At 40.5% G+C, this 131,180-nt stretch overlaps 1 protein-coding gene across 1 annotated transcript; it reads right to left on the bottom strand.

Annotated features, from left to right (window-relative positions):
* Positions 1-64,177: 64,177 nt before the first annotated feature.
* Positions 64,178-118,826, bottom strand: SYK (spleen associated tyrosine kinase). The gene is given in 14 exon segments (XM_042453209.1): positions 64,178-65,345; positions 66,306-66,418; positions 66,628-66,768; positions 68,572-68,758; positions 69,423-69,632; positions 70,718-70,901; positions 72,669-72,744; positions 84,945-84,997; positions 86,196-86,242; positions 86,244-86,278; positions 91,642-91,780; positions 102,262-102,422; positions 104,649-105,107; positions 118,593-118,826. Coding segments are annotated over 13 exon segments (1,836 nt in total). The 5' UTR covers positions 105,066-105,107; positions 118,593-118,826; the 3' UTR covers positions 64,178-65,272.
* Between the last annotated feature and the right edge of the window lie 12,354 nt (positions 118,827-131,180).

Raw genomic sequence — 131,180 nt, 5'->3', positions numbered from 1 at the left:
AGTGTGACTCCCCCAAAGTATTGGTTCTGAGGAGATTTGCCATTGCCTTTCCCCTGAGGCTGAGAGAGTGTGACTCCCCCAAAGTATTGGTTCTGAGGAGATTTGCCATTGCCTTTCCCCTGAGGCTGAGAGAGTGTGACTCCCCCAAAGCCATGGGTTTCCACATCCTTCCCTCTGAATTCCCTCTAGCTTCCCCTTTGCTTCCAGCCCAGCATATCCTCCTCTCTGGAATCTATTCCCTTCCCTTCCCTTCAAGCCCAATGCCACCTCCAAAGCCCTTGCCTCCCCCTCAGATGCCAGCCTCTTCCCTTCCAGACCAAAGCATGCGCATAATCTGTCACAATAACAACAACAACAGCAACAACAAATGTCGCTTGTAGAGAAGGCCACCTCAGAATGCCATCTCTGTATCCTCTTTCTTTGTTTTCCCTCCGACTGCCACCCCAGAATGCCATCTCTCCTTACATACAGATATGTAGCAAAAGCATTTACACATTGTATCAATTTGCCAAATTTAAAAGGGAACAGAAGCATTCGCATATTCTGTCACACACACAAAAAAAATAATTTAAAAAAATGCTGCTTGCAAAGCGACCGGTGCAAGAGAGGAGGCATGTTCCCCCCTCTGCCCTCCCTCTGACCTAAATCCCTCCCCTGAACTTGACCCGATCATGACCGAGGCCAAGTTCACATTTGTTGGCAGCAGGGAAGAAATGGGTTTTCCAAAAAGAAATAGGAAATAATCCACTTTCAGAAAAACCGCTCTAAGGGGGATTTGCCCTGGATCGGGTGTGCAAGAACCTAATTCTGATGTGTTTAAACTGGTGCCAATGGGAACTTCCTACTTTTAATCCGGGTTACAATTCGGTACAAAAGGTAGTCTGAATGGCCCCTAAAATTCAGGCTTGACAGACAGTCATAGCCATGTTTGAAGCAATAATAAGAATAGATTTATTAAACACAGTGTAAGAATATCATATTATATTCCAACATTCTCTTCTCTAGGCTCCCCAGCATCATAGGCAGTTCTCTCTTCTTCCTCAAATCCAAAACTTTGGCTGCATCTACACTGCAGAATTAACACAGTGTGACACCACTTTAACTGTCATGGCTCAATGCTATGGAATTCTGGGATTTGTAGTTTTATGAGATATTTAGCCTTCCCTGTCAACAAGCTCTAGTGCCACAACAAATGGTAAATCCCAGAATCCCATAACATGGAGCCATGGTAATTAAAATGGTGTCAAACTGCATTAATTCTGCAGTGCAGATGCAGCCTCTTTCTCTATCAGATCAGCACACAGCCAGTGCCAGCTTTAAACCCTATCTCACATCCAGACCCTGCCTGAATCTCTTCAGACAGACACTCCTGTTTTTGATACTTTCTGATCACTTGCAGCTCCCTTTCACAGCAGTTCTTGATCTGCAATTGCCTGCCTTGGACCCAAGTCAGCCTAGCACTTCCTCCATAGGATGCTATAGGAACATACCTGGACGTTTCTCCTCTGCCCTCCCCCACATCCACCAGGCAGTAAATGGCCATATTAGGAGATGGGCATGCATTAGATAGGTGGTTTGGGGGTGGGTGAGGAGATGTTGCATAATTGATGCTATTTTATACTACATCTTCTTTTCTCCAAGTTTTGTTAACTTGTAGATAGATGTAGATAGATAGATAGATAGATAGAGGCATGGAATGGAGGGGTTACTGGGAAAAATGTACATAATCAATTCACATGTAAAACCACAGTAATATATATTTATAGGTACATGAAAGATATGTAGATATGTAGATGCAGATAGATAGATAGATAGATATATAGATAGATAGGTAGATAGATAGTAGGATTGATTGATGGATGGATTAATGGATGAATGGATGGATAGAGTAGAGGAGATTGATGAAATGCTGATAATACTGTTTTTTAAATAATATAGATATATAGAAAGAGAGAGAGAGGCCAACCTTTCTGTAATCTCCAAGGTATACTGCCCTCCGCAGCAGGACCATTTCCATACACAGGATCACATGGATGATAGCCTTGTATGCCGTAGACTTTCCAACACCAAAAAAGGTTCCAACTGTTGCATAGGAGCCACCATGTGCCAGGTAAAATATGGCCATGGCTATCTGCTTTTCTACAGAAACTGCCTTACGGAACCGAGTGTTTTGCCGAGAAAGATGGGGACGCAGCTCGTCAGCAATCATTTTAAAAACAGCGCGCGGCATTCTGAAGTGCGTTATCCAATTAGAGTCAGACCAGACAGTTCTAGCAAAGACGTTCCAGTGCACATCTGTCTTGGGGTATATCCACCACCTTCTAGGCATCGGCTGAAAGCTGATCAGGGCGCCGTGGCGAAAGAAAGGAAGCATTTCATCCAAAATGAGAAGATAATGTCTCATTTCTGCAGCATGTTCTCCGCTGTCACACAATGTCATGACAGCTCTGCATTGGTCCATTAATTTTTCTATTAGCAAGGTTATAAAGGAAAACATGTACGCAAATTTCTTACGATGATCCATGAGTGTTGATATACCAGGCAAAGGTAACCCAGGTAGTAGCAGTGGGAGGGGAATGAGGGAAAGTATATATAAGTTAAGGTAGGCAGCGCTTATGACGTTTGATCGAACAAGCGCCTTGATTGGTCCATTTAAAAAAAAAACCGCCAAAAATACATCGAATCAGAAACGGTCACTAGATGGAAACGATCGTCAGAGATAAATCGATTCCGATTAATGCGGGTTAACGTTACGTCATTGTGACGTAGTATTGATTGACAACTCCAAATAAGGCATGGAGGGGAAGAATCGCTTTATTTAAACACCGATTTCATGCCAAGTGAGAACGCTTGGAGAACGCTTGCAGATGAATAATGCGATTTAAACAAGCAGATGGGAACGATGAATAAAGCGATTCTGAAAGCGGGATAACAACTGTGTTATTTTAATTCGATTTTATTAAAAGCGTTTTATTTAAATTCGTTTCAAATCCTAAGTGGGAACAGGCTCTTAAAGATACAGGAACCCTGTCTTGTATTCAACCTAGTAACCACACAAGACTGTACCAGAAGCCAAGTTTGCTATCAAAAGATGGCTCTATGCGCAGTTTCAGTGCACTGATACAAAAGCAAGTAGTCTGGTCCAACTTGCTATATACTTCCCTCTTGACCTACCTGCCTTGCTACACATGTTAAGGGGTTATTCAGATGGTGAAAATAATCCAGGATAAATCCAGGTTGGATCCCTGTTGGTCACATGCATCCTGAATGCACCTAATTAAGTTGGGTATGTGTGTGAGAGAGAGAGAGACAAAAATACCACTTATCCCAGGATAATTGATATCTGGTATCTTCCAAGGTTTTTTTAAAAATATATGTGCATCGTTGGCAGCATGAATAATCAATGCAAATAGACCCGGATAGACTCAAGGTAAAACCCTGCAAACCTTGAATGTGTTTTGAATACACTGGTATTGTCAACAGCCCCATGGTCGAGAAAGTGCTGCCCCTTCTCCAGAGGAATATCCACTGCTGGGGAGAACAGAGAAAACGAGACAGGAAAAGGGGGGAGAGATAAAAGGATGCCGACCCCCTCAAGTGGTGGGACAAGAAGCCTCTGCTCAACTGAGGGGTGCTGGTGGGTGCAGGGACAAGTGAAGAGTGCCTGCACGTGTGAGCCACCAAACTCACAAAGATGCAGTGATGTGGTTTGCAGAGATGTGGTTCCATAGTGTGAATAACAGACCCAGAATGCATGAGTGAGGTTATTTGCATCGTTCTGGTAAAAAAAAAAAAGACATCTGAATGACTCCTTAGTTATTGATATGACATTTTAAATTTAAAAGCACTACATGTTTTGTTGCATTTATCCATACAATAAAGCCCTATTCAAAGGGATCTTATAGGACATTTGAGACTGAGTGAAAGATATTGTAGCATAAGCATTCATAGGCGCTCTCTAGATGGGCCCTATGGGGCGCCGTCATCACGTACGAGGGGCGGTGCTTTCAAATGCCCCTCGCACATGACGAGGGCATCAAAATGGCAGCGCCCTGTACATACGGGTGCCGCCATTTTGACATGACGGATGCCTAGCGTCTGCACGTCTCGGCACCCTTGTGATGCCACAAGGGCGCCATTGGCGCCTTGTGATGTCACAACTGCGCTGGAAAAAGAAGCCGCTTTTTGCGGCTTCTTTTTGCTGCGCGAGGAAGCTGCGCGGTTTGTCTGCTGTGGCTCCCTCGCGCGGCGAACTAGGGTGGCAGGAGACAGCCCTTTTGGGTAGTCTGTATCCCGCCAGACTGGATTCAATATCACATTACACTGTTATAGTGCTATTATTCCAACGATGATTGTCTCTTCTTGAATTCTGGTGTTTGTAGTTTAGGGTGGCCTAAGAGCTCTCTGGCTGAGAATTTTAAATGCACCTCCCTAAACTGCAAATCTCAGGATTTCATAGGAGGCAGCCATAGCTGCCCAAGCAGAATAGCAGCACCTATCACAGTATAGTGTGATATTGTCCTTGGTCTGCTTCCTAAGATGCAAGTTTATAAAGTTTATACTAAATGTCTTTTGCTTAGTAAGTCTCAAAGGTGCTACATGATGCCTTTCAAACTGATTTTCCAGACTTAACATAGCAATGGCCCAGTACAGACCACCCAAAAAGGGCAGTCTGCCAGCGCTCTGATTTGCTCTGTGAGGAAGCTGCAGCGGACAAACCGCACAGCTTCCTCACGGAGCAAAAAGAAACCGCAAAAAGTGGGTTCTTTTTGCGGCGCCATAATGATGCCGCAGTGTGCCAATGGCGCAATTGTGACATTATGGTGTCGCAACATGCAGACGCTAAATGTCTGTTGCTTCAAAATGGTGGCTGCCATCTGTACAGGGTGCCGCCATTTTGACGTATGGAAGATGTGCTAGGGTTGCGAGGCGTCTGTAAGCGACACCCCAAGGCAACCCTAGCATGTCATCAAGACGTACCACAAGGCCCGTCTGTACCAGGCCTATATCTCTAAATAAAATCCTATGAAATGCATGCCCTGTTACATATTAGTGACTGAAATTCAGCACTCGCTGACTGTAGAGGAACCTGAATTCAAGTTCCCTCAAACCCACTACTCAAGCTACCAGACCATATTGTCTTGCAGTGCCTCATACCTTTTCATTTTCATAACTGGAAGGTGTAAACCCCTTTTCTCAATGCCAGAAGTTAGCAGTGCCTGCCTGGTTGACATATATGGGTTAGGCATACTTAAACCTAAGAGAAAGGAATAGGCATGTATCCAGTGCTCTTGTCTGCTGCAGGCTGCTGCTAGGCAACATGACTAACTAGTTCAGTTGGCAGATTTATACAATAAGCCTCCAAGAGTGATTTGGTAACCTAGATGCATCTCATTAACCTCAATGGAACAGCTATAACTCTTTCACTTTGCTTAACCCACATACTTGGTATCCAGGTCTATAGGTTAACTTAGAAGCTTTTAAGCCATCTCTGTGGATTAATCTACAAAGTGCTCTTACAGCCATGGGCATTTATTGTTAAGTATACATAACCAACCAAACAAAATATATCATACTGATATTGACAATAGCCAAACATTTTTAACATAAGGATTACTCTTAAATCAGAACAATGTTTCTGGTGCCCTGTTCTTGCTTGAATTCCCTATATTTATGAACTGCTATATCATGTGTATATACATGTGTAAAAATGAAAAGCCAAAACAATGTAAGCACTTGGAACTGGAATTTTGTGCTCAGAAGATGCAAGCAGTTAGAGTTGTTAACAACAACTATTATTATTATTATTATTATATTTATTTATTTATTTATTTCTTACTCACCTCTCCCCATGGATCAAGGTTGAGAATAAATAAACAATATACAGTGGGCCCTTCCTAGACATGGGGGATCCGTTCCGGACTCCCCCCCACCTCCCTGCATATGGGAAAAAACGTGTATGCTCAAATCTCATTGATTTCTATGGCGGCATGCTCCTGCGTGTGGTGCCACATGTGCGACTGCAGCGCACACACCATTTTATCCTCCTGGGCTTGCTGTATGTGTAAGCTCAAATCTGTGTATGGCAAGTGCTCATATAATGCGGGTGCACTGTACAATGACAATTAAAACACATTAATTAAAACAATCAACAGTTTAAAGGACAAATAAGACATAAACATTCTAAAACAATTCTCATTTTAAAATTATTTAAAATTCACAACATCTGGTTAAGCCTGCCAGAAAATATTGTCTTCATTGCTGTTGTAAATTTGGGCAGTGTTTTCAGCTGTCGAATCTCTTCCAGCAGATCATTCCACAGTTTAGGGGCAGCTGAAGAAAAGGTCCTTTGGCTGCACCTTATCACATGGGGGGGGGGGGGTTGCAGCTCAGATCCGCAGTCACTCCTAGCAATGCAAAGTGTGATGTTTTTTCACACCAGATCCAGAGTCACTTCTATCTAGCAATGCGAATTAAGGTTAAAACATGATGCTTTACCACACCTGGTTGCCTTTCTGATGCCCTTCCGAATTGAGGGGGAAGCGAAGTCAATTCTATTCCAAACAAGTCACGTGATGCGGATTCAAGCAAAGCAGAGTGAGTGCACATTGTATTACCACACCGGAAGGTTCAACTATTCAAATCAGCACCCTTGCACATGCTCAGTGGGGCTCTGGATGCTGTCCTCCTTCCCTGCCCCCTCCTTAGCTGTCATCCTTCATCAGGGTGAAGAAGCAGTCAGGGGATGATGGGATAGGTCACTGAGGGTCGTTGGGGCCAGGATTGGGATGCAGGAGATGATGGAATAGGTCACTGGGGGTCGCTGGGGCCAGGATCGGGATGCAGGAGAAGGCAAGGGATGATGAGATAGGTCGCTGGGGGTCGCTGGGGCCAGGATTGGGATGCAGGAGAAGGCAGGGGATGATGGGATAGGTCGCTGGGGGTCGCTGGGGCCAGGATTGGGATGCAGTAGAAGGCAGAGGATGATGTGATGGGTGGCAGGGTGGCAGAGGGGGTGAGATGGGGTGAACGAGGAGGAGGGGAATGATGGAGCAGGATGCAAGGGGCCAAGGGGGGTGGCATTGGAGTGGTTTTCCACACCAGACCAATTCGAAGTGAAATCGAAGTGAGCTTGAATGCGAATTTTATGAATTCTCTTTTTTTCTATGAATTCCCTTTGGAATCACTGTGGAAGTGCCATAGAATCCCATAGAAAGGAATCGTGTCTGAAAAAACATTCACGTTATGACGTGAATGCTCATCATTGGAAGCGCAGTTACGTTGGAACTGACCTGCAAAATCTGTAAAAATGTCAGTGTGATAAACCTCGCTGTCAGTTGCCAACCTAGTCCTGGCAAACTAGAGTAAATGTCCACCAGAGGACCTGAGTCTATCGAGCAGAATAGACAGGACAAAGTGATCCTGTAGCTAACCTGAACCCAAACCATGTAGGGCTTTAAAGGTAATAACCAACATTTTGATAATGGTAGTAGTATAGTGATTGCATGACCTGTATAGATGTGGAGGAAAAGCAGTAACAGAGCTTTGCCAGCATAGGATCATAAAATCGCATTGCACCAGTGTTTGGAGGCATCATCTATCAAAGGAGGGATCATATATCAGGGTTACAAACTGAAATGTTGTAATGATGTAGAAAATGTCAAAATTATCTGATCAGACAGAGGGATTACTTCTTCACACAATGAATAGTTAGCACATGATATTCTCTGTACAACTTGGATGGACACTAGTTTAAAGTGCTTTGAAGGGGTTGGATGAACCTTGTGGAAGAGAGTCTAGTAGTGGCTACTAATCACAGTGGTAAAACTCTATGTCATGCTGCCTCTTACTCCAGTTGCTATGAAACATCAGCATGAGAGGCTTATTGGCATCAGGTTTACCTCACAGGCTTCCCCAGTAGTGTGATAAACAGACACTTTGGTTAGATCCCAAAGGGCTCTTGTTATGCCTTGGATTAAGGATGTAGACAATTTACTCTGCTGAAACATGTGACAAACCAAGCATCACTCCCCTTGGTTGTTCTTGGGTTTGTAAAACAATATGTGTGGTCACTATTCAGACTGACCTGGCTACTTTAGTGGTTGATATGCAAATATTGTTTAATGTTTAGTGCTGTGTTAATTGTGAACTATTGATTCGCAAATGCTGATCCCAGCTTGCTGGAAGGCTATATGTATGACCTATATGCTGGCGAAACGTCAGAAAGAAACTCTGTGAGAAACATGGCCACATAGCCCGAAAAACCCACAAAAAACTATGTATGACCTATAAGTCAGTTAGGGGAACAACACATGGAACATGTATGCCGAAAGAGGTGAAAAGGACACAGAGTGTTGGAATCAGGGCCTTGGCTTTCAAACAAATCTGTGTAGAAGAAACTACTACAGCTATTAGGAAGCATTAAAAACTCTGCATACACATGAGATAGGAGTTGCTCCAGGACATGTTACATTTTGCAATGGTGAGTCAAATTTCCAGTTTTTTTATTCTATATTTTCCCATCTTTTCCTCTTTTCATTAAGAATAACTATCTTACCTGTCTTATCTGAGTAACTGTAAAGCATTGTAATTCTATCATGGAGTAATCCTCTGATTGCTTTCAAAGATATTGTCATTTTCGAGCATTGGGCTCAGTTGGACTGGCAAAAAGCCTTGAGATTTGGCAAGAGTTGTTCCTGTAGCAATGTGTGTGTGTGTGTGGGGGGGGGGGAGTTTATTGAATATCCACATGATGTTCCTTCTATCCATGTCTATTTCTGGTGAAGTCCCAAGTCCAGTCATGACTTTTGAAACCCAGAGCAGGAAGTGCTTCTTTTTATAATTCCCGGAGATTTTGATAAAAGCAGAAATCTGGGCAATCCCTGATGATGGTGCTGCATATGGCATGGGGATGAAGGAAACCCTGCCCACACAATAGTTAACCACTTCTCCTGCAAGGTAGTGCAACCTGGTATAAATCTATGACTGGATTTGACATTGGGAACAATTCTTATGAGAGTTACAACAGAGGAACATAGTAGCCTGACCTTTATTGGAGCTGTTGGCCATCTGGAGGAGGCCTTTGACTATGATATAGAGATCATTACTTCCAAGACATGGGGAAATCAAGGTGCCATTATATTCTATACTAATTCTATAATCACAGTTGAGAACACAATGATCCTGCCACCAGAGCTCAAATACATTACATTTTAGGACTAACTCCTAGATTCCCTCAGCCAGCATTGACAATGGTCCTGACAACTTAAAGTATCTGTCCCAAATTCTTGATTTCTATGACCGTCACCATGATTAGGATTACTGCTCCTAATTCAGATTGATACATTCTATTCAGTTGAAGGTGCACCAATTTGAAAAAGATTTAAAGAAAAACTAGAAAGATGATGGAGTGCAGGGTCTTCTTCTCTTACTATCCACATATTTCCAGACCCACTGCTGGCATTAATTAAGTGACATGTTTCATAGAATTCATGCCTTAGTAACGGGCCATGAAATATGGCCACTGATGTCTTTGGCACATTTCTTTGTTCTGTTAAAGTTTTGAGCTCCAGTACACATTCTATTTAAAGACCTTGCCATAAATACATCTACCAAGTATATAAATATGCTGCACCAGACAAATGGCTGCTGCACTGAGGAAAGTCAAAAGAAACATTTCCAGTGTCAATATAAATAAAGGAAGAAAAAGTTTGCTAGTTCTGCTTGTTACAAATTTTGGCAAAAGAAACTATGGCCTGTTATAGACGGGCCTTAAAGTGCGCACTCCGTGCGTGCTAGGGTTAGAAAGGGGCATCCTTTCTGGATGCCCTCAACCCTAGCATGCGCGGAGCGCACACAAAATGGTGGCAGCCGTTCTACACGGCCGCCGCCATTATGACGTCACGACTGCACTGCCTCTATATGGGGCAGCACGGACGTGACGTTGTCACGCCACGCGCAGGGTGAATAGTGTGCCCCTTCCCTGGCCGCAAAAGGAGCTCTGAAACGGAGCTCCTTTTCCATTTGCGTCACTGGGCACAGCCTTCAGACGGCTGCGCCCAGCAACGCAGAAGAGAAAGGGGCCAAGTGGCCCCTTTCTCCTCCTCCCCGCTGCCGCGGGGTGTCCTTGGGGCTTCAAGCCCCAAGGACACCCCTTTCCAGGCTGCGGGGAAGGGGCCTTTTGCTGCTTCCCCACAGCCTGGAAAGTGGTGGATCGGGGCCCCGATCCATCTGGGAAAGGGGCGGGTGCAGGCTGCCGCTTTTTGGCGGTCTGTAACCTGCCTGTATCTCTAAAGAGAAATAGTTGACTCTGTTTTGCTCACAGCATCATCAAAAGAATGAGCCCAATAAATGGACTCTAAACCAGGTTTTAAATTATGTTTCAAATTCATATTTATTAATGAGCAAGTCAGTGGAATTGATTACTGTGATTAAGCAATGGACCACAACTTGATGGAAGCTCACGGAACTAGTGATGGGGAGACTCTGGAAAGATAATGCTAGATAGGACAAAATCAAGGTTTTCTTCTTTGGAATTTGTTTTGAGGGAGGGAGTATTTCCAAGTTGTGGATAGTTGAATTTGTGGATGAAAAATCTGTGGATATGGAGGGCTGTCTGTAAATCTTGGCAATAGAACCCTAAGTGCCATAAAAGTTAGAATCAACTTGAATGCACATAATAATGACAAATGTCAGTTCTTCATCACTACATCATGGTTCACCCCAAAATGGCATGGGTCATTTCCCCCCTGTTAGTCCTAATATGTTACACACTGGTTGTAATAAAAAAATACCCAGTTGAGAAATGTACTAGTAGATTTTTTGGGAATTCCCCCCCCCCAAGAAAATTGGAAAATCTACATGGGGCAAGTGGCTGAAATATGAGGAAGATGCTTACAACTATTGTGATGACAATGTCACTGAACGTCTATATAAGAGATCTAGTGGATTCTGTAACAATAACTGACTCCGATGGATAAATCAGTAATGGACTTTGATGGATAAAATCTGCTGTCCCAGTAAACAAAGGTTAATTACATCTGAATCCTGTTGGCAATCTATCCTGGACTGCTATTGTCCAAGCATTACCACCAGAGCAGCTTATTTTGAAGTTTAGATGTGGCTGTCAATAGATTTTTGTGCCTAATCCACATTATTTTATGTGGGAGTATGTTGCTCTAGTGTATCTCTTATTAGCCTATCATGAGGGATTGAGATGGTGTGTATGTGACCCTCTCCCATTTTTATCCTTATAACAAATCTTAGAGATATGTTGGATGGAGAGACAAGGTGGGCCTAGATTCAGTCAGTAATCCTTGGAGGTTTAAATTTAGTTTTTCTTGGCTTCAAAATTGGCATACTGCAACACTACATCACATGGGCACCGCTGGAGCAGGAGTTTTACTCCTAAGGGAAAAATGAAATAAGTGCTTGGATTGTTAATGACAACTATTTGTCAACTAATGACAAATATTTTTGGTGTTTGATGCACAAAATACAAGCGGAGCATCACATCCCCAAATTCTGGCAAAAATATAACCACAAATGAAATAATTCATCATGTTCTGACCTTTATGGCAGTACCCCTACATCTGCCTTTAAAGGTCGATCACCTCATCCCACAGTTTGAAAAAGTTATTTTTTGGACAGCTCCAGAATCTCCAAATTAACATGACCCATGGAGCCCAAACTACAGTGACACATGCCTTGATTAATCTAATTACTGTGACATATTCTACAAGGGGCTGTTTACGGAAACTGTTTGGACATTTTTGACTGGGGCTGGTTGCAGGGAACACCTCCAGTGGTTACTGATTCATTCCTGTTCAAAATTCAAAGTGCTGGTTATGACATGTAAAGCCTTATATAGTGTGGATCCATTGTATCTGAAACACTTTTCCTTCCTGAGTCAGCCTAAATTTTGAGATCCTTGCGAGAAGGCTTTCTTTTGGTCCCACAATCAGACATATTAGGTCAAGAAGCATGAGAGAGGTCTCTCAGTGGCTTCTACCAAGCTGTGGCATTCTCTTCCACAGGAAGCTAGGCTGCTCCTGCTTTCTCTGATCTCCTTCCACCAGCAGGCCAAGATATTTAGACTGTTTACTAGTTGCTGCAGAAGGGTTTCTTAAAGCAGAGTGACACCTTTTTATTGTCATTATTATATTTCAATAATAATATTGAAAGCTAATATAATACTATTGAATAATATTATAGTAAAACATACTATAACATAATATTAAAAACCTGCTCAGCCAAGGAACCTCACTGAGTGACCTTGGGCAAGTCACTTGCTTTCAAACTGGATTATTTTTGCAGTGTGTTTTGAACTTAAGTCCCAAAGGTGCTACAGAATGCATTTGCAAACAACAACTAAACAATATCATGGCAAACCATTCTATTTTTTTTTCTATATTGTTTCTCATGTTTTAGGTAAACCTGATATCTGGCATTCTTTTTAAATGAAAATGCAGTTTGTTGTGCCATCCTGCCTATACTAGACTAAGGTTTCTGCCTGAGACTGATTCTTTAATTAGTACTTTCCTTGCTCCTTTAGCTTAATGCAGTTTCTGCCCCCTGAATTTCTCCCTGCTCACTTGTGTGGCCTTACTATTTTGAGAAGAAGGTATTACAAACACCATCTTAATTATTTACTTCATGTTCTATGTTGATGGGCAAGAGGGCTCATTTTCACTCTGCAACAACTTCCATTGTTGCCTTTGAGACTCTCGACTGCTAATCTTAAAACCATGTCAATTCTGTCTCCAGTTGATTACAGAAAAGTACTCCGTCAATAATCCTAAAGGTTTCTAGTGCACAGGTAGGTAATCTTTCCTTGGCTAGACATCTGCCTTCAGGTGCAATGGAGAATACTGTCCTATCATTAGTGTTGACGTTTCAGTTAGCAGTCTGGTTGAGTTTCATACATGGAATAGAAGGGGCGCCATCTTGCATAATGTCTTACCCTAGCTATATTCTAATGCAGAAGCAACCTTTGTAGTATTTAATTCACCATCATCCACAGGCCCATTACTGCCAAATTTGGGTGCCCAGGATGGTATGTGTTGATAATAGAAAATAGAGTTCATCAGGAAAACAGTGAGAAGCCACTGACACTCAAAGTGCGTGGAACAGAATAATAACAATTTGAAAAGATAAGTGTTTCCATACAGGATATGTTTCTGCCTTAGACTTCATGACTCTTGCCAAACTTTGGTGTTGTACTGTTACCCAGATCTTTAAATAGCTAGTCAAGATCAAAGGGTGTGAAAAGATTTGACAGGAAAAATGTGTTTATAATTAATGATGGAGATGTTGGAGGAAGCCCAACAATGAAAGCAATTCTTGTTTTCTAACCTAGGGAACGAGCCTTATGTAAACACACTGAGAGAAAGAAGATTACCATAGTAATAAAGCAGGGCAATGAAGTGAAACAAGATACACACACTGTACTCAAAAAGGTTTCAGACTTGCAGCTATTCCCAGCCAAGATCTGAGCTGTCCCACATAGATAGATTTGGGATGTGACACTGATGCATATCTTTGAAAGAACAGATGGAGGAGGGAGTCTAAACAAGTGAGAAGTACTATTAGATTATTACAAACTGATAGCCCTTATTTTTCCAAGTGCTCTGCTCTTTTCTTCTGAGAAAAGATTATGCCTATGAAACTAGAAATTAAAAGAGAATGGCCATATTAGGGCTGCCTTGTTGGGCTGGGCAGAACATTAAAACTGACATTTTTATTTATGTATGTATTTGAAATCTCTTAGGCTACTTTTAAAGAAAAAAAAATCCACTCAAGGTAGCTTCCAGAATAAATTAAGCATAACATTAACCTTGATTTTGCCATTTTACATAAGGGACACCATTTTACTATGTCATTGTATTTAATGAGACTTGAGAATCCATGGATTTGGTATCCACAGGGGGTCCTGGAACCAAACCCCAGCGGATACAAAGGGCCCATTATAGAACTTTAATTTGGGCTGTTACACTCACCCCACTTTTCCAAGCAAATTTATAGAGTTGCAGAACTCCCCTATCTTTTGTTTAATTTAGAAGGCCATCACTGTTTCTTTTTTTCTTTTTTCCCTATTTACAGAAGAGGTGGCTGCTGTGCAGCCCTCCAGAACTGGTACATTGCACATTAGCCATAGCTAGCAAAGCCAATATAACTAAAGTTACAGTTCAACAACATTTCAAGGGCCATAATTCCCACCCTGCCTTTCAAAGAGGTAAGCTGTACATAGATGGAAGCAAAGTTTCAATAGTCCCAGCAGGCAGTCAAATTTTGCTATTCTCATCTTTCATAAAATCTTTAGAGAGAAGCAGCCTGCCTCATCAAACCCTGTTAGTTAGCAGGTCCCAAATTCAGCATTGTGTGTCAACCTTACTGTTTTAACCCTTTATAGTCACTTAGATTGCTGGAGGAGGGGTTCTGTTTTTCTCCATTCAGAAGACTTCAGAAAGACATCTAACAATTAGTTCCCACGAGAGAATACATTAACTGTAATTCCCCTAACCAGACACATGTTTGGCAATTTTGCCATGATTTTTTGGGGGGAAGGTTTTTTCAGGGGGGTGGGGGGGTTGCCATTGCAGTCCCAGACTGAGGTCCAGAATCCACTGCAGAAGTAATCCAGTTTAAGACTGCTTCAACTGTCTTGGCTCAGTGCCAGGGAAGTCTGGGAACTGTAGTTTATTGTGGCACCAGAGTTCTCTGACAGAGAAGGCTAAATGACTCACAAAACTACAGTTCCCAGAATTCTCTAGCATTGAGCAACGGCAGGTAAAGCAGTCTCAAACTGGGTTTCTGCTATGTGTTTTGGACCTACAAGGAAGAAGTTGGTAGCATCAGCTTTCATAGACTTAAATTTATGTAATCAGATGTATGGAGTAAAGTGTCTGGGAACAGACCTGTATAGCTATGAGTGGGCTGGTTATATGTGTGACCAGCAATAGAAATGCAGAACTTAGGGGTACGGTGATGAGTTGTCAAGATTATTTTTAACAATGGAAATTACTGCATTACACTCTCATAGTGCTGTTATTCCACTTTAACTGTTCTGGCAGCCTCCTGTTGCATTCTGGGATTTGCAATTTAGGGAGGGGCATTTAGAATTTTCAGCAAGAGAACTTTTAGACCTCACTGAACTACAAACCCCAGAATGCATTAGGAGGCAGCCAGAGAAGTAAAAGTGGAATAGCAGTACTATAAGAGTGTAGTGTGGTAATCTTCTATGGTGATTGGGGGACAAAGGCAAGAGGAAAGATGTTACCTAAAGCCAAGGTGAGTAGATAATATGAATGGCTGAAGGAATTATTGGAGTATAGTGTGATGCTGGCTGGGAACCAAGGAGGAGATGTGATACACTGGCCAAGAGAGCCTTCATGAGGCTGTTGTGCTAACTAGTGCTAATATGTGTAGTGTAAAAGGAAAACATTGGAGTTTTAGGGCCAGTGCATTATAAAATGTGCATGTGCGTGGCACACATCGAACGGGATGGGGCCAAGAACCCCATTTTACCGCACGCTGGAATGCCACCTTTGCTGCCGGGTGTTCCAGTTGCGTCCCCGTTCCGTTCCAGAGGGCGCAATTTCTGAGAACTGTTCTAAAGCGTTCTCAGAAATGGCGCCCTCTGGAATGGAATGGGGATGCAATTGGAATGCCTGGCAGCAAAGGCGCAATTTCAATGCGCAGTAAAATGGAGTTCTTGGCTCCATTCCATTCCGTGCACGCAGTGTGCGTGCACGTTTTAGAACGCACTGGGCCCATTTTAGTCCATCATTTCGTAGGTCAGTAAAATGAGTACCCAGCTTGTTGGGGGCAAGTGGCTTACACGTTGTAAACCACTTAGTGAGTGCTAGTTCACTTATAAGCAGTATAGAAATATGTTTGTTATTGCTATTGAAAGTACCTGTAATATTGTGGGTTATGTGATTAGATCCTATGATGACATTTCCTGAGTAAATATGTGGGCAGAGTTGGTATCTAGGCTTGTTGGCATCAAATTCTCATACCCATCTCCCTGTACTTGTTATGTCCTCCTGTAGGTAAGTGACTGTTTGTCACCAAAAGCCCTTGAGATGGCAGCATTATTGTCAAGAATGGGTTGTAGTTCATTGATGATATGTCTGAATGAGATTTTCCCATTTCCCATCTTTAGTCTGTTTTGTAATAGATTAATTCTGCAAACAAGTCTTGCCTTATTGATTTTTTTTAAAAGCGTCATATGGTAGCTTGAGGAATGCCATGGCATGTAATTCCATGGGTTTTTATGTCCCTATCTTGTGGGTCTGGGAAAATGCTCTTGTTTTAGAGGGCTTGACTGTACAGTATGGATTTGGTACTGTATATTCAGGGTGAGAAATGGAGGCATTTACATGTGTGCAGTGGCCTGTGGGTTTGTGATATAGTGCAGTGCTTAGATGCCCATTGTGTAACTGTTTGGTCGTATCCAGAAGTGGACTTATTATGTTGATAGGACCAGGCTGAGGTCTGTTATGGCAAAATAGTTTAATCTTGGTTTGATGGCAGACATAAAAAAAATTGGCATGAGGAGGAGAAATATCATTTGTGCGAAATGAGAGAAATAGTATCTGGCTAAATAGCAATAGCAAGTACATTTTTATACTGCTTACCTATGTACTAAGTGGTTTACAAAGTGTAAGCCAATTGCTCCCAACAACCTCATTTTAGTGACCCACAGAAGGATGCCAGGCTGAGTCAAGCCGGAGCCTCTGGATGGTATTGAACTCAAACCCTTATGTTTTGTGAGTGAGTGGCTGCAGTATATTTAACCACTGTGCCATCAGGGCTCCATAAGAATAGACTGTGACCTATTAACCCAATGAGGGAGAAAAATCATTGGGATGGGTGAAAGGGGGCGAAAATTGCCTAGTTCAGTGAGTGAGTGAGAGAAGTGAAGAACACTTAGGAGGATGGAATGGGTACTTCTGCAGATTCTGTAGAAAACTGCTAATAAGCAAGCAACTGAGACTATGAGGGTAAGTTACAATAGATGATTCTCTAAACAGTACTACTATCTTATCTTTCTCAAATGGTAAATTTACACTCACTTAAATGTTGATAGGTATGGAGCATGATCAGTGAAGACAATGACATCCCATTCAATATCACATAACAGAAGGTCTTGATCAAAGTTAGAATCCTTGTGTATTTTGGAGTCATAGGACATTGTAATCATTGGGTGAAAATTCTGTCTCTGATGACAATGATAGGGATTTGGTTTAGGACCTAACTGATGTTAATAGAAACTAGCTCCTTTTCATCTGATGGAATAAGTTGTCCCCCCTCTTTTTTTTTTAGGAGTAAAAGAGTATGGATTAATTACTTGGCATTTCAACACTCCCTGCTCTTTATCCAGGAATCAATCACCAGTACAAATGCTACAGGGTTAAAGTGTAAACACATACCTTGTATATGAGACATATTTATTAGGAACAATATTGGTTAGACTCTTATGTGATTCCTATCTGGCTAGAGTTAGGTGAAGTATAGGATTTATACTATTTTGACCATACAATTTTCATTTTCCCAATATATTTCCCAAGGATCATCCTGCCCTTTGAGCCTAGATTTGTAGTAATCAAGGATGTGTGAGAAAATGGCTTTGAATTATTTCCCTCTTATTCTGATTATTAGAACTAGATTGAATTTGAAGGTGGTGATGGAAATACAGGTGATCCTTTAGTAAATGCAAAGGATTTGAGATACCCATGGCAAACACATACAGAAAAATTATACATTATCTGAAAGTTATTTGCCTAGCCAAATCGCTTTCAGTTGCAGCCTTATTCAGGAGACAGAGGTATGACAAAGTAAACCCCTTCTATGCTATAGGAATCATGAATTGTTGTGGTGTTTTGTGGTGGTCCTTTTTGTGTAATTTGCTGTTGATAGACTTGTAATTTAATAATAATTTCTACTAAACCACACTTGAACAGAGCATTTTTACGTCTGCCATTAGACAATTTTAAAACATAGTATAAGAGTTGGACCAATAACTATTGTATATACTCGTCTATAAGTTGACCTATATATAACTTGAGGGCAAGTTTTGGGGCCAAAATTATGGACTTTGATATGACTCATGGATAAATCGAGGGTAAAACTTAGGGGCATTTAGACAAAGGATCTTAAAGATGAAGCAAAACAAAACAATGTCCAAAACTTACACAATTCCAGCAGACATAGCTCTTTGTGCTCACCGTTAAGGCTGGATGGATGAGAGAGTAGAGGGGATCAGTGCTTCCAAGACACATTATACTCTTCCCTTTCACCAGGGGATGTTTCTTTCTTATTAATAAGATTTAAGAAAGAGTACTTACATTGACCTGTGGATAAGTTGACTCAGGTTTCTTGGGTCAATTTTCTGAACTAAATTTCTAGACTCACCAGTATACATGAGTATATACAGTAAAAACTAAATCTTCCTGTACATCTGGGATTTTATGTACCTGATGATATATATATTTCTGGTGACAGCTTTTTTCATTGCTAAGAAACCTCAGATAATGTTAGATTTGCTTTTCTTACAAAACATTATTCCAGATGTGTGCCACCTACTTATTGCAGTCCTACTGAGGTCAATGAGAATACGACTGTCTCAGTGATCTTTGTTTCATAATAGCATCTTGTTCAAAGGTTGATCAGTCTGAGGTGTAAGCAGAGGGAATGCCTAAAATGTAGTGATTTAGAGAATAGGTTGCTGGAGTCAGCATAAACTTTTGGACTTTTCAAACTGTCATTGGCCAAAAGTGTAGACCCCTATCAGCAGTCCAGAATTAATTAGCACAGAATTACAAGAATTCTATCATTGTAGGGAACTTTTTTGAAAAGGCAGGATCTGATTATTTTTATCAGAGACTCCTCAGACCCAGGGGGTTAAATTACCACCATTTATGACTGAGAGGATTATGGAGATAATCAACTATTGACAAAACTTCTGGAGCCAGTTTGAAACCTCTGTTCAGGGACGTAGCTAGGATTTTAGGAAGGGGGTCCAGACTAAGTGCCACCATTATAATGGGGCTTGAGTGTGGCCAGGGTCCACTCAACCACTCAGGTTGGTAAAATGAATACCCAGCTTGTTGGGGGTAATTGGCTTACACATTGTAAATCACTTAGGAAGTGCTAGTTCACTGAAAAGCAGTGTAGAAATTTACTTGCTATTGCTACTTGAGAAATGTCAGAGTTGTATTAGATATCTATGTCAGTCTTCTGTGAAGATGAATTCTGAAGATTAGATGAGACCCAAATTCATGCACAGCCAGGATGCTGTTGATGAAGGGAACATGCCAGAATTCGTGAGATTTCTTTCAAGGGAGGCTGAAAATCAAGGAAGCTGAGTTAAAGCTAAGTCCAGTGAACTGAAACTAAAACCAACACCACAATCTTTAGAGCAGACAAAATGCTGAGCTACTATCTCATTTGCAGCAGCAAAGGATACAGCAACTCCAGAACAGCCTGCTTATATTGATGCTAAACACAAGGCAGAGAGTGTTGTCCATTGGCTTTTTCAGAAAGGAATGAGACAGTAAAGAAACAAGGCAGATGTTTCATATATCTACAACATATAATCAGATTGCACCAAACAAGGGGAATTGTCTCTTTCAGTTGTAGAAAACGCCACTACAATTCAGTTTGCTTCAAATAAATGAAAATTCTACTTCTGAGAAAACTACACAGGGTTAACCACTGCCATGTCTTCAGTGGTCTCATACTACTGTCAAGACCTCCTTAAAGATAAACTAGGAAGAGCTATTTTTTCATATAAAGGACTCAAAACAACCTTCATCGAAGCAAAAGCAGATGGAAGTTGATTGTGCATAATGAGACAGAAGAACCATACAGTTCATATAAACTTGGTTCATTTTCCTCTCAGGCAAAAATAGAAAAACCTACCATCAAATGGAAATGTTGCTTCGATAAGGTTCACTCAAGACAAACTTTATAAGAAGTGAAAATACTGATAAATATTGATGAATTTAGTTTGGAATACATGGTGGAGGAAATATGTAATGGAATTAAGATCCACAAGATTCCCTATTTAGAGTACTGAACTCAGGGTGAATGACTTACTCCCGATGCATGAGAATAAAGTGCCAAAACACACGTACAAGGGTAAATAAATTCAAAAACATTTTGAAGATGTAGTAACCAAGTCAGCTTATGTTCTATGATAGGGATGTAGTTCTTCCTTTATTTTATTCTTCCAAACAAGAATGACCATCAATACTTCCTACCAAGAAAATGGAATGCAATAAGATTATTTAACGTTGGGTTTCTTTATGCAAAATTTGTTGGTATTTAATGGCTTTGGAAGGGCTGTCCCCTAGAAAACATATTTTTCTGTGAAGTAAACTTTTTGGTATAAAAATGGTATAAACTACATGGGAAACTTAATTTTTTTTGACAGAAAATATTTTTGCAAGCAAGAATGAACAATATCAACAATTCTCTCCTTGCTGGAAGAGAAAATGAGAAAACTGCACAATTTTGGTGAATAAGGCCCGTTCTGCATGGGTGGAAAGTATGTGCTCGGCACGTACTAGGGTTATGAAAGGGCGTCGTTTCCAGACGCCCTAACCCTAGTGTGCCGAGCACGGACAAAATGGCGGCTCCCTATACACATGGGCACTGCCATGTTGACATCACGGACCCTTAGTGTCTGCATATCGTGGCTCACTTATGATGCCGCAAGGGCGCCATTGGTGCCTTGTGGATTCATAAGTGCGCTGCCAAAAGAAGCCACTTTTTGGCTTCTTTTTGTTGCGTGGGGGAGTCGCATGGTTTGTCTGCTGGGGCTCCTCTTGCAGCAAATGACGGCGCTGGCAGACTGCCCTTTTTGGGCGGTCTGTAAAGCGCCCTAGTCACAGTGCCCAACATTTTTGAATAAAATACTTCTTAGTTTTTTTAAAAAGGGGGGAATTTTGTGCTAAAGACTTTTACTTTTGCAAATCATATTTTCTGCTTTAAAAATGAAACTTCCTATGCAGAAAATACTATTTCCTCTCCAAAAAAACAAAAACATGAGTTTCCTGTGCAGAAAAGTATATTTTCTGCATGAAAATGATGCATGTTATATGTAGTTTTAATAATGACGATGGGTATGGGGGTGGTCTACTGTCAAATTTGTAATGTGTGAAATGTTTTGTTCTATGTGGAAAAGTTAAAAATAACAATTAAAAAAGAAAAAAGAAAATGGTGCATGTTAATTACAGTCAAATTTGGCAAAAAGAGACCCAAGTGCAAATAATCTCATTGCATTCAAAATTAATGGGGAGTACTAATATTCAAAACACCTCCTTTTAATTCAGAATTAGCAAATATTCTTCACATTTGTATAATTTGTATGTGTTACCCAGAGCAATTATTAGAAGACCTGTCTAGTTTTTATTACAACTTCTGGAATGTTAAGAAGATGAACTTAAAGTGAGGTTCATTGGACCAGATGATGTTGGGTCTCTAAAGGGTTGCTATTTTTTCTTAATGAAATTTAAAGTGTAATGCTCCTTTGGTGGTGGTGGTAAGGGTAGTCAGGACTTGGTGAATTACTTATTAGTACTGTAATTCATCATGGAACATGTTACAGTGAGGTTGAAGCTAGACATTAACAGGCTCAAGTTCCATTGATTTCAGTGATTCTGTTGTAATTATGACTAAGTCTGAACTCTAGTAAATAAAATAAACTAGTATCTTGCAGTTTGTTGCCTTTTCATGATGCCTCAATACACAGATGAAACAACTGCGTCAACCTGTATAATAGTAGGGGCAGTTCTGAAAGATATGACTCTTGGGAGAGTTAGATAGAAGCAGTCCCAAACTTTGAAACAAGAGGGTAAGGAAACATCTGTCTTGCTATGAATCAACATTGCATTATTATTTTTATTTGCTTTCCACCTCTTCCTGGAACTGGGACACAACTAGAAAGGAATTTTTTTGTGTGTCTCTAGAAAGAGCTACAAATGGGAATTTCTGAAGACTTAATGGAAGGAAAGAAATACAGTGTGACCTCCGTCAGCGACAGGAAAGCTAGTACACTTAGGCAATTTAAAACAAAACAAAATGTAAAACAAAAATAATAGCTGTGTATCAGTTCCCTAATGTGAATGACCAGAGACTGAATTTCAATCTACGAACTGTCATTCGAAGAACATCCTTCTTATATGAGAGAAATATGCTTTGTAGAAAGGAACATAATACACCTCTTTCAGTTCATTCCTTTTCACATCTCGGATTACCAAGAAAACTCTGGGACAACACATCCTTTTTCAATACTGAAAACTAGCCAAAGAAAGATATTTCTGTGTGTCATAAATGCTGGAGTGAAATGCTTTCAGTCAGAACACAGAGGTCAGCATGCCCCCGTTTCTCTTCTCCTTGTGAATTCATCTAACCAAATATGTTATATATAAACCACTGGAAGAGTTCCTTCAGATATGGGAGACAGCAACAGATATGAAAACAATATCCTGTTCTCCTCATCTCCACATCATTTAGGCAGTGAAATATACTACATGTATGACCATGGGGGTCCAGACAGTATAGATAATTCTCCTTTTACATAACCCAAATCACTTTCGGTATCTAGGACCTGACCAGGTGTCACCCTCCCTGAGCTGTCACCCAGTGCAGTCTGCATCCCCCACACCTGTAGTGTATGAAGAAAATGAAATGCCAAAATTACTATACAAACAGTTGTTTCCTCTTCACCCTTCTCTCCCTCTCCCATGAAAAGGAAGACTTCCCTGTCCAACCTTCTAGTGGCTCAGGGAAAACAGCATTTAAACAAAGAATTGTGTGCCCTAGAGGTCTTTGCAGCACAGTTCTAAATTTTGGCCTTTAAAAAAGATGGGTAATCCAGGATCTGCACAGAAGGGCTTGGGCTATCAGATACAACCCAGGGGGTGCACAATTTCTATCCCATAGTTTTAAATTGACAACTACCTTGATAGTGTCATTACAAAGGAGGCATGTAAATATATTTGGAAAACAAGGAGCTATACAAGACTGGAAACCTTTTAGGCAGATCTCAGTGAATTCAGTGAGAGTTACTTTTAGGTAAATACAGTAAATCCTTGTTATACGCTGGGGTTTGGTTCCAAGATCCCCCGTGTATAACAAAATCCGTGTATGCTCAAGTCCCATTAAGTATAATGGCATAGCAAAATGGTGTCCCTAATAAACAATGGAACATCAAGGTAAATTTATACTTTTTTGGAACATTTTCAAACCGTGTATGCTTAAATCCGTGTATAAAAAATCCATGTATAAGAAGGACCGACTGTACACATAGGATTGCAGCCTTATTAAGTAACTGAGTACAGGGTTTTCTACTGCTAGATGATCTCAGTTGTTAGTGAGTGTGCAACTCTTTTGTTATATGTAGGAAGTGTTAATTCCTTGGTATGCAGTCATGCTAAAATGAAAAGTGCTTCAGCAAAAGAAAATTACCATTAATGGAGAAAAGTGTCTTATTTGTACTCTAGTGTATAAAGATGACTTGAACTCTGTATGCCCAGAAACTTGTTCCAATGTTGAATCATAGCATTTGCAAAAGCTAGAAGGGCTTTGAGTCCAGCATCAAGGAACTCAGCAACCTAAACAGTTCATTTGCAGCAGGCAGGCATTCAGACTTTCCTGACTGCGAGCCAGCTCTTCCTCACCTAATGAGGCAACATGAATTGCTGTTTAAAATCCCCTGAACTACCCTAAAGATCTCTTGTTCAGAGAAGAAAATTAGGATCCCACTTGATTTCAGCAAGCCCAAACACGAATCCAAAATAACCCTTAATTTTCCCTAGAATCAGTCACAGCTAGCAGAACAAATGCAAAACCAGTTTGGATTTGCTTTAGTTTGACACATTTAGCAGAGCAAATGATCCCAAAAGCCATGACAAAGAAATGAAAGATAAAACCCACATTTTGGGCTGCTTGTCACTAGGTTTAAATGGACCTCATTCTCAAATCACAAGGGCACTCTTTAGTACTAACACCTCCAGTGCTTGGCTCCCATATTGTTGCTTACACTATTCAAATGATCAATCTAGCCACCAGTGCACCTACAGACATACTTCTCCACTCAACTTACCCAACAGTACATGTGTCCTTTTGTATAAGAGCCAGGAACTGCTCAGCTTTGATTGATGCCCAATGGGCCACCATATTAAATTTCCCATCATGCAGTGGCTGTGATACTGGAGACTGCTGCCAGAGATGTCAACTGTAGTTATGATAGATGCTCTCAAGTAAGGTATTCCAGTTGGTCCTCTGTATCCATGGATTCTTTATCTACAGATTCAACCATCCACAGCTTGAAAATGTTTTTAAAAAAATTGTCAGTCCAAAAAAAGGGAACCTTGATTTTGCCATTTTATATAAAGGACACAGTTTTACTATGCCATTATATTTAATGGGACTTGAGGTTTTGGTTTCTACGGGGGTCCTGGGACCAAACCCCAGTGGATACAAGGGCCCACAGCATGTGAAATTTAACATTACAGATACTTGCCACTATGCAAAAAGTGCCAGTGCTGGAAGTACTTTGCACTTAAGCGTTGTACATACCTCCCGATAGGGTGCCCCCGTCATGTACTGGGGGTTGGCCGAGGGCGCACCGTCCATATTGGCCTCACCCCTAGCACGTGACAGGGGCGTCAAAATGGCAGCGCCCTGTACACATGGGTGCCACCATTTTGACAAGACGGACGCTTAGTGTCTGCATGTCCCAGCACCTTTGTGACACCACAAGTGCGCCATTGGCGCACTGCAGTGCCACAAAGGCACCACAAGAAGAACCCACTTTTTGCGGGTTCTTTTTGTTTTGCGATGGAGCCGCGCGGTTTGTCCGCTGCACCTCCCTCGCGGAGCAAACCAGGGCTGCGGGAGACCACCCTTTTTGGGCAGTCTGTATCCCGGCTTAGTTAGCAGCATCTGAAGTAAATTGAGGACAAAGGGGGAAAGTGGGAGGAGGAGAGAAAAACTGGGACATTTTAAACTCTGCTGAAAAGGGGGAGGAAAAAGAAACTGGGACATTTTTAAAAGCAGCTGAAAAGGGGGGAAGCAAAAGACAGTTAATCAGAACTGTTCCTGTCAAATTGAGACATTTGGAGGGTATGCAACTATGTGTTTGGGGAGGGGGAAGAAGAGACTGAGAGCAATGACATGGAGTTACTGCTGCTGTCCTAGCATCTGCTATCTGAGGCATTTGCCTCTCTCTGGCTGGTGGTAGGGCTATGCTGAAGTGAACCAAAACAAGAATGGGAATGAAATTAAAGCCGAAGGGAGAGAAGCAGCAGAAGACCTATTGTACACTCAGGATCAGATGATGTGTATGAAATGGAATAGTGACTTCTGTAAGAATAATCTGGCACAGAAGAGTATAATTAGATCTACATAAGGGGTGCCTTTTTCAAGACAAAAGCAGTGGCACGTAGATAGTATGGTTTAGTTCTTGAGTGGATTAAAATTTTGACATTAATTCAGATTCTTCAATAGAACTGAGGTTTTATAACCATTTTACAATCTAGCTGTAGCATAATTACACACTTTCTAAAGCTACATCTCTCTCTCTCTCTCTCTCTCTCTCTCTTTGCTTTTTTGCAAAATCATCCACATGCTAATAATCTCTTGCAATCTCATTGTTGGTAATATGTGTGTGGTCTCACAGTTTCTCAAGCAGGAAAAGAAAGCTAGAAAGGAGAGAAACTAGTATTTGTAGCAATGGGTGAGAAGAGGCACACTGGGCAAGAATGAAGGGAAGGCTGTGGTCATATTGGCTGTATTGAAACTACCAGATTTTACAAACATTCTGGGAGCTAAAAATTTACCACTGGCTGGGGAGCATTTCTGGAGGGGTGGGGGTGGGATATAGCTTAGCCCAATGCCTTTCATTGCACCTGAAGACAACCCTACTGGCCATGTTTGCTGGGGAATTCAGTGAGTTATAATCTAAAGAAGTACTGTAAAGAAATAATGGGAGGAGGAGAAAGAACCTGGGACATTTTAAAAGCAGCTCAAAAAGTGAGATGACAGGATTAATCAGGACTGTGCCTACTGAACCAGGACAGTTGGAGGGTATGTAACAGCCACAGCTTGCATGAAGGTCCATGGTTGGATTAAAATCCTGTGGGCCTTTGGATCACAATTATTGCTGGAGTCAAATGATGGACTTGCATCAGAACTGATATTTAGGGGTGCCAACCTGTTCAAAACTACTTATGGTAGATTTTCAGTTAATTATGTATTTAATCTTCCAGTGGTAAATTTTAGGCCCCAAATTAATTGAATAAATTGCAGGTTCTTTCAGTCTTTGTGTAGACCATTGAACCTTGCTTGATTGGAATTTCTCACAAACTTCCTCCAAACAGAAAGGGAAGCAAGCAGAAGTCAGTCATTCTTAGCACTGTCCATTTTTCTGCTTCTATGAATAGACATTGCCTATGACAGTCTCCACTAATCTGGTCCACTCCAAATGTGTTGTAATACCCCCCCCACACACACACACACACAATCCCTCATGAGAATTGGAGAATACCAGGTTGAGAAAGATTCCCTGTATCTGTGTATACTTCCTTTCCCCCCTTTTTCTATAGAGAATTCAAGCTACAATAAATTCTATGGGCTGAGAGGACCAAAGCTGTGGTATTATTATTATTATTATTATTATTTGTATTCCGCTTTTTCACAAACAAATCAAAGCGGATTCCAACTGTATAATTAAAACATCAAACAATTAAAAATTACAATTTAAAAAACCCCAAACCCCAACCCTTTCCCAATCATAAAAACAGTGATCAACCCATAAAAAGAGATTAAACATCCAAATTTAAAACTGCCCAATAGGAATAAACTAAAATTTTGGGCAGATTAGTGCAAGAAATGAGGGGGGGATGTGGGGGGATGGTATCAATCAATTTGATATTGGAACAATAGAGGCATCATTAGAGGGGGGAGGCAAGTCTAATGGATCTAACCTAGTCTGGAAAGGCCTGCTGGAAGAGATCTGTCTTAATAGCCTTTTTAAAGGCTTCCAAGGTGGTAATATGGCTGATCTCTCTGGCAGGTCGTTCCAGAGCCTGGGAGCGGCTGATGAGAAGGTCCTCTGGTTCACCGCTGAAAGTCTGGTCTTCTTAAGTTGTAGCAGATACTTCCCAGAGGACCAAAATGTGCGGGGTGGGGGATTGTATGGAAGTAGGCGCTCCTACAAGTGGTCAGGACCCAAGCCATATAGGGCTTTAAAGGTTAGAACCAACACCTTGTTCCTTGCCCAGAAACTGATAGGCAGCTAGTGGAGAGATTTTAGAACTGGTGTAATTTGGGCAGTTCTCGATGTGCCCATGACCAGCCTGGCTGCCATATTTTGTACCAATTGAAGTTTCCGAACTTGGCACAAGGGTAGCCCCATGTAGAGCACATTACAGAAGTCGAGTTAAGAGGTTACCAGTGCATGTACTACTGTTTCAAGGTCTCCCTGCTCCAGGAAGGGGTGCAGCTGGCATATCAGACGAAACTGATAGGAAGTGCTCCTGACAGTCGCATCCACCTGAGCTGTCAGCTGAAGAGACGAGTCAAGGAGCACCCCCAAACTGTGGACAGAATCCTTCAGGGTGAGTGTGACCCCATCCAGAACTGGCTGGCATAATTCCATTCCCGGATTAGGGGTCCCTATTACAAGTACCTCCGTCTTACCTGGATTCAGTTTGAGTTTGTTTTCCTCATCCAGTCCATTACCGCATTAAGACGGGCATTCAGAGGAGAGATGCCATCCTTGGTCACTGCATCAGTGTGAGACATAGAAAAATATATTTGGGTGTTATCAGCGTACTGATAACACCTTGCCACATATCTCTGGATGATCTCACCCAGCAGCTTCAGTAAATGTTGAACAGCATTGGGGACAGAATTGCACCTTAAGGGCTGCCCAACTTGAGCTCCCTCTTGGACGAATAACTGTCCCCAAGCGACACCATCTGGAATCTGCCCGAGAGGTAGGACTGGAACAACTGCAAAGCAGTGCCCCCAATATCCAACAGATAGAAGATGGCAACAGATTCTCTACGTAGAACACAGGAACTTTAACATATCAATTGTGTTTCATTATAGATCAAAATGGTGAGCAAATTGGGAGATGTAGAATTTGTAAATGGTTTTGAATAATTAGCAGAAAATCAGCTTTTGTCCTTCACAGTCAAGAAGTCCCTGGTAAGGCCAATTCAGGTGAAGTATCAGAGACAGTATGGTGTTCTCAGTACCAGTTGCTGAGAAAATGAAGATACAATTGTACTCCAGGCCTATTTGTAGGCTTCCTGTAAGGGCAGGTACAGGCTAATTGTTTCCAACTGTCTTCAGTTGGCAGGAACAGACCCAATTAATTCAGCGTCACCCCAATTTTCCAGCTGCTTTTAAAAGGTACCAGTTTTACTACCCTCCCACTTTCCTCCTTATGTCAGTTGCTGCAAACTGAGTTTAAAGTGCAAAAACAATCTGCACAGTTAACTCAGTAGGGCAAAGAGGAAAAGAGAGGAAGAAGCAGAATCTGCCCAGTAGGCTCAGGCAAAAGCAAACAATTATTATTATTATTATTATTATTAACCTTTATTTATGAAGCGCTGTAAATTTACACAGCGCTGTACATGCAATCCTTTTAGTTAGACGGTTCCCTGCCCTCAGGCTTACAATTCTTCCTTATTAATAACTTTTACTATCTTCACCACACTCGGATGTTACTTAGCCACACATGGACTGGTTTTTATCTGTGAAATGTTGAAAGACATGAAATTGGTGGGCCTGAGGACCACTTTTCTGCACTAGGGATCCTCCAGGGTCCAAAATGGAAGGTGGGGACAAAGTCAAAATGGCTAGAAGCCCACTGGAATTTGAAAAACAAACAAACAAAGAAAGCAAAAACTAGTAAGCACCTAATAAAATCTGCAGAAGAAACTGAAAACATTCCCAGATTGCTCAACTGATGGATGCTTTTATTAGTTAAAAAAAGGAGAGAGGCCCAAACAGATATTTTTTCATCATGTTAAACAGCTCCTGGAGGCTTCCAGGATGACAATCTGGTCTTTTTTTTTCCTTCCAGAAAAAAGAGGGATGGTTCAGAGGAATTGGGGGACTGTGGGCCCCAAAAGAGAAAAGCTGCAGAGGGCCACATACAGGCAAGAGTTCCATTTTGCTCACCCTTGCATCTGGTTCAGTGTTGTGGGAATAGAATGTGGGCTAGAAAAGGCTTTGATTGATCCAGTGCAGTTCTTATTCTGCTCTTTAGAAAGAGTTAGCCCATTTCCAGCTGCTGTCAGCACAAAACTTGAAAACTCTATCACATTGGGTTGGAGATTCTGGGAACTGTGGCCAAAAAGGCAACTTTCATAGGCTGCACTGGCTCTAGCTTAGCTCTATACCCTGTTAACAATGGCTCAGGGCCTTCAAGATCTCAGAGGTTAACCAAGCCTGAAGTTACGATGGCTGGAACAACTGGCACTCTCTTCTTGCCCTGGGAGCAGAGTGACCTACTTTCCCATGTTCTCCTCTTAAACAAAACATGCCTCTTTTATGATTCAGGTCATGAAGCCCTTTCTTGCCCTTTGGAAGGGTAGAATTATATACCCAGAACATATCATGCTAAGCATCTATCTGGCTGTAAGCATGGAAAATGCCAGACTGAAGATGTTTTATAATAATATTAGGAAAGGTGTCAGTTGTCCTCCTCTTGTATGAGACACTGCAAAAGGCTTTTTAAAAAAAACAACACACAAAACATCATTTTTCACAATGGTGCCATCTACTGGCTGCCTTCTTGCCATTATAGCTTTTTTTCTATTTGTGACCTCTGGATCCCTGTTATCCAAATAATGTAATTTAAATTCTCTGATGGGCAAATAGAGCAGACGGTAATGGAACATAGTGAATGGAGCAGCTGTATCATCAGGGGAGGAGAAAGCCCAAGTGTCATTATGTAAGGCTACACTTTTAGCCATTGTAATCTGGCCCTTTGGACTTTGTGCAGATTGTCATTGATAGTGTACATACTTATACTCAGTAGGAAACAGCAAGTTTAGATAACACATGCATTATAAATAATTCAAATGTGGTGATGTAAGCAACAATGTTTGTATGGATTTATGGGAACTAGGCACCTAATAAATTGGTTGGACAAAGGTGGTTGGACTGGTGTGAACCACAAAGGTTGTTGGACTGGTATGAACATTCTTGATTGATTAGTGTCTTCCAGCACACATGAGACAGCAGACTAGTTTCCACAGGACAAGAGAGGTTGTGTGGGACATACAGTTCTGTTTTACCAAGGAGGGAAAGAGTTGTGGATGTCTTGGCATTCTTGGCCCCCCCCCCCCCCAGTCATTCTGAAGGCTGAGAGAGTTGCCTCCTTTTGCTTAAAGATTGGGCTGGTCCTGATGTTTGTTACTTACTCTTCCTCCTTGGATCTCAGAAAGGTGTAGAATGGGTGTGTCTCCAACATGCTTTTATTAGCCTCACCGGGACTTTTCTCTACTCATAACTATTGCCTACCTGTTGTGTTGAAAAGAGGGCTTTTTCACATGGGAGGCAAGCGTCATTAAATTTTGATTAAATCATACTAATAGCGTGATCGTGGGGAAGATTATCACACCCTTGCATGTTTCTCCTGTTCATGTCCCATGCGTAAACAGTAATGGCTGCATCACTGGTTAATAACGGAAACTCCCGTTGGTACCCAGTGACACATCCATTAATATTTACACATGAGACACAGATAGGAGAAGCACGTGGGGGTGTGATAATCTCCCCCCGATCATGCTATTAGCATAATTTAATCATGATTTAATTATGCTTGCCTCCTCGGTGTGAAAGAGCCCATGTGAGTTGACTGACCCAAAAGCTTTGACCTAATAAAATCTGAGAAGAAATGTGATGTTATGCCCAAAGCTGCTGTTGTGATCAACCAGTCACATAAGGGATTCATAAGGAGCACATACTCCTGGCAAGCCATAGATACGCTGCCTTACTTTATGGATTTTTCTTAGGATGAATAAGCATTATGTATTCATATCACATTTAAATTTGTACCTAGTGTCAAAGTTTACATACAGTTTTCATTTTCATGTTCCTTCATATTGAGTGCCTTTGTACTCAAGACATTTTAATCATTTATTTAAAAATACATTTTCATATGCTCCAACATTCCTCAGATGAAAATTGGGACCCTTGTGGCCAAGCAATATCAGAGTGTGGTGAGGGCAAAATTAATAACTTTTGTTACTGGTGAAGAACACACAAGCTAGGAGAGAGTGCAGTTCCTGGAAGGGACTCCTGCTCTCTTTTCCTGCTCTCTTTTCCTCTCATCCCTGCTGGGTTAATTGAGTGTAAACTACTTTTGAATTTTGAACTGGAGCAATTGAAGTAAACTGAGGACAAAAGAGGGAAATGGGAGGACAGAGAAACTGGGACATTTTAAAAGCCATTGAAAAAGTGAGACAACAGAGGTATAATTGGGACTGTCCCTTTCAAAACAGCATAACTGGAACATGAATAAAAAGCATAATTGTAGCTCTAAAATAAATAGAGCTACAATTGTGTTATTTGTGTAAATAGCATAGAAGAAACCATAATTCAACCATAGACAAATTCTGTAGGGGCAAAGTCATGCCAGAGCTTTTACTCAAATTGAAGAACTAATAATGTATAAATTTACAAAGAATGGGAAACAACTAACATATGGGGCATTTTTAGTTTAATGAGATTACTTGTATAACGTACAACCTATTCCTAAAGTATTTATTATTTGTTAAAACTAGGGCCATGAAAAGCCATTTTATTTTTGCAACTAAATAATGTGTAGTGATGATGAACTGAGTAGCCTAAACCCAAAAACTAATTCCTATTGGAATAGATTCACTGAATGAATTTGTATAAGAATCAGCTGACTAAATTTCCATTGATTCAGTGGGTCTACTTTAGCTGAAATTAACAGTTGGATTTAGGCTGATGTATGCACAAAAGTTAGAATCATACACACCATTGTATTCCCTATTACCATGTATGGATGTGAGAACTGGACAGTTAAGAAAGACGATAGGATGGGTCCTAGAGCAGATCAAGCTGGAAACCTCCCTGGAAGCCAAGATGAGCAAACTGAGGCTGTTGTAATTTGGACACATCATGAGAAGGAAGGATTCATTGGAAAGGTGGAGGGAAGTAGGAAGAGAAGAAGGCCACATGCTAGATGGATGGACTCTATTAAGGAGGTCATGGGTTTTATGGGGCTGCAGGAATTAAGCAGAGCAATGGAGGACAGAGAATCTTGGAGATGTCTCATCCATAGGTTCGCCATGGGTTGAGATCAACTCAAGGGCAGTTAGCAACACAGTAAAGAATTGTTTACAACTTCAGTTTGATTAGGAGTTCATTCATAGTCTCAGCTAAAGCTGCAAGTGTATTTGAAGCAAAAAAGATGTTGAATGAGTGCCACCAAGTGTCCATTAGAGAGATAGGGCTTCAGTAAGTTCTAATTATAGGGAGTTGAACAATGTGAAGGGAAAAGAAAAAAAGGATTACCATATCAAAAATATTAAAAGATTATCCCTGAAGGAACATGTCGCTAGACTGCCAGGCTTACAGAACTTAATCTTCCACTTCACATATCTCTTTCTGTTATATTCACTCATGTTTCTGTATATATCATGAATCTTTTGAGCAATGGCTGATATTCAGTGTATCTGTTTATATCATATTAGCTTGAATTAAGAGTTTAGGAACTGCTCTTTTTACAACCAGAAACAGAATGTATCTCCTCCCCCCCTGCAGAAAATTAGCAACTGGCATGGCACAACTGACATACAGAATGATAGGGTTGAATGGACAATGTGAGGTATTTTGTCCAATTCCTGCCATGCAGGAATATACAGTCAGTCCTTCTTATACACTGATTTTTTTATACAGAGATTCAAGCATCCACGGTTTGAAAATGTTCCAAAAAAGTATAAATTTCAAATATCAAACCTTGATTTTAATTTTTTTTTATAAGGGACACCATTTTGCTATGTCATTATATTTAATGAGACTTGAGCATACACAGATTTTGTTATACATGGGGGATCTTGGAACCAAACGCCAGTGTATAACAAGGGTCCACTGTACAATAAAAGCACACCCAAGAGATGCCCATCCAACATCCGTTTAAAGACCTCTGGTAAATGATTGCCCTTCATTGTCTGAGACAGTCTATTTGATTGTTAAACAGATATCACAATAAAGAATTTTTCCTAATGTTTACGTGGAATTTCTTTGTTGTAATGTGAATCTATTAGTTCATTTTCTGGAGCAGCAGAAAACAAACTTGCTCCATCATTTGCATTACATCCCTTCAAATATTTAAAGATGGCTATCATGCCACCTCTCAGTATTCTCTTATACTCTAATGCATATCCTGCAACATTTCACAGATGAAAATTAGCACACATATGACCACATAAAATCACAATGAGGCCAAGAGGGTAAACATTATTAATGAGGAAGAGCACACAAGCTAGGAGAGGGTGCTACAGTTTGCTTTTGCCTGAGTCTATTGGGAAGACTGCCAATGAATACCAGGTGTTGCAGGGTATATTTCAGAGGAAGGAACTAGCAAAATCACCTCTGAGTATTCCTTACCTAAGGAAACCTTATGAAATTCATGTGCTCACCACAAGGACATGCAATTTGAAGGCATATATACACACAAAACCATGCTGGGAAGGGCAACCTTGGAAGGATGCAAGGCTGAGTCGACCCGGCTGGGATTGAACTCACAACCTTGTGGTTTATGAGTGAGTGGCTGAACTACAAGCATTTAACCATTGCACCACCAGGGCTCTTCCCAATCCCAAACTTTGGGAATCCTAAAAGCAGTGCTTCAAAATCTCTCCCTCTTTTCCAAGTATCATTTATTTTTGAACATGTGATTACATTTGTATAGATCTAAACATCTTCAGCAACCTCTGTTAAAATTTGACTTTCTGCTGCTACTTCAAACAAAAACTGGGCCTTTAACTTATGAGCTCTGGCCTTTGAGGTTTTAACAGCCTGAGGAGAGACAAGTCAGAATATATTTAGCACAAAACTGCAAAACAGTCTTCAGAATAAGAGACCACAGCTTTTTTTTTAAAAAAAAGTTGGAACAAACATCATGTACTTTATTTTATATTACTTTATTCAATACAGAGAACAAAACAAAGACACAAGTAACCACAGAGATTAATTACCATGATGATGTGGACAAAACAGAAGAGTTTAGAAATTCAAAGAAACCTTCAGCAGGGACGTAGCTAGGATTTTAGGAAGGGGGGGTCCAGACTAAGTGCCACCATTATAATGGGGCTTGAGTGCGGCGGCGCAGCAGCACACACCATTCATTTTTCTAATGGAAGGGGGGGGTCCGGACCCCCAGATCCCCCCCCCTGGCTACATCCCTGCCTTCAGGAGGCTTAATGGGAAAGGAGTGTTTTGAAATAATTTTTGTTAACTCACATACACCATATAAAAATAAGGATGCCTAGAAACCAAGTACTGTACCTATAATTCCACTAAAATCATACCTTACAACATTTCACAGATTAACATTGGGATATAAATAGCCAAGCAACATCCAAATGTGGTCAAGATGACAAATATTATTAATGGGGAAGAACACAGAACCCTGCCAAAGACTGCAGCCGTTTGTTTTTACGTAAACCTACTGGGAACAGCAAAATTTCCTCCTCTCCTCGGAACTGAATGCAAACTACTTTTGAACTCAGTTTGCAACAAATGAAGTAAGCGAAGGACGAAGGGTGACAACTGAAAGAGGAGAGCGAACCTGGGACATTTTCAAAGTATCTGAAAAAGGTGTATGACAGATGATTAATCTGGTTCATCCTTACTAAACTGGGACAGTTGGAGGATATGTAAAATATAAACACAACATAGAGCTAATACATTAGAGAGGGTCATAATTTCACGTTCAAGGGTACAACATATGTTCTGCCTTCAGAAAGTCCAGATTTAAATCTCAGCAGCCAGCATGGTGTAGTGGGTTGAGTGTTGGACTACAGCTCTGGAGGCCAGAGTTCAAATTCCTGCTAGGTCAGATTCTCTCAGCCTCAGAGGTGGATAAAGGCAAACTCTCCCTGAACAAATCTTGCCAAGAAAACTCTGTGACAGGTTTGCCTTAGGGTCACCATAAATTGGAAATGACTTGAAGACACCCAGAAACAAATCTCTAATTTAAAATGTAGAATCAGAATTAAACTGGGCTAGAGATAGACATAGATGGATATAGTAGGGATGTGGTGGCTCAAGTGCTTAAGACACCAACTCTGTTTATTGCAAGATTGGCAGGTTGGCAGTTGGAGGCCCAGGTGCCACATGATGGAGTGAGCTCCCATCGCTAGTCCCAGCTACTGCCAACCTAGCAGTTCGAAAGCATGCAAATGCAAGTAGATACAGTGTGCCTTTCCCTTATGTAGGGGATCCGTTCTGGACCCCCCTGCATAAGGGGAATTCCATGGATGCTCGAGCCCCATTTAAATGAATGAGGTTTGTGAATGCATTGGTGCGCCCGTGCACTCCACGAGCATGCACACCATTACCCTTTTCGGGCACATCGAGGCTTTTTCTGGCACCAGTTTCCAATGTATGCTGGAAGCTGTGTAAGGTGCGCCTGCATATAATGCGGGTACTCTGTAAAAAGGTACCACTCCAGTGGGAAGGTAAACAGCATTCTATGCAATCATGCTGCCCACATGATCACAGAGTAATCTCTGACAGCACTGGCTCTTCAGTTTAGTAACAGAGATTAGCACTGTTTCCTATGGTCAGACACGACTTGACAACCTTTTCAATGGGGAATACCATTATCTTTATCTAGAGATGGACATAGAGAACTTTCTTAGTACACAATTATAGCACAATATTCCAGTATAATTGATATGGCAACCTTCTATGGAATCATGAGATTTGAAGCTTAGAAATCTCTGCCAGAGAGCTCTACCAGCTCACCAAATGACAAACCCAGGATTCCATGGGATGTTGTCATAGCAGTTAAAGCGGAAAGGGCCCCAGTAATCTGACTCATCATAAGGCAGGCTCATATGACCTAGCAAGATACACATTGTTGCAGAGCAGAGAAAATTATACCTATCAATAACTGACATATATCAATTTAAGGCTGCTTCATCCTGTCTCCTATAAATCATATCTTCACCAACATTAATTTGTTATATTCCTCCTGTAATCTTTTAAAACCGTGTTGTCAGAGTGTAATGCCACCTATATATAGCCAGAGATCCTAGGTGACAAGTGCAGAACATAAGTGCTCCATGCATATACTGTAGCTTCAAGGTTGCCCTCCTCTTGGCAGCAGGTGCTTGTGGTGCTTCTGTCAGAGCTTTTAAATGGCAATGGAGAAGGAGGGAAGTGACTGAGCAGCACTGGTTGCTTCTCATTCCCTGAAGTTTGTGTGAGAGAAGGACAACATAATGAGATTGTTGTCATTACTTTGCCTCTTTCATGAGTAAGCTTCAGAGGGAAAAGAGGTGGTTGAAGCTAGCAGCCCCTATCTAGTCACACGACATGTGTAGAAATGAATAATCATAAGGCTCTATATTCATCCACAACTAATTTCTGCTCAATTTTTCTATCTATGACCTAAATCCAACTGTTAGTCCCAAATAAAGTAGACTTACTGAATCAGTGGATACAGTATATGTAAGTGTTGCCTTCAGCAATTACTCCAGGGCATCTGTTCAAGACTGGATCGAGCCCTATGTTTCCAGGAATGTTCCATTTTTATGCATGCCATTCCTTAGTATTAATAGGGAAACACATTATTTTGTTAGATGGATACTCATGGCCCCAAAGGGTGTTTCTCAATTACAAGAATATTAGTGTGTGAAACTTAAATTAAAACTAAGAAATGTTCCTCTGTTATAAACAAAATATTCCCCTTGGCAATTAAAAAAATGTGATTTTAATTAAAAGGGCTTATGAGCTTATCAGAGAAATAACTGATTTTCAACCATGCTAATTAATTTTGTCCATTTGCTGTTTAGAGTTGCAAATTACTTGACAGTAAATTTAATTGCTTTTAAGGGATATGAATATTTAATTTCCATACAGTACTTGAAAAGCAGGATTTTCTTTTTTCAATTTTTTTAGTTAGAAACTGTATACAGGAGTGATGTAGCATGGGGGGTTGTTGGAAGCTGGTGAAAAGATGAAGCAGTCTCTATGCCCCTGAGAAGAAAGCTAAGCAAAAGACTTTAGATTAAAATTTGCAACCAGAGTGGAATAAGACCTAAGTCTATACTGGAACAGCCCTCCTCTGTAAACAACACTTGAGCTTTCTGGAGGATACCTCAGGGAGGAAAGGCCTTTAAACCTAGAGCGCATTGAAGCTGACTGCAAACAAACCAGTAGAAGAAAGAAAAAGCCACAATCAATACATTTCTGGTGGTTTGAAAATATATATTTCCTCCATGCGCTATCAAGCACCAAGTTCATAGGTTTAGTTCGTGAAGGTATACAGTTGTCATGTTAAATTTATTCATAATGCCTTACATGATGCAGCCACTGCCTGCAAGCAAAGAACTGGACTGTGGATGCCATTGCAAATATAACTTAATGTATGCAAGGATAGCTTCCTTTGAAGTGTTGCATCTGTTTGCCATGCAGGTGGCTGGCCATGAGCTGCCTTACAAATAACTTGGAAACAGCCCCCCCCCCTCCTGTTCCTCAGAAACTTTGCAATAGTATCTGGAATGTAGTTGTCACTTGTTCACTGTTAACATGGGATGTGGGGAAATTTGCTCACTATAGGAAGTGACAGCTTATCTGCATTGTGGGGAGAAATTGGGAACTGAACATCTCTTAGTCTGTTTCTTCAAGGATTCACCTTGAATATCACCTTAATTTTTCCCAGTAATGTTCCCTATCAAATTATAATTTGTTTTTTCCTCCTGCACTAAATTTAGCATGCATTTTTTAAAAAATGTTTCTTTATGTGTACTATTTACTGGATTTCTGCAACTCCCCTCATCCTGAGTAAAGCATGTTTCAGCATATTTTTCATACCTTCTAGCTATCCTGATTTGGCAGAGGCAATCCCAATTATTCCTCTGTTGTTCTACCTTTTCTGTTGCTTTTAATATGTCTTGGTTTCTCCTCTTCCCACTTTCCCATTTGTTCTTAGCTTACTTTGATTGCTGCAAACTGAATTTGCAAAGTGTAAAAGTAGTTGCACTCAAATATTTCAGCAGTGAGGAGAAGGAAAAAGGGGAGAAATTTTGCTCTTCCCATTGGGCTCAGGCTGCTGCTGCCTCTCCTAGCTTGTGTGTTATTCCTCATTAACACCTTTTGCCTTTTTCTCCACACTTTGATGTTGCATGGCTGCACATGTCCTGGTTTTCATCTGTGAAATGCTGAACAGTGTGTTTTATTAGGGATGCAACTCTTCATTATGTTTCTTCTAGAAGATATCAACAAGTAACAGGGACGTAGCCAGGATTTTGGGAAGGGCGGGGGGGGGGTCCAGACTAAGTGCCACCATTATAATGGGGCTTGGGTGCAGCGGCACTGCAGTACACACCATTCATTTTATCTAACGGAAGGGGGGGTCCAGACCCCAAGGACACCCCCCCCCTTGGCTATGTCCCTGCAAGTAATTTCAGCACTTATCTTCCTGCTACGAGAAAGTATTTGAAAACCACACCATGTGTGAAGACTATTTGTGGTTTGGGTCTTATTCTGCACAAAATTCACACTTGCCTGTTTTGCACAGAAAACAGCATTTTCTGCACAGGAGACAGCATCTTCTGTATGGAAAATAATATTTCAATGCAGAAATATTAATTCCGGTGAAGAAAATGCTATTTTTTCCATAGAAAAAAATCATGTGTGATTTTTACGTCGAATAAATCTCCATTATAAATTTTTCTGTGCAGAAAGCAGCACTTCTGAGTTTAAATATTATTTTCCATGCAGAAAATGCTGTTTCCTGTGCAGCATTTCTTTTTTCTGCACAAAACAGTCACATGCAAATTTTCTGCAGTGTAAGTCCCAAACTGTGAAGATTCTCATCAGTCCAGCATTCTTCTCATCTGGGTTTCTCAACACTTGAAAAACATGTTTCTCAACCATTTTCAATTTTTTAAAAAATATTTGTTCCATCCTTCTTCTTTTTTTATCCATTTGCATTTTAAAATATGCAAATTGTTTTGTGCAGACCTTCTTTATGAAAAGCACCCTGGAATTCTGACAAATGCTTGAGGCAAAAAGCAGATTGTGTTGGTTAGTACAGAATTTCCATTTTAGTCAAGACGCTCAAGTCTTAAAAATGTCTTTCCATTTGTAGAAAAAGAGTTCTACCAAGAGGAAGAGACTCCCTCCTCCCCATCTTTTCGCAGTACATCATTGAATTTCAGACAGCTACTCTTCTTCAGAAAAAGACCCTATGTGTGGATGTTTTAGATCAAATAAATAAGGAACATTCCAAAATTTGCACTTATATGCAGTGGAATCCATGAATTTCCAAACATCTTTAATACATTTTAAGATTTTCACTAAACAGTGTATACAGATATGAGGAGGGAAAACTTTCTTGACAGAGAAGGTGTGCAACATGAAACAGTTTCTGTTCAAACTATTAAAGGTAATTTTAAAATCTTGAAACAATAATTGCTGTCAGTTTTTGTGGTAAAGCAAGAGGGAAGAAGGATAATATCTTTTAAAGTCTGGATTATTGAAATATAGTTCAAAGATTTATTACCCTAACCCTCTCATTCCAAACATTCTGCTTTTATTTGGAACATTGTAAAGTTACAAAAAGCACCATCCTGCTCTACTTTGACAGAGATATCTAACCCAATAAAGTGAAGGCTAGGTGCAGTCCAGGGATGCCTATTTTTCAAGTCCAGTTCAGTCCTGGATTCAGAGAGCACTCTGTGTTAAATCAGGTTAGCTGTACCTAATTCTCAGTAGCATGTTAAACTTTCATTACCACTTTTATATTGTTTTGGCCTGCAACATGTTAGTAGGGGCTAATGTTGCCTGAGTAAAAACTGGAGATGGCTCCTGTACCTTTGTGTAGAAAGTGAATTAATATTGTAATGATGTTGTATAGGTACACTCTCAATGACACATTCAGAGCACCATATACTGTAGTAAAATTTTTACAGCAGTAATGATAATTTTTGCATGGAGGAAGAGAGAGGAGAATTTCTCTATATGGTAAATGCAATGTTGTTCCTACAGTCCCAGCACTATCTTACAACACTTTTAGCAAGAGTCCAGTTTCACCATAATAATAAAAAATGCTAATTATAAGGAGACTTTGGTCTAGTCTGCACTGCAGAAATAAAGCAGTTTGACAGCACTTTAACTGCCATGGCTCAATGCTATGGTATGCTGGAATTTGTAGTTTTGCTGGATAGTTAGTCTTCATTGCCAGAGACCTCTGGTGCCACAACAAACTACAAATCCCAGGATTCTATAATATTGAGTAATGGCAGTTAAAGTGGTGTCAGATTGCTTTATTTCTGCAGTGCAGATGTAGCCCTGGATGGTTTTCCCCTGGTGCAGTGCTTTATAAAAGCTCAGAGAGCCTTGTGGACAAACGTGGCAGACTATATTTAAATGTTGTTCTAGTATGCTACAGACTAAGTTAGTTAGGAAGCATATTCAACAAATTATAAACTTAATTAATTTAATTGATTCTAGATGGGAAAGTTGATTATATTTTGGGGCAGTCATATTAATCCTGCTTGCTAAATAAAGGTAATCCTGACCAAGGTCAAATTCACTTGCCAAGTGACCTCTTAGCAATGTGTTAATGTGATAGGTTCATCTTTTGATTAGAATCTAGTAAGTAGGCTATGGCTGCTGCTACACTGAAGAAATAAATTAGTTTGACACCAGTTTAACTTCCATGGCTCAATTCTGGGATTTGTAGTTTGGTGGCGCACAGAAATCTCTGAAAGGGTAGGCTAAATATCTCACAAAATTGCAAGTCCCAAAATTTCCTAGCATTGAGTCATGGCAGCTAAACTGGTATCAAACTACTTTATTCCTGCTACAGAGCAGCAGCCCATGAAAATTAAAGATTCAATGTTTACAGGCGTAGGAGTCCCACTCCAAATGAAAGGGATTCTACAGACCAGTCAATTCTAGTACAGAGAATATAATAAGCTAACAGTAATCATCATCATCATTATAATCAAATTCTGGATTTGTTAATGATTATATAGTTTAATACAATCTGCTTTTTTAAATTATCTAGTAATTTACCTCTGTGACCTCTATGACCTTATTGGTGTCATTGATGATTGAGACTTTTATGAATAGAATATTAGTTGTTATTTATCATTATGGGATTTTTAAAATTGTCTTATGAATTATTTTATATATTTTGGCTGGAGCGCAGCTGGAGGACTGGAGCGCAGCTTTGGTGCAGCTTCTGGCCTCTTAAGATGCATGTGTCATTTTAACAGCATACCTCCAAAGTGACCCAAAGCAGCTGTATTTTGGCCTGTCTGTATGGGCCCATAGTTATGTTAGACTTTTCTAACAAACAAGAGTCTTTCAGCTCCTTAAAGATTGACAAGCTTTATTAGGAATAAGCTTCGATGGACTGCAATCCACTTCTTCAGACGGATGGAGCACAGCTTCAACTGGCAGATATTTCTACAAATGTTTTGTGTGTGTATGTGTTAGAGGAAATATGGAGAAACAGAAAGGCAAAAGATACCAGCAAGTGATAATCTTAACAGCAGAGATTGATGAAGAGATGATGAAGACATCCTATCATAGGCAAGCAGATTAACAAATGTAGGGTAATGCATAGTATTTGACCAATTAGAGATTTACATTGTTGTTGTTGTTGTTGTTGGGTGACTTCAATTCATTTCTGAATTATGGAGACACCAAAGCAAACTTATCATGGGGTTTTCTAGGTGGAATTTATTCAAAGGGGGGTTGCCCTTGTTTCCTCTGAAGCTAAGAGTGTGTGACTTGTCCAAGATAGAGGATTTTCATCATGGCTAAGCAGGGATTTGAACTCTGGTCCCCCAGTGCCCTAATCTAACATTTAAACCACTACACCATGTTGGCTGTCCAAGTTAAAGTATAATACATACAATAGGCCTATAACCGTTGAATCTAATTTTTTGAGCTGAGGGATGTTGTTCTATGGAAGGTCTCCGTGCAATTGGGAATACTGGAAAAAAAAATCAGTATTCCCAATCACTTGTTTAAGAGGAGGCTCTTCTCTCCAGAAAGCTTTTCACCATGTGAGAAATGCACCATGCCTTGAATTTGTGGAATTAACAGAGTCTGGGCCATATTGAGATAAAGCCATTTGTGTATATACTGCTAATTACCAATAAATGATGATGAAGGGTTCACAGGATTATTTTATCCAAACTGAACTGTTTTCCAATAGGGACTGTCTAAAGTTTGTCCCACATAAGAAGACCTTGATATCTACCACTTGCTTTGTTCTACTGTAACCAATATCTACCTCCTCCTTTGTCACAACCTTGCAATTCCCCTCTCTTGATGTTTGATATACTTTATACTCTCACTCATACACCCTCTGTCTTCGAGTAAGATCTTCTTTAATTAGCCTGTCATCCTTGATATAACTAAAACCTTGAAATGCAGAATATATCATAATCAGTCCTTTTTCATTGTGCCTAAGCCTAGTCATTCAGTATACTGCCTCTCAAATGTTTCCAAATTGTGTCAAATCAAAGCATCTGTTCTTTAAACATTGTCCTCACATGTATATTACATTCTCAGATGAATTGCTAGTATCATCTTTAAGTGAAAACATACTTTGCTAGGAATTTCAGTTCATCGGTCAACGAACCAATCCTTACATGTAATGCAAATGGATATAATTTTCTCCTTCAGACGTAATAAATTTAAACTGGGGACCCCAGACGACAAGTAAAGTAGTTGCATGCAGCTGATTTTAAAAGACAGCATTATATCCTCCAACATTTTACAGATGAAAACCAGGACACATCTGGCCAAGTGACTTCACAGCCTGTTCAACATAGAAAAAATTGTTAATGAGAGAAAGATAACTTAAGCTAGGAGAGGCTGCAGCAATTTGCTTTTGCCTGAGCCCATTGAGCTTGTCTTTCCTCTAACCCCTGCTCAGTTTATTTGAACTCTGTAGCAACTGAAGTAAATTTCAGACAAAGTGGCAAAGTGAGACGAGGATAAAGAAACTAGGATATTTAAGAAACTGCTGAAAAAGTGGGATAACAGAAGATTAATCGGTATTGTCCCTATTTAATTGGTACAACCAGAGGGTATGAAACATATGGACAACAAGTATTGGTAAGTTGGGCCAGTGCAGCCTGGATCTCAGGTTACATCTACACTGCAGAAGCAATCCCATTTGACACTACATAAACTGCCATGGCTCAAGACTATGGAATTCTGGGGATTGTAGTTTGTTGTAGCACCAGAGCTCTTTGACAGAGAAGGCACAATGTATCACAAAATTATAATTCCTAGAATTCTATAGCATTGAGTCATGGCAGTTCAAGTGGTTTCCAACTAGATTACTAGTGCAATGCAAATGCATCCCTAGTCAGGAGGCTTATTCCATCCATATGTCCAATCCTATACAGGTGTGTAGCAGTTCATAACATTACCAGAACCAGATGTATCTCACAGGGTTATGGGAGGCTAGAGTGAGATACCAAAAGAGAAAGGAAGTGGGAGTGGGAGAAGACCATTGTTTTGCAGCATCTCTAAATTTTGGTGGTATACCTCTTATCAGTAGCAGTGGTAAATGGGGGTCAGCACAGGTGCTAAATTGTGGGGACTGATGCATGTTGCCCATACTTAACTACTGTAATAAATAGTGCCTTGTAACTTTTCTGAGCAGAGATATGGCTTAAAAGTATGGCGTTTGTTGCACTGCCCTTTTCCACCCTTCCCTCCCAAGCTAGGTGCAGGATGAAAACTTTTAAACATGGATTTTATTGCACACCTCCATGCCCAGGCAGGAGGCATCCCATACCTGATCATGGCATCCCGTACCTGATCCAGACTTCTCCTGTACTTTGCAAAGAACGGGAAAATCTCATTCTTTGCAAATTATGGGAGAAGTCCAAATAGGGTATGGGATGCTATGATCAGGTACAGGATGCCTCCTGCCTGGGCACAGAGGCATGCAGTAAAATCCATGTTTAAAAGTTTTCATCCTGCACCTAGCTCGAGAGGGGACAGAAAAGGGCAGTGCACTAAACTCCTATATTAGCTTCTTTGAACGCAATAGATATTATGCATCAAGAGACTTTTACTTAGTTGTTAGGGATTCAGTGATTTTCAAATATATAAAGACACTCCATACACTCCAGTCATATAGTCAGTACCAGAAATCTAAAATTGCCTGTCTTGATCAGTATATGGAGATTTCAGTGGAATTCAAAGATAATAAAAATCCAACAGATACAGAGTTCAAACTATATTTTCTTGAAACTGCCACTTAAATAAAATAGCCACAAACTAAATAATCATCAGAATCTAAGCAGCTAACAAAAGTGCTTTGCAATTATAGATGGTGGTTCCAGTGGTGGAACTTTGACAGTTGAACCACTGTGGTCTCATATGGTTCGTTGTGTATGTATGTCCTCCCTCTATATCCATGTATCCACCGCTATAATGAACACACACATACACACTTGCAAAATCAAAATTCTCCTATAATTAGGAGAAGCAGCTGCTGTGGTTCTGTTGATGTGCACCACAAGGATATGGCCTTACCTACACTTCTCATAAGGGTGGCATCTATATTTTATTATTTTGGGGTTTGAATTCTCTATTTTTCACAACATCCATGTCAGATGGAAACAGAAAAGTTGATTGATATCAGCTTTGCATGAGTTGGGTTTGGGTGTTTCCCCCACTATTTAACCATACCTGAAAAGCTGTCCCAGTCTGTGGCTTTAATCATCAGTTTTGTGAGGGCAGCTGAATTGTGTCAACTCCCACAAATGGTGCCTTATTTCCGGCAGATGTTCCAGTTGTGAGCCCCTAGCATTCCACCACAAAACATTTTTATAAAATATTGTGTTCTTTCTAACCTATCGATGGAACTTCTGTCAACTTAGCTATTTTTTACAGAAGTTTCAAAATGATCTGTGACTTTTGTTTACTAAACCTTCTCCATTTGTGGAATATCATAATGTCTCTTTGTTTTTAAAAAGTTTTAAAATATGGGGATGTATTTTCTTCATAATTTATCATTAAGATTTGTTTGTTATTAAAAATTATTAAGGCACTTGAATATTCCAGCTTCTATACAGTGCTTCACACATTTATATGCCTGCAGCTCTAGGCCTATGGAATGGTGAAGGCCCAACACATGGTTCTAATGCTTAAACAAAGCAGATTTGGTATTCTTAGCCATGCTAGTGAATGATAATCCTAGAGGCAAAGAAATCTTTCAAAAGATACATAGAACCTGTGGGAAGCATAATGGGGTAATAATCAGGGTTATCTTTCACATATTTGTGGTCTTTCTGAGGTATAAATGATAATATATATTTTCCCAGCAAGAGCGGAGATTTTGATTTATTCAAGCCACCATCGACCAAAAATATTTTACAGTATAAGTTAAGGACAAGATACACTGTCCCTTTCCAGTTCCATGCACAGAAGCTAACCAGATTTGTATCTGGCATACACAATTCAGTCTTCCAAGTCTTCTTCAGAGGAGCTTCAGTATGACTTACTCTTTGTACATGCTCATTGTTTGCTATGGATCAATTGGACTTTGCAGAGATGCTTTGGCTGAAGAATCTATTTTGTTCTGGAAGGCACAATTTGAGTAGCTGCAGGGAACATAGTAAAAGTTCTGAGATGCTGCAGAGGTGGAGATACCTAGTGTACAGAACACTTTCTTAGTGTAATTAAATGATCCTCCTCACATGTAACCAGGAAAAAATCATGGAAATGTGTACCCATGTCACCACCCAACCAACACTTGAAAAAGAATCCAGTCCTTCACCTGTCTACCAGTTCAGTGAAGTTAATCCCTAACCCAACGAACCCAGGTGGCTTTCATGTGAATAATTTTATCCAAAAGTGACATGCAAGTACAGCAGGAATTTCACAGCTGTTCACCAATGGTTCTGTCCTTTTCCTGTCTTGGTCAAATTGTAAAAGGTGTTTTGTCACCTGGATGAGTTCTGCTTGATGACACTGAACAGATGCAATAATCTTTTGCTGTCATCACCACCACAGAAGAGGCCACAATGAGGCCTCTAATCTGAGAGTGGTGGAGTCTCCTTACTTTAAACAGAGACTGGATAGCCATCTGTCGGGGATGCTTTGATTGAGAGTTCCTGCATGGCAGGGGGTTGGACTTGATGGCCCTTGTGGTCTCTTCCAACTCCATGATTCTATGATTCTACATTTGGTAAGAGTTGTCTCAGATTAGTCTTCCATTTGTGCCTTTGTGATCATCATCCTATTCAGTTCATCATTCCTGTTCTCTTAGAAAACCAAGGAGGCTGCCAAGCGCTAAACAGTGGAAGAAGGAAATAAATCCCTTCTTGCCATTAAATGCTTTTAATGTTCATGTGTAAAAGTGATAGCACAGAACTTTCTGATATATAAAAACTAATTGTAGATTACTGATGACAGGAGGGTGGGATGGTGTCTTTGTACTGCAGTACATAAAACATACATTTGAAGACAGAATCCTTTCAGTTCAGCTGTAAAGCTGCCAAGGGATTGTGCATGCTCAAATTTGTAGCTATAACAAAGGGCAAATGATTGGCCTGACTAAAACATGCCAAAAATAGCACACTAGCTCCAAAATGAATTCATGGAATCTAGTATAGTGCTGATGCAGGGAGAATGCTGCCTGTGGAATCATCTTCTATAGCTTTACAATGCCAAAACAGTGATAAAGGTTGGGGCATACATTAATTTTGGAATGTAGCAGCCCTTGAACAGATCCAAAAGCAAGCAAACAAAAACAAAACACAGAGATTAATAAAGTGGAGGCTCCATAAAGCAGACATAGATAGAGGCTTCATGCATTTGTCTAATTATCTTTTTAAGTTAGTTGTGCTAATAGCCATCAACACATCTAGTAGCGAATCTAAGAATAATGCTGACTTCAAAAATCCTTCATTTTCTCAGCAGTGAGAAATAACATGTTAAAGTGTTTACTGCCTACTGAAGTCAGGAAAGATGAGTCACTCCATAGGTATCACCTGGCATAGATTCAGAAGAGAGCTCTCACAGAGAGGGATAACAATCATTCAGTCAACTAGATGCTGTTAGACTACAATTCCCAGCATTCCTTACCACTGACTATGCCAACTAGCGCTGGTGAGCCTTGCAATCCAACAACGTCTGGAGGGCCGCATGATTTCCACTCCACTAGAAGGTAAGAAACTCTGTTTACTAATGTATGTAGAATTGCTTACAGTAGTTGCTTTGGGGTACCAGTCAGAAAGAATAACTTAGGGACCATTCACACTATGTTATAAACCGGTTTGTAAACCAGCTTAAAAGGGGGTCATTCACACTTGCATTGGTTTTTCCTGACCCGAATTCAAGGGGGGCAGGCACAAGTTTCCCTTAACCCCTTTTTTCCAATATCAAGTTTTTCCCCATCTCTTTCCCAAAACACCAGGTTTTATCAGGGTGCTGCCATTGGGAACTTGCTCTGGATACCATTCATGGCATCCTGGAGGGAGGAGTTAATGCGCAGGGGGCAGATCATTTCCACCCCTTTGCTTTCTCACTGACAGCCAAGTGTTAGTGTTTTTCCCTCATGGCACTCATTTGCGAGAGTGAAAAAAGCAGCTCTGGAAATGCAGTGGATTCAAACTTCCTGCACTTTGGAAAGTGGTCTCTTTAAAGTGCAGCCTGGCTTTTTTCCTTTTCTGCCCATTAGTCCCCTTATCTGCACCAGTGTCTGATTCCCATCCTGGAGTGCACCAAAGCCAGGGAGGGGGTTCTCCTGGGAACATCATTAGATGGTGTTTTTTAAAAAAATACAATTTGACAGCTTATGCACATATTTGCTATTGCATGGCCACAGTAGACTGCACCTTTGAATACTTGCGTCATCAGTATGACAAAGGTGTGCATAATTTGCTTGACATTAAAAAAAATGGGGCTGTGAGTTAGTGGTCATTTCCCCCTCTTTCCCAAGAAAGAAAACCACAACAGACTCTGCTTCCAAGTTGCTTCAAACTAAAGTTCTTGCACATATATGCTGAGAGTTTATATTATTATATTATTATATGGCTGAGAGAGTGTGACTCCCCCCAAGGCTCTTCTTACCCAGGGTTTCTTGCTAAAGATTGTTTTGAGGGGCTAGCCATTGCCATCCTCCAAGGCTGACAGGAGGGTGAGGGTTTGACCAAACAGTGTGACATACATGTACATCATTTGATTGACAGTGTAAAAACTCACCAAGAACGAGTGAAATGGCAGCTCCATTTTAAATCGATACAAATGGTAATGTGAGTTCTTAAACCACCATTTCCTGTGACAACTGAATCAGAAATCTATGGTTTAAATATTCCCTTTAAATATAATTCTAATTTTTCAAGAGTTCTTAAATCACAGTTTTGTATTATAAAGCAAAAGTTGAATAAATTGGTGTTTTTTTAGTCCAGCTGTCAGAAGCCTCCAGCCAGTATAGGATTTTGGGAACTGTAGTCCAAAGCGTAACTATCCAACTCTTGCTTTACAATGACAATGGTGGTTTGACGAACAAGAAAGCCTTCTTTGAAGCTGGTTCTATAAGACAAAGAGGGAATGTTTGAAGTTATTGCTCATTCCTGTCTGAGAAACCATGATTTGGGAATACAGTGCCCCTGCGTCATATGCGGGCACGACATACATGGCTTCCAGCATAAGCTGGAAACCGTGCCGGAAAGACATCTCCCGTGCCCTGGAAGAAGCAATGGGGTGTGTGCCGGGCACGTGCTGCGGGAACAAGCCCCATTAGTTTTAATGGGGCTTGAATTTACACGTTTTTTTCCTCTATGCAGTGGGGTCTGGAACAGATCCCTGCGTAAGGGAAGGGCCAACTGTATTACACCTGAACCCAGCCACCACCTGAGTCTTTGTTTCATATTTTCAGGAAGGATTATGAGATCTTATATGGGACGTTATTATAGGGAATGTCTTCCCCTGTATGATCCATTCCCTAGTATGTTATGATTATTAGATAAAGCCTGTTGCAGATATATTTATCTTCTGTGATTTACTGCTTCAGAACAAAGGAATTATTGTACAGGATCAGAACAAAGGCCTATCTAGTCCAGTGATCTGTCCCCACTGTGTCCAACCACTGCTTGTAGGGTGGGCACAGGTTCAGCTTTTGCCTAGAATGTCCTACCTTCTGATGTATTTGTGAAAAAAATAAAAGGAACATCTTTTTCAGACCTTCTATTAGAGCATTACCTCCTTCTAGCTGAGCCGATAAGACATCAGGGAAGGTGTTAAGTAGTAAAAGCAAATGTGACCACGAATCAACTTCTTGCATACATGTTCTGCATACTTTAATGCTTGCTTCTTAGTGATATTTTTTAAAAAAAGAAATCTAACTAAAAAAACACATGTACTCTTACTAATAAAAACTTTCCCCCAAACTTGTGTGTAAGCAAGAAAAGAAAGCTACTCTTTTACTGAGAGCCATCCAAATTAGAATTTGACATAGAATGCCTCTTTGTCAAAAATTTGTAAAAATTTGTACAAATGGCAAAACATGGTAATCTGCTCTGTTGTCCTGCATGTATATAGATTAAATACATTTAAAACTGTTAATCTTTCTCTCTTTGAGGCAACCTCAGGGTTCCCAGAGCTACTTACAGTTGGAAGAAGGACTAGTAAAGCCATGCAGGACCAACCAGAGACAAACTGAAGGCTTCTGGAATGTAAAAAGGATGAAACAGCCTGATCGAGGAAAGAGTGGACATAGCAGATCAATAAGTTACCAGTCACAGTCTTCCCCACTATGGTGAGCCAAACTGTTTTTTTTACTTAAACCAATTAAGTTGAATACTGTCTGTGCCTGCATATATTGTTTAAATTTGTAAATGCAATTTTATACTACAGCCAATGTAATGTAAGGGTTTGAGCATTGGACTGGAGATCAGGTTTCAAATTCCAGCTCAGCCATGTAAACTCATTCAGCCTCAGAAAATGGCAATGGAAAACCCCCTCTGAAGAAACTTGCCAAGAAAACCCCATGTAACCCTGATGTAAAACTAAAAAAAATGTAGATTGAAGTACTTGACATGCACATACACACATGCATCACCTCAAGAAAGTCCCCAATCCCCACTTATTGGGCAGCAGCAGCTGTGATTGATGTGGGTCTGTTGCTGTCACTTGAGAAGTTGGTTGGTGTCCCAGGCCGCCATGCAATGATCCCTGGCATGAGGGGGAATTAGGACAGGGGTCTTGCTTCTGTCTGTTGGACCAGAGATTAATCATGGGAGGGGGTGGGAACAGCAGTTAGCTGCTTCCCAAGTGACAGGGGAACAGGTTCCCTTATCGATTGCAGTGGCTGGTTCCTAGTAAATGGAGACTGGGAGGATGAGATTCACTGCGTAGTACCCTAACTACGGTGCTCCCATAAAAGATTCTGGTCTGTTAACACCAAAAGTTTCACCCTAATACCAGAATTCTGTTGGTGCACTACACTGAAATAACTATGCCAGGGTAGGTATAGTGCCAGGATGAAAAAGGCCATGAGTCATGAAAGAAGTAAGGCATTGGTGAAACAGGCTGCATGGAGCTAACAAACTTTGGGTCCTTTCACTACACAGTTATAGTGCTATGATTCCACTTTAACTGCTGGGATTCCATCCTGGAGAAACCTACTATTTGCAATTTAGAGATGGGTCTTTAGTTTTTCAGACATAGAGCTCTTTTGTGTCACCAAACTACAAACCCCAGGATTCCAAAGTGGAATCATAGAGCTATAATCACGTAGTGTGAAAGGGCCTTTGCCTTCCCTTGCCGTTGCTGTGCCAGCCTGGAAAAAGTGTGAGCACTGCTGAAGTGAACCAGCAGGATTCCAGTTTTACTTATTATGTTACTTTTTGAAATGGAATTTAGTTTCATCCTTCCAATCCCGCCCCTCCCCAGTAACTAGATCCAAGTAGCTGGCTCTGTGTAAATCCACTCAGGGCACTGCTGAGTGCCACTAGTGTGAGTAAGCAGACAGGCAGTATGCACACCAACTAGGGAGCCATAGTATGTTTAAATCAATTAGGAGGGTCTAGCAAAGGGCATTTCACTCTTTGCACCGAATAACTGGGAGTTCAGTTTGCAAAAAAAGCTCAACCCTCATATCCTCCAACATGTCACAGATGAGAACAGGGACATGTCTTGCCAAGCAACATCACTGTGTAGTCAAAATGGCAAAAATTAATAACACAAGAGCTAGGAGAGGATAGAGTAGTTTGCCTTTTTTTTTTTTAACCCTACAATCCTGTACAATCCACCCCAAACACTGAGGTCCTCTGGAGGGCAGTTGCTACAGCTTGCAAGAACCCGACTGGTAGCCGTTACCCAGAAGACTTTCTCATCACCTGCCCCAAGACTGTGGAATGACCTGCCAGCAGAGATCCAACAGCTAAACCAGTTGTCAGAATATAAAACACATTTGAAGACCTATCTCTTCTGGCAGGCCTATCCAGGCAGTTTTTAATCATGAATTTTAAACCTGAATTTTATATTTAATTATTATCCTATGTATTGTGATATAAATAATGTGTAGAGATGCATCTTAATATGTGCATTTTATGTAAGGATTGCGTTTTAACTATGGCCCGGAACAGACGGGCTGAATGTATGAACCGCACTGTCCCTAACCCTAACATGGCGCAGCGGCAGAGTAATGGCGGCATCCCGTCCATATGGGTGCCACCATTTTGATGTAAGCAATGCACAGTATCCGCACATTGCTGTGCGTTGTTTACATCACAAGTGACGTCACTCCAGCGCCACAAAAAGAACCCAGAAACACTGGGTTATTTTTACTCCAGAGGGACGGCGCGTGATTTGGGGGCTGCGCCATCTCTCCAGAGTTAAAACGGGCGAATGCAGACTGCTGTTTCATGGCAGTCTGTACTGCCCCGATGTTGTAACCCGCCTTGACCCATGAGGAGAGGTGGGTAAGTAATAATAATAATAATAATAACAACAACTAGGATGAGCAAGATTCTGTTCCTTCTCTCTTTTCCCCTTTGCTGAGTTACATGGGTGTGAAATACTTTTGCATTTTGAATTCAGTTTGCAGCATTTGAAGTAAGCTAAGGACAAAGAAGGAATGTGGGAGGAGAAGAGAAAAACTGGGGCATTTTAATAGCATCTGAAAATACAGGATGAGAGAAGGTTAATTGGGATTGTCCATGCTAAACCAGGACAATTGGAGCATCTGAAACATTAGTTGGGCCACCAAGGAACCTAAAGGTGAATTGAACTGAAATGATTTAGAAACACAACTCTTCTTCCTTTCACCCATAACTCTCCAACTTTCATTTGTCTCCTCAGCCTTCTTTGCAGGCTGTGTAAAGCACAAGCTGGCACTGCTGATAGTCTGTAAAGGAAAATTTACACCAGAGTGAGTTTAGATGTTGTTGCACAATAGCAGCAAAAAGAAGAAAAAACAAAACAGGAACATATGGAACAATTAAAGAGAGTGAGAGAGAGGCAGAGATCTGCCTTGTTCTTTATGGCCAGGCTCCTGGAGTAGGGAATGCAGAGCAGCCATTCTCTAAGTGGCTTACATTATGTCCTGCCTGTACAAGACTCCAAGCAAAGTACATGGAAATTAGAAGATAACAGAACATTGTCCAGGAAAGTGATCGCACCAGATGAGACAATCAGAAAACATTCTCTGAGAACTCAGTTTTCCATGGCAAATCAATGTTTTGTTTATGCAGCCAATGCCAAGCAAATATAATACACAGCTACATGTGGCTACAGACTCAGCTTTATTGCTTGTCACAATTGCTTTTCCCTAGTCCCCTCCCTAGAATGGAAATAAGATGGGAAAATACCTACAGATTAAAGACCTTATCACATGATTGCCAGCATACCACAATTATAGCAAAAACAAAACAAAACACTACTACTATTAATAACAATACCAATGTGAAACAAAAGTTAGGTGTACCTACTACACAAAATCATAAACATGTGGATGAGGTGGGCAGATCATGAGCCATATGATCATAAATAAAGGTTAATAATAATAATAATAATAATATTGAGAATATGTGTGATTTCAATCAGAAAAGCAAAGTGGCAACAGCAAAAAGTGTTGAAACTGTGCAGTTGCACAATTGTGGCCATAAATAAATAAATAAAGAGTGTGCATGTGCTACACAAGGAGCAAGACAGGGTCAGTGAGGCAGTGTGGATGACTGATTGTGGAAATGTGCATCACCTTAGTGGTATAAGCTATCGCAGAGAAGTTGTGATAGTGATTGGTCCCATATCAATATGTTTCCATTTGCTTAAACAATGTGATTGCTGCAAGGCAACAGGCTGGTGTAATAAACCCTAGGATAAAATGGTTGACATTAATTCAGCATCTTATTGTATTGCTAGGTCAAGAGCTTGTTTCCCAACAACATATAAGGATGTTAAATTCATAGTTTGTGTGTGTGTGTGTGTGCATGTTAAACATTCTTTCTCTTGAAGCTAATGCATCCACGCAACCATGATCTACCCAGGATCTATATTTGGAAACAAGCTTGCAGATGTATCCCTAGAAAAAAATGTGTGAATCAATCAGCCCTCCAGATATGGCTGGCCTGCAGTTCCCAGCATTCCGCACTGTTGCCTGTGGTGACTAAGGCTGCTGGTAATTGTGGTGTGTCTTCAAGTCGTTTCCAAATTAAGATGACCTCAAGGCAAGGCTATTGTAGGGTTTTGTTGGCAAGGTTTGTTCAGAAGGGGTTTGTCATTGCTTTCCTCTGAGGCTGAGAGAGTGTGGCTTGCTAAAGGTCACCCAGTGTGTTTCCATGGCTGCGTGGATATTTGAACCCTAGTCTCCAAGAGTCGTTGTCCAACACTCAAACCACTACACCATATTGGCTTTCCATTGGACTACTGGGAATTGCAGTCTAACCATATATGAAGGGCTGCACAAGTCCCCGTCCATCCTAAATATAGAATTGCATGCACTGGGGCTGTGGGTACATAGGTTTTGAAATTAAAGTGCATTTCCACCAATGGTCTACTTGGGAAAATAGGTGTGGGACTGTGATAAAAGATTTGACTTCCCTCTTCTTCACAGATGATAGGCACTATTTAAAATAAGAATGGGAATGTATGGCCTTCCTGCTGTTGGGCTGCAACTCTCATTATCTCCCACCAGTAGTTATTCTGCTAGGGCTGATGGGAGTTGCAATACTACATTTAGATTCTAGGGTTCCATGTTCCACCATTGGCCATTGGAAGGTAAAGATAGGCTTAATGCAGATGTTTCATTACTGAGGCATCTATCTCTGAGCAAATCCCATTTAGGATTTTTAGTAGCATGCAAACATCTTAGTTTAATATTGTTTTACAATCTTGTGTATTTCAGTTATATGCATTTGTAAGTTTGTTTTATATTGTATTGAAGTGACTTTTACATTTCCATCTGGATAACTGGTTTTACAATTGTATTACAGTACATACTTTTATATTTATATTACTCCTTCCTTCACAAATGTGTGTGTATGTGCAGATATTTTAGCTTGCATGCATGTCTTTTGGCAAGTCTTGGCATTTTATTGCTGTTTTACTTGTAAAGCACCATGTACACTGTTAATGCTCTAAAAGAGGAAGAGGAAGGGTAAGAAGGGAAATACACATTTCTCTGTAATATCGGTACCAATCTGTATTTAGCCCTATTTGGGTGTTGTCTCCTTACACAACTAACAATTACACATGGAGGAAAGTGGAGTCATCCCTGCTAGACTTGCCTCCGCCATCTTTGCTCCTTGCCCTTGTACGGCTGTGTTTGGAAGGAAGGTATCTGTAGAAGGGAGACTAAGGCCCGGTACAGACGAGCAGGAAGGGATGGCGAGATGCTGCCCCTTTCTGCCTGGGATTGTTGCCATGGCAACTGCATGGGCATGGCAACGATCCACTCCAAAAAAGGAACTGTGAAATGCAGCTCCTTTCCACACCATTGCCAAAGCAAAATTAGGGCCCTGGAGTGGCACAGTGATGTCTCTTGTGCACCACCCCCATTTGGACTCAGCACATGTCATCGGTGTGCACACTGTCTGACTGCGTGCATGCCCAAAATGGCGCCGGGACAGCGTGGAGCGTGTGGACACTCTGCTCTCCTGAGCCCTAATTTCGGCCCCAAGCTGCCACAAAGCACAGTCTGTGCCAGGCCTAAGTATGTAAACTCTCCCGACATGATATACAGGGTCCCATGTCACACATTAGAGTAGGCTCTGCTTTTCAAACATACCTCATGCAACAATTGATAGGACGGGGCTATGATCATGGAGGTTTGCTATCCTTAGGAACAGGAAATTGCCCTCTCAAATTATGCCCCTGGCTCACAGTGCATTAATACCCAAGTCCAGCCAAATTATTTTGGCAACAATGGCCTAAATCCAATTTCTATTCCCAGCTAGAGTAGATCCAGTGATTCAGTTGATGATTCAAGGGCTTCTTTGATGCAACAAGTCCACTTTAACTGGAACTATTAACTGGATAATTTCCCCCTCACAGGCCATAACAACACAGGAGCAGATTAAATTATTAAGAATAATTACGAATTTTGTCTCTTTTCGTGCCAGGTCAGCTGCTTGACATAAGACACCTCAATCCACAAGTATAGGTCCAGCTCTGCTGAGGCCAACAAGATACTGTCAGAGTCCTTTTGATGTACCTCACCTGTTTTTGAGAAAGGAAGAACCTGGATAATTTTTGGAGTCCTCCATTTGTTCCTATGCAGATCCAGGTAATGATTTACATTAGGATAGGGATTTGTAGATATTTGGGGGCCACAACTGTCTCACCCTCTTACCATTGACCATACTGGATGGGAATCATGAGTGCCGTAGAGCAAAACTTCTCAAAGGTCAGAATTTCCCCACATTGGCTACACAGTACGCATGAATGTAAAGCTATTCGTGTAATAGGCAATACATTAAAAGCAATATCCTGGTACAGGACAAGCCTCATGTCATTCTTAGGAGACGTATAGCAACAAGCAGAGGTTCAGGAAGGGATAGAGACAACTGCTTTCATCACTCCCAGCTCCCTGTTAGCTTGGATCCAGAAATAAGAAGAGGTCATTCCTTATCACTGAGTTGGGGAACAGATACTGAACACTGCCTCCATCAGCCCCTTCCAGCTTGCAAAACCAATAAACAGGGATTATCAGAAGTGAAGGCCAACCTGATCAGGAAGGCCACATGTTCTCTACCCTGACATAGCACAAAGTAGTAATTCCTGGAAGCAATTTCAGGTTCATTGAATGCCTTAGCTGATCAGTTGCCAGGTAACCAAAAGGATGTCTGAGTAATAAGGGACAGACTGTGACATCCTGTTAGTGACATATGCAGGTGTAAATCCACCCTATGCCTGAGTATGTCTCTTTTTGTTTGGCCATTGTGTTGGTTGGTATTCTATTCCACTCTTCTCAACAACCAAAGCTCCCTTCAACTCAGCAATCAGCTGTTATAGCCCCCCTCTTTGCTATTCCTTGGCTAGTAGAGAGTGGGGTTGACTGAAGAACTGTTTGCCTGTCTTCCTGTAGCCAGACACATAAAGATTACACAGAAGATCCCAGTGGATCTCAGTGCATGTTGTAATCATTTTGGACAATGACTCTGGAGACCAGGGTTCAAATCCTGGCTCAGCTATGTAAACCCACTGGGTGATCTTGGGCAAGTCACACACTCTCATTCTCAGACGAAGACAAACCTCCTCTAAACAAATCTTGCTAAGAAAACCCCATGATCTGCCACAAATCAGAAATAGCACACAATACATCTTTTGAGAGCCAGTATGGTGTAGTGGTTTGTGTTGGGCCAAGACTCTGGACACCGGGATTTGTTTCCTAGCTCGGCTTTGAAACCCACTGGGAGATCTTGGGCATGTCACACTCTCTCAGCCTCAGGGGTAGGCAACAGCAAACCTCCTCTGAACAAATCTTGCCAAGAAAACCTCATTATAGGCTTGCCTTATGGTTACCATAAGTCAGAAACGTCTTGAAGGCACACAGCAACAACAAATAGGTACATAGCAAGCTGTTTTTCCAATCCTGTTTGCTGTCACCCATGGAGTACCTGGTGTGCTGCAGCAGCTAAATGTTGTGAGGGCAGTATTGTGAGGAAATATATAGTGTAGTATATAGTGTGGAAATATTCTTCTATGATGTTTCTACAGCAGTGTTTCTCAGGCTATCTGATGTATGGGACTGGCAATTATTGTCTTCCAATGTGCCAAAGAACAACACTTAATTTGTGTCCACTGGGTCCAATTGTTTCTCTCCCAGAAACTTGTCTGGGACTGGGAACCAATGGCTCAGGCGCTGCCACCGGTGCAGGGATCACCACTTTGAGTAGCACTGCCATACAGGATCTTGCCCTCTGTGTGTGTGTGTGCATGGACAAAGCCATGTAATTCCTATTTAAGTTTTTTGCTATGATCCTTTTTAATAATTGCATTGATCTTTTTCGGCCAAATATCACATAGTTAATTCATAGTCAGCTTTTCATCCAGTACTTCTTGCCCACTGCTCTCCATATGTGGGTTAGTATTTCTTTCCTTTGTGGATTTCTTTTTTTAACAACATCACTGTATTTCATATTTTAATTAACACTTGGAATGTGCAGCTTATTTTGAAAAACATATTCACACATTTGCAGGACCTTGTGGTTGGTGTCTGAGTCTTAAAGCCAGATACTAAAGAAAAGTAGATCAAGATCTGACATTACGAGAGTCTGTTGAATGCCTGTTTCTAGTTTATTTTTAAAAATTGAGGGTGTTTTCCTCCCAGTTCTAATTTTTTTCAGGAGCACTATATTTTTTGAGCAGTAATGGTTTATGGCAGTATGCTTAATTTAAAGATGGATAGATTCAAACACATTTGCAGTATTTAGATTCAGTAACCATTAATCATTAGTAATTATTTGTAATTTATTTTATTAATTTATTAAAACTATTCATTTTCCATAACAGTAAGAGCTTGGAAAAGTTACTTTTGAGGGCTATAACTCCCGAAATCCCCAGCAAGCATAGTAAGTGGTGGATGAGTTAAGTTTTATTATGCCTGCACAGAGCTGTTTTAAAGTGTTTACTTTGGATTTTCCATCATGTGCAAGATGTTTTCTGCTTTCCAAACCAGTTGCTGTATTAACGGAGATTAACTTTATAATCTTATTATTTGATATGTGCCGCAACTGTTAATGTTTCTAAATGCTCTTTTGCTTAATGAAGAGGTTCTATACATTTTCTGGCAATCTGCTGTGAGAACTCTGAAGCCCTGAGGTTTGCTACTAAGTTAATCAATTGTTTTATCACAAGATAGCTTCCATTTTGAGTTGTGAGTAGACAGAACTGTTGATCTTCCAGCAATAATGATTCCCCGCTTCTTTTCATTATAATATGAGTATATATATTCATTTCAAAGGCTCTGGGAAACAGGGAAGCTTTTCTGTTTATGTTTCTTTTTCAGAAGAAAGTTAATAACTCTGTCAGTTCGAGCCTTTATTACATTTATAAAGCATTCATTTCTCTGCTGAAAGTTTGCCACCACTAACAAAACAAAACCGAAGATGAAGCAGCAACTGCAGCAGCCAAAACTAGAAAGAAAAAGAACACAGAAGTAACAATATGTATTCAAAGACTGCCATCTGTTGGTTAAATACATTCTGTACACTTAATTTTGCAGAATTGTTCCCTGCCATCAGTCAATTTATACTACCTGAGCATATTTTCTTGAGACAAAAACAGGACACTGGGATGGCAAAAATGAGATAGGGTTATCTAATATTCTGTATTCATGAAAAAGTAAGACAATAATAAAAAAATTATTACATGATCCATTTTCTTCAGTGACAGAACTCATACAAAATATGGTAAACATAGAGGGGGGCTGTATTTCACTACAATCGTCCCATGAATACTTTTCCGACGAAGTAATCTTATGCGGCAAATTTTGGTCTTTCAACACCTTATCATAAAATGTCTCATGCGCCATGACACAATTTTTGTTTTTGACAACCACAATTTCAAAAAGGGATCTTCAAACTCTTTTTGCAACATGACAAGGCATTTTTTCTTGAAAATGGGACAAAATTGACATTAAAACAACAGGATGGTCTAGAAATATGAAAAAAAAAATAGTACTTTCCATTTTAAAACAGTATGTATGCTCAGCCTAACTTAGACTTATTTTGACCCTGTGAATGAGAGACCTCTAAGTCACCCTGTCACCAACAGCCCTGCTCAGGTCTTGCAAACTCAGGGCTGTGGCTTCCTTGATTGAGTCTATCCACTTGTAATGCAATCTTACCTTTTCCCTACTTTCTTCTATCTTGCCATGCATCATTGTCTTTTCTAATCAATCATGTCTTCTTGTGATATGTCCAAAATATGAGAGTCTCATTTTAGTAATCTTGGCTTCTAGGGAGAGTTCAGGTCTGATTTGCTCTGTTGTTACTGCTGTGTGCCTTCAAGTCATTTCTGGCTTATAGGGATCCTAAGACAAAGCTATCATGAGGTTTTCTTGGCAAGGTTTAATTAGAGTGGGTTTGCCTTTGGCTTCCTCCGAGGCTGAGAGAATGCAACTTGTCCAAGTGGGTTTCCATGGATTATTGGAGATTCTAACCCTCTTATCCAGAGTCATAGTCCAATGCTTAATCCACACTACTCTTGCACTCTTGATTTGCTCTAGAACCCATTTGTCTTTTTGGCAGTCCAGGTTATCCATGGAACTCTCCTCCAGCACCACATCTCAAGATAAGTTGATTCTATTCCTGTCAGCTTTCTTCACTGAGAAGCTTTCATACCTATTATAGAAGTGGGAACTACAATAGCATGGGCACTCCTGATTTTGTTGTCCAGTTTTGTAACTTTACTGTTGAGGATCCTATCTAGATCCTTCATAGATACCCTTCCAAGTCCTCTGATTTCTTGACTACAGCTTCCATTTTGATTAATGGCTCGGCAAATGTATAGGAAATCTTTAATATATATATATATATATATATATATATATATATATATATATATGGTCATTATTTTTGTTTTCTTAATGTTCAACCGTAAACTTCCCTTTGCACTTTATTTCTTGAGATTTTTTCCATAGTTGTTCCAAGTCTTTGTTATTTTCTGCAAGTAGTATGATGTCATCTGTGTATCTTAAATTGTTACCTCTGGTATAAGCTACCGGTAGTAAGTATATAGGAGTCAGTGTGGCATAGTGGTTTGAGTGCTGGACTCTGGGACACCAGGGTTCAAGTCCATGCTTGGCCATGGAAACCTACTATGTGACTTAGGGCAAGTCACACACTGTCAGCCTAAGAGGAAGGCAATGGAGACCCACTCTGAACAAATCTTGCCAGGGAAACAGGTTTGACTTAGGGTTGCCGTAAGCTGCAAATGACCCGCAGACACACAACATTATTTTTAGACCCTCCAATCATGCACATATTTTTTAAAGCTTTGATAAGTATTCCAGCTGTTGGTGGTGAATGCGAATGTAAGTTCTTGGAGGAACATTCTCCCCTTCTGTCAATAAAGCCAAAAGGAAAGGAAAAGAAATGGCTGACATCTTGTTCAGCAGTTATGAGATTGTTAACAGGACGTATGATTTCATAACTGCTGGGGATTAACATTTATGATTGGATGCTTAGATATTAGCAAAACCCTACATTTACAGCCTGGCAGTGCCTTGATCAGAGGGTTTCCAAGGTACTGCAGATTAGGGCACCGGGAAATGAAACCTGCAGCACTCTCCTGGTTTCATGGCACACTGAGAGAACCAGTTGTTAATGAACTCCATGACTGGGGGGTTATTCAGGTAGTGAAAATAATCCTGGTAGAATGTGGGTTGAATCTTTGTTGTTCACATGCATTTTGAATTAATCTGATTAAGGTTTGAAGGAGCTGCCAAAAAACCCACTTAACTCAGGATAATTCATCTTGGGTTTTTTCCCTCTGAGTTTTTCTAAATGTTTCATGTTGTCGGCTGTGTGAATAACCAATGTGAATAGACCTGGGATAAAACTCTGAATGCCTTGAACATGTTTCAAATATATCCACATCATCAACCCCATCTTTTTTCGAGTGCTGACACGTTTGAGCAACAGAATACACATAAATGCAGTTCTGATTATAAAAATACTGTGAACAACAAAACTGGAATGTGTGAGTGATTTGGATAGTTGCACACACACACAAAAAAAAGGCTGAATAATCCCTGGGAGAAAGCGCTATAGATGTCATTTCCTAGTGTTTCAGTCTGCCTCAGAGACCCTTTAACTGGGGGGCTACATGGATGCAATTATAAGGATTCATTTTCTTGGGGGGGGGGGTTAGACAATCAGACATAGCTACAATGACCAAACTCCATCATCATTATGTCTGAGGTGCAGGATCTCAGCCACTGTTTCCTTGATAGGCTAGTGGGGAAGATGAGGAACACTACTCTTTCTTTCAACTCATACATGCAACAGTTGCAGTACATACAGCAATCCTATACATAATGGCTGAGTCTGGTTTTGCATAACACCACAAAAACTGTGTGACCACAGTCATCTTTTGAAGTCCAAAATGGGAAATTCTGCAAAAACCTTATCACCCACACTACTAACTCCAATGTAGGCAGAAGATTTTATCATTAATGTAATTTAATATAGCAAAATATTTTAAAACCATTTTTAAAAGAGATAATAAACACAAGAAACAGAAAGTCTCTTTTAACTGGGTTACTTACATCAGGCATTCAGAAAAAGAAATAAATGATTTTTTATCATGATTATGTAGTCAGAGATGGGAAGCTTTTGTACATACTCCCTGTGCTAAATTTCTATCTCGTGTGTGTCTGCATTAGAAATAAATTGATACTTAAGAAAAATATGTTGTGTACATACTGATCATATTTATTATACAGAAGTTACAAGTGGTTTTGAGTTCTACAACATCTGATACCCTTTGCCATGGAAACAGATGAAAAACCTGTAGCCATCTATTATGATTCCTGAGCAATGTATAAAAATAGCAAGACAATGTAATTCAGCATTGCCTATTCAGTTCAGCTATCACACAGAACATACATAAATAATCTCATATATTATTAAAGAGATATACAAAATAAAAATGCATTAATTTGAAGTTTGAATGCTTTATGCCTTGCTGTTTCAAATTACTTCATACCTTCATAGTATCATTTTAGCCGAAATCCTCTCTCATGGTCCACATTACACAACTTTATGAATACTTAGCTACACAAAGGAAATGCTAATAAACTCTGTTAGTGAACTGTGAAAGATGCATAGCAGGACATTGGTAAGAGAGTCCTGGCATCCTGGTGCACACCCGGACTAATGCACATTACTCCTGCTGTATGTTAGTCCTAATGTACATCAGCCATTAGGGGTGCACCACTATGTATTAATGTAACAGTGGCCCCTTACTGGGTATGGATGTAATGGAATTGTCCAATTCTAATTCCCACAGGCATAGTTTCACTTACAAAGATGCAACTCCACAACAGGATTCTGACATGTGCCTCTTTTCACTGTAGGATATGAGGCTACAATTATTGCTGATTTACAGATATAACCAATGACACTCAGGAAACAAAAGCTGCTGAATGGACCTTACATTTCAGAAACCTCCAGTCTGGGATCCCTGACCACCAAGAGTACTTCTAAAAGAATAGCTCCTAGCACTAATCAAAAATACAAAAAAGTGAGGAAATACTCCTAAGAGGGATACAAATGGAAGGCAACATCATCTGAACCCAACATAAAATTCCATGAATGACGCTGGACAATTGCACAGTAGAAGCTCCATGTGAAATTACAATAAGGTGCTTTAAAGAGCATTAAGATAAGGAATGGAAATTGGGAAGTGTTTGTTCTGCTAATCGGTCTGTACTGATGAGATAAACAGTCTGGAAAGTTTAGTTCATGAAGACCAATTTAAATGTTACCACTATAACATGAGGATCACCAAAAAGCACTTTTGCATGGTGGCTGAAACATTTGAAAGCGTTCACTGTATTCATTAGCTCAGTTACATCCAGCCTCTTCACGACATACTCCTGGGATGTACAGTGGCTGCCTGGAGATGTGTTCTGAGTGTATAGCTTTGCACAGCAAGGAGCTTTTGAAATATTATGGTCATTATTTGGCTTAATGTTGTAGCAGCCTTCAGGTTGGGATTGTGACATCTAAAATTCTAGAAAAATAGATCATAGAGTCTATCATTGGGCTTGTTCCAGAGCTTGATGCTAGAAACTTAAACTTAGGTGTTAATTTTAGTTCATCTATTTGCCTCTCACTGTGAAAGCAATTTAAATTGCAGTCTTAAATACAAATAGTAAGCAGTCAGTAAGTTGAACTTATTCACCAGTAGATAACTTAGGACTGCAGGCTTAGTTAACATCAAGACAGATTTGCTGCTAATGTGGGATTCCAGAATAATCTAATTTTCTTGTATATATCTTTATAATAGGTCTAAGTAAGAGTTGTAGAGGTAGAGGTATGGTTTAAGCTTTGCACAGTCACACCATAAATACATTTAAAGCTGAGAACTGTTGTTTAGATATCATACTGCATACGTTGGATAATGGAGTGTATTATCTAGTCTAAGACTTGGAAGGGCAGCTATGAAGGAGCTAGATAAGAGCCTGAAATGTCAAGAAATATTATTGAACACTAAAGTTAGGAGTGTCAGTGATGGTGTATCTCCAATTTCTATATATGTATGCTGTAAACCGCTTTGATCATAGGAAAAGCGGTATACAAATAAAACATATTATTATTATTATTATATATAGTTGTGAAAGCTAGACCATAAAAAAGCTGATACAAAGAAAATAAACTCATCTGAAATGTGGTGCTGGAGAAGAGTTTTACAGATACCATGGAAGGCTAAAAATTAAGAAAAAATCAATGGGTCCTAGAGCAAATGAAGCCTGAACTATCCCTAGATGTCAAGATGAATAAACTGAGATTGCCATATTTTGGACATATCATGAGAAGACAGGACTCCCTACAAAAGACAATGATTCTTGGGAAGGCAGAAGGCAGTAGGAAAAGAGGACGTATACATTACAGATGGATACACAATCAAAGAAGCAATAGCCCTGAGTCTAGAAGACATAAGCAGGACTAATGACAAAATAATGAATTGGAGGTCTCTCATTTATAGGGTCACAAGACGTCAAAATGGCCTTAATGACAGTTAAGCTGCCCCTAGACTTTGGAATGGACTCCCAGAGGAGACCCGCCTTGCTACATCCTTAGAAACCTTCAAGAAGGCAGTAAAGACAGAGCTCTTTCACCACGCTTATCCTCCTGATCTTCTATGAAGACCACTAGCATGGAACGAGACCAGCTGCCCCCATGATTGATTGTTGTAAATGTTTTCAGGTTTTTATGTTTTTGTTCTTATGCTTTTATTCTTTTGTGGTTTTAATGGTGCAGTAACTAATGCTGCTATACTGTAATTGTAATTTTAAACTTGTTGTGATCCCGCTTCGATCCATTGGGAGAGGCGGGAAGACAGAAATAAAAATTATTATTATTATTATTATTAATAACAACAATCTAAAGTTGCCACTCAAAATCAATCCCTGGTCTGTGAGCTCCTTGGAAAAGCTATGATAGTGGCAGTATTAATGTTTATTAATAGCAGCAGCAAGTGAAACACTGAAGATCTCCTGACTCCAGAATTACAATACAGAAAGAGAGGAAACAAACTATGAGGTTTCATATCATCAGCAAAATCCATAGCAGTATAGAAGCAATGGAATCAACAGGCTGAAACATAAAAATCCAAATATCTCTGGAACCCCATTTTTCCAAAGTTATTTAAAATGTGGAAATAATCCAAAAAGCAGCAAGGCAGTTCTACAGCAAAGCTCTTTTCACAGTGGTTCTGATGGAGACATGTTGTATTATTGCAAGTTTCTTCCATCTGCCTTCCATGGTGTCTTCCTTTACATAGATCATAGAAGTCTGCAATATGCTTATTGTGCAATGTCATAGTAGAAGTTGCGCAGTCTTAATTCCACTGTGGAAAATGGTGGCCGATCATCAACGCTTCAAAAGAAAGGCAAATGTTTTTGTATACAATACATATTTTGCTCCCTTGCTCTTTATGGCCTCTAGGGCAATGCCCAATCTATCTAAGTGGATCTTTAACACCAACATTATTGAGCAGTGCTTTGAGGATCCTGCTGTCATGTAAAATTTCACTTACTGTGTACCAACCAATTCCCTATCAGATAACTTAGTCGTTATTTCCCAAGAGCAGCAGCACTGGTAGATAAATAGAAATGCTTTAAGAAAACTCTCCAAAGAGTTCTAGGCTACCAAGAACAAATAAATATACTCATCCCTCCATATTTGTGGAATTGATTATTCACGGATTTGATTAATATGTTCTCTCTAGGAATCTCTAGGTCCTCCAGTGTAACTCTGTGGTCAACTTTAACTAAAAGTTGCACTGAAAGACTGAGAGATTCCTAGAGAGAATACTCCAGCAGGCATTTGTAGCCCCTCCAGTGCAAGTACTATGGTCAGTGTTTGTAGGATGTTGACCACAGAATTGCACCGGGGGACCTAGAGATTCCTAGAGAGGTGTCCTCTCAAGTAAAAACATGGTGGTTTTGTTATTTGTAGTGTTTCTATATTCATGGAGGTCTTGTGCCCTTAACCCTAGCGAATATGGAGTGACAAGTGTATTTAAGAAAGAAAAACCTCCCTCCATAATGTAAAACATAAAAAGCAGCAGCGGAAAAGTACAATATTCAACAATAACCCCCAAAATATTAAAAAGCAAATTATTTATCAAAATAGAAAATAAAATTACCCACCAAAGGCCTTCCTAAGATTAAGCACACGTTTCTGTTTTATCCCAAACCAAACTGCAGTTAATCTTAACTATGATTAATGGAAAAAAGCCAGCTTCGTAACCCAGTCCATCATTTCATCCTAATTTAAAAGAAAGATTAGAGAGAGAAAACCTCAAACAATGCAATGTATGTTGATTGTACTCACTTGTATGTCCAACACAGTTTCATTAATTCATAGACCTCAGGGGGGCAAGCTGGGGGACATTCCATTCGTTCTCCTCTTTCAATCATCTGAGCAACTTCTCCTCCTTTCATACCCTGCAAAACAGTGATTGACCTTTTATTGGTGCAGAGGACTATCAGGATGATTATTCTAGCCCTAATTGATAGGAACATCACAACTTATTCTTTTCACCTGAGAGAGTTTCTGTAACAGACAAAATATCTTCATGCAGGATTTTCCCACCCATCAGCTCAATGTGTGGGAGTTAATAAAGGAAGTTAAATGAAAAACAAAATGTAGTTACCTTGTATGGCTTCTGCCCATAGGAAAAAGCCTCCCACATTAACACACCAAAACTCCAAACATCACTCTTGCTTGAGAATTTGAAGAAGTTCATGCATTCTGGAGCATACCACTTAACTGGCCATTTCCCATAATGTTCTGCCTAGAATAAAACCAGAATAATAACAGCATGATCTTAGCCACATAAAACTCAATAATATATTTCAAGTTTTTAAAGATAATCTCCTCCCGAATGTTTAGGGATATATTTCCTGCCTCTATGGTAAGGCAAGAAAATGAGAAAGAGGGTCAGCCACCATTAAGGTGTTACCCAGAGAAAGGTGTGGGAGGGGGAGTGGTGGGATCTCCACCAATATTACAGTGTTACTTTAATTGTTAGAGAACTTAACTTTTCCAAGAAGCTGGGTAACCTTTAGGACTATTTGCACCTGTATATACCAGTAATAACTAAAGACTCCAGGTCTGAAGTGAATTAAGAGAGTTTTATTTAGAAAAATGCACAGTGCAATCACACACACAATATCAATTCACACAGACTTAACCGAAATGGAAATACAGAAACTGGATAGTAGTTTGAGGAGTTGCCGTGTGTGTGTGTGTGTGTGTGTGTGTGAGTGAGAGATAAATACCTGCCCTATGAGTAGATCACAGAAAGCTGGAGTGACTTAGACTGGGGGCGGGGGGGGGGGGGGGGTGTCTGAGGGCAGAAGTTTCATACATGGAGCGCAGTTTGGAACAAATGTATTCGTGCTGTGAGTGTGCAGAGACTAGGTTTTTGAGACCCATCTTATACCTGAAATCTAGCTCCAGACAATGGGCTATCTCATAAGGTAACAAAGGCTGGATGACCTTTTCCAGGAATTGATAATGGGATTCCAGATTGGTTAATGGTTTTAATTTTAGTGTGACAAAAAGAGCTATTGGATCAGGATATCCCCAGGATAAATGGACAGGGAAGTTTGGCTAGGCAGAGGTTAGCTTGCTTCTTTGAGTGCAAGGAGCTCTTTTGTCTCAAGGCGCATGAGGAAATGCAGATGACTTGGGGGAAGGAAGAAGCACTTAATATATACCCATTTAGATCTGTCTTATTACCTGCATATACACATGCTTTGAGTCTTGCTTTTTCCTCCCTGGGAACCTGAACTGGTGCTCCCAAAGGTCATTAGGACTTCTCAAGAACATGCTGGTTCCAGATATGAAATGTGGGGACTCAAATACAGACAGGGTATGCAGTATGTGCTAACAATGGTATACTTTTTCTGGTGCAGAACTATACTGAGAGCCAATGATGTCATAAATTACAGGCAAGCTACTATTGTTGGGGATGGCAAAATATGGCTCATGGGTCACATGAAGCTCTAGATCTACCTTTTCAGCATCTGCCTCCTCCTCCCATGCTTCTGAATGTGCCACCATAATTTAGTGTCAGAGCAGCAACACAACCCCTTCCCCTTTAAAGCCCTTCTGCTGTAAAACAAATCCCCTACTATTGCAAGCATAGATTTATTTTTTGTTGCTCCTGCTCTGCCATATTATTGGTGACATTGTTCAGTGGCATGGGGACTATAACAGTGAGATTCCTTGTGGGTTTCAGGAGAAATTGGCCCCTAACTCCCAAAGTTGCCCATATCTGTGCTACTCAAATGCATCATAATTGTACCTGCTGGTTGCAGACCCCTTCCTTTGCTCAACTCCCCAGAGTGCTTTACAGTTGCAAATGAACTAGTGTAATATTTTATACTGAAGGATAAATTTTCCACGTACTAAGTGGACACAGTATTATCATGGTGCAATAGGCCTAATTATTGATCTCTAAGAGAAGATTTTCTTAATGATTCTTGTTTTCTCTCAAGGCACTTTTACATGTTCTCACGTCCAGCTAAAACTGAATTACAGCGACATCATACTACAAGTGACAAATGCCAGGCAAAGCATAAAATGTTACCTTGTAATAATCATCAGAGCCAAGAGCTTTAGAAAGTCCAAAATCACTAATTTTGGCATAATGTTGTGTAACCAGCAGTACATTTCTTGCAGCTAGATCTCTATGCACAAAGTTGTTTTCTTCCAGATATTTCATTCCCATAGAAACTTGATGAACGAGTTCTATAATATTCTTATCTGTGACATCTCTGAAAAATGAGAAGTGGGCCATTAGTAAATTTGCCTTCCACATCATTTCATTCCCCACTTTAATTGATAAATAAATAAATAAAATAGTATATTAACTGGATTTCTATCTGTTTCTATGTGGGCTGTTTCAGGGGACACTTTTCAGGGATGCCGAACAGCACACAAATACCTTTACAGTTGGATAAATGTGTATCTACTAGATATGGAAATAATATTCAGTGTTATTCATTTTCTAGCCAAAAAATGCATTTCCTGACACAAGGGAAAATTAGTTGGGAGGAATAATGGTGTGAATGTTAAGATTTCATCTGATATTTGTATATTCCAAAGCACTTCAAGGATTTTTTTTCTTGTGCCCAGATATACATGAGGGTTTCATGCACAAACTTTGGGTGTTTTTTTTTGCAGAAAACCCAACCAAAACCATGAATTTTTAATGCAACATTGTTTTCGTTTGCATGCTCTCCAAACAAATTTTGAAAATCTCCATTTATTAACTAAATTAATATCAGTGTTTCAGCAAATGTAGCAGCTTCTGATGTTTTCACAGATAATCTACATTACAAATTTGTGCAATTTAGACTGCATCAGTTTTCTTATTCATGCTCAAAATTCTGTAAATTAAGTTTATTTATTGAAGGGCAAAAATGAAATTCAACTTACTTGTGTTTTGCCAAATACTTATGCAAGGGGCCAAGTTCAGCCAACTCCATTACCAGCATCCAGGATTCAGCTTCACAAATACCAATCATTCGGACAATATATGGGTTATCCAATTGTTGCATTACATTTGCTTCTCTCAGCAGTTCATCTTTTATGGCAGGATCATTATTTTCATTCTTGAGAATTTTAACGGCTACTGTCTTCTTTCCCCTGCAAAAGAATTTTCAGAAAGCTTAATTATGTGTAGAGCTTTAGGTGTTTTAGCTCTTTAGCATGTGCATACTGTATCCAATATTATTTTTCTAATCATGCCTATATATAACTCTTCAGAGGAGAAGTAGGTAGGGATGTAAAGTGACAGAATTATTCTTCTTGTGCCTGAAGAAGGACAGGAAATATATTTACTGTTTTCCCTACAGGAGAAATGTGAGACAATTAACAAGTCTTGTCTTCCACAAGAAATAGAACTCGTCCATTCCAATCAGGAATGGGAGCTTTCATTTGAAAATCAATGATCTGGAAATTTTCTTGTTTTGTTGCTTGATTGCTTCAGTGCAATTAAAGAGCAGGGGTGCAATAAAATCTGTGCATCTTCACACTGAAAAAGTCTAACAACATACAGTAGAAAGTTCTTCTTGCCAAAGAGATGTTGAAATTGAGTGTTTTTGTTATTTTATAAATGACTGGATTCAAATTTGTCTAACCTAAAACAGAAAATGTCACATAAGGGAGGGGGAAGGTAGCTGAGTATATTTTATGAGGAAGATACAGTGAAGAAGACAAGCTGAGATCAGTTTGGACTATAGCTCCTATAGCTGGGAAGGAGTTTATGGGAGCTGTGGGCCATAGCTGGTGCAATCAATGCTGAAGAATGCTGGGAGCTGCAGTCCAACAACAACCAGGTCTTGAAAGCTACATGGGGTCAGTCAGCCTTTGTTAGTACGTGGAGGGAAACGACCCAGGAATATTAAGTGCTGTAGGTTATCTTTCAGAGAAAGGAACTGGCAAAACCACTTTTGAGGATCCTTGCCTAAAAAATTGTCCAAAATGTTAATGAAAAAAACTAGACATTGACTGAGTTAAAGGGAGGGGAAAAATCAATCAGAAAGAGTCTTAATCCAAAAGAAGGGACTACAATAATTTTATGGAACCCACTCCTTTTAAAGTTCACATCAGATACAGGATATAATATGAAGGGTTTAAAATTTTACATAGTAGTAACAAAAACACATTACGAAGAAAAATAATAAAAATTAAAATGGGGGAATGCTAAGATAACACATTCCACTACTTACTTTTTCATTTCATAGGTGCCTTTTTTTACAGTGCCAAAATTACCAGAACCAAGTTCCTGCTCATCCAGAGTCAGCAGGCTTCTATCAAGAGTGACATTTTTAGCTTTCACCTCTTCTGGATCTGCATATGGACTTTCATAGACCTCTGTGTCCATAGGCAAAGCTGCTCTTTGATCATCTGTATCTTGAACAGCAAAACATATAGTACTGTCACATCCTTTGAAACCTGCGTATTTCTATTCACACTGCCTTTATAATATGAATCACTAAACATTAGTGCACTCTGACCTGAATCTTGTTCATAGCTTCAGCTAGAGTAAACCCAGTGAATAGTCAGCACTTACATAGATCTCATTAATTCCATGGTTAGCAGTTAAGATGAACAGTAGAATTTGGCCCTGTGTCTTTTTATTTCTGCCTTCGTGCCTTCTGTACTATACCACCACATGCAAACAGGACTCTTTCCTACTGTTTAGCAAGCCTCCTCCTTTATCTCCTTGACACTCACTTTTTCAGAAATGTCCAACATCTTCACTGATTCATTTTTGTAGCTTGGTTGTTATTGAAGCTCCATCCTATTTCAACTTCATTACAAATTTGCACCACTAACTTCATCCCATCAAGTTTCCTCTGCTTTGCTGGATATTTAAAATAGATTAGATATATTAACCCATCTCTGTTTCATACAGTATGAAGCTTATTGTTAGTAAATGTTAAAGAATGGCAAAAACAGCAGCAATGCTGAAAGGCTAAGAAGTGTTTTAGAATGATAATATAAAATCATTTAATGTAATTGTATATATTTTAGATACATCTGTATAGATGACTATTATAAGACTGAATGGATAGGTATTTAAAGCATAATCAATGAAGAAATTATTTTCCTTTTTTAACAGTTTGAACAATTACTCACATTTGACAAACAAGGTTGGGGACGACTTTTGCTAACTTTCTATAATTAAATTTGGAAAGAATGCATAAAAGGCTAAATTAGTTTACCAGGAGGGAGCAGACGGAGGATGGATCATGACTGGGAGAGGAGTTTGGGAAGGCGAACTGGGAAGGAGCAGATGGAGGTCGGAGCATGACTGGGAGAGGAGTTCGGGAAGGCGAACTGGGAAGGAGCAGATGGAGGTTGGAGCATGACTGGAAGAGAAGTTCAGGAAGGCGAGCTGGGAAGAAACTGTTTTGCCATTTTAGGAGAAATAAAAACTAAAGTACTCTAACTCGGCATTTTCAAGATCAAATACATAAAAACAAGAGGACTAGAGTGTAATATTAGAGGCAGAAGCCCTTTAGAAGTACAATTGGTAAGCTGTAAATCAGCAACATCTAGTGGATCCTAGATACATTGCCATCACTACTGAGAGAAGGTGATACCACAGCTGCTCCTGTTTAGCATCTGTCTTATTTTCAACTGAATTTTCCAGAAGGTACGAAGGCAGATGGTAATTTTTAGTTCCTCAGAGTTAACATTATGAAGAATTCACATAGACCTAGATTTACAAGGCAGGCATTTATAAGATGATCACCTCAAGTATAGCCACCTACTTTCATTTTAAGCAGATAAAAAAAATACATGCAGTTATAATTTTTAAAACAATGGAATGGTCAAAATAGCAAACTGAAGATGGAAGTAAAGCAGTGTAATAGCAACTAGAAGGCAACAGATACCCACCTGGTACAGTTTAGGTAAAACAAGTTTTACAATCTTCAGTAGAGAAGAGCTAATGTGACCACAATCAAATCTGTTACATATGATTTAACTTTACCTTCTTAATCTTAGACTTCCACAGAGGGAGAGCTGGATAAAGTTGTCTTTGAATTCACAGTAAAATAAATAAGTGGTTTCATTACAATGGCTCTCATAATATGCTAAATAGCAAGACACAACTTTTTAAATGTCAAATTAGGCAGCAATCATTACTAGTGAGATGATATAATTGCCTACCTCGCTTTGCACGTGACACGTAATTGTTAAATGATGCAAATAGGGTAGAATCATTGCTTCGGCCAGGAACAGGTAACTGTGACATACAAAATAGAATTTTCTCTTAGTGTCTTTTGTGAAATGGGTGGGCTAAGGAAAAGATTACTCAACAAAAATTAAACAATGAAAGTTGTAGGAAAGGATTAATGCAGAAAGAGAGCGAAGCATACCTAAACATTCAGGTTATATCTTGCACATACATGTCAGCAAATAAAACATATATTACTAATGCATCCACTTTCAGTATATGCCATAAAAGTTCTGCAAATATTTAAGAGCACTTCAAGAGGAAAAAAACCTATTGAATGGCTTTGTGATTGAGCTTACTTCAGATTTTATTTTTCATTCAAATTGGAGGTGCTCAGTGTATGTCCTCCACAGAGTTTGTAGAAGTAACTTTTTTTAGTCTACATCTCTCAGAATGTCTAAGCAACCAAGACCATCCTGGCTGAAGGTTAGTCCAAACAGTAACCTTTACAAACTCTAATATTCCAACTTGCATGTTTTCACTGATTCTTTTATGGACGTTGCATTATACAAACCATTTCACCAACATACATGGACTTTGAAAACAGTAATTTGGAGAGTGAATTTAGGTTTACATGTTTGCCAATATTTGCAGCTCCAATAGATTACACAGGTACACCCCTTCAATTTTTTCCTATATCTTCTCTTGCATTTAGCAACCTCTCTTCCAAGCTCTTGATTTTATTTCCAAAATAATAGCTACAGTTCAAAAAGCACATTGACACAAGCTGGTTTTTTTTTATTTGTGCAGACAGTTCAAACACTTGATGGGTACAATTCACCAGTGAAAAAGGATGTCATGTGTCCATCTGATTCATTTTTGCTACAGATAAATGTATGCTGAAACCTGGACTGCCTGCATGTAGAATGTGTATAATAGAAAATAACTTGTGGGAATCAAATCTAAACATATGTTAAGGGCAGAAAATGGGCCAAAAAAAGCTGCACCATTTTAATGAAGTACCTGCAATAAGGTTACAGAGCAGTTAATGTATTTTTGCTTTGTAATGTTTGCAAACATGCTAGTGGCACATACCAAAGAATTCCAGGTCAAAAACAGCATGTGCTTTGTAGACTATAGCAAAGCATTTGACTGCATAGATCACAAAAAACTATGGACAGTTCTTAAAGTCATGAGAATATCACTATATCTGACCGTCCCCATGACAAATCTCTACTTAGGACACGAGGCTAGTGTTAGAACAGAATATGGAGAAACAGAAGCACTCCCAAATGGCAAAAGGGTAAGACAAGCCTACATTCTATCACCCTATTTGTTCAACTTGTATGCAGAAAATATCATACAAGGAAGAGTCTTGGATGCAGGAGGAGGAGGAGTGAAGACAAGATGAAAGAATATCAACAATCTAAGACATATGGATGACACCATACTACCAGCAGAAAACACCACATACTTGGAACAATTATTAAGGAAGGTCAAAGAAGAAATTGCAAAGGCAGGCTGACTGCTGAATATATTTCAAAATATATGACCACAGAGGATTTACATAAATTCAACCTAGGTAATCAGGAAATTGAAATAGTAGAATCCTGTACCTTCGGTAAACACTGATAAGAATGGAGACTGTAGCCAAAAAATCAGAAGAAGGCTAGGAAGGGGGAAGGTAGCTGTGAAAGTACCAGAAAAGATCCTAAGGAGTAAAGATGTACTGTACAACTAAACACTAAAGTTAGAATCATATAAGCTATAGTATACATCACCATGTATGGATGTGAGAGCTGGACAGTGAAGAAAGCACTTCACTGTCCAGCTCTCACATTTCTCAATGCATTTGAGATGTAATGTTGGAGAAAAGTGCTGAGGATACCATGGACAGCCAAAAAGACAAACAAATGGGTCTTTGAACAGATCAAGCCTGAACTCTCCCTGGAAGTCAAGATGACCAAATTGAGGCTGTCATACTTTGGCCAAATCATGAGAAGGCATGACTCATTAGAAAAGACAACAATGGTAGGAAAATTAGAGAGCAGATGAAAGAGAGGAAGACCACATGCTAGATGGATAGACTCAGTTAGGAGGATCATGGGTCTGAATTTGTAGGAGCTAAACAGAGCAGTGAAAATGTTTCATTCACAAGGTTCCCATGAGTCAGGGTCAACTTGAGGGCAGTTAACAACAACAAATGTTTGCAAATTCTGTTTTAAGAGGTCTGCTTTTGAATTTATGCATCACATAGTTTAATTTGCTTTTGGGGAAACTAGGATCTTAGGGGAAAAAAATACCATTTCATCTATCAACTTTGCTGTAATTGGGGCTTCTTGAATTTCTACCAAGAAGTAACAAGGTTTGGAAACTCTTGATAGAGGGGCTGTTTTTTAGGTAAGCTGTTGATTGACATATAAAGAATTAAAAGAAAGTGAATAAATAGCAGATAATTAGGGAATTAGACAATTCTGCTCTGTGCTCTCTTTTCCAAAGGCAATTGGCAACCTATACACATTTATTCAGAAATAAAAATGTAAATCTAATAATTAGAGTAAGTTTATAAATAGCCTCATTTATAGTTACTGTCTTACTGCACAAAATTAAACACCTACTTGGAGTGAAGAAATCAACACGAACTATGGCTATATATACTAGAATATAAAATACACATACTGTATATGCTATCAGTTACAAAGAACATATGTGTGTTTTAAACATCCCTACTACTATAGTAGTCAGTAGTATAGTAACATTTAAAGGGAATTGAGTGGTAAATAATACGAACAATGTACTTTACTTCTGACATATATACTATCTATCCTGAAATTTGCACCTGCAGGGGAAGATTCAAAAGCTCTGTTTTGAATAAAGCAGAGAAGCATGAAAACAGGAACCGTGAGGTATAGCCCCTGATCTTCTCTTCCCCAAGGAGGAAGTGTAGCAGTATTCTGGTAAGTAGAACTAAATTTACTAAACCATATTAAGAAGGTGAGAATTACAGTACCTTTAAATGTAAATGTTTTTATGATTGAACTCTTGAGACCTAGCATGAAGAAAAGTGATGCACACATTTGTTTTGTGCTTTGTTCTCCTCAGCCATTGGGAAAAAAGGGGAACACAGAACCAATTGGGCTTATATGACTGGGAAGAAAGCAGGAACATGTTAATCTCCTCCAAAATGTAGGATTAGACCTTTTTAATGTGGAACACCAAGAGCAGCAATCTCATTTCCATTCACCTCTCCTCAAAATAGCCTGCATTAATATTCACAGTCAACTGAATATTAAGTATATTTTGTTCCAGATTTAACTATCATCTGAGTTACATTGCACAAGTCTACTTAGAAGTAAGTCTCAGTTCCACAAACCACCGATTTTTGCATTTAAAACTGATTAACAGGAAACAAGCAATTTTTAATGAAAACCTATATGGATTTTTGAGAACAATCTTGTTTGTGGGAATGGGTAATGTCTGGATATACAGCAGAAATCTGCTTATACTGGCTTTCAATTATATGTACCAATAAATATATGTTGTATTATCACATATGAGTTTTCCAGCTGAAAACCTCTATGCAGGATAAGATGGACCCAAGTCCCACAGGCTCTAACTAGACAGTTACAAGACTAGGGTGGACAAAACACCATACCAGAGTGGCTTTACCAGAATCAAGTTATCTCCTGGATGATGCAGGCCATTAACCCTGGGCCAGGATCAGGCTTGGATCTAGCGGAATAGACATGGATCTGGCCTGATCCTGGGGCAAAGGGGTTTTAATGTGGGCCTGAATGATGCATTGTGACAAAGTTTCATGGAAACTCTCAAGGCAAAGCCCAGCAGAGAAGGCAGCCCCATGTACCCCTTACCTTACTCAGCCATTGACACTAGTAACTGTCACTACTTCTGATGTGGAAATGAGGCACCTGTTCTGCCTGCAACCATGTGGCCAGGCATATGACATGGTAATAGGGGCAACAGTAAGGTAAGTAAGGTAAGGGGCATGAGGCAGTATCAGGTCCATGGCACAGGGGCAGGCGGGCGTGTAAACACCCTCTTGTCCCTGCAACTTCTCAGGGACTGATCCTGTTTGGGACCCAGGCCAGGATAGCACAGGCTTGGCCTATGCTATCCTGGGATGTCTGTTTAGGGTACTTATTTCTGCCTTATCTGCACACACCTCCTGCTGCCTGCCACCCTCCACCCCCCCCCCCCCCGGATGCAAGATCAAAATTGAGACTAAACTGGCTGTAAATTATAAATAAAAAGTACCAGTCATTCCCAGTCCTCAGTTTTAAGGAGAAATGTCAGAATAAAGGATGATTCTTTTAATTCCAGGTTTAATTTATGTGAACAGGAAGAAACAAGGGTCTGATCTGAAAGTCAGTAAATATCATGTGTCAACACAGGTCTAGAAACTGGGCTCAATGCATTTTCATTTTCTTCCAGTAGAGTGGACCCATAAAGGAGCAATTGGAACTGGGTTTTTCCTGACCCTGTCTCTTGTCCTGTACAATATAAATTGCTATGTGACTCAGTCATTATTTTCCAGCATCCGCACTATTTCCTCTTCTATGTCCATATACTGATATTCAGAGGCTCTCATCATATTGAGGCTCCCAGTAGAGAAGAATAATGTACTGTATTCATTGGGCAACTTATTTCCTCATTCTTATAATTTACAAATGTGTTATTTTATGGTTTTGTTTTCTTCTTGAGTCTTACTCTTATTTTTGGTATGAGTAATTCTTGATCTGTGCCTCAGTTGGTGCTTGGTCTAGTCTTGCCCACCAGTATAGAGTTCCACTATCTTCTATTTCCAGTTATATAATCTATTTGATTTTTGTGTTGACCCATGTGTATAGCCTTCTTTCTGGTTGTATGAAAAATGTGTTTGCAATGAATAAGTTGTCAGCTTCACAAAAATCTATCAGATGCTCACCTGCTTCGTTTCTTTTGCCTAATCCAAATCTGCCTACTGTTTTTGATTCTTCTTTGCTTCCAATTTTTGCATTCCAATCACTAATGATCAGCTTGACACAATGTGTAATGATATACAATGGCACAACATGCATAACTCCACTTCCATAACTTTTAACTCAATAAGTTCGCTATGCCAGTTTAAGGGAACCTATGCATGTGTAAGATATCAAGAGGATCCCATGCCAAAATGCAGAAAGCCCTACTTTGTCTGGGCGGTGTTCCAGTTTTTCTGTCTTGACAGGCAAATAAAATGTAATGGGTGTTCACATCTACTCTGAAGTAAATACAGCTGTGTTCAATGGTGCTTGCTCACAGTTAAATGTGTTGTAATAAAAGTGTGTCAGATATACTAACATCTTGAGTTAACGTCTTCAGCTTGTATCACTATTCAATAACAAGGGCTACAAGCTGAAGACTTTAAAATAAGGTGTAATAAAGTGTGTCAGACATACTAACAACTGACTTACCTGAAAGTGAGTACTGCTGAGTACCTAGGGTGTGGGACTGCCTGAATCCATTTGTAAAGCACCGCTACTCAGCACTTTACAAATGGATTCTGGCAGTCTCCTGCCCTGCCTGGTGGGTTTATATGAGAGGAGATTATTATGCTATAAAATCAGGGTTTCTTTCCTCACAGAAACAATAAAGATTTTCAGGGAAACTAAATTCCTGAGAAATAGTTAAGGAACTCATCTTTACTCTTTAATAACATTCAATGAACACAGAACAGGCAAGTGCTTTAAAAGAAGCAGGGGGAAAGAGAAAGAGACCAAAATTATAAACAGAAATCCTTGCTATGGTTCCCTGCCAAAGTCACAAAATACTGATAATGGTAAATCATGCTGACTAGCCTAGAAGGCAATAGAGCATTCATATATTACAAGATACTTATTTTCTGCTTCATCAGTATCATGCAACAGCTATGTACTTTATGTATTTTCCTTTTCTGGTTTTAGGAAATAGGAAGGTGTTCATCCATCCAACCCATTATTCTAGTATATTCTTCCTTTAAGAGACTTTCTATAGTTGCAGGAAAAGAGAAGTCTTTCCCATACCTCTTACCTCCTTTTAATACCAGGGAATCAAACCACAAACATCAATAGAGCATTGTCATTGTGATGAGTTGAGGGGCCAAGACTCACGCAGCAAAAGAAAATATATTGTAGCAGAAATCCGTTCATACCTCCATGTTTACTAATAGCAAGATATTACCTAGTGACTTTGTTCTTATGTAGTAGGGTAGGGTAAAGTGATTACAGTTAACAAAAAAAAATGTTCCTGGGTTTACATAACCATATTTTATATAGTGATTATATATACAGTATCTCCTCCAATTTTACCATCAAAACCTACAAAGGAATGGCAGTTTAAATTTTATATTTATAAAAAAAAAGTATCTGTATGCTATAATGCACCATTTGGTGCTTCAAACTAATGCAAAAGAAATGTTTCTTTAAAATATATTTTCAGAGAACTATCAATTCAATTCAGGCTTAGCACAGATTGACTGAAATCTGTGGGATTTAAGGTAATCATATCTACTCTAAGCTTGAATGTGTTTGTATTTAACCCTATACACAATGTCATTTTTAAATTAAGAAATCCATATGTGAAAATTCATCTTTTATTTGCCCTAAAAATCAAAAGCATAATTTCATTAGGTAGCCAGTCAGACTCTGTCATGAAGAAGAAACAAGCTTATCCCTAGAAGTTTTCAGCTTGCAGTTGCATGACTACATTTTTCTGTACTGTGATTGATTTTTAATTTATCCAATAATCATTGCATGCAAAATAATATGAGTTTTGAAGCAGATGAACAGGTAGCGTGCAGCTAAACAGTCGATCCCAGACTGATTGACCCAGGGCCCTGGTGAACACACGCTGCAGCCCTAAATATGAGTGGAAAACATCCACCATTCTGAGACCGGTTTTGGGACCCAGGGCAAGCCGCTGGCAGCCACACCCATCTGTTTTGGCCTAAAACACACTTCCAAATCAGCCACAATGCTGAAATGCAAGTCTAATATAAACACCAGCAAACTAAAACCGTGTGGTGGTGAAGAGAGGCCTGGAAGACTAAGAGCCTCCTCCAACACCATCTTGAGGGGGAGAGAGCCTGGCCTGGAAGACAAGAGCCCTCCTCCACCACCATCTTAGGGGGAGAGAGGCCTGGCCTGGAGGAAAGAGCCCTCCTCCCACCACCATCTTGAGGGGGAAGAGGCCTGGCCTGGAGACAGAGAGCCCTCCTCCCACACCTCTTGAGGGGGGAGAGGCCTGGCCTGGCAGGCAGAGAGCCTCCTCCCGACCACCATCTTGAGGGGGAGGAGGCCTGGCTGGCAAGACAGAGAGCCCTCTCCCCCGACCCCATCTTGAGGGGGAGAGAGGCCGGCCTTGCAAGACAGAAGAGCCCTCCTCCCACCACCATCTTGAGGGGGAGAGAGGCCTGGCCTGGAAGACAAAGAAGCCCTCCTCCACCACCATCTTGAGGGGAGAAGGCCTGGCCTGCAAGACAAGAGCCCTCCTCCCGACACCAATCTTGAGGGGGAGAGGGCCGGCCTGGCAAACAGAAGACCTCCTCCCACCACCCATCTTGAGGGGAGAGAGAGGCCGGCCTGCAAGACAGTAAGAGCCCTCCTCCCGACCACCATCTTGAGGGGGAGAGAGGCCTGCCTGGGCAGACAGAGAGCCTCCTCCCACCACCATCTTGAGGGGGAGAGAGGCCAGGCCTGGAAGACGAGAGCCTCCTCCCACCAACCATCTTGAGGGGGAGAGAGGCTGGCCTGGCAACAGAGAGCCCTCCTCCCGACCACCATCTTGAGGGAGAGAGGCCAGCCTGAGACAGAGAGCCCTCCCTCCCACCACCATCTTGAGGGGGAGAGATGGCCAGGCCTGGCAGACAGAGAGCCCTCCTCCCGACCACCTCTTGAGGGGGGAGAGGAGGCCTGGCCTGAAGGACAAGAGCCCTCCTCCACCACCATCTTGAGGGGAGAGAGAGGCCTGGCCTGGAGACAGAGAGCCCTCCTCCGACCACCATCTTGAGGGGGAGAGAGGGCGAGAGGCCAGGCCTGGCAAGACGAGAGAGCCCTCCTCCCACCAACCTCTTGAGGGGGAGAGAGGCCGGCCTGGCAAGACAAGAGCCCTCCTCCCGACCACCATCTTGAGGGGGAGAAGGGCCCGGCTGGCCGAGAGCCCTCCTCCCGACACCCTCTGCGGGGGAGAAAGGCCTTGCATTTTTTGTTATTGTGTGCATCAATTTTTTGTACACCGATGATCATTGCGGAAACCGCTGGTCTTTAAATAAAAAATTATTATTTTTTATTATTATTATTATTAGAGTACAGAATAGCAGATAATAATTCTGTACCACATTTAAAAATTTTCAGATTTAATTTTAAAATTACCATCTCTCTAACTTACTGCAATTATAATAACAGACTATATCACTACCGTAAACCAGAGAAGAATGCAAATTTAATTTGTTTCACAAGTTAGTTAAGATAAAGCTCAGTCTCATTTAGTTCAGTTGGTCAGTTCTAAACAAACCGAAGTCTGGATCCAACCAAATTTCCTCATTCTTATTTTTAATAACTATTAGCCATAGGTTAAAGCTACAAACTAAAGCTAGAGGTGAAAGCCGAAGACAGCTGAAATGTGCAGAGAGATTAACAGCAAAGCACAAAGTAAAAGCATCAAAAGAGCTGTGAGCAAGCTGAGTGAAGGTAAGTCTTTCCACACATCTATTTATAAAACACTGTTTTTTATGCACCTTTTGCTTCCCGCTTCGGGAAAGTGTATGATTTGAGTCTGGTGATAATTCCACCTGTTGACCAGTCTAGAACCATAAAGGATATCAAAAGGATAATAAGTGTATCAGGAAAATTGAAGAATATTTAACACATACCAGTTTCCTTACATCTTCTACAATAATGGTTTTCAAATTCCACCAAGAATACAGTTCATTTGTTCTCTTTGTATTCCCCATGATTCACATGTAGAGAACTTCCTTTTTGACCAGTCAGTTGAATCATTTCTTAAAACTTTTTACTCCACATCTTTAACACAGTGGGTCCTGGTATCCACGGGTTCCATCCCCCCCCCCCGATCCCCAACTGCAGGGATGCTCCAGTCCCATTAAATACAATGGGCATAGTAAAAATGCTCCTGTCCATATATAAATGGAAATCAAGTTTGTTTCTGAATTTATATTTTCTGGATATTTTCAAGTCATGGATGGTTGGTCTGTGCTGCTAAAAATCTGTGGATATGAAGGTATAACTGACCTACTGTGCATTGGCCTATGCCACTCAATAATATTTCTGTTGAGCAAGGGAGCTGTCAAACAATTTTTTGAAATCATTTGCTTCTGCCAGACACATTGATAACTATGGTTTATCATTTCAGGACATTGTTTATTGTCTTGGTGCAGCCACAAAGAAATCAGAACCCTTCACTTCCAAAATTCTTGGCTTACCACATTTTAACATTTTATGTCTGAAATGGCATAAACTAAGATTTATTTCAACTGTGGATCACTGAAACACACCAAGTGCAATTCTTGGTTATTTATAAAGGAAGCTTGTTTTAATTATCATGTTTAAACATTACTGAAGGTTTAGATTGAACTACCACTGTGGTTAACTGAAAATGGTACAAATGTTCCAGTTTGGTGGGGCATGGACTGAGATTTGGCTGACCGTTAAGGCTAAATCCTACAACCCCCTCATCTGTGGGTAATTCTTATTGCATTCATGGGACATATTTATGCATATGCATTTATGATCCTATGGACATGTATAGGAATGCATTATTAATGTCAGAATGTTAGACCTAGACTTGACTGCCACCACACGGCAGAAAGAAAGCAGTTTAACAAAACTTTAACTTTCATGGATCATGCTATGAATTCTGGATGACAAAACCCCAGTATTCCATGGCATGAGCCATGGCAGATACAGCCAGTATCAAACTGCTTACTTCTGCAGTGTGTGGCAGCACTCTCTGTAATGCAATGATTTTAAATAGAACACTAATAAAATATTTCAGGCAAAAATTTTTTTTTGCAAATCAGCTTGATTACTTTAGCCTCGCACAGTTTTAAGTACAGATTATAAAATGTGGTGGCTGTCCTTAAAATAAATAAATCAAATAGATAGCTTTTTGGACAATTCAATAATACAGCCACTCTTTTGCTCTTTGAAAACCAACAGGAGCAATTGGGAGGTGTCAGCTGTTTTTAAATAACTTACAATGACAATTTCCTATGTTAATTTTTAAAATAAGTACAAGCTTAGAAATCACATGCCCACAAATGCCAGAAGGTAACTCACAGAAATATCGATCCTCTGAAAAAGATAATGTTTGGTAAAGAAGCAATAGGAAGGAAAGAGGGAAGTGATTCCAGATGGATAGACTCAATCAGAAAGCCATGGCCCCAAGTCTGCAAGATCTAAGCAGGGCTGTTAAGGTATCCTCAGTAATAATCCAGGGTTGTTTTTTTTTTTACAACTAAAGGACAGTTCTGTTTCAAAGCAGGCTTGAGCTTCAGGATTGGGTTATCAGCAAATGTTCAGAAAAATATTATTATTCTGGGTTTGTTTTTTGTTTTGTTATTACTGTGAAGTCAATTTTGCATTATGGTAGTTCCATGATTAGAGACCTCCAAGTCACCCTTAGTTTAAGCCAGGGGTAGGCAACCTTTTTGAGCCGAGGGCCAGGTTGCTGTCCCTCAGACAACTGGGGGGCCGAAGCCGGGGGTGGAGCTTCCACCCTCCTGGGGGCGAGCCACATGCCGGGGGTGGGAATCCACCCTCCAGGCGAGCCACTTAACCGGGGTGGAGCGTCCACCCCCGGGCGGAGCCGCATGCTGGGGGTGGGGCTTCCACCCTCCAGCAGGCAGAGCCATATAACAGGGGTGGAGCTTCCACGACAGCAACACATCATCATCATCTCCACTGTATCATTGTTACAGCAGACCTTTCAGCAATAAATGCACCAAAAATACACAGAAATGCACTTTGGAAAGTCACACTCCTCCTCCTCTTTCTCATTGAGAGGGGATTTTGCACATAGAACACCAAGGGCAAGTGAAAATTATAATTCATAATAATATAATAATTCACGTTACAAGCATGGAAACTACTAAAATGCAATCAAAATAAAAGGCAGGAAACATGCACTCTTTCAACCCAGAAAAAGCCACAAGGTACTACTGACAGGGATTTTGCAAAGAACACCAGGGCAATTAATAATAATATTAATATTAAAGTTACAGCATGGGGATTACTAAAATGCAATTCAAAATAAAAAGGCCGCAAGCAAAGAAAAGCCACAAAGTACTACTGGGAGGGCATTTTGCAAAGAACACCACCTAACCCCCTCCCCCCAATGTGGCTGCAGCTGCTGCTTGGCTCCGTTTTCTCCCTGCTTTGCCCTCCTTCTGCTGCCTCCTCCTCCCCTTCCCTGCTCTTGGGGGAGGAGGGCGAGGTGGAGCCTGCTGCAGGCCCACTGCCGCCCCTGGAGCCTGTTGGAGTGCTCTAGGGGCTGCAACAGGCCTGCTACATGGGGCCGCCATTTTGTTTTTCAAATGGCGCGAAAATCTCGTGTGACCTTTGCTATCCTGAGGTCTCGCGAGATTTCGGCCGCCATTTTGAAAACAAAATGGCGCCCGAGCGGCAAAAAAACAAGGGAAATGGCGGCAATCGGGGCCGGAGTGCTGGGGGCCACTTGAAGGCCTTGGCGGGCCGGATGCGGCCCCGGGCCGCAGGTTGCCTACCCCTGTTTAAGCAGAGCCTCCATGATGTTCTTTCATGCTGTTCTCCTACCTTAGCCTTTCCCACTTCAGTTCTTCCCATCTATTAAAATTCTTTGTGTAGCAGAATTTTTTAGAAAAATGACTATGGTTGAGGAACTTATATTTTGTTTCACATGAATAATTCATTTGAACTAGTTGTTTAAATGCAAAATCATTATTTCTTATCTCAGAAGATTAAGACAGCAGCAGATAGAGATGTATACAGAGCTGTATGGATCAGCTGTAGAGCCATATCAAGTCTGGCACAATATTTTTTACACAATTTAGTGTTCAACAACAATAAATGCAGCATTTAAATATATATATATATATAATGCACAACATTTAAAACTTTAAAGAAAATTAATGACATTAACCATTCAAAAAACACACCTATTAAGAATTCAAAGATTAATAATGAAATATTTTGAGATTTAAAATACTACTAAAAACAAGCATTACTGCTTTTCCTTTTGCCAGTGTATTTTCTTACCTTATTACTGTGACGTTTAGGAAGTGCTGGTGTTTGTCCTAAATCAAATTGTCCTAATACAATGAAATATACTATTAATAGAAATATAATCAGTTGTTTTTAGCAAGATAGATTTTTAGGAGAAAAGAAGGCTAAGAAATTAAAACTTCCTTCACAGAGCAGATGTGCAAGATCTCTGCATAAACTTACTGAAATTTGTGGCCTGAAACACAAAGGTCAAATGACGCAGATTCCAGACACATTCGGGTGTAGCATTCAGATTATGTGTGCCACGAATGCAACTGGAAACCACACCAACGCCACACCATCCAGGAAAAACTGGGCCAAGAAGAGTGGATAGGATTGCCTTTTCCCCGCAGCTTGGTTTAGGACTGTGCCGACACCTGGATCAGGCCCAGGCACATGTAGTTGCTGGTTCCGGAGCAATCCGCAGTGGTTGGCTGCATACCACTTTTCGGACCCATCTGTTCGGACCTTGGTTTAGTTTCCTCAAACCCAGCATCTGAGAAAGCAGACCAAGTCTACGAAAGCTTATGCTACAACCCGTTTCTCTGCGACCGCTTCAGCCTCCTCCACAGAGAGTGCCTAGACAACCGATACCCGCATTTGCAGACTGATATCCAGCTAACATGGCTTTGGCCTGTTACCACAAGCAAATAAGCTGCCTTCGAGTCACAGTGGAGGTATGGTGTTTCAATGATGCTGCGTCCTAAGAGTCCAGAAGTCACACCACAAGCCACGCTCCCGCGGAGCGTGGCTTTGGTGTGGCTTCTGGACTCTTAGACACATGCATCATTGAAACACCATACCCTCACTGTGACTCGAAGCAGCTTTATTTTGGCTGTCTGTAACGGCCTTTGTCTCTGAATTCTACCTATATGAAACAGGTTACTATGGTTTTTCAGACAGTTTGTTATATTTTAAGCAAGAGATTCTCAGAGATAATTAGGACAATCCATACTTTTAACACTTAGTTATTTTATACTTTCAGTGTTAGGAATCTTTCAAGCGCTAAATGCTGAACTAGCAAAGGTTAGGTTTTGAACTACAGCTCCCCATATCCCTCCATCCATGGGTACTGATAAGGATTTTGAAAGTTTTTCTTCAAAATTACTTTCTAAGCTGTGCCTAAAGCAGAATGGTCTGTGGGAACTGATCCATGGCGGCTATGTTCTCATATGTATCATATGGTCAAGTAATGTGCACACAGTATATGGATTTCACATTCCTTTAAAAATATTAGTCACTCACCATTTAAGTGGGAATCTGGATTTGGAACTGGATCAGTGTTATTCTTAAAGTCCATCTGCTTTGTAGGAATAATGTTCCACTAGCTGTCATGAGAGAAAATAGGAAACTTTATGAGAGAGAGAAAACGCACAAAGTTCAGAAACACGGTACAGTGGTGCCTCGGGTTACGAAATTAATCTTCCGTGCACCCGTTCTCACCCGAAAGCCCGAAGCGAAAAAAGGGGGAAAGCCCCGATTCGTGCGAAAAAGCGAAAAAAAAAAAAAAAAAAAAAAAAAAAAAAAAAAAACAAAAAAAAAAAGCACCAAAAAGTGGGGAAAAGGAGGAAAGGAAGGAGAAAGGAAGGAAAAAGCACGGCGATGATTCCGTGCGGAGAAAAGAAAAAAAAAAAAAAAAAAAAAGCACCGAAAAAAAAAAAAAAAAAAAAAAAAAAAAAAAAAAAAAAAAAAAAAAAAAAAAAAAAAAAAAAAAAAAAAAAAAAAAAAAAAAAAAAAAAAAAAAAAAAAAAAAGAAAAAAAAAAAAAAAAAAAAAAAAAAAAAAAAAAAAAAAAAACAAAGCACCAAAAAAAAGTTGGGGAAGGAAAGAAAGAAAGAAGAAAAGCCCGGCTTCCGTGCCGAAAAAGAAAAAGCCGCAAAAAGCCACCAAAAGTTTTTTTCGTTAACCCCGGAAAAAAAACAACTTCGTAAACCCGCAACAATAATTCCCTATGGGATTTTTCGTTATTATCCCGGAAAAATTTCGTAACCTGGGTCTTTCGTTATCACGACGGGTACCACTGTACAGCTGTTCATTGAGACCTACAGCCAAAGATTTTGGCACAATCTTTCCAGTTAATATATAAAATTCAGCCACCCATTCTGGGCTCCTGCCTCAACTCCTTTGGGATGTCGGTCTTCGTTCAAAACTGTATTTTGTATATTCACGATAATATCACTGTGATAATCTTATGTTTGAGGCTCACCTTAAACACTACTTTTAAAACTATCCAGAAAGTGTTTTGACTTATGCTGACATTTGATCGTCTTTCCACTTACAAACAGCAAGGACTCTGAGTTCAACAGGGGTGGTTGAGGATAGTAAAATAGTCTAAGAGGCCCGTTGAACGTTCTACCATATTGCCTGCTTGGTCTGATGAATTTTTAAAAACTTTATTTCGGTACAGTACTACTTTTGCTTTTGTAGGTAATATGAGGGATAGTGAAGCTTAATATCACTTTTTAAAAAATTGGCAGACCGTTGTTTGATTTGTAGTGCAACTATCTCACGTATCCCCTCATATTTACACATTTTCCCCAGCGTTTCTTCTGAATACCCTGATATTGTAGAATCTGCCGATTGCGTTTTACGAGGGGTATCGTAATAATTATCATCCAGAAGTTATTATGGTATATTGATGAAATTTTGCCAGTGTCATCATTGATCCCTAAGTGCATGATGTTGAGAAAATTAGCTCATTGTGTCCTTTAATCTTGTGCCAGAGGTGACTAAAGTTTACAGTCCCCATAAGGCACAATATGCAGACTTCTACAATAATGGTATTCAGAGGATCAAGAAACGCTGGGGAAATGTGTAAATCTGGATGGTGACTACATAGAGATAAATTAATAATTACAAAGCAAAACAAACTTTCGGTCACATCTTTTTAAAGGTGATAATTAAAAATTTACAATACCCGCTCATAAAGACAACAACAACTCAAACCCCTCTTTGCTAAGATAGTCACATGGAACATCTCCATGCCAGAAAAAAATCACTTGCTGTCTCTTAATCTATTTGTTAAACCTACAACAGAATTTGCAAAGCAAGTGGCATGTCTTTTAATTTTTTTGTTGTTGTTAACTGCTGTCAAGTCGATTTCCATGTATAGTGATGCTCTGAATTAGCAACCTCCAAGTCACCCTGTCATTAACCGCCGTGCTCAGTCTTGCAAACTCAGAGGTGTGGATTCCTTGATTGAGTCCATCCATATGCAGTGCAGTTTTACTCTTCTCCTACTGCCTTCCACCTTGCTAAGCATTATTATCTTTCTGAGTGAATCTTCTCACAATATGTCCAATGTACTACAGGCTCAGGTTAGTTCCCCTGGCATCCAGGGAGGGCTCAGGCCTGATTTGCTCTAGGACTCATTGATTTGTCCTTTTGTGAGTCCAAGGTATCCATAGAACTCTCCTCCAGCACCACATTTCAAATGAGTACAGACACAGATTGAATACAGATGAAAAAAAAATCCCCATTATTCCTTTTCCAGCTAAAAAATGTATCTTGGATTGAAAGGGACTTCAGAACTTGTGGCACTGAAGCAAGGTTATTTCCAGAATTTGGAAAAGTTACATTTTTTTTCTGCATCCCCAAATCAGAGTGATCAGTAGCTTCAATCCAAGACTTACAATACAGACTAGTTCTGTCCATTTATTAATAGCACATTTTCTCTGCATCCCCAAACCAGAATGGCCGGTAACTTAAATGCAAGAGATATAATATAGACTAATTCTGTTCGTTTATTAATAGCACCACAACTGAGCTATCAACAAAAAGAATGAACACACCGATGATTGATCTTTTTTCAATTTGCATTTTCATTCTGTTTGCTTTATGTACATTATTTCTTTGAACAAAAAGAACAATGCACAAATTGTCATTTTTCTACATAGAATTATATGCAGGCAAATCAGAATGCAAATTACTGATAGTTTAAACAAATGACTGTAAGGGTGGTACATCTGTAGTCCATATAATAAAACTAACAAAAACACTGTAAATACATTGTCTGTGTGTATGAGGGATTATGCAATCTACAGAGTGTTTCTTAATTTAGGATTGTAACAGTTCCTACAGTAATTTCTGACAGGAAGTCAGACTATAGGTGTGATGATGACACTCACCCACCCAACTACTTTTCTCTGATGGCAGCACAATGTACTTTTTATCCCACCACTGCCACCAATTTGACAAGAAGATGGCAACTATCTCTTCAGCTGCCTCCTAACTATAATGGGGATACTCGAACTTGGGACTCTCTTCAGTGTCTCCTGCACTATAACTCTCTTCAGATGCCAGTCCTCTGGGTTTCAAATCCCCCCCTCCCAGCTTGGCACCAATTATTCATTGACAGTCACTACCCACTATCTTATGTATCCCAAACCTAAAAGACTTTTCTCAATGTTGGTAGTGCTTTTAATAGGTCTCTAAAATCACTTCGGACAACTGCTTGTTGAAACAGAGTAATAAATTTATTTACAAGTCAGGCTGAATACAATACCTCTCTTAGTGGATAGTGTTCACAACGGATACGGTGTATAGATACTTCATTAGTTACATGGTTTAACAGTTTCTTTAACTTGTTTTTGTAACTGTTTCCTTATACAGTGGTACCCCGGGATACGAATGCGCCGCCTTACGAAATTTCCGGGTTACGAAAAAAATCCATTTAAAAAAACTGTTCCGGGTTACGAAGGTTATTTTGGGTTACGAAAAATTTTTTGGTGCTTTTCGGCGCTATTTCGCACGAAATCGCGGCTTTTCCCCATTAGCGCCTATGGCTTTTTCGCCTTACGAAGATTTTCGGGTTACGAAAGCGGCGGCGGAACGAATTAATTTCGTAACCCGGGGTACCCCTGTAATTTTATATATGTTCCCTTACAGACTAAGTCTCTCAGAACCTTTTTTAATCTTTTATATCTTTTAACCTTTCTAGTTAACTGTGACTCTACTAGTCACCAAGCACTATATCTCCCGCAGGACATTACAACAACTTAATTAAAGACGCTCCTCGTCCCTATCTGGGTACCTAAAACCCTTTCTAACTGATCTCACAGCAGCCTATCCTAGCCTCAGTGGCTCTTCACCCCTCTGGGCACAATAGACATCAACCTATCTTGTGTACATAAACCCCTTTTAACTACAATTCATAGCAATCTCCCTCAGCCTCCTCGGCTACTAACCCTCAGGGTTCAATAAAACTTCCCCAACTAACTCCAAACACTGCTCTGTTCATTTACTGGTATTCACTCTTGGGAGCAGCCCCCACCTTTTCTTCGCTTTGCTCCCATTGGCTAGTGCCAAGGTTTTAATCTGCCTGTTGTCTCCACAATAGGCCAAACCAGATACAGTGGGACCTTAGTACCCACAGACTTGCCATCCGTGGATTTGAGAATCTGCAGACGCCAAGCTCTCCTTCTCCCCAGTGGCAGCGCATGCATGTGGCCACTCCACCCTTAGGGACAACCTGAATTCACCTGAAGTCCAGTTGTCTCTAATGACAGTGCAGCTGCGTGCACTTGCCACCCCTGGAAATAATGTGGGCTTGAGCATCCACAGACTGTTTTATATTAACTCAAAACATACTTTTTATATAGAAAAAAGGTCACATCAGATGCTTCAGAATAGAGTCCTAACCTCATTATGACACACTGCATTTCATAGGGGTATAACAAAAATGCTAGAGCATTTCTTCATTATGTTCCCATTTTCATGAATAAATGAACTTCTATTCTACGCTGTCTGCTTAACCACAAAAATAACCCAAATTAGCTTAATTATCTATGTAAACTGAAAACTGTGCAAGGAACTTCTGCAAGAAAAACTATTCTCTGTTTTTTGCCAGAACAGATAATAGCAAAATACATAGAAATCAGCAAAACTGATTTAGGCTGTTATAGCAATTGCAGTAGCAAACAGAGTGCACCCTTTGTTTATGCGGGGGATCCGTTCCAGACTCCCTCGCGTAAAATAATATGTATGCTCAAGCCCCATTTAAATGAATGGGGCTTGTGTATGCAATGGTGCAGCGGTGCGGTGGCATGCACGCCACAGGCACATGCCCCATTCATCCCTGGGATGCGTCACCCCTTCCTCCCTGTGCGGCTTTCAAAAAAGCCGCGTATGAGGTGGGCGCACTGTACATTTCTATACCGCTTATCAGTGCAGGTAAGCACTCCCTAAGTGGTTTACAATGTGTAAGCTAATTGTCCCCAGCAAGCTGGGTACTCATTTTAGCAACCTTGGAAGGATGCCAGGCTGAGTCAACACTGAGCTCCTGGCTGGGATTGAATTCACAACCTTGTGGTTTATGAGTGAGTGGCTGCAGCACAGGCATTTAGCCACTGCACCACCAGGGCACTATATATGTAAAATGTGTTATGCATGCTAGGTGAATAATTAATCATTCTACAAAAGACATATCCTGCTGATAGTGGAAACAGCAGAATTGCACATGCAGCAACACTGCACACTATGGTTACATTTTGTAGTTGCATATTGTGCATTGTGCTTCACCCAGTCATTGATGAATGTTGCTATTCTGCGGAGAGGCTACAAAGTGCTAACACAGGGTATCTCTGCATGGATGCTGGGCAGCCTTAATTTGTTAAAGAATGTTAACCCCACAACCCAAAACTATTTTACATCCTCAATATAGATAATAAATAACACTTGGACACTTGACAGACCTGGCAGAGAGTATCAAACTTCTTTCCATCTGGGATTGAGAGCTTTCCCTTCTTGTCTTTATCAATGCGATAATGTGCAACCTTTCCTTCATTGAGGAGGCAGAGAGCAAAGGATCCATTGTTGTCTCTTTCCCTGATTCTGCAAAGATCAAAACAAGAATTTTTAAAAAATCAAACTGAATGGTGATTCATCCTTACAATAACATCTATTTTTCTTCCCTATCTGGCACTGACAGTATAGTAGTAGTGTAGTAGTACTAGTACTAGCAGTAATAATGTTTATTTATTACCCTTTTCACCAAACATAACATTGTAATATACCAATGTACTAAAAACAAAATCCTCCCTAGTCGCTCATCAGGATGATGGAACAGGTCCCTCCACAGGAGTCTTGGTGGTGCTTTCCTCTTCAGGAGTGATAATCATCCTTTTATGAGTGCTCCTTCAGGAATGTGCTGGTTCCTTCAGGCCACCCAGGCAGCCCCTTATATCCCTTTCAGGTGGGGGAGCAGGTGATGCTCACCCTTCATTATCTCAGTCCTGAGGGAACCTGGAACCTGGTCCATGAATATGGTCTTACTCATCAGAAATCAGGCAGACAATCAGGCAGCAGCCTTGAAGAAAGAGATTAGAGGAGTAGGTGATAGAACAGGTCTCTCTCTTCTCTGCAGGAGTCTTGGTAGTGCTTTCCCCTGCAGGAGCGATAATATTCCCTGCAAGAGTATAAAGCTGCTGATTTATCCATTCTGCACTCTTCTGAATTATCTGTATTAACCACGATTTGCTGCTGGAGATTACTGGGGTATATAACCCACTGACACCTACCAACTAAAATTCAACAGAATGGCTTGAAGATAAGGAAAAAATATTGTTTTGAACTTTCTACAGTAGTAGATGCTCATCATTATTTTTACTTCCTCAATTCTGATTAAAAAAGACATCTGTTTCAACATGTGTATCTTGTTATAAAATAAAGATTAATTCACACTATTATTTTACTACCTGCTTAGCTTCATATGTTCCTCATAACAGACAGTAAAGCTTACAAATTCTCACTTTTGAGTGTGCTATTCAAAGGTCTCCCAAATTATATTTTCACTTTATTGGTGACACTATAAATAATACAGTAGTTTTTGCAATCTTTACAGATGGCATCCGACCTTAAAGTCTAGATTGTTTTCTACAGTTATTCCCCATTTTAAAAGAATCTTTATAATGTCGTATGTAACAGCAGTAGGGACCGAAACTCTTATCATGTTTCTTTTATTGTACAACTGAAAAAAAGAAAAGAAAATAGAGGCAGAACAACTAATGTGATCTTGTCAAATCATTTCCAAGTAACAAAGATGAGTAGGATTTTCTAGTTCCTGTTTCTAGTGTGCTGTTTATTTCTTGGCTCAGCTATAAATAAGCTAAGGTAGCCATGAAACAGAAATACAGGAAGAAATGCAGTTCAGATGTTGACAATATGTGATACAGTCAGATAAAAGATGAGTGGGGGAATTCCAAAATGTAAGATATAAATGGAAAACTGGAGGGAATATTTGGCTAATTCATCTGAATACAAAGAAATCCTATGCATTCATCAATTGTATGAAAAACAACTCATGTCTGGAATAGTCAAATTTGCTTTTCAGATACCAGTAAGTTTTCTCTGAAGTTAAAAAATGTAGGTCTTCACACAATTAAATCAACAATAAAGAAATGGAGGTTATATAATAAATAAATCATTTTAGCTTGTTTTGGAAGTTGTTTGGTCTATTTTCTTGGCCTACTATTGAATTAGTGGCAACAGGTTGGGGTCATAAGGAATCCATTGAACAATCTACAGCAGTGGTACACAAACATTTTACTCTTGGGACCCCCTTTACATTTACATGTTGACACTGCACCCCCTCCCCACTCAAAATAGTATACGAATAAAAATATTTTGTTTATTTACTATGCGTATTTTCATTTGTCATTCATGCATATTCATATTTTAACATTTAATAAGGAAGTAACAATGTTCATATTAGAACAGTTTTATTTAAATATATTCAATATTTAACTCAATGCATGTGTACATTTTATATATCTTAAAGGAGGACAAGGAAGGAGCAGGTCTTGCCCCCCCTTCAAGAGTCCCACCCCACTAGTCTACTGGCCATGGCTTACCTTGCAGAATTCTCTTTTTGACACAATAGGAGATACAGCTGCAATAGCAGGCAAAAACTCTGGCAATCCAAGTATGCCCTCTATCATAGCCTTCTGCATGTCTACCAGTTGCAACACTCCAGATACAGATCTCTGGATTGTAAATAGCTACTTACTAGCAATGTACAGCAGAGGCTAGATAATTAGAAAAGCTTCTGCAGTTTCTTTTAGTTTGCATTCAGGCCATCAAAATACCACTCAGAATTAAGAGTGGAATTATACAATGCAGTTTTGTAATTCCCTGGACGCTTTCCTTTCTGTGAACAGTTGCTGCACAACTAGAGGAATCTCTTTCCTTACTTTTAAGTTTTAAAGTTCAGTATGAAGCCTTAAATTTTTGCAGGGGATGGTGAAAGAGATTCAGATTAGTTATCTATAGGGAATTTTTATCCCCCCACCCCATTACATCCATTGTTAGCAATGACTGGCAACTCTAGTCTCAAACAGTCATAACAAGTTATGTGTTAGGGAAGAGCCCCAAATGATGCCAAGATTGCAGGATCTCTCTGTCCTCTAAAACATTAAAAAGTAGCAGTTTTTCAAAACTCCACTACACACTCCGCATCATTCTCCTGGGCTCGTTCCCTCCACTGCATCTGGAGAGGAGCTACATTGGCCCACATTATCACTTCTATGCCTGAACACTATCCCCAAAACTAGAGGGATTTCTTGTTCCCAAATAGCCAATAGTTTTCCCAAGCTTCTGGGTGGTGCCAATCTCTACTTCATCTCCTTTTCACATGTCCTTTTTTTTTTTTTTTTTTTGGAAGAGGGGGTTCAGTGGAACTCTTTCTCTTAAATAAGGAAGTGATTGGATTTCCTGCACCAGTTATTACCCTTTTTGATATCAGGGCGCTGTGGAACCAAAAAAGAAATGAAAAAGAAATATAAGGTATATAGGTAAGTAAGAGATAAGATAAATAAGCGAGCTTCTTAATGCCTGGAAGTGTGGCAGAGGTGCTATTGGCCATTGAGGCTGAAACGATTTTAGGGGTGAATGCACATTATGTTGTGGACCCTGTGGCCCACAAACAACAATGTGGTCTGGGACACCACACTTGTTTTAATAGAACTAATCTCAAGTAAGCATGGCAACAAGAGAGAAAAAAGTCAAGCCCTTCAGGTGTTGGCTGAAGGCAGGGACGTCTAATTAAAAGATGTATTAAAGTGTGTGTCACACCTACAGCGCTATATAAATAAAACTTATAATAATATATAAACAACAACTAAACTGCCGTTTCCATCAAACCTCACTACTGGCAATACTGCTTGGCTGGTGGTATTTGCAGTCCAACAACATTTGAAAGGCATATCTGGCATATAGGTTTGTAACCTAACTTCTTCATCTTACATTATTATTCCATGAATATTAATACAAGAAAATATTTTTCTCTCTTTCACTATCATTCATTTCCCGAATCAGAATGGTAATGAGCCCTGCAGCAAACATTTTGCAGTGTGAAAGTATGCCTATTAGTGCTTGACCAGAAAGAAAACAGAGGTCCCACATTTTCAAGAGTGAATAGTGCAGGACTTTCCATAGGGACAGTTTTCATGACAGTGCAGGGGCTGTCCAATGTCGCATCTGGCCACCCTACTGAACAGGATTCCCTGGCCAGCCATAGCCTTGTTCTAGGAATACTCGCCATTCCACCACCACCATGCCCAAAACACTTCTTGCTCATGTTCTTTGGCCCAATAACAGCTCAGTGCACTGAGCTACCTCAAATTCACAATACAGAGAAAAAAAAGACGGAAAGTCTCAGAATTGAACTTTTACACCTTTATTTCAATTGGCCATCAAAAGGAAACAATATACAAATTAAACTATATATGTTATTTTTTACATTCGTTTCATTAATTCCTAAACATGCTTTGTACAGTATTTTATGGGCTACAATGTCTGAGCAGTCTTGACACCAGAAATCAAGGTGGGCAATTGGCTAGGATCCAGGAGCTGTATTCATTTACATGATTTAGTTTAATAATTACAATATTTGGCCAGAGCATTTAGCATTTACATTCTATACTGGCTTATAGGGAACTCAGCACTCCCTAAACAGTTTAATAATCTGAAAAACCAATTGCCCCCAACAAGATGGATACTCGCATTCTACCAACCTATGAAAGGATGGAGGCGATTCAGCCTTTGGAGCCCTGGATCGAACTCACAAGATCTGGCTTGCAGTAACCAGCATTTAACCACTGAACACCAGGGCTGCAGGAAGGCGGAAGATTTATTATTATATTTTGTAAAATTATGAAACAACACAAAATTTGATGGGCCCCTATGTGCCTGGTACCCTAGGCCAGCTAGTTTGACTATGCCAGGGGTAGGCACCTTTTGACCGGGGGCGCGGGTTGCTGTCCCTCAGACAACTGGGGGGCCGAAGTAGGGGTTGGGCTTTACCACCCGCCCGGGGGCGGCTTTCCACCCGCCATGGGTGGAGATACAATGCTGGGGCGGAGCTTCCACCCTCTGGGGGGGGAGCCACACACCAGGGCGGAGCTTTCCGCCGCTGGGGCGGGTCGACATGCTGGGTGGGGACGCTCCCCCTCCAGGGCAGGAGCCAAATGCTGGGGTGGAGCTTCCCACCAAAGCACCCGTAAGGAGAAGGCGGGCATGTGCCTGGCCTCTCCTTCTCGTTCCCGTCCGGCAAGGCCGAAGCCTAAAAATAAATAAAGAATGAGGAAATACTGCAACAACGCTCAACCCACAAAGATGCAAGCATCCCAATTGTGAGGGGGGTGTTTTTGGAAAGAGATACCAAGCCATGCATAATAAACAACAGTTTTTGCATCAAGGGAAGCTACCACAGCCACAAAAGAAGGGAGGAAATCATCCCACGTATCAACCAACAAAGATGCAAGCATCCCATTGTGAGGGGGTTTTTTGGAAAGAGATACCAGGCACATGCATAATAACAACAGTTTTTGCATCAGGGCAAGCGTACCGCAAGCCACAAAAGAATGGGAAATACATGCACACAAAGCAATCTCAACCCACAAAGGTGCAAGCATCCATTGTGAGGGGTTTTTGGAAGAGATACCGAGCACATAAATAATAACAACATGTTTTTGCATCAGGGAAGCGACCAGCAAGCCACAAAAGAATGAGAAATAATCACAACTCCTCACCCACAAAGGTGCAAGCAATCCCTAGTGTGAGGGGGGGTTATTGGTTTAAAAGAGATAACCAACGGCACCATAAAAATGTAACAACATGTTTTTTGCATCAGGAAGGCTACCAGCAAGCCACAAAAGAATTATGAAATTTACCATGCACCACACTCGCAACCACACCACAAAGGTGCAAGCATCCCATTGTAGAGGGGGGGTTTGGAAAGAGATGACCAAGGCACAATAAATAATCAACAACTAGTTTTTTTGCATCAGGGAAGCTACCCAGCAAGCCACAAAATAGACTGAGGAAATTACATGCACCACACTCCCTCAACCCCACAAAGTGTGCAAGCATCCCATTGTTGAAGGAGGGGGGTGTGGTGGAAAGTAAAGATAACCAAGGCACATAGATAATCCTAACAACATGTTTTGTGCATCAGGGAAGCTACCTAGCAACCACAAAAGAATGAGGAAATAACATCAACACACTCTCAACCCACAACAGGTGCAAGACATCCCATTGTTTTGAGGAGGGGGGGTTTGGAAAGAGAATTACCAAGGCACATAAATTAATAACAACATGTGTTGTGCATCAGGGCAAGCTACCAGCAAAGCCACAAAAGAATAGGAAAATACATTCCACACACATCTCAACCCACAAAGGTGCAAGCATCCCATTGATGGAGGGGGGGGTTTGTTCTCTGTGTTGGCTGTTGGAAAGAGCATACCACAGGCACATTGACAGTGGTGCCTCGAGGTTAACGAAAAGTAATTCGTTCCGCGGCCGCTTTCGTTAACCCGAAAAGCCCTTCGTAAGCCGAATTGCCATAGGTCGCTAATTGGGGAAAAAGCCTCGCATTCCGTGGCGAAAAAGCCGAAAAAACCAAAGCACCAAAAGTTTTGTTCGTAACCCCGAAAAACCAACATTCGTTAAAACCGAAAACAATAATTCCCTTCCCTATGGGATTTTTGTCGTATCCCGAAAATTTCGTAAAACCTTGGGTTATTTTCGTTATCCCGATGGTCTACCACCTTTTGTTAAATGAATAACCATGTTTTTGCATCATGGAAGCTACCAGCAAGCCCACAAAAGAATGAGGAAATACATGCCACACACTCTTTCCTGATTAACCCCTAAGTCCCCCCACCAATGAAAACCAACCTCTCTCGTGGCTGTGGGTTGTGGGCCGCTGGCTATGGGTACTGGCTCCTCCTCTGGCGCTCTGCTCTCTGCCCGCCCTCCTCCTCCTTCTCCTCCGTTCTTCCATAGAGAGAAGGAGGGAGGTGGGGCGGAGGGAAGTATAGATTAGTAGATTAGTAGACTCAGGAAGAGGCTAGAGGGCGGAGGAGGAGGATGGGAAAGAGGGACGTGTTGCCCATTTGGAGGCCCGGTGCGGCCCCCTGAAGCCCGTCAAAAACAAGCTCCAGAGACACACCGGCTCTTAGATGGGCGCCGCCATTTTGTTCATCAAAATGGCGGTGAACTCTCGCACGACTTTTCCCGTCGCGCAAGACTTCACCGCCACTTTAAAGAACAAAATGGCGCCCGGAGCAGCAGCAATCGGCGGCGCAATTGGCGGCAGTAGCGAGCGCGGGCCGGTCCCGTCGCGTCCGCGGGCCACATTAGGCCCGCGGGCCGGAGGTTGCCGACCGCTGCAATTGGGCTTTGTGTGTGTGTGCCTTAAGTTTGTCTGTGGACTTATGGTGATCCCATGAATTTCTTTTCTTAGACAAGGAATACTCCAAGGTGGCTTGCCACTGCCTTCCTCTGGAATTTAGCCTACAGTATTTGGTATTTCTTGGTGATCTCACATCCAACTACTAACCAGGCTTGGCCCTGCTTAACCTTTGGGGTATTTAGGCTGCATTTGAGGGGTGTTGAGGTTCTTTTTAATTCACCTTTTGTTTTTGTTTTTGTTCCCTTTAAGATAAAAACAAAGCATAGGATTTTTCCAAACCTGCTCTCATCTTGTTCAAGAAACTGTTTTCTTGTTTTGCATGTGGTGGAACTAGAAACTGTGAGAGGGTGATGAAATGTTCTTGGCTCAATGAAGAAGGGAATGACTTTGAGCCATGAAACTTACATGCTATTCCACATATTCACTCCAAAGCTCAACACATTTGACCCCTCTCAAGCTTCTTTAACCCTTCCAAAACAATTCTGATGGCACGGCAGGTGCAGTGGGGATGGAGGAGGAGGAAGGAACAGGAAGAACAGGAGGAAAGAAGCAGTGGTGTGGTGGCAGGGGTAGAGGAGGAGGAGGCAGAGCAGTGGGGAAGTGGCAGCAGTAGGGACAGAGGAGGGGAGAAGGAAGGAAGGAAAAGGAAGAGCAGTAAGGAAGTGGTGGCAGGCATAGAGAAGATTTGCAGTAATGCTGCAGACAACTGAGGATTGATGTCGATATGAGTGTTTTTGGCTCAGGGTGACCAGACTTGGTCCTCCCTTTCCCAGACCTATCCTCCGTTTCAGCCTCCAGTCCAGGGGGGATTCCAAAACTTTTTCCATTTTAAGCAGGGCTGAGTAGCATGTATTTATATCTATATGGATGTTTTTAGCTCAGGGTGACCAGACTTAATCCTTCTCCTTTTCAAGACCTGTCCTTCACTTCAATCTCCTGTCAAGAAGAGAATTTGTTTTTGTTTTGAGCTATTATTTGGTTAGTTCCTCCATTTTTTTCCTTGCATGTTTTTCTCCCGGAAGTCCCCCCCCCCCGGAAGTCCCCCCAGAATTCCCGCCCTCAGAAGTCCTGCCTCCAGAAGTCCTACCCTCCCCCCGCCCCGCACCAGGGAACACCACTGAGTTTGAGCATACGGGCTATAAAAGGTTCACCATCACTGTGTTCTAGGTTCTCAGATCAAGTTCTTCAAAACATCCATTGTCTTGCTAGTCCTATGAGCAAGTGCACTGCCCTGCGAAAAGAGAACACTTTCTGCACCCTCCCTTTCTGTTTTTCCTTCAATGGCTCCAGTGGCACAGCAAGTTACAGTAGTAATTTGCTTTAACTCTTTGACCCTTCTGAAGATAGTCAATCATAAATATACATTCTTTATCTGGAAAAAAAACCTGTGGCCATGTCCTTTCCTGATGACCTTTTGAGTCTTGATTTTTTTTTGTTTTTTTGTTTTTTTTTTTTTTGCTGTGAAGAACCCGAGTGCAGCCACTGTAAGGTTTGTTGTTTGGTCTCCAGATCTTTGTGACATAACCATGTTTCATCAATAGTGACAAGTTGGTGCAAAAAATTATCCCTAGATCACTCAAAATGCTGCAAAATCAACTTGGAGGTAGCCACTCAATTTTGTTTCTGGTCAGCATTCAAACATTTTGGCATCCACTTGGTTGACAGTTTCTGCATAGCCAGCTACTCATGAATTCTAAACCTAATTCATTCCCGGGATAACTCCAGTGTCTCAGCAATTGTTTTAGTTGAGATTCAGGTCATAAAGACACTCAACAATTCAGGCGCTGACACCGTTGAAGGCTTCCCAGACCTTGCTGAATCTTCAGTTTCAAAATCTCCATGCTGAAAGTTGGCACACACCTCTTTACAACAGAGTATGATGGGCACTTGTCACTCAGTGTTTGCATCATACATGCATGGATTTCCTTTGGAGTTTTCTTCTGCAGAAACAGGAGCTTTATGACTACACAGAATTCAGTGCACTTGAAAATTGCACACACACACATATATATGAAGCTGTTTGTTTTCAATGACATGGTTCTAGCAATGATGTGAAAAAATTCAGAAATTAGAGCTACGATCTTGCAAACTGGCAATTTACACTAGAAAAGAACAGTCTTTCAATCAATAGTGAAAAAATTACACTCAGATTTTGGGAAGTGGCTCAGGCCAAGAACATTTCAGCACTCCCTCATAAGTGGAATAAAATGAATATTGAAATGCCAATGAGGGTCATGGAAAGGCATGTGGTATCCCTTTATCTAGAAAAAATACTGCAAAGACATAAAAATGTGTTTTGATTCATCACAACTCTAGACGTCATGGCTCTGTGTTAGTGTACCACAGGATGGACTACTAATTAGTGAGATCCAATCTTCAAACTTTCCATCAGTTTACTTCCACTGAGATCAACAGGCTTGAGTATTTGCACCAATTTATAGAGAATACTCTATGGATTTACTTCCACTAAATAGCATGTAAATTGATAAATTTATGCCCCCAAATTGACTCTAAAATCTGGGGTCGATTTATATATGGGTAAATGCAGTCACCATGGGTTGAGATTGACTGGAGGGAAGCTAACAACAACAAACAGTAATAATTGCTCATAAAGGTCCTTTAAAAAGCAGCTCCAATGCCCCACTCTCCATGCCTCGGCAGTGACTTCTGAAAGAGCTGCGAGGCATGAGTGTGTGTGTGTGTGTGTGTGTGTGGTGATTCCCTTCTCAAGCCAATCTCCAGGCCTTTCCTTCTTCTTCTCCTCCTCCTTGCATTTTCCCATTTCCTCTCAACTTTAACCCAATCTCCAAACCTTTCCTCCTCCTCCTTGCATTTCCCCATTTCCTCTCCATTTTAACCAAATAGCCAAACCTTTCTCCTCCTCCTCCTCGCATTTTCCCTCCACTTTAACCCCATCTCCAAACCTTTCTTTCTCCTCCTCCTCCTTGCACTTCCCCATTTTCCCTCCACTTTAAACCAATCTCCAAACCTTTCTTTCTCTTCCTCCTCCTTGCATTTCCTCTGATGACTAAGCTTCTCTTTTTTCCCCTCCACTTTCAACCTGATCTTAAAACCATCTGTCTCCTAAATTCTACCCTCAATTTATCCATGGGTCATGTCAAAATCCATGATTTTGGCCCTAAAACCTTCCCTCGACTTATACATGAGGTCAACTTGTACACGAGTATATATGGTAAGTGAATTTACTTCCACTAAGATCAACAAGCTTGAGTATTTGCACCAATTTACAGAGGTTAGTAAGTGAGAGGTTAAAATAGAAATGTTAGAAATGGTGGTTTTGCCTCTTTTAGAAAACTGGTAATAAAACTGGTTAATAAATGTTAAAGTATAATCCATGAAGCACTGTTGAAGACACAGTTCCTTTTTGCAATAAGAAGAAAAAGGTTAACAGATCTGACATTAAAAAATAATTTTAAAAGCTGTGTAAACAAGTCATGAATGTAGGTTTCAGTAGATGCATGGATAGATTATTGCATTTCAGTGAAAACAAAAACACTTCATAGGCTTTGGTTAGGAAAAATGAATGCATCACAGTTTTCCTCCTGCTCTCCAGATTGTTATCATTAACATTTGGGAATTACAGGGGGAAATGTTTACTTACAAAAATTTCCCATTGGTCTTTGTCCCTAGAAGAACACGGTGCTCTGAATCCTCACGAGATATCATCCCATGGAACCAGGGCATCTTCAAATGGGCTGTTGTTGCAATCAGTTTCTCTAGCTGTGGTTTCTGACTAATGATTGCTTGCTCAAGAGCATGCCCCTGTACAATGGACAAAACAGGGGAAAGGTGTAAGAATGTAATATAACTATTTCTGAGAAACTGAGCTACATTTTGAATGGCTTGGACACATCCAAAGTTTTATTAGACAGCTAATCTGGGCTCACCTACACCAGCCAGAATACTCTGGACTGTTCTCAGAGTGTTCTCGCTCCAGAGCTGCCCCAGATTTCCTCTGTTATATCTGCACTCCACAGAGACACTGGCTGGCTGTCTACACATGCATCCCTGCTGGGTCTCCTGGTACCTCTGCCAGTTATGCAGGTCTCTCTCTCTGACACCCAGTGTCGAGCACATGGCTGGGCAGCTCATTGTGACATCAGAGAGAGGGAGTTGTGGTAGAAGTGCCGGGTGAAATGGCGGGGACACATATGTAGACAGCTGCACAGCATCGCTATGCAGTGTTCCAGGTTTTCTTGCAATATCAGGAGCAAAAAGTAATTAAAAAAAAAAGTTTATGGATGGATAGGGTGAATTCCATGAGGAATTGGCCTTAAATTGTGAAGACAATCTGCACTCAAATTGCTGATTTGGCCCTCCATTGCCATGATGATTTCTCCTTTGTAAAGCACTATGTAACGCCTATGGCGCTATATAAATAAATGTAATAATAATAATCATGAGGATGGGGGAGATATTGTTTTATTTGGCCCATGTAGATGAGCCCTCTGAAAGAAGTCACCAAGGGTGAGCTAAGTGTGACCTGTAGATCAGATATGCCCTTTAAGACTGCCCCCCAACAGAAAAAGTCACTTCCTGTTACTCAGGAAAGGCTATTGTATGCCAAAAACAGGGCTTAAGTATGCTTTAGCTGGCCAATTGTGTTTCTGGAGGCTTCTGGGGAGAAATGGGTCATTTTAAAAACCTTTTCTCTCCTCTTGAATGGGGAGGAGGCTTATGTGACCACTGAGGTCTGGAGAAGGGGAGGAAATGGCTCTTTGATCCTGTAACACTGTTCATTTCTCTTTCAGAGTTATAATGGTCCAGCAACATTTGGAGATATGGCGTGAAAAGCAGTTTCTTCAATATATACCTGTTAAGTATCAAACAAATCAAGGAGTAGAATAAACACCAGGATTTTTTAAATGGATACTAAAAAGGACAAAGATTAAACATGCCAGATAAACCAACAAATTTATGAAAGAGATTGGACTTTATCACATTGGGAAAATTGGGGGTTTATACAGCAAAAATCACATGAAAATTGCGCAACTGTGATTAACATTTTCACATAACATTGTGATTAAAGTGCCATTATTCCGGGAATAAATAGGCAATAAACAGCAAGAAATCATTCACAGGGAAATCCTGTTGTTGCTGTTTATTGCCTATTAATTGCAGGGGCAATGCTCTTTAATCGCGATGTGTGTGAAAATGTTAATCGTGATTGTGCGATCCATGCCACTGAAAAATGTGCCCTTAGTAATGTCATAGGCATGGATATAGGAAGGATGTTTGCTGCATGGAGGGTGGAACAGGAGAATTTCAAATAGTTTTGTGTTTATTTCCACAATTGAGATGTGTGTGTGTGTGAGAGAGGGGGGTGGTGGTGGTTGAAGGGAGGGTGGAGGAGGGGAGGGGAGGGGAGGGGAGAGAGAGAGAGAGAGAGAATGAACACCAGTAAGCAGGAATGGCATTTTTGTTATGTGACAGGATTTCATATTTGCATTTTGGATACCAACAAAGAACAAAAAAGTATGGGCCAAGATCCTTCATCATCAAATATAACTAAGATGACAGAACTCCACCATCATAGTTATGTCTGGGAATGACACTCCTTCCCCACCATTATCTTTTCAGCCTGGCAGCACTCCAACCGAAGTGTTTCTGGGCCAATGTGGATTGGTGTACTAGGAAATGTCTGCTGCAGTACCCTCCCAGTCAAGAGATACAGTGAGCACAGACAGCTGGAGACCCAACAGAGTAGTACAACAATTGCTTGCCTTAATGTAGTCCACAACCAGGAAGGCACTACAGAGGTCATTTCCCAGCACCCAGATCTGCAATGCCACACAAACCATTTGGCTGGGCTGCAAAGATGGGCCTTGGGGGTCACATTCAGTTGTTAATTATCACAAGCATAAATCCCCAACAGTTAAAAAACTTAAGTTTTCTTATTCTCTTCCACACCTCTTTTTATTCATAAGGTACCAAATGGAAAAGGGAGAGGTAGGAAAACCAATTTAGAAGAAAGAAAAATAAACTCACTTGTAAACTCCAAGTTTTTCTGACAAATTCCCTGATTAGATTCTCTTTTAAGTCTTCAAATTGACTAATTTTTGGTTCCACTCCTGGTGGGCGATTACATGGTTTTCTGAGTAGGCAAACAAGACCATCTATTTCATCTGAATGGTAGTTAATGAGTTCTACAGGACTCCTGTGGGATTTTCCTCCTGTAATAGCATAAGAGCCACTAATTTCCCTTTCAATGGTATAATGAAAAACTTTCTTATCATGAACCAGGGATAAAGCAAAGCCGCCTAGATAGTTTCGACTCTGTCGCAGTAGGTACAGTCCATTGCTCAGTCCACCTTGTATCAAATAATCTTCAGCTTCCTCACGTGTGATGTTGCCAAAGAAGTAGGGGAGGTGGCTAATAGAATTAACAGTTGCCATTGTTTTCATTTGTCAAAGAATTCTTAATTCTCTGTAGAATTTATTTTATACCTGTAAGGAAAAAAGGAGCATATGTTGAGAATAATATTTTGTATGTTAAATCACAATGTTAACTTTTGATGGAATGAAACCATGAAACTGGATGGCTTTGGGCTAGTCCTTCTCTCTCAGCATAACCTACCTCACAAGTTTGTTGTGAGGATAAACTAGTGAGAAAGAGGATCATGTATACGGAGTTGCTAAAGGTTATAAATATAACACAGTCCTGCAAAAACTTTTTTTTAAAACTCATACTGGTTTCACAGGAATTTGGCACTCTAAATACAAAAATGACCTCAGATTTGCTCTATCATTAGTTTTTTCATAACTTGCTTTGACATTTCTATATTGCAATGTGACTGAATGAAATGATCCTGCGAAGAGTAAGAAAAGGGTTAACGTCTTCTAATGGACTTTCAAAATACTTGAATGCACTGATATGAAAGACAAAAATCTGTTCAAAAGCACCAAAAGAAATCACACTGGAACATCAGCGTCCACATTTAATCAAAGTTGAGTAACAACTAAATAGATAAAAATAATGAATTTATGAAAGAACGGTGTGTATTATGACATTTGTATTGTATTATTTTTTTCAAATTCAGAATCCAAAAAGAACAACTACAATACTGAAAGGAAGGTTTTTTTCCCCATCACAGGTCTATTTAATTAATAAACACACGGACAAATGTCACCTTTGATAGTTTTGTTGTAATTTAACAGTGCTGGATGTGGTACTTTAGCTAAGTTGTCTGCATATGTTGAATTTTCAGCAGGCAAATGAGGAAGATGAAAGTGGCTTGCCTAAGACCACACAGCAAGTTCATAGATGAGAAGAAGGGAGGGGTGTACCGTGACCAAACTGACTGTACTAGTTCCAAGGCTGAATTCCTGCCCTCTTGAGGCAGGGCTAGGAAAGAATTCTGCTACAAACCCTGAAAAGTCAGTGGTTCTATGCTACTCAGCTAGATGGATCACTGTTCTAACTCAGTCCCATGTTCCTATGGCGTTTTTATCGGTATATATTGTTCTGTATATTATTTTTTATATTTTCTCATTTGTCAATGTGTTTTCTCGTTAACAATGTTGTTTTTGTGCTTTCCCCTATGCTTCGGGTTTTGTTTCTTTTTAACTGTTTGATATAGCCGGCAGACTGATTCAATAAAGATTTACTTACTGCTGCTATTAATCAGTGACTTGCTGGCTCACACTGCAATGCAGTAGGTACTCATGAAATGAAGGGCAGTTAAGTCAAATGTCCTAATTTGCATGAAGGGAAAGTAGAGATCCAGGTGATTTTTGAGTTGGCATTCTTGAGGTGGGGTTCAAGCCTAGGTCAAGAAATCTCCTCCTTTTACCCCTTAACCTGGATGGCACTGTGAAGTTATGTAAATATAATTATGAATGGCCTAAAGAATTGACTTCTGGAAACCACCTTAAATGTGAAGGAGAAGCTCCAAGCAACAGAAGCCTGGAGCATGGGCAAGTGGGGCACTTCAGGTTGACACAACTAGCAGGAGGAGGCTAGCTGTGTCATCCTGAAGCACCCACACTCACATAGCACTCCTCTGTCATTCAAGTTTAAAATGACTTCTGTGGGTATTGATGATTGTGGAATGAATATGGAACATATCTGAATACAGAGCAGTTACAAACATAGTTCTAGGTAACCAATCTGTAAATGCAGTGCAGGATACCAGCCGTGATTCTTGAATAAGTTTAATACCAAAAGTTAAACTTAAATTGGATTTAAATGTTGAAAAATACATTTGAAACATTGATATTTTGAATTAAGAGTAAATTTTTAAAATGTTGAAAAATACATTGTTACCAATTTTCATTAGAGAGTCTAACTGAATTGAAGTTAATTAGGTAGTCCCTATCATCAGGTATCATCCCTGTCCTATAACTTCTAGCTGCATGCAGTACTTTTGTTCTGTTGCAGTAAATTGGGATTGAAACTACAATCTGAAAAAAATAAATGTGCATTTGAATTACACTGTGTATGTTTTCATATATTAATATAAAATGTGGTTAGATGTTTGAAATATTGCAATTTGAAAGTTTAAGAGTTTAAGAAAAAGTCTAAAGGCTTCCATTTTAAATTGCATAAAATTAATGAAAATAGTGCTGAATATATTTTAAATATTCCCGTGGCAGCATCATACCTAATATATTTGACATGCAGTGTGGATCTTTTTTTAACACTACCTACAACAAAATTATTTTCAGTAGTAACGATTAAATGAAACACATAATAATAATGGCCACAAAAGAAATGCAGGCAATAAAAATTCTCTTTTATTGAACTTTGTATATATAATAATGCCAGTGAATGAATAAACAAACAAACAAACTGTAACTCTGCCTGCACACTTTCTTCCTTGCTTTTCTTCAATGGTTGTTCCAAGTTTTTGCTATTTTTTTTGTTAGCAATGTGGTATTATCTGCATATCCTGGCATTCCTTCCCCGCATTTTCATGTTTCCTTCCTCCAATATTAGTGCACAAATTAGATGAAGTGATTTCCTGGGCCCCATGACAATGGTAAACCGTTCTGTTTCTTTGTATTCTGATTTAATAGTGACCACTTGTCCACACAAGGACAATAAAAAATGATGTGGTACAATCATTTCTTTCAGAGTGAACCATTCTTCTTCATGAGCTACATACCAAAGTCTTTGCTATAATCTATAAATTGTAGACTGATTTTCTTCTGAAATTCTTTAATGCACTCCATTATCCAATGTAAGTTTGCAATACAATACCTAGGGTCTCTTCCCCTTTGAGCCTAGCTTGGACATCTGGCATTTCTTACTTCTAATATGATAAAAAAAAATACTGCAATCCCTGGTGTCCCCTGTCATGGGGACGGGAATCTGTATTAAGCATTTCCAGTTTATGGGCCATTGCTTTGTTCTTCCTATTTGTTGGCAAATTTGGTTAGAATTTGAGTGGATTCTCTCTCTGAAGATTGAAATACAGTAGCTCTGATGGTATGCCACCTGTTCCTGGTGACTAATTTATCCTAAGTGCATTGCGTGCAGCTTTTACTTTACTTTCTAAAACTGTGGGTTCATCTTTAAATTTCTTGAATGAATCTATTGTCTTTTCACCTCTTTTATATAATGCTTCAGTATATTGTTTTTATAATGCTTGCATTCAGGATTCTGATCCTATTTCTGTCTCCTTTTATTTTCCATTTCTTATCTACCCTTAAAGATTTGAGGAGTCATCTGTCATTCAGTTAGGCCTTTTTTTCCTTTTTGGTTGCAGATAGCTTTTTCGTTTTGTTTTACATCCTTCCTTTACAAAACAGAGTTCTTCTAGCTCCCAGTTAATTAGGCTTAATAGTGCAGATCTAGTCTTTACATTATCTTTAAACACTCTTTAAACAGTGATGTTATTCAGGTTGCATTTTGGCATGAAGATTTATTTAGTGTTTTTCTTTAGCTTTACACAATTTTTTGATATTAGCAGTTCATGGTCAGTACCACAACTGCTCCTAGTTTTGTTTTTGCAGAAAGAATGGAGCGTCTCCACCTTTTGCTTTGAATTACATAAACTATTTACAATTGTTTCTTTGTTTTCCTGAAGAACGTGTTTCCATTCAACAAACTGTTGCCTCACAAAATTCAAACAGTTGATCTCCTGCTTCTTTTCTGGGTTCTAGATCAAATTTTCTGACAATTTTTGCCTCTACTTGGTTTCCTACATATACATTCAATTTGCCTATGATATATTCTTTTTGGATGTGTGATCACTTTCTCCCTGGACTCCAGCAAATAAACACATAATTTCTCCTTCTGACTGTAGGAATCCTGTACTTATTTTGTTTTTTAAAAAATGCAATTTTAGAATCTGGGTAATAGGTAGAATGCCTAGAATTTAATCTGCCAATCTGGTCATATAGGAGCCTTACAATGCAAGTATGGGCCTTGGATAATGCCTCAACTGCTGAAATCCTGGAAGCTAAGTAGGGTCAGTTTTGGTTAATACATGGATGGGAGACAGCCAATGGATGCCAGGTGCTGTAGGCTATATATCAGGGAAGAAACTAGTAAAACCACTTCTGAGCATTCATTGCTTAATAAACTCTTATGAAATTCACAGGCCTGCCATAAGTCAGCAGGGGAACTGAAGGCACACACAGAGAGATGAATGAAAAGGGAAAGGGAGGAGAAAATAATCTACAGCCCCTTTAAGACTACAATCAGCCCTCCACATTTGTGCCTTTGACTTTTGCTGATCTGCCTATTCACAGATTTGAGTAATACTTTCTCTCTAGGAAACTCTAGATTCTCCAGTGCAATTCTGCCAGAAATTGATTACAGAGTTGCAATGAAAGACTAGAGATTCCTAGGTAAAACATTTCTGTAGGCATTTCTAGGACCTCTAACATGCTTCTATAGTGAATCTCCAGAGGTTGTTGACCACAGAGTTGCTCTGGAGGACCTGGGGATTCCTAGATAGGTATGAAAGTAAATCCCATAATGTTATCCTTTTGTGTTTTCACAAATTACTGCCATATACCAAGAGAATTATTATTATTACTATATCATGTGGCCCTGCCCAGATCAGCTGCGGGGTTCGGTGTAGCTGGATGCGTAGGCTCCATCCTCACAGAAATAAGCAGAGTCGGAAAGAGGGTGCAGGAACAATACACTTAGGGGCTGTAAAAACATCCTCGAAGAAGCAGCCTCCAGCTGCCCCTTCTTCAGCTGGATCAGGCCTGAGGCAATCTCATGCCATTGCCCTGATCTGGCCTTTCCAGGGAGCACAAAGGAGCTGCAAAAAGCGGCTCCTTTTTGCGCCCAGGAAAGGGGGTGATAGCCACAACAGTGTGGCTATATGGTGCTGCATCATCCGGACACCGTGCACCATGTGGAGCGGCACGCGGCATCACGACACCCTGGGGGGCAAAGTCGGGGCGTGCATCATGTGGACATGACCTTAATGGCCAGTCTGAAGAACCCCTTAGTCTTTTATTGACCTTTCAACACAAGCATAACTTTAAACAAGTCCCTCTTCCTCCAAAATAACACCACAAATGGCCTCTGACCTTGCTTCTTCTACTTGAAGGTCCGTCTTCCCCCTTTACTTTGGGGGCCGTTGGAGTGCCTTTCAGGGTTCCCTTCTCTGGGAGTTCCCAGTCCCCCTTTCTTATGAGTAAAGGACCCTACCCCACCTTCCAGCACTGTCCTCTAGCATCCCACAAAATTCTCTCAAACATTAGTGGGTCCGAGGACACTTGTGAACACTTGTTAACAAGGGGATGCATCAGCCTTTTTCCAGGAGACTCCTTGATCCTTTGGGCTGAGCCCAAGGCAGTTGCCTTTCCCCCCATTTCTGCTGCTAGGCAGCTCAGTCTTCTTGTTGATCCCGCCAGGATTAGCCTGGCCAAGGTTCCCCAGCATTCTTCCCAACCACACCTTCTTCTCTCCCTTGCCCCAAAAGTTGCTCTGTCCCCTCACTCACTCCTCTCCCCCAGATCCACCTGCCCCTGGCTTTTAGCCTCGTCTTGTCCTCCCGGCTCCTCCCTCTCTGGATACCAGTGGGTGTCCCCACCTTCCCCCTCCAGCCACTCCCAGCGTCCCCTCCTGTGATACATTGGTAAATGGTTTCATTGTTGGGTTTAGGAGCCTCACTGCTCTCAGGTGTTCCCTGAGCCTCTTTTGGGTGTTGACTTCCCTTCGAATCTGGAGGATACCCTGCCTCTTCAGGGGAGGTCATCACATGTCAGTAATAATAATAAAATAATAATGGCACACAGACTTAAATATCAGATTAGAGCACAGGCATAACCCAGTTTAACCACACTGAGCTCAGCAGGACTACATTTACTGTAACACTGCATAAATTGTGGATGTGGTAAAGGAATACAAACTTAAACAGATCTAAAAATAACAGAATTAATGTTTCAAGTCTGTCTCAAAGGAGGAAGGACCATGATTTGTCCAAGGAGTGAAACCTGCAATCTGTTTTACACTTTGCATACTCTTAACTGAACTGAGTCTGCAAAACACCTCTTAACTTGATTTAAAGAGTGTCACAAACAGCAAGGTTTTAAGTTTTTCCACGTCCACTTTCTGCACCAACATTATTTAAAACAACAGCAACAATGTACCACCTAGCTTTAGGTTTCGGGGAAGTGAAAGCTTGCTCACTACATTGTGAAACTTTAATTTAGGGGCAGATCTAGTGTGATGTAGTGGTTTGAGTGTTGGACTATGACTCTGGAAACCCAGTGGATGATCTTAGGCAAGTCACACTCCCTCAGCCCCAGAGGACAGCAAAGTCAAATCCCTTCTGAACAAATCTTGATGAGAAAACCCAGCAATAGGATTGCACTTAGGATCTCTGTCAGTTGGAAATGACATAAAGGGACACAACAAAAAAAATTTTTTTTGGGGGGGGGGAGAATTTTGGCTGGGAGCCTCTGGGAGGCAGGGGAGATGGAACTGTTTTTGTGGTAGAGAAGGCTCAACATTAACAAGCAGGTTGTTATTAATTTTGCCTACCTGCAGGTACCTGCAGGGGGAGAATAAATTATTCTTCCAATCAATTATCACTTTGACATCTTTAAATATGAAGATTCTTACAAGCACAATGCGTACATTAAGAAGTACCTTTCATGTGTTCAGTATCCCTTACTCTCAAGTAAATGGGCCCAGGGTAGAAAGAGTCTACTCTAGAACAATAGCTTTCTTACTATTTTACTATTTTATTATTTCTTTGTTCTTGATTATTTAGTACACTTCTGATTGAAGATGTTTGACTACATGGGTGCCTTGGTGTCCCAATTATGCCTGATCATTTCAGGGTACTCAGCCTCACCACCACCCAGCCTAGGCTCCCCCGCCTCTGCCCTTCAGGGGTCCTTACTGGGGGGAACACACTAGCAAAAAAGGAGGGGTGGGATAAACAAAAACAAAAACCCTTAGAAATGGTCTGAAGTTCACCTTTGATTTTAAAAAACTGCATTTCTTATTTTAAGCAGTGTAAAAGCACCAGATCCTTTCTGATATTGAAAGCTAAGCAGGGTCAGCCCTGGTGAGTACTTGAATGACAAACTGCCAATTAATAACACGTTCTGTAGGTTACACTTTGGAGATAGGAACTGGCAAAACCACCTCTGACTTTTTCTTGCTGAAGAAAACCCTATGAAATTAATGGGGTCAGCATAAGTCAGCATTCTAGAGACAGTTCTCACTAAGATCTCGAATGACCTTTTACGGGCCAAGGCTAATGGCCTTTATTCTGTTCTCATCCTTCTTGATTTGTCTGCAGCCTTTGAGACTGTTGATCACTGTCTTCTAGTTGATATACTCTCTGACTTTGGGTTCTCAGACTCTGTTCTCGACTGGTTTAGATCTTATTTGTCAAACAGATCTTTTGCAGTGGTCACAGGTGGTCAAACTTTGTCCTCTGTTCCCTTATCTGTTGGAGTTCCCCAGGGCTCTGTTCTGGGTCCCCTACTGTTCTCTCTACACACTGTCCTTAGGTAAACTCATCAGCTCTTTTGGTTTTTCCTACCATCTGTACGCCAATGACACCCAGTTGTATCTTTCCACCCCTGACGTTTCTTCAAGGCTTGAACAGCAAGTTTCATCTTGTCTCACAGCTGTCTCGCAGTGGATGCGCCATCGGCGTTTGAAGCTCAACATGTCCAAGACGGAGCTCCTTGTCTTTCCTCCTAAGTCCACTCTTCAACACTCCTTTTCTGTCTCTGTGGAGAACATTTCTATTCAACCAGTCCTGCAAGCCCGCAGTCTTGGTTTTATCTTTGATTCTTCTCTGTCATGTATCCCTCAGATCCAGACCACAGCCAAAGCTTGTAGAGTCTTCTTATACAATATTGTAAAAATCCAACCATATCTCTCCGCCTCTACTGCCAATATTCTGGTCCATGCCCTAGTGGTCTCACGACTTGATTACTGTAACAATCTCTTGGCTGGGCTTCCTCTTTCTCACCTCCGTCCTTTAATTTCTGTCCAGCATTCAGCTGCACGCATTATCACATCTGCCCACCGCTCTGACCATCTCTCTCCTTTGTTGGCATCCCTTCACTGGCTCTCCCTCCCTTTCCGTATTCAGTATAAGCTCCTGCTGTCGACGTTTAAAGCCCTCCATGGGCTGGCCCCTCCTTATTTATCAGACCTTCTTTCTCCTCACCTTCCCACTAGGGCCCTCCGTTCTCGTAGTCAGGGTCAGCTGTCCCAGCCCAGGATTTCCTCTGCCCCATCTAGGATTCGCCCCTTTTCACCTGCTGCCCCTCACTCCTGGAACCTTCTTCCCCTGCGAGCAAGGGTCATCACTTCACTAACCAGCTTCAAAATGGAGTTGAAGACCATCCTGTTCAGAGAAGCATTCCCAGACATTGCGTGATTATCATTTGCTATTTGATGTTCTTTTTTGTTGCCTGTTTTATTGAACCATTTCCTATACTGCTATGTATTTTATATGTATTATCCTATTATTTCTTAGATTGTATGCCATAGGCAGGTTTACTGTTATATATTTATTGTTTTTATGTACAGCTCTGTGCAAATCTACAGCACTAAATAAATAAATAAATAAATACTAATAACAACTTGAATATACATGCACTGCATTTTGTCTAAAAAACGATGTGCTGCTCCTGGAGGATTTAGGGAGAGGTTATTCACCTTTTCTAACGTAAAGGGGGCAATTGGGAAGCAATTGGGTTCAGAAAAATAGCCCGGAGGCCACATATGGCTTTAGGATCTCACTTTGACCACTCTTGCTACAGTTGGTCTTAGTAAATGCTACTTACTGTTTCTAAAAGAGAATACTCTTGTGTTTCTCTACAGCTGAATGATCTGTGTTGAAGTTCAGACAAAAATCAACTGAAGAAATTATGAAATCCTTCCCAGTGTTAAGTAGTGTTACTGAGATTTTGCTGTAGGGAACTACAAGAAGGAACAACCAAGTGACTGGCCACAGAGAAACAAGAGAATGGACCTGAGTAGGATCTTCAGCTGTATAGCATATTTTAGTGGTATCATTATTAGTTTTAGATAGAAGAATATGGACACAGCAGCACTTTGACATTATAGTGTTATAGAACTGTAGCTTCATCCCCATCAGGTGCATTTGCAACATGAAATTAAATTCTGTTCTTAATTTAATACAGTCCTTAATTTAATACAGCAAAAGGGTAAAGAGAAAGCCATACTCAAAGAAGAAAGCAGAGATCAGACACTTTATTTAAAAAGCCCTAAATGGCTTGGGACCAAGATATCCAAAAGACTGCCTTCTCCTATGTGATCCTGTCTGGAATCTAAGATCATCAGAAGACATGTTGTATATCCCACCACCCTGTGAGTCTAGGATGGTGGGTATATGTGACAAGGCTTTATAGCAACACTCTAACTGTGGATCTCCCTTCCAAATGAAGTCAGGCTGGTACTATCCCTTCTGACCTGACTTTTTAGTGAGCATTGAAGACTATGTTGTTTTGCACAACTCTTAGCTCCTAAAATTAGGGGTGTCTGTTCTGGCTGCAGAGAAGGGGTGTTTGTATTGTTTTAGATCTATTTTAAAATAACTTTAAGAGGGAGGAGGGAAGAACACAATCTTTTCCTGATGGCAATACAAACAAGGAAGCTCCCCTTCTGTGGTGGGAATGATCAGATGACTTAGGTGATCACACACCAAATTGGCTCTGCCCTTTCCCTACTCCCAATTCCACCAAGATCCCAATTTAAGGGTCAAACCACAAGTTTTAAAAACCTGGTTCTTCCCAAAAACAGCAGAGTAAACTCAAGATTTTTTAAAATCAGTTTAGTGCCTGTAGGCATCAAAAGTGGTTCCACATTGGAAGAAGAGGAATGTTGATTCTTCGAACTGGAGTGGGATGGAAGTAAGGACACATTGGGCCTAAACAAACAGGCCAAAATATAGCTGCGTCAGATCACTTTGGAGGTATGCTGTTTAAATGGCACACAAATCTTTAGACGGAGGCTGGAAGCCGCACCAAAGCTGTGTTCCAGTCCTTAGGACTGGAGCGTGGCTTTGGTATGGCTTCTGGCCTCTTAGGCCAGAATTTAAACAGCATACCTCCAAAGTGACCCAAAGCAGCTTTATTTTGGCCTGTTTGTTTGGACCCATTGTTTAGACTGTGTAGATTCAGCCTCAGAGAAACATTAACTCAGCAGAAGATCTCACAGTGTTATACAGGTTCAGTATCCAAAATGATTGGGACCAGAAATCTTTTGGATTAAAAAAAATGTTTTGGGATACTTGTATAAACAAAACGAGCTATCTTGGAGATGGGACCCAAGTCATGTTTCATTTATGTTTCATATGCACCTTATGCACACAGCTTGAAGGTGTTGTTGTTGTTGTTGTTGTTGTTATTATTTGTATCCTGCTCTTTTCCCACAGCTGGGACTCAGAGTGGCTCAACAATATTAAAAGAACAATATAATTAAAAACACTGAAAGGAGTAAATTAAAAAGGAATTTAATTATTCCAATTATTCCAATTAAGATAATTGTATACACAATACTTTTTAAACAATTTAGTGCATCAAACCAAGTTTGTGTACACTGAACGATCAGAAAACAAAGATGTTATTATCACAGTAACCCACATGGACATGTTTGGATTCTGGAGTGCCTTAGCCTACTGTGTTTAAACATAGATTTATTAAACGAAAAAATTATTTGATTGCTCAGTCTGGGAACCAATGTGATGTAGAGGAGGCAGCATCTGATTTTGAGAAGGAAAACTTGTCTTCCAACTTCTGCTAAAATGTTACACGCCATTGCTGTATTTGCTAAATTGGCCTTTAGCAAACCACCAGAACCCATATGATCTTGCAAGCTAAACAAGAGTTAGCCCTGCTTAGGGTCTAGATTTTGTTCCACATTTTGTCCCGGGTTTTAGTGGACAATTATGGCAACCCTAGCCCTGCTTAGTACTTGAATGGGATATTGTCAATGAGTATCAGGTACTGCAGGCTATGTTTCAGAGGAAGGAACTGGCAAAACCCACCTGTGACTATTCCTTGCCTAAGAAAACCCTGTTAAATTCATTAGATCACCATCTTTCAGCTGATCCACACATAATAACGGCTAGGATAAAAATGGGATTACTCCATGTGCACTTTTCTGAGACTTTGCTAGAAAAGACTCACAGGGTAAATAATTCTCTAAATCATTTAGACCTTTTTTATATAGTTCATTTAATGTTCTAGCTGGAAAAAAGGTGTATATTTATTTCTGTGGGAAGACCCACCCATGCTCTTTGTCCAAATTTCTTCCATGTCAACACCAACACCATTTCCTCAGCAGCATCCAAAAGGTGACACTTCCTACCATGAAAGCTTACAGAACTGCACTAGATTCAACCTCGACAGAACATATACACTCATCAATTACAGCAAAAACCCCCAAAACCTCCACATCCACCTGCTTGGCATTAACAACACTGCAGAATTAATGCAGGCTTCATGCTGTGGAATTCTGGGATTTGTAGTTGTGTGAAATATTTAGCCTTCTCTGTCAGAGAGCTCTAGAGACACAACAAACTCAAAATCCCACAATCCATATCACAGAGCCATGACAAGTTAAAGCAGTGTCAAACTGCATTAATTCTGCAGTGTGGCAACAACCAAGGTGAAATGAGATCTTTTCCATGACTTCTGACTATGGTCACATTTCTTTCCCTGAACTGTTTAGGTTTCTCCCACTCCTCACCCGGGGCATCACTGGGGGGGGGGGGGAACCCCACCAAGTGATACCCTAAATCTCCAAACAGAAATGGTCTGTGGCATTCACCTGCGTCCCTTTAAAATGCTGAAGAGATGCTGTGAGTGGGGCGAAGCTCAGTGTAAAAATAAACAAGAGTCCCTAGGGTTGTGTTTTTTTTAATACATTTAAAATTTAATAAAAAAAACAATTCCATGAAAACAGCACATCTTACCAAATTTCCACAAATATGTACCATTGGCCCTTCATATACACTATATTTTTAATTCACAGATTCAAGCATCCACAGATTGAAAATATTCCAAAATACATAAATTCCACAAAACAAACCTTGATTTTGCCATTTTATGTAAGAGACACCATTGTCTTAAAATGTCATTGTCTTAAAATGGGACTTGAGAATTCACGGATTTTGGTATCCACGGAGGATCCTGGAACCAAACCCCAGGGGATACCAAGGGCCCACTGGACAAGTAAATACAGTTAGGCAGTACATATGGTATTTCAATTTAAAGATATCATTTTAATGTTGCTAGTTGTTTATGTCACAACTACTGCCAGTACATTCGGCGATATACGGGAACTACGATCAGTGGTGTGGTTTCAGCATTGGCTTATGACTCTGGAGGCCAGGGTTTGAACCCGGCCATGTCAACTCCCTGGGTGACCTTGGGCAAGTCACTCTCTCTCAGCCTCAGAGGATGGCAGTGACCAACCCCTTTCTGAAGAAACTTGGCTAAGAAAACCCTGTGATAGTTTTGCCTTAGGTTTGCCATAAGTCGGCATTGACTTGAAAGCACACCACAAGAAGCACAAAAAAACATGAGTGAGGCTTCTGTATGGTGTGGCATGGGAGAAGGCCAATGGAGGGGGAAGGTGACACTGTGGGTTAACACATTGCGCCACTGACCCTCACAACATTTCTGTTGTTATTATTAATAGTACATTATTATTATTAAGCTTTATTTATAGAGCGCTGTAAATTTACACAGCACTTTTCATACAATCAGTTAAAAATAGAATAAAATAAAATAAAGCCTGCCTATGGCGCACAGTCTATAAAAATAATTTAACGTAATAATACACATTAACATTAAATAATAAAATACAGCAGGTCACAAATAAAAAATGAAACCTACAATAACAATTCAAGTGATGCCTTAGGAACGCTTCCCTGAACAGTGCTGATAGGTTTATAGGGATCCCGTTGTGTTGTGGCCAAGGTGCCCAGGCGTCCTACTTTTCCAGGACACGTCCTACATTTCAACCGTCAGGTCCTCCAATTTGAGCATGGCTAAGGAGCACGAATCCACATTTCTGGGGCAGCAATTTTAGCTTTTATTTTGTAAAAAAAGAAATTCCCCTAAAGGTCCTCCTTTTGCAGCCAAGACATCTGCTCACCCTGGTTGTTATTACTGTTGTTGTGTGTGTCAGGAGTTAATGACACCTGGACACACTCCCAACCCCCCCCCCCCAAAAAAAATCCCTCCCACTCAGCCTTTAAATCCTGTGCAGTGCTTTTGAGCGACCCTGAAAAGCACAGGCTTCAAATCCCAGCTTGGTCAAGGGGGGAAACCCACTCGTGTGTGTGTGTATCTGTGAGACAGCTTGGGCGAGGAGTCACACTCTCTCAGCCTCAGAGGCTGGCCATGGCAAGAGCAAATAAAACCTGCCAAGAAAGAAGAGGACTCGGAGGCCAGAGGGACTGCCTTTCCCCCCTCCTAGCCCCAGCATCCCCCATCCTCAGCTCTTCTTCTTACCTTGAGGGGCACTGGGGGAAGCCAGGGAGCCCCTTGCCTGCCTCTGGGCGACCCTGCAGCCGGGCCCCAGCCCAGGCCCCAAGGAGTCCAGTCCCTTCAGGGCGCCGCTGGCTTCCTCATTTCGCCCTCGCTCGCTCGCTCGCTCGCTGCTGGGGCGGTTTCCTCGGCGGCGGCGGCGGCGGCGCCTGGGTTTCAGCTGTTGAGCAGCAGCACTTCCTCGTGCCTCCTTTGCTCAAGACTGGAGGCGAGCCTCTCTCTCTCGCAGAAGGGGAAGGAAGAAGAAGAAGGAGCCAGGCCCAGGAGGAGGAGGAGAGGCTGGGCCAAGCCCAGGGATGAGAGGGCAACCCCAAGTCTCCCTCTCTCTCTCTGGTGACCCTGGGCAAGAAGTCACACTCTCAGCCTCAGGGGAAGGCCATGGCAAACCTCCTCTGAAGGAAACTTGCCAAGAAAACCCCACGACAGGGTCACCATAAGTCAGGAATGACTTGGAAGATGCACAACAAAACAACAACAAAACTGAATGGGACATGGATTTTGGTATCCATGGAGGGTCCTGGAACCAACCCCCAGTGGATACTAAGGTCCCACAGATTCCCCACTCAGCCATGAAATCCACTCAGTGACTTGGGGCAAGTCACACTCTCTCAGCATCAGGGAAGGCCATGGCAACCATCCTTTCCTCTGAACAAATCTTGGCAAGACATTCTCTCTGGCCACCTTCGCTGTCCATGGTTCCTCCAAAGCCTTGTGATCTAGCTGACCTTGGGCAAGTCACACTCTCAGCCTCAGGGGAAGGCCATGGCAAACATCCTCTGAGGAAACTTGCCCAGAAAACCCCTTAGGGCTTACCATAAGTCAGGAACAACTTGGAAGACGCACAACAACAAAACAGAATGGGACTTGAGCATTTTGGTATCCGTGAAGGGTCCTGGAACCAAACCCCAGTGGATACCAAGGTCCCACAGATACCAGGGTTTTATTCTCCATTCGGCCATGAAACCCACTGAGCGACCCTGAGCAAGTGACATTCTCTTGGCCTCAGGAAGGCCATGGCAAACCTCCTCTGAACAAATCTTGCCAAGAAAATCCCAGGGTAAATTCACCTCAGGGTCTTCATAAGTTGGAAATGACTTGAAGGCACACATTCTGAGCATGACTAAGAAGCATGGGTTTATATGCAGAGTGGCCACATGTCCTCACCACAAAGGAGAACATTCCAGAAAAATATGGAGGACATGACCAAATGAAAGCTACAATCACCCCTATAACAGGGTGACCCACTGTCCTCCTCTTCCCAGGACCTGTCCTTCATGTCAGCCTTCTGTCCAGGAAGATTTCCCAAATGGCCTCTGTTGTGAGCATGACTAGGCCTACATTTACATTTATATGTGTGTTTTTAGATTTTATATGTTGTAACGGTCTCCATTTTTCCCGAATGTCCTAAATTTTGCTGTGCCTTGTCCTCCTTTGCAGTCAGGATATCTGGTCACCCTGAATATGCTTCTTACGTTGTGCTCAAAATTGAGGGCATTGTGAAATTCCTCCTGGACAGAAGTCTGAAATATAGGACATGTCTTGGAAAAGGAGGAGATCTGGTCACTGACGATGTCCTAGTTTGGTGGTTGTTGTCTGTCTTCAAATCACGTCTGACTTATGGCAATCCTAAAGGGGTTTTCTTGGCATGTTTTGTTCATAGGATGTTTGCCATGGCCTTCCCTTGAGGTTGACAAATGGTGAAGAGTCTGGAAACCATACCCTATGAGGAATACCTTAGGGAGCTGGGGATGTTTAGCCTGGAGAAGAGAAGGTTAAGAGGTGGTATGATAGCCCTGTTTAAATATTTGAAGGGATGTCGTATTGAGGAGGGAGCAAGCTTGTTTTCTGCTGCTCCAGAGACTAGAATGCTGAGCAATGGATGCAAGCTTCAGGAAAAGAGATTCCGCCTCAACATTAGGAGGAACTTCCTGACAGTAAGGTCTGTTTGACAGTGGAACACACTCCCTCAGAGTGTAGTGGAGTCTCCCACCTTGGAGGTCTTTAAACAGAAGCTGTATGGATATCTGTCGGGGATGCTTTGTTTGAGATTTCCTGCATGGCAGGGAGTTGGACTGGATGGCCTTTGTGGTCTCTTCCAACTCTATGATTCTATGATTCTGTGACTTGCCCAAGGTCACCCAGTGAGTTTCATGGCCCAACTGAGAGTTGAACCCTGGTCTCCAGAGTCATAGGCCAACACTCAAACCACTCCGCCATGCTGGCTTGAGGTTCAAATTACACATTTGACATGCATAGGGAGGGGGAAGTATGCCAACACTGCCATCTTTAAAAATCAGCCAGTTCAGGGTAAGGGTGTAAGAGTCACTGTGGTACATATAGTGATTTGAGCATCGGACTACAACTCTGGAGAGAAGGCTTCAAATCCCTGCTAGGGCATGGAAACCTATTGACAAGTCAAACTCTCTTCTTCCTGTCACAGCATTCGGAGAAATGCTGGCCTCAGAGGAAGACAAAAACAAACTCCTTCTGAACAAATCTTGCCAAGAAAGCCCTCATGATAGGTTTGCCTCAGGGTTGCCTAAGTCAGTCTCTTGATGCCTTCATTGGAAAGGTTGGGGGAAGGGTAGGATTCCTTTGCCAGGGTGCTCTCATTTGTGTGTGTATGCATACACACTTGTGAACTTGTTACAGCTGGAGGCAGGTGAGAAGTACCATCAAGAGAAACTGGCAGCTGCTCTTGCCTTCTGTTTTTCTGAAAGCTGAAACAGGAAGAATGGGATCCATAGCACTGCCTAGAGAGTGAGACCCACCAGGCACTTCTGTTTCCCCACTTTTGCAGCAATGGAGCATTTCGTCATTGAAAGAGAGTAGCCATCTCATCAGTTAGGCTTTCCAGAGTTGTGTGATGAGGATTGTGGGTTCTGTGAGAGATAACAAGTAAAGCAAGGAAAGAGAAAATAGAGACAAAGCCACTAGCACATTTTTATCCCCCCCCCCCCCCCCAAAACGTTGCTAAGCAAAGTCCTTTCTGGTCCATTGCCCAAAGAGAACAGGTGTGCAGGGGGAGGTAGGGAGGAACAGAGACAGAAGAGGCATTTGCTTGCCCTTTGTCATTGCTCACCTTCTCAAGCCTGGTAAAACTTTCTTTGCCTTACCAACCGTGATTGGACAAATATTGGGCATTAAGTTTTGCCAGTCTGGAGAGGGTGAGCAACCACAAAGGGCAAGCAAATGCAACTGGTGACTTTTGTTCCAAGCAGGAAGAGGTGAATACAGTGGTGGAATGAGGTTCCCCTTCCCTACTTACATCATGGTCTCCTGTGAGGACACAGCCTTGCTCTCCCAACACTGGCACTAACACTGGACCATGCGTCACTGGTATAAGGAACAATCACTGCCTCCTCTCACTCTTTTTCTTTCTTTTTCTGGATTGCACAGCTATCTTCCTCCCATGCTGTAAAATTAACATGATGCTAATCCTCCCCAACATGTGTGGTGATGCTACCCATCTCTGAGCCCTGGAAAAATTCCTATCTTCTGCTGTGGTCATAAAAAGACTCTTTGGTACCATTGAAAGGTTTAAAAGACTCAGTCCTGTTCTGGAGAGAATTTGGGAGAGGTCACTGCTGGAGAAGGAAGGGATATCCATCATTCATTGTAGGCAGTTTTCCTCTGAAAACTGTCCAACCTCTGCTGCAACTATACTTTTCAAATATTGTACTTTCATTGGCACCAATGGAGGCTTTTTGAATGCCTGTGTGTGAGAGAGAGAGAGGGAAAGAGAGAGAGAGAGAGAGAATAATAACGTAGTCAGCCACACTGAGGACATTGGTTGCTGCATACAGTTTTGGTTATGGCCTCTCCTACTGCTGTTTTCCAGTGCTTTTCCAGGGCCAATCTGGCCAAAAAGGATCCCCCAGCCCAGTTCAGATAAGACCATGTACCCAATGAATTCTGCCAAAGTGACTAAAGAGGGGAAGCAAGAGAGAGAGAGATTCTATGTACAACAGTGTTAACTCTAGGAGTACTTTGAACCTGTTGATTGGTAATATTACCTTTTTCCTGGAATATTTTTCCCCTAGTAAATGGAGGTTTTCTCACAGTTCCACCACAGATGCAAATAATTGACTGATAAATATCTGTTTTTATTTTTTATCTGTTTCTGTCTTTTTCACTATGTTTTAATTGTGTATATTAGTAGTTTGTTTTAATCTTGTAGTGTTTTTTTCTGAGCATTAATTTAATTGTCTTTAAACTTGTGTATGAATATTTTTTAAAAACTATACCGTGTCTTTAAAATGTCTGTGAGCTGGCTTGGATTCTGTTTAGGGAGAAAAGTGGGATATAAATAAAAATAAAAATAAAAACATCCTTATGCATCTGAGGAAGTAGACTTTAGTCTAGGAAAGCTCATGCTGCCAACTTCTTTCTTTCAGTTAGTCTGAAAGGCGCTACAAGATCTCTCTACATACGAAAAACAACCTCGTCAACATTCTGGATAACTATGATGGGAAATCTGGGATATTTTCATTGGCATTAAATAATATCTGTCAATTAGTTTATATGTAGTTTCCCTAGATTGTGAGATATTGATTTGAAGGGTGTCATCTTCCATAAAACACAGTTGGCCTTCTGTATCCATAGATTCTGCATTCACAGATTCAAAAAACCACAACTTGAAAATATTCCTATATCTAATCCAAAAAGAAAGTATTAAGGGTTTTCACCATTTTAATAAATAAATAAATAATAAAACTTTTATTTTTATCCCACTTTTCTGTGACGAGACTATCAAAGTAGCTCACAACACATTAAAATATCCACATTCAACATTATGTCCCAAATCCCCCTCTTAAAACAGGATTAAACATGATACAATTAAAATTGGAGATTAAAATACCATATAAAGGATGGCATTTTGCTACAACATTGTATATAATGGTACTCAAGCATCCATGGATTTCAGTATTCACAGGGGTACTGAAATACTGAAGGGCCTACTGTATTCTAATTAACATCACTAATATCATGCATCAAATCCTGTGTCCACTAACCTTTTAACCCTTGTAGTCTGGAGTATCTGTTAGAGAGTAGTTAATTGTCAATAATAGATACTAACCCTTTAGCCAGATGTATTAAGATGCTAGTGTTGTTATGTGAATGGTAGTGAATGGTAGGTTAGCCTTTTTACTTCTGTATGCTTGAGAAAATGTAAGATTAATGAATTAATGTAATTGAATAATTCTGTACCAAGACCTCACTTATTTTTGAAGTTTTCCTGTTATTCGTTGTCTAGATATGCCTATATTTTGTGGGAGGGAAATCTAATCTATACTTGCCAGAAGCTTCCCATTTACGATATCTTCATGACAGAATAAAGAATGTATGATAACGGGTATAAAAGGAGAAATGTGGAATTTGCTTATTCCATGCTGTTATAAAAGGTTGCAGAAAGGGGATGCCTGTGGTGTTAATGGTGTTTCTTATTTTCTTTTCTTTTTTTAAGAAAAAATGTTTTAAAGTCTGGATCAGCTACTAATTCCACCTGGACCCAGTGTTTATCTTTATCCTTGTTAATTAGCAGGAGGAGCTGTCTAAATTGAAATGAATAATATTAATATATAGATCTATCTGGAATCTCTGTGTTGGCTACTGTGAATTCCCACAATATGAGGGCATTCCCAGCCACTCCTTCCACCAAAGGTGTATGTGGAGAAAATGAAAAGTAGATTGTGCAAGATCTGCCTGGCTGTCATTTCCAAGTTTCTCAATATGGAGAATTCTCACCTAGCAGGTTAAGTCAGTTCCGTTCTTTGATGTTGTGTAACAGTAATTTGGAAAGTTAAGAGGAGGACAAATCTGTAGGAAATAAACTGTTTGGGATAGGGAGACTGGGAAACCAAATGCATGTCTGTTATGTCTACAGAAAATTGTCTCCACAACGTAAGATGTTACTCAGGCATAGGCAACATATAATAACATAATGTTAATGAACCACTCATCTGTAGAATGTATGTCCTGTATGGTACTTCTAACATTTTCATCAAGTACATTTGCCTTTTCTCAGTTATGCACAGCTTTGCAGCTCACAAACAGATGTTTCCCCTCACTGTACCTAACCCAATTGAGAATTCACTCAGCAAGAGCAGTTTAGGTGATATGCTTTAGTGGGCACACAGTATTGCATTTACTGACATTTGGATTCCATCCACTATCACACAGGCTACTGTCTAAATGTTGTGGTGTTTCAAGTGCCACAAATTAGTTACAGTTAAGGAGACACAGCCTTTTTGAACAGGAGGCTTTTTTGCTGAATCCCACAGATCCAAAAGTTTGAAAGAAACAAATGCATTGGTTCTCAGTCTTTCCAAAGCCTTCTTCAGAAAAGAAACTTCATGGCATGTTGTCGGAAGGATACCTGTAAATTGCAAGGGGTTCTAGGAGGTGCCTGGCCTTTGCTCTTTGTCTGGTGGCTTTTCACTGCTGGTTTGGGATGGTAAGGCTCTGACTGATTCCAGCTGCAAAAGCTCCTCATACTATTGGAGATGTCAGAGATAATCAGTATTTGGTCTTGTGAGGGCAAAGGTTACTTTTGGGGTCTTTTTTAAAAAAAAATATTTGGATATAACTTTTGTATTTCTCTTACTAGGCCGTTCTCAGAATTACTGGTCAATAGTTTAATACTGGCCTGTGTTACTATCACTAGCTCATCCATGTTTTGATAATAGCATGGCTGTTTAAATCATGTCATGTCTCTAATGATTAATGGTTTATTTTGTTATGTTATTTTTGCATATAAACTGTTCTGATATAAGACCTGTTTTGAGACATGGAAAAAAATTGACATAAATGTCTAATTAACAAATTGTAAGCCACTTTGATAGTCTTGGCTGAAGAGCGGGGTATAAATAAATAAATAAATAAGTAAATAGTACAGTATGCAAATAAATTGATGCTGGCTCTGAGTTTGCATGGAGGGTTGGCTCAGACAATCTGCCATGCTTTGTAACTTAAGGAGACAGCCATGGTATACTAAATATATTTAAAGAAACTGAAATTGCATATACCTGTACATATATTTCTCTCTTTGTCTATTTCCTCACAGTGGGAATCTTTGCTCTGCAGGATGGAAAATATTTAAAACAATATTCTGTATTTTACTTTTGTCTTTTGAATGTATAATAAGCTCTGGATCTCAGATTTCAGATGGCCACAATACAACTTATAAGAAGCAATGCAAAACAGTCTTTTTTTTTTTTTACAAAGAAGAAAATGAGGAAGAAGAAGAAGAAGAAGACTATTTCAATATTCCTAGGCCTGGTAGCTGGAAGCAAAAAGAGTTATGTCCAGCTCTGACCAAAGAGTAAATAAGAATATGATTTAATGAAGACTAAAAACTTTAAAAATAAACATATGAACGCTAAGCTTACTCTGTCCTTATATGTTTCTCTTACTCTTCTCACATGGACAACAACTTTCTGAAAAAGAGAAGCTCTTCTATGCGCAAATGCCCTCCTTCAGAACGTTGTTCATCTATGGAAATGCAAATTGAGAGGGTAGCAATAACACGCTCAGTCTTTATTCAGTGTTTATTCAAAGGGATAGCCATGTTAGTCTATTTCAGCATAAAATGGGGAAAGGGGAGGATGAAGGAATCAAGCAGATCTTTGAGACTTAACTAATTTATTTTAACAATAGCTTTTGTGGATATCAGTCCATGAAAGTTCGTGTTAAAATCAGTCTCAAGGGTTTTGCTTGATTCTTTCACCACTCACCATTTCTCATTATTCAGTAATGCATCAATAGTGATTAAATGAAATGGCTGATTGAAAACTCAGATAAATATTTGTCATGATAAATGACATCCAAGAATGGGCACAGGTCTGTCAGGACAGAGTTCAGTGGTCTTTGATGCTTCTACATAACCTTGAGTCGACTTGATATTACTTATTTTCAAATGCTTATCCATAGGGAAGCACTTAATAAGAATGGTTCATCAGTGATTTGCAACTATTTCCAGATATTTCACTTTTCCACATAGCCTTCACAGAACTTAAGATTCCAGCAGCTGCCAGCTACTCACTTTGAAAGTGTAATTTTCCTGCAAGGCAGCGTGGGCAAATACAACTTGTGGCCCTCTAGATTTTATTGGACTGCAATTGCCATTAGTCCTTGTCACAAGTTGCCTTCAAGGCTGTAAAGATTATGGGCCCGTGGAAGTATTTCTATAGAAGACTTAGCTCATTATTTGGGCGTTATTTATGGTATGGGTCTTCCAGAACATTAAAAAAAAAATCCTATACTGTAACAGATAACAATAATGATATACCGGCAGACCTACCTTTAGATAATGAATGCATTTTCTGTCATGTTGCATTATTTGCAACAGCAGTTAAGTAAATCCAAGCAAGAATCTAAGTAGTTGATAGAATAATTTGTATTAGTTATATTTTTGCACTGAAAAGCTCAATTACACATGTTTTATATCAGTATCACCTCTTTTGTATTGCTTGCAATTGCTTATGGGTATAAGCAGTTAAAATAAAACAAGAATTTTATTGCATTGTGAATTGTAGAGAGGGAAAATCTTTTGCATCTTTAATGTAAAAATAGCCTTTCTTGTGGTAAAGCAGAATAAACAATCTCCCTAAAAATGCTCGTAACGTAGATAGTATGGAGGAAACCCTTAATTAATGCATTATTTATAAAGGGTTTTAGTGCTCATAACTATAGCTCTTTTCATTTCAAAATGAAGAAAAAGGAGTCATGATTCTCTGTGTAAACAAGTTTTGATTTTTTAGTATTATATGCTTTTGATCCTCACTGCTGAATATAGTTCCCCACTTTACCCCACTCCAGTTCAGGATATGGAACCAATATTAGTAATATTATTAAGTGGAAGGGTCAATTGGTGAACTGGAGGGTGAACAAGATTGGAGAACATGAGAGCTTGACAGGAGAGTATTCATGACCCACTAGAACAGTGATGGCGAACCTATGGCCCACGTGCCAGAGGTAGCACTCAGAGCCCTCTTTGTGGGCACATATGCCGTCGCCCCAGCACAGAGTTTGCCAGAGTTTGTTACTAGAAAGCCAGAGGGACATGGCACTTTGCAATAAATATGTGGGTTTTGGGTTGCAGTTTGGGCACTGGGTCTCTAAAAGGTTCACCATCACTGCACTAGAACCTTTATAGATAAGGAACTGAAAGCACGCTGCCAAGCAGCAAACAAAGAGGAGACAAGCTCCATATGCTCTAAAATGGTCAACTGTTGATTCAGTGTTTAAAAATCCCAACACATTTTGGCCACACTTGGCCTTCCTCAGGGGCTGATTTCTTATAGCTAATTTCTGGTTTTGGGTTATAGAAAGAGTTCATCATAATAAAGAACATATTTTAAAGGAAAAAGAGATAGAATGGATTCTAAGACCAAAATTCTTGGTGCCTGCAGGTTTAAATGAAGATTTGGACCTACAATCCTTAATTTGAATGTAACAGAAATTATACATCAGAACACATGTATGAGTGTAATATACTGACATGAATAGATTGAGCAACTGTCTGTCTTATCTCTCTATGCCCTGTCCCAAGACATATCATTGATTATGCTTTTCCAGGGTCATCTGGAATATGTATATATACAGAAATGCTACAGTGTCTGTTCCCTTTATCTCTATGGTCCTGCATTTTGGAGAGTGTTTAAAACTCCAGTGATTTCTTTTCAAGGGTATGTATAACTTTGATAAGAACTATGTGGCTATTTTTGTATCATAGTTTGATGAGTGTTGTCCTATCTTTTTAAATATTATATTTTAAATGTATTTATGGCCCGGTACATACCTGTGAAAAAGGCCAGACTGGATGCGGCCTGTTTCCCTCCGAAGGGATGCTGCAACGGCCCAACTGCGCAGTGTCCCTCCAGACCAAAAATAACCCAGAAAAACCAGGTTCTTTTTGGCGCGTGGGGACGACGTCATCAGTGCACCATTGATGCACTGTGATGCATCCAAGACGCAAGCACAGCACCTGGCAGTGTGGAGGTGCCACCGCGCTTGTGTCATGTACATGTTCCATGTGTGGATGGTGTCACGTAAAGATGGCACCATCCATACGTGTTAGGGTTCTGGAGCATGTGGATGCTGCGTGCTCTGGAACCCTAATACAGTATTGGCAGCAGCATGGTGCTTTTGGCCTGTCTGTTTCGGGCTCATATTTGTTTTCAGTCCTGAGGAAGACCTAGTGTGGCTGAAACGTGTTGGGCTTTTAAAACACTGAATAAACAGCTGACCATCTTAGAGCACATGGAGCCTATCTCCTCTTTGTGTGCCACTAGAATCTTTGGATGATGATGATGATGATGATGATGATAAACATGTCCTACCTTATATCAAAAGACTCCAGGTGCCTTAAAAATAGCATTACAACAAGTTAAACTGTTTAAAACAGTAAAATAACTTTGGGTGCATATATGCTGTACAAATAACACAATTTGATATCACTTTAATTGCCATGCCTCCACTCTACAGAATTTTGGGATTTGTAGTTTTGTGAGGCACAAGTACTTTGGCAGAGAAGGCTAAAGATCTTGTCAAATTACCAACTCCAGGATTCCATAGGATGACACAACAGCACTTAAACGTGGTGTCAAACTGCATTATTTCTGTAGTGTAGATGCACAATACAATGAGCAAAAAACATATTGAACACCATAGTGAGTTTAAAACAGATTTCAAAGATTGAAATCTTTTATAAATTGGTGTTCAATTTATTAGCTGCATATTTTCAGCTTTCTTGATTATATCTACAGTTTTATATGCCATTCATATTTCAATTACAGATTGTTTTTTTAATTAAGTTCTCAGGATGATTGCTACAAAGTTCCCTAGATGATCATGTTCTTGAAACTTGTTCTAAAGTGTTTTCTGATATAGAATTGCAGCTATTGAAGATAGTCAAGGGAAACAAACAACTGTAGAGCTCATTCCATTTAATTCTAAACTCTTTTCCTAATGTTTGAGGCTCACCTGAAGAAGATACTTGTGCAATCTGTACATCTCTGAATGGTTTCAGCCCTCCCTAACTTTTAGAATCCTCCCTGGTTCTATCAGATCTTCAGGGGAGACCTATTCCTGGTGGTTCTCATAAAGTTTAGTAATAATAGAATTTATATTGCTAAAAAGCATAGCATTACACAAACTAATTTAAAAACAAGCAGACCATGTGAACCATTTTATGATGGGGAAAGACAAAGGTGAGGAGAAGAATGAAATAAGGCAAATGGGTAAGGAAGAGTAAGCCTGGACGGTATTAATATGCCTCAGATACTATTCCCTAAGGCAGCCTATTTAAATCCCATGGAAAACTCATTTGAGCAACAATTTTATTTGGTTTGACAAGCATCATATAATGCCCTAAAGCTGCTTGGCCTCACTCCCTTTCATGCAACTGACAATATTATTCAAAACTGATGGGCGATCAATTAAAATATGTTGTTTGGAAAGATTGTGCGGAAATATATACAAAATATATATTAAAAAATAGGTTCTACATCAGATACAAGATTCTGAATGAAATTCCATACATACAGAAGTGTTTGTCCATGTAGAGGTATCTTTTTTTCTTGTTTGTCAAAAGTTAGGTAACACACATGCGAGAGAAAACATCAAGTTAATATAAAAAGTCACCTTGATTGCAGTCAGACATTGTGGTGCTTAAAGGGTTGATGAGAAAGGAAACTACAAGCCTACAAGTGTCCAGCTAACTTAACCACATGTGAAAAATGGCCCTGCTGTGAGCTTGCATCCTCGTTGATCTGAGCATAAAAGCGCCTGTGTGGTTTCAGGCACTGATGCTACTATGATGCAGGGGGAGGGGAATTAATATCATTATGGTAAAAACGGCATGCACATTCCAAATAAAACCAAAATGTATGGATTTTTGGCAACTGTTTCTTATTGCTTCATTTTCACAAATCTCAGCCAATACATGACATTTGATGCTTTTCTCATGTTTGGTACACTGCATCCAGTTACAGGTAAATAATTACAACTACAGATACTTTGAAGGAATAGAACTCATGCCCATTTTAGAGAAATCTTGGAGTGAGGCCACACTTCATTTATTTATTTGCAAAATAAAACACTCCCTGTTAATTGAGGGCAAATTGTTTTTTGAGCATGCTCAAAACTCTCATTTCTACAAGTGCCCCCCCCCCACATGCCGCAAGGAGGGAGGGGAAACCAGGGAGGTAGTCTCTTTGCTCCCAAAGCCCCAAAAGCTGTGTCCGAGGAAGGCAGACAAACTCCTTAAAAACACAAAGACACACACATACACACAAGAGTCATATGGGCCCTATTTGCTCTGAGGCTGAGAGAGTGTGACTTTTTCAAGGTCACCCAGTGGGTTTCATGACCAAGTGGGGCCCCTGTCTCATCCATCCATCCCTATCTGTCTGTCTGTCATCCATCTCTCTCTCTGTGTATGTGTGTCATCTATCTATCTATCTATCTATCTATCTATCTATCTATCTATCTATCTATCTATCTATCTATCTATCTATCTATCCACTTACCTATCTCTGTCACCTATCT

The sequence above is a fragment of the Sceloporus undulatus genome, chromosome 2 (genome assembly GCF_019175285.1).
Source record: "Sceloporus undulatus isolate JIND9_A2432 ecotype Alabama chromosome 2, SceUnd_v1.1, whole genome shotgun sequence".
In the NCBI taxonomy this organism is placed as follows: Eukaryota; Metazoa; Chordata; class Lepidosauria; order Squamata; family Phrynosomatidae; genus Sceloporus; species Sceloporus undulatus.
Note: the sequence above shows the minus strand (reverse complement) of the source record. Positions and strands in the feature narration are given on the sequence as shown.